The sequence below is a fragment of the Salvelinus alpinus genome, chromosome 23, assembly GCF_045679555.1.
Source record: "Salvelinus alpinus chromosome 23, SLU_Salpinus.1, whole genome shotgun sequence".
Classification (NCBI taxonomy): domain Eukaryota; kingdom Metazoa; phylum Chordata; class Actinopteri; order Salmoniformes; family Salmonidae; genus Salvelinus; species Salvelinus alpinus.
This window is the reverse complement of record NC_092108.1, coordinates 35307585-35445829: the sequence shown is the minus strand read 5'-3', so window position 1 is coordinate 35445829 and position 138245 is coordinate 35307585. Positions and strand designations below refer to the sequence as shown.

The 138245-nt window shown below is 43.1% G+C and overlaps 7 protein-coding genes and 1 non-coding gene across 21 annotated transcripts in view; 6 read left to right on the top strand and 2 right to left on the bottom strand.

Moving 5' to 3' along the window:
- The window catches only part of LOC139550873 (putative RNA polymerase II subunit B1 CTD phosphatase rpap2), a 15215-nt gene extending 14529 nt beyond the window's left edge, over window positions 1-686 (top strand). Inside the window, exon 12 of the mRNA XM_071362108.1 lies at window positions 13-686. Within this exon, the coding sequence (XP_071218209.1) occupies window positions 13-157 (145 nt within the window). The 3' untranslated portion in view covers window positions 158-686. The remainder of the gene's footprint in view (window positions 1-12) is intronic.
- LOC139550874 (zinc finger protein Gfi-1-like) lies at window positions 270-4862 on the bottom strand. 2 transcript variants are annotated; one of them, XM_071362110.1, is made up of 6 exons: window positions 3542-4862; window positions 3097-3285; window positions 2453-2490; window positions 2175-2312; window positions 1891-2056; window positions 270-1612 (listed from the first exon to the last, which is right to left on the bottom strand). In XM_071362110.1, the coding sequence occupies exons 1-6, from the start codon at window positions 3651-3653 to the stop codon at window positions 1434-1436; spliced, it is 822 nt and encodes a 273-aa protein (XP_071218211.1). In that variant the 5' UTR covers window positions 3654-4862; the 3' UTR covers window positions 270-1433. The 2 variants fall into 2 exon arrangements, with proteins under 2 accessions (XP_071218211.1, XP_071218210.1); XM_071362109.1 differs by having other exon boundaries at window positions 2453-2847; window positions 3542-4131.
- A 31444-nt stretch (window positions 4863-36306) lies between these two features.
- On the top strand, window positions 36307-41590 carry LOC139550872 (large ribosomal subunit protein uL18-like). Of its 7 annotated transcripts, none has more exons than XM_071362102.1 (9): window positions 36307-36531; window positions 36628-36755; window positions 37994-38063; window positions 39050-39165; window positions 39268-39402; window positions 40031-40233; window positions 40594-40771; window positions 41093-41181; window positions 41453-41590. In XM_071362102.1, the coding sequence occupies exons 2-9, from the start codon at window positions 36753-36755 to the stop codon at window positions 41553-41555; spliced, it is 897 nt and encodes a 298-aa protein (XP_071218203.1). In that variant the 5' UTR covers window positions 36307-36531; window positions 36628-36752; the 3' UTR covers window positions 41556-41590. The 7 variants fall into 7 exon arrangements, with proteins under 7 accessions (XP_071218203.1, XP_071218204.1, XP_071218201.1 ...); XM_071362103.1 differs by having other exon boundaries at window positions 36462-36531; window positions 36631-36755; XM_071362100.1 differs by lacking the exon at window positions 36307-36531 and having other exon boundaries at window positions 36572-36755; window positions 37953-38063.
- On the top strand, window positions 40276-40399 carry LOC139551415 (small nucleolar RNA SNORA26). Its single transcript, XR_011670281.1, has one exon. It is a non-coding gene; the product is annotated as a small nucleolar RNA SNORA26 (small nucleolar RNA).
- A 252-nt stretch (window positions 41591-41842) lies between the features above and the next one.
- Window positions 41843-50186, bottom strand: dipk1aa (divergent protein kinase domain 1Aa). The gene is made up of 5 exons (XM_071362099.1): window positions 49843-50186; window positions 45312-45446; window positions 44845-44952; window positions 44306-44482; window positions 41843-44088 (listed from the first exon to the last, which is right to left on the bottom strand). The coding sequence occupies exons 1-5, from the start codon at window positions 49894-49896 to the stop codon at window positions 43276-43278; spliced, it is 1287 nt and encodes a 428-aa protein (XP_071218200.1). The 5' UTR covers window positions 49897-50186; the 3' UTR covers window positions 41843-43275.
- Window positions 50187-52802: 2616 nt separating this feature from the next.
- Window positions 52803-63252, top strand: mtf2 (metal response element binding transcription factor 2). Of its 3 annotated transcripts, none has more exons than XM_071362096.1 (15): window positions 52803-53024; window positions 54749-54962; window positions 55100-55181; window positions 56736-56831; window positions 57033-57133; window positions 57394-57527; window positions 57604-57699; window positions 57820-57888; window positions 58144-58267; window positions 58784-58851; window positions 58994-59167; window positions 59346-59454; window positions 59537-59592; window positions 59687-59794; window positions 59946-63252. In XM_071362096.1, the coding sequence occupies exons 1-15, from the start codon at window positions 53020-53022 to the stop codon at window positions 60310-60312; spliced, it is 1803 nt and encodes a 600-aa protein (XP_071218197.1). In that variant the 5' UTR covers window positions 52803-53019; the 3' UTR covers window positions 60313-63252. The 3 variants fall into 3 exon arrangements, with proteins under 3 accessions (XP_071218197.1, XP_071218196.1, XP_071218199.1); XM_071362095.1 differs by having other exon boundaries at window positions 57391-57527; XM_071362098.1 differs by lacking the exons at window positions 52803-53024; window positions 54749-54962; window positions 55100-55181 and adding an exon at window positions 55193-55655 and having other exon boundaries at window positions 57391-57527.
- Window positions 63253-68337: 5085 nt separating this feature from the next.
- On the top strand, window positions 68338-105045 carry ccdc18 (coiled-coil domain containing 18). Of its 5 annotated transcripts, none has more exons than XM_071362093.1 (27): window positions 68338-68725; window positions 68925-69126; window positions 69365-69520; window positions 69610-69719; window positions 69862-69990; window positions 70245-70341; window positions 70431-70552; window positions 80153-80441; window positions 80594-80681; window positions 81026-81243; window positions 81569-81679; window positions 81834-81965; window positions 82273-82407; window positions 82627-82704; window positions 83014-83130; window positions 83293-83460; window positions 91182-91324; window positions 94337-94500; window positions 94703-94916; window positions 96759-96858; window positions 97020-97136; window positions 97290-97358; window positions 97758-97898; window positions 98038-98175; window positions 98634-98846; window positions 99851-100573; window positions 101832-105045. In XM_071362093.1, exons 1-26 carry the CDS (start codon window positions 68622-68624, stop codon window positions 100544-100546), a joined length of 4251 nt encoding a protein of 1416 aa, XP_071218194.1. In that variant the 5' UTR covers window positions 68338-68621; the 3' UTR covers window positions 100547-100573; window positions 101832-105045. The 5 variants fall into 5 exon arrangements, with proteins under 5 accessions (XP_071218194.1, XP_071218193.1, XP_071218192.1 ...); XM_071362092.1 differs by having other exon boundaries at window positions 81026-81252; XM_071362091.1 differs by having other exon boundaries at window positions 80153-80471.
- Window positions 105046-116846: 11801 nt separating this feature from the next.
- LOC139550867 (gelsolin-like) overlaps window positions 116847-138245 on the top strand; it is a 22536-nt gene continuing 1137 nt past the window's right edge. Inside the window, exons 1-16 of the mRNA XM_071362089.1 lie at window positions 116847-116985; window positions 120045-120232; window positions 121869-122023; window positions 126335-126496; window positions 128530-128679; window positions 129240-129329; window positions 129636-129768; window positions 130070-130158; window positions 130450-130665; window positions 131007-131140; window positions 131480-131570; window positions 132919-133089; window positions 136909-137083; window positions 137444-137559; window positions 137767-137844; window positions 137966-138026. Coding sequence (XP_071218190.1) covers window positions 120052-120232; window positions 121869-122023; window positions 126335-126496; window positions 128530-128679; window positions 129240-129329; window positions 129636-129768; window positions 130070-130158; window positions 130450-130665; window positions 131007-131140; window positions 131480-131570; window positions 132919-133089; window positions 136909-137083; window positions 137444-137559; window positions 137767-137844; window positions 137966-138026 — 2002 coding nt within the window. The 5' untranslated portion in view covers window positions 116847-116985; window positions 120045-120051. The remainder of the gene's footprint in view (window positions 116986-120044; window positions 120233-121868; window positions 122024-126334; window positions 126497-128529; window positions 128680-129239; window positions 129330-129635; window positions 129769-130069; window positions 130159-130449; window positions 130666-131006; window positions 131141-131479; window positions 131571-132918; window positions 133090-136908; window positions 137084-137443; window positions 137560-137766; window positions 137845-137965; window positions 138027-138245) is intronic.

The following is a 138245-nucleotide window of genomic DNA, read 5'->3' as shown; positions in this document are numbered from 1 at the left end:
TTTGTTTTGCAGGTTATCAGAGGTGTCCCCGGTGGTGCGGGAGGCCCTGGAGAGGCCGGCCTCCGTCGATTACCTCTCTACTCTGATGCAGGAGCTCCCACTGCTGGACCAGGACCTGCAGAGCCTGGTCCAGCTACTCAGAACCGCAGAGCTCTGAGCACACAGAGAACCGGCAGACAAATCAATGAAAGTATTCTTCTTCTGGACAACATTTTCCCCTTTTATAAGAACTGCGGAGAGACGTCAGTCCGGTTATCTTTTTTATTTGATTTGGTTGCTTTTTCGGTTTTGTTGATTTCTATTTGATTGATTTGTGTTCTATTATTGAGAATTAAGAGTCAAATAATGACTTTCGTCTTCTCCCGGGCAATGTACAGTGCTCGATGTGGTTGTAGTTCTCTGAAATGAAGACCGTGTAGGCATACCGTATCACTGAATAGGCTTGTTTTCAAACATAAATTCTTACACTTGTGCATAGTTGAGTAAATCTGTGAATCTGTTGATGCTGTAAATGTTTAAATCAAATCTTTAAAGTGACAAGCCTCTGATGTTTAACCCTGTGCCTCTATACAACCAAATCAAATCACACTCAGGTTTTACACTTTGTCTAAAAACGTCATGTGTTGTGGACTATATTGCCTAACTGTAAGAGGATGGTGCAATAAAAGTGATGCTGTTTCTCCCAACTTCCTTAACATGAAGTTTATGTAATTTCATCTGTTCCAAGTGTGTTAACAAAGTGTGTCTGATAATATTTGCTTTGGACCAGGTAGCTCGCACGAATGGGAAATGAATGTGAATCATTTTATTTGATTCAAACATTTTAGGATCATACAGACATATCCTAGTAGTTCTGAAGCATTTTGCTTTTAGGCCTTGAGTAAAACATGTTCATTTTGTTGGTGTGAGTTTATTCATTTTTCCCCCGTTGTTTATTTCAAGAATGTGTTGATACAGAAGGTTTTGACAATTCCACTGCACCACCTTCATTCAACTCACTGACAGGCCTACTATTTATTAAGAATATACATATTTTAGCATGTTTGGTTTAGATTCCTGCACTTTTGAACTTAAGCCCTTTTATGTTTTACAAAAGATAAGGGGCCATTAAAATTGTATATTGGATTTTGTTACACACTAAAAATTATAGCGTGACAGTGTTATAATTTAAGCTGGAATAGAATGGGCATTGATATGACATTTTCACAAATAGCCTACTAGGCATTAAATTGCTGAGTAGTATTGCATTTAATCGTTTTTTTCTGCTAGGGAAGAATACAAGAAAAATTATTAAGCACAACTATAAATAGGCCTAGTTGGGCATCACAACCAACACTTCTAAATCGTGTATTTTATGTTGTGTAAAATGTTAAAGACAATTTGACCTATTAACAATACTAGTATCCTCCACACAATTTTTGCTGTTCAGTTTATCATTTAAATCCATGTTGTGTATCCTTGTGCCTCCTCAGATCCACTTTCCGTTGGAATCCCTTGACACAGAGGTCGCAGCAGAACGGTTTATAGCCCGTGTGCTTGCGGCTGTGCGTGATGAGGTTGGAGCTCTGACTGAAGGCCTTCCCGCATACCTGGCACTTGTGCGGTTTCTCACCTGATAATGTAAACAAACAAGTTGCATTATGAGTGTCCATTTGAGTTCTCCATATTGAAGTGTTGTGACTGTTTTCGTGCGTAATTATACGTGTCCATTTGAGCTCTCAATATTGATGTGCTGTTATTCTTCTCGCAATTGTCTGACTTAGAAACTTAATATGTTAACTTACTTTTGGTTTGGTTGACACTTTTGAATAATAGGCTAATACAAAACGGTGTATATCATTTTTTTAAATAATGGTCGTATTTTTTTGTGGTGGGAGCGTAATCTCTCACCTGTATGGATGAAGGTGTGTTTCTTCATGTCCGACTTCTGATGGAATCTCTTACCGCAGTACTGACAGGGGTAGGGGCGCGTGTCCGAGTGGATGAGCAGGTGCGTGGACAGCGTGGACGATCGCTTGAAGCTTTTGCAACAGATTTTGCAGTCGAAGCTCCTCTCCTGAGAATCAGGTAAGATGTGAGAAAGTCAAGTATATGAGAGTGTGACTTGTTGCCATCTACAATTTAGGATTTCGTTTTTTTTTTTACAAATACGGAGGCATTTGAGCCCTAATTACCTGTGAGTGAACGGCTTTATGTTGTTCCAAGCTCACTGCGTGCCCAAATGTTTTCCAACACATTCCACAGGTGAAGGGTCGTGCTCCGCTGTGCGACCGACGGACGTGAACTTCCAACCCGTGCGGTGTCGAGAAGACCTTTTGGAGAAGATAAAAGCAATCATAGTTAATAGCCTACCAGATTGATGCCGAATGTTTTTATTAGTGGAAACCATCTCATTCAAATTGAACAATTTACCTTAGTATGCGTTATGGTGGAGGAGTATGGATAGGCTTACCTTGCAACACTTAATGCATTTGTACGATCTGCTTGGTTCTATACGGGAACAGATGAGATCGGATTCAGACTTGATTTTAGAGACCTTGAGGTCCGAGTATAATTGGTCGGCGTCCCACATTTTATAGGTAGGGAACACCGTAGACCCTAAGTCCCGGTAAAATCCTGTGTGCGGCCCCCGCTGTGCGTAAATGGGGGAGTTGGAGGCACCATCCTCGGATCCATCGATACCCATCTGTGTGTCAGGCTCCAGAGTTGTGGAGAGATTGTGTTGGTATGTTCGCTGCACAAGGTGCCTGAGCTTGGAACCAGAGTAGGTAGACCATGCATAAGGGCGGAATGGAATGGCGAAAGGGTGAGCGTTGTCTACTGACGGAGTGAAACATTGTTCCGAATCTGGAAAACATTTGGACTATATGAGTCGTCACGTTTCCATATACTGTTTACAAAAATAGCCAATAATGACTCAATAATACACCCTTTTAATATGCAGTTAAAACCCCATGGGACAGGATGAAAAGTGATACATATTAAAAGCTGAGGGACATTCTCAAATAACCATGTTTGGAGATGCATTGCGCATATGCGTATTGGTGACCAAGGACAGAGCAAACATAGACATCACAACAAACTGTAAACACAGACCTTGTGATGGAGATGGAGGGCGCCAGTGGTAGTCATAGTCCGGGAAGCGGTCGCACACGTTGCCCTCGCAGCTCAACCGGGAGGTGGAGAACAGGTCAGCCGTGCGCACTAGATAGGACTCGAGGGAGCGCTTGCCATGGTTATGAGCATCCTGCGCGTCACAGCTCCCCTCAACCTGCGGTTTGCGCTCTACAGTCTCAGAGAAAGCAAAGACTAGCACTTAATTCAAGCTCATAATATCCGTCTCAGATTTATATTGTATTTGTGAATTCTAAAGTGAAACATAATACATTCCACGCGAATTTAGCGAAATGAGAATCGTATCATTACAGGTAGGTTTTTAAAACAAACGTAGGCTAATTATTCCTTGTGTGCGTAAAGGCTAATGGATAACAATTACGCATGACACTTATTCAAAGCACTGCAGCATCATAAATGGACGCACCTGCGCATATAAGGGATACATTAGTATCCAGTCTTATGTACTCATCATCCAGGTATCGGGGTTGGTGGTAGTTATGTGCCCGTTTACTCTTCACCAAAAATGACCTCGGCATGGTTACTATTCGCTGCGTGACTCTCAAGGTCCCTGGTCACTTGTGATGAAATCCTCTCCGTCCACACCGCCTATTTTATCTCCGGAAAGATTTGAACACCATTGGTTGAAAAGGCACCTGCGCGTTTACAAGGTTTTGTGAGCATGTGAGGCAGGTGGCCAAAGGGACCACTGCACCCCACGGTCTCCGTTTGTGATTGTAAACCACAACTTATTATATTTTCTAAAATATAATTTAGAGAACATATAGTTGTTTCCTTTAATGGCAGGTGACATTTGCGTTGGTTCAGATGACATGATTCTATTTGGTTTATATTTTACCGTGGTTGGCGGGTTAAAATCGGTATCAACTTACTTGAACTTCCCCTTGACTAGGCTATAATGTGGAATATTTAGACTATTTGTGACTTTTATGCCCCCAACCCTCCCTTCCTCATGGCCCATGCCACAAGGCCCATGTCGATGTAAACGGATCCTGGGGTACCTTCTCTCCTCAGAGCTCACCGGTATTCCATTAATGACGCACGTGACTGTCCCTCTCCTTGTAGCAGCCTGCGAATGCGGACATGAAGTATCCCTTACAAGAGCCTTTGTCAGTTATCGTGCTGGCTCATTCACCCGGATAGATCCAATAACTTCGTCCAAATGTATCATATCGAGAGCTTGGGACTGTAAGATTCTATCTGCAAAAAGATGATTCTGAGATGACTGACTTTAAAGTTCCCGATCCCTCATTGGTTTGAATGGTGTGAGCCATTTAAAAAAAATCTTGTATTATTTTTTAATTTAATTAACAACATTAAATTGGCATATTTAGAGTACTATATAGGTAGAGAACATTGAACAGAACAAGGCTAAGTCAATAACTAAATGTTCTCTCAAGCTCTCAATATCCAAATGCAAGGTTATGATTTCAGTAGGATCTCCCTGATAAAACAAAGTCGGAGTGAACTAAGATGTTGTCATTTTGCCTATTTCAGACACGCTTCAAATGAAATCATTGCGAGGAATTTCGTGTTCAAGATTGTCTGAAAGCAAAGTGATATCGATTTCTCGGCCATGTAGGAATAACGTTGTTGGTTGTACCTGTAGAACAACTTGAGAAAGGTAAAGTTGGAACACGTGCTCGATACCCAACAGCCGAAATTGCTTAACCGCGCTTAGATTTTTTGTTTCTTTTGACAGGGCAATTTGAGTTACAAATAACATCTCCCACAGCCTACATTGCAACTTTTATTAATTGATCATCTCTTCTGTGTAGCATATTTCCTCCACAAAAAGTAATTTCATTCTTTACCCTAAAACATTTGACACTCAACCACGTACACATAGAGGCATTAACAGTTATTATATTATTACACTTGTCAAGAAACAAAACGACTTCAGTCACATTTAAAAAAATATATAATAATTGTTATTTCATGTCTAATGCATGGAGACCTTACTGTACACAATATCCACGTAAACTCAGCTCACAGCGCCCCCCCTCTCTCATCTGAACATAGCAGCTGTCATGACCCTTAATTAACTGAGAACTTCCTGAAAGTCCGATTTTTTTCACAACTTTCAGCAGATAGACATTGATTATTTGGCCTTATCGCTAATAGCCATGACATAAAGTCTATTTTAATCATTTGTACACCTATTTCAATTGTCCTACCTTGTTTGAAAATCAAGTCATATGAAATGGCTTTAACCAATTTGATTTAGTGTTATAGCAAGGTTATAAATCCTCTTTCATTACCAACAACACCCAATGAATCATAATTTAAAAATTCCCACAGAGAAACCATGCTCCAAGTCATATCCCAATTTTACTCTGTTTGTCTATTTACAGCTCAAGGTGGGGCTGTGCGTTTGTAATTATGTTTCCAATATTAGACCTAGCCTGGCTAGACTCATCCTTAGCTGTGACAGTGCCACTGCCCACACAGAAGCTGTGTCATTTCAGACAGGTCCTACACATTCCTTTAAATGGATCTCATATCCATTCATTATCTGTACTATTTGTGTACTTAATTGACCAGGCATCTTGACTGAAATGAATAGCCCATTGTTGTCTTCTCTCCTGGTTTTCACTTTTCCTACAGGTGGCAGTTCACGGGCATGAGGGCTTCCACCGTTAAAGCCAGAAGGACTGTCACTAGTTCCACCCATGCCTACTCTTACACACAGAGCAGGGCAATTGTGGCCTTCATTGTTTCCCTTTATGGATTTGATATCAGACCTAGGTTCAAATCATTTAGTTGGCTTGATTGAGCTTGCCTGGTGAAATGGAACCAATGGAATAGACCCAAGTGCAAACCTCGCCCATCTGGCACTCCAGACAGACTTAATCAAACACTCAAAAGACTTGAAAGAAAACATATCAACTACTATTTGAACCCGGGTCTGTGAAATCTGTTTAATCTTCAGTTTTTTGTTCCCCTGAAGTTTTATCTGCATCCAGAGTATCTGGAGAGAAATATCCCACACCCTTTCCCTTTCCTCAGCGGAGGATTTACCTATATGTGCCTTTTAGGGTCTTGAGAATGAGACTGATTAGACAAATAGCTTGACATGTACAGTTCTGTGCAGACTTAACATGGTGTGTCTGCATTGCACAAAAAAATACACAAGATCAGAGCATCAAATACACTAAGTCCCACACTCTGGCCTGTACTGAAGAGCTCAGTTTCTTTCAACGTGGCACCGTCTGGGTTTGGTGGATGCCAGTAGAACGCTTCCTGCCTGAATGCATAGTGCCAACTGTAAAGTTTGGTGGAGGAGGAATAATGGTCTGGGGCTGTTTTTCATGGTTCGGGCTAGGCCCCTTAGTTCCAGTGAAGGGAAATCTTAATGCTACAGGATACAATGACATTATAGACAATTATGTGCTTCCAACTTTGTGGCAACAGTTTGGGGAAGGTCCTTTCCTGTTTCAGCATGACAATGCCCCCGTGCACAAAGCAAGGTCCATACAGAAATGGTTTGTCGAGATCGGTGTGGAAGACTGGCCAGCACAGGGCCCTAACCTCAAGCCCACCGAACACCTTTGGGATGAATTGTAACGCAGACTGCGAGCCAGGCCTAATCGCTCAACATCGGTTACCAACCTCATTAATGCTCTTGTGGCTGAATGGAAGCAGGTCCCCGCAGCAATGTTCCAACATCTAGTGGAAAGCCTTCCCAGAAGAGTGGAGGCTGTTATAGCAGCAAAGGAGGGACCAACTCCACATTAATGGCTATGATTTTGGAATGAGATGTTCGACGAGCAGGTGTCCACATACTTTTGATGATGTCGTGTATCTATCCGAGGAATTGGAGAGTGTAAACTCTCTGAGACAGAACAGCAAACCAGCAACAGAGCAGAGCAAGCACCATCAGTGCTGCTGTGGCAGGTCAGCCAAGCTCTTTTATTTCTTCACCATACAGAGATCTTGATGGTATACACTACAGTCTCTTAGCACAAACACGTGATTGAAATAGCTGCAAAGAATCGCCGTGATAACAGCTTGTGTTTTTTTTCTTTCAACTTTCTCAAACATGCTATAGAAATAAACGTAGGCTTTGGCTTGCGTCTCTGAACCACCAGTCTATTTCTGCTGCTCAAGCTAAAGTTCTTCAACCCATATATGTGCACAGTGAGAAAGTATGTGACTGCTGTTCCTAGATATTAATATAGAACTTTTCGTGTGCAGGGCGGTCGCTTCAACACCACGTACATGTGAATCTTCAAGAAGACAGTGTTTCAGTTCAAAAGAGCCTATTCAAAAATACTTTACTGTGCAATATGTTAGTTATTTGAGGGTAGGTTTCCCAGACGCAGATAAAGCCTGTTACTCCTAGACTAAAAAGCAAGCTAAATGTAGATTCTCCATTGAAAGTGCTGTTAAATCCAGGACTAGGCTTAATCTTGGTCTGGGAATCCGGCCCTGAAAGTTTTCAACAGAATCTTCTTGACTGTGAGCCCCCACAGTCCATTTTGAATCTCATGCAACTTAATTTAAGGAAGTTTGGATTCTTGTCCAATTTACCATAGAATATTTAGCTATATTCAGTATATCAAAATAGTCTCCCTAAATCAAGCAGACAAAAGTAGATCAGGGGGGTTGGAATCATCCAGTGAGCAGAGCCTGTTGTGAAGCCTCCACAGTGTTGAGACATCTCTATAAAAACCACATGACACTATCACAATTTCACAAGTTCACAAGTTCCTCCTCTGGCCCACTCACACAAACCACACAAACGTGAATGGCTAAAGAAACACACACACACACACACACACAATCTGATCTTACTTTAACTTCACCCACAGGCTCCCCTCGTTCAACCACAGCCCAATGGAAACGGCAAGCCAAATCTGACCGAACCCCCAGCTGCCCAAATGCCAGCACAATGCATGACTTACTGTGTTCCAGTCGAAACGAAACAGCAAGACAATTCTTCTTTCAGGGTAAACATCTTGTTTTTCCTTCAAATTTTGTCATCAAAACTATTAAATTAGTGGCTATGAGGAAAAAAATACCCTACAGGCCCCTTCTGTCCACACCTTGTCTAGTTTCCTCTCAGACTGTTATTTCTTTGAATCAGTGTGATTATTTGAATCTTTACAGTTTCTCTATAAATCACTCACCCTTCTTCTTTTGTTGAGGTTTCCCCATATTCAATGTTAAGAGACTATGAAGCAAGACAGATTAAGTCAAGAAAGTGGACAAATGTGGCTTTCAAAATATACAACTTGTGTATGTTTTCCTTAAGCTTTACAGGTATAAAGCTACAGTAGTCCTATTTGTCTATTTTACAGCAACATTTTTAGTGTTTGAGTTCTTGACAATACAAAAATGCTCTCTCCTGGACTTGTTGAATGCTATAAACAATTTACAAATCATCACCTCAGAAAAGGAGACCCTCGACGATCTTACTGATCAACAAGACCCCTCTTTAGCAAGACGCCAGGACAGCTTCTGGGTGTAAATGATCCAAAATGGGCAAATACTAGGAATCATGGAAGCAGACGTGTGAAAATCTACTCAGAATTTCCTAGTTATTGTGCCCCTGTTTAGGAGCATGCTGGATTTTGTTGCTTAGAGGTCAGGGTTCAACCACACGCTCCGCTTGGTTTTCTGATGCACTTGGCTGTCGTCTTGGTATTGATCATGTTAGAGGTGGTCTCCATCATTAAAAGCATTCTTAACAGAACATCAGGACCTTTTGCTTGTTGTTGACATTGATGAGATTTTTTACTTGTTTGGATAGCAATAAAAAACATTTTTCTTTACCATACAAACACATGGACATAACACGCACATGCACGGATACACTAATAGGAATACATTCACTGATGCACTCAAATCTTTGTTTTGGCAGAGAGGTTTGCTCTGAGAATAAATTATGTCTCTCCGCTCGTCTTTCTGCAAATAGGTGTAAAAAGTCTGGTCAATGTGTCACAAAGATCTAGGTTTTGCTTGATCGCGACACGTCTCAGCTATTTCCGATATATTTGGCAAGTCCTAGTTTTTTTTCAAATGTACTTATATTTGTACAGCCATTTATTGTACTTAGGCCCACATAAAACCCTTCTGTTGCAGCACCAGCTGACCATGGACTGCTTGTAACTCAACTACCAATAGGCCTATTACAGCCACTATAAGATGACTGGACTGTACCACTCCCATATGGCTGCACTTTCTTGCGAAATCAGTTCTGCAGAACAGAGCTTCGGAACAGTAGCTGATGTTCAGTTACTGAACAACAGCAGTGATGTTCTCACTGAGAGTGAGAGAGAAAGATCTTGTCTGTCATTTTAGCCAGAAAAGGAGAAGACACTGGTTCCTTTTTAGGGTTACGTGATCTATAAACAGGACTTATTTGGACAAACTCATAGTGCGATGAAGAAATCGAGAATGTTTTATCTTTCTATTGTGAGAAAAGGGTTTGAGTAAACCCGGCCAGGCGGTTGTTTGTTATGTACCTTGAATAGACTTATCAAACTCTGGAAAAAGTTATTTAATAGTTGATCCTTCATTGATGTGCTAGTGTTTTGTCATCTACAGTGAGCTCAAAAAGTATACAGTGACACATGTTTTGTTGTTTTGGCTCTTTGGGTGCAACTCAATATTAGGAAGGTGTTTCTAATGTTTGGTGTACTCAGTGTATACCATTACAAATGAGAAACAATGTAATGTTTGCCTTTATTGTGCCAAGAGAACATAATTTGGCTAATCAAGGTTTCAGGCAGAACAGTTGAAACTGGAGCAGCAGCACGACCAGGTGGACTGGGGACAGCAAGGAGTCATCAGGCCAGGTAGTCCTGAGGCATGATCCTAGGGCTCAGGTCCTCCGAGAGAAAGAAAGAAAGAGAAAAAGAAAGAAAGAAAAAGAGAGAGAATTAGAGAGAGCATACTTAAATTCACACAGGACACCGGATAAGACAGGAGAAATACTCCAGATATAACAGACTGACCCTAGCCCCCCGACACATATACTACTGCAGCATAAATACTGGAGGCTGAGACAGGAGGGGTCGGGAGACACTGTGGCCCCGTCCGACGATACTCCCGGACAGGGCCAAACAGGCAGGATATAACCCCATCCACATTGCCAAAGCACAGCCCCCACACCACTAGAAGGATATCTTCAACCACCAATTTACCATCCTGAGACAAGGCCGAGTATAGCCCACAAAGATCTCCCTCACGGCACAACCCAAGAGGTGGCGCCAACCCGGACAGGAAGATCACGTCAGTGACTCAGCCCACTCAAGTGACGCACCCCTCCTAGGGACGGCATGGAAGAGCACCAGTAAGCCAGTGACTCAGCCCCTGTAATAGGGTTAGAGGCAGAGAATCCCAGTGGAGAGAGGGGAACCAGCCAGGCAGAGACAGCAAGGGCGGTTTGTTGCTCCAGTGCCTTTCTGTTCACCTTCACACTCCTGGGCCAGACTACACTCAATCATAGGACCTACTGAAGAGATGAGTCTTCAATAAAGACTTAAAGGTTGAGACCGAGTCTGCGTCTCTCACATGGATAGGCAGACCATTCCATAAAAATGGAGATCTATAGGAGAAAGCCCTGCCTCCAGCTGTTTGCTTAGAAATTCTAGGGACAGTAAAGAGTCCTGCGTCTTGTGACCGTAGCGTATGTGTAGGTATGTACGGCAGGACAAATCGAGAAGATAGGTAGGAGCAAGCCCATGTAATGCTTTGTAAGTTAGCAGTAAAGCCTTGAATGTAGGTTAGCAGTAAAGCCTTGAAATCAGCCCTTGCCTTAGAGAGGCTAGCACTGGAGTAATATGATCAAATTTTGGGTTCTAGTCAAGATTCTGCAGCCGTGTTTAGCACTAACTTGTAACGTTCGTCTTCCTCCTCGTCTGAGGAGGAGCAAGGATCGGATCAAAGCGCAGCGTGGTTTGAATACTATCGTTTATTAAACGAAGACGAAAAAAACACTTGAACAAACTACAAAACAATAAACGACGTGAACAGACCTGAACTTGAGAACATATAAAACATTAACGCACGAACAGGAACAAACGAACGAAACAGTACCGCGTGGCGAACAAACACAGACACAGCAACAATCACCCACAAACAACCAGTGAAAACAGCCTACCCTAATATGGCTCCCAATCAGAGACAATGACAAACACCTGTCTCTGATTGAGAACCATATTAGGCCAAACGAACAAACCTAAACATAGAAACAAATAACATAGACTGCCCACCCCAACTCACGCCCTGACCATACTAAATAAATACAAAACAAGGGAAATAAGGTCAGGAACGTGACAGTACCCCCCCCCCCCCCCTCAAGGTGCGGACTCCGGCCGCAAAACCTGAACCTATAGGGGAGGGTCTGGGTGGGCATCTGTCCACGGTGGCGGCTCTGGCGCTGGTCGTGGTCCCCACCCCACCATAGTTAATCCCCGCTTCCGTGGCCTCCTCTTAATGGCGACCCTCCATATTAACCCCACTGGCCTAAGGGGCAGCACCGGACTGAGGGGCAGCACCGGACTGAGGGGCAGCTCCGGACTGAGGAGCAATTCCGGCATCGCCGGCGTGACAGGCAGCTCTGGCAGGTCCTGGCTGACTGGCGGCTCTGGCAGCTCCTGGCTGGCTGGCGGCTCTGGCAGCTCCTGGCTGGCTGGCGGCTCTGGCAGCTCCTGGCTGGCTGGCGGCTCTGGCAGCTCCTGGCTGGCTGGCGGCTCTGGCAGCTCCTGGCTGGCTGGCGGCTCTGGCAGCTCCTGGCTGGCTGGCGGCTCTGGCAGCTCCTGGCTGGCTGGCTGCTCTGGCAGCTCCTAGCTGGCTGGCGGGCGGCTCAGGCAGCTCCTGGCTGGCTGGCGGGCGGCTCTGGCAGCTCCTGTCTGGCGGGCGGCTCTGGCAGCTCCTGTCTGGCGGGCGGCTCTGGCAGCTCCTGTCTGGCGGGCGGCTCTGGCAGCTCCTGTCTGGCGGGCGGCTCTGGCAGCTCCTGTCTGGCGGGCGGCTCTGGCAGCTCCTGTCTGGCGGGCGGCTCTGGCCAGACGGGCAACTCAGACGGCGCTGGGCAGACGGGTAGTTCAGACGGCGCTGGGCAGACGGACACACCTGTAGGGAGGAGACGGAGAGACAGCCTGGTGCGTGGGGCTTGTTGTTAGGAGGAGGCACCTGAAGGACCGGGCTGTGGGGGAGCACTGGAGCTCTGGTGCACTGCCTTGGCACCACTCCCCCAGGCTGGATAACTACTCTAGCCCGGACCCTCCAGAGTGCAGGCACAGGTTGAACCGGGCTGTGGGTGAGCACTGGAGATCTAGTGCCTACTACGCCCACCTCTCCCTTAGGCTCCACTCCCACATTTGCCCGGTACGAGCAGAGCACAGGCATAGGACGCACTGCACCCTCCCAGCGCCCCGGAGACACAGCACGCAGAGCCGGCGCAGGGCCCAGGGTCCTTCTTGGCGGAAGCTAGAGTGGAAACCGGTCGCATTCCGCTTCGCTCCTCAGGTAGTATCACATTTTCACATTCTCATTTCATTTCATTACAGTACAACGGTTTGATTTGTTTAATCTTAGCTAGCTACTTAGCCGTCTTTGTATCAAAGATAATTGCGTAGCTAGCCAGCTATTCTTCGTTCTTTTAACGTAACTTTTAACGTAACGTAGTCAACACTGCTACCTAGCCAGCTAGCCACCGAACAGCAACACTGTAGTAACTATTACATTCAACGGAACGACTCGATTAGTGTAGTGTTAGCTAGCTACATAGTTGTCTTTGCTGTCTTTGTTTCTAAGATAACTGCGTAGTTTAGACTAATTCGGTTAGCTAGCCAGCTATTTTTCGTCCTTTTAACGTAACGTAACGTAGTCAACACTGCTCGCTAGCCAGCTAGCCACCGAATAGCAACACTGTAGAAACTATTACATTCAACGGATCAACGGAACGATTGATTAGTGTAGTGTTAGCTAGCTACATAGTTGTCTTTGCTGTCCTTGTATCTAAGACAATTGTGTAGTTTATACTAATTAACGAGCCAGTTACCGAGGTTACATAGCTAGCTACCGAGGTTACCTAGCCAGCGACACTCTCAAACAAAGTCAACAACGCAGCCACTGCTAGCTAGCCCACTTCCGCAGTACTGTATCATTTTAATAATTTTGGTCAATAAGATTTCTGCAACGCAAGCTTAACTTTCTGAACATTCGAGACGTGTAGTTCACTTGTCATTCCAATCTCCTTTGCATTAGCGTAGCCTCTTCTGTAGCCTGTCAACTATGTGTCTGTCTATCCCTGTTCTCTCCTCTCTGCACAGACCATACAAACGCTTCACACCGCGTGGCCGCGGCCACCCTAACCTGGTGGTCCCAGCGCGCACCACCCACGTGGAGTCCCAGGTCTCCGGCAGCCTCTGGAACTGCCGATCTGCGGCCAACAAGGCAGAGTTCATCTCAGCCTATGCTTCCCTCCAGTCCCTCGACTTCTTGGCACTGACGGAAACATGGATCACCACAGATAACACTGCTACTCCTACTGCTCTCTCCTCGTCTGCCCACGTGTTCTCGCACACCCCGAGAGCTTCTGGTCAGCGGGGTGGCGGCACCGGGATCCTCATCTCTCCCAAGTGGTCTTTCTCCCTTTCTCCCCTTACCCATCTGTCTATCGCCTCCTTTGAATTCCATGCTGTCACAGTTACCAGCCCTTTCAAGCTTAACATCCTTATCATTTATCGCCCTCCAGGTTCCCTTGGAGAGTTCATCAATGAGCTTGATGCCCTGATAAGCTCCTTTCCTGAGGACGGCTCACCTCTCACAGTTCTGGGTGACTTTAACCTCCCCACGTCTACCTTTGACTCATTCCTCTCTGCCTCCTTCTTTCCACTCCTCTCCTCTTTTGACCTCACCCTCTCACCTTCCCCCCCTACTCACAAGGCAGGCAATACGCTTGACCTCATCTTTACTAGATGCTGTTCTTCCACTAACCTCATTGCAACTCCCCTCCAAGTCTCCGACCACTACCTTGTATCCTTTTCCCTCTCGCTCTCATCCATCACTTCCCACACTGCCCCTACTCGGATGGTATCGCGCCGTCCCAACCTTCGCTCTCTCTCCCCCGCTACTCTCTCCTCTTCCATCCTATCATCTCTTCCCTCTGCTCAAACCTTCTCCAACCTATCTCCTGATTCTGCCTCCTCAACCCTCCTCTCCTCCCTTTCTGCATCCTTTGACTCTCTATGTCCCCTATCCTCCAGGCCGGCTCGGTCCTCCCCTCCTGCTCCGTGGCTCGACGACTCATTGCGAGCTCACAGAACAGGGCTCCGGGCAGCCGAGCGGAAATGGAGGAAAACTCGCCTCCCTGCGGACCTGGCATCCTTTCACTCCCTCCTCTCTACATTTTCCTCTTCTGTCTCTGCTGCTAAAGCCACTTTCTACCACTCTAAATTCCAAGCATCTGCCTCTAACCCTAGGAAGCTCTTTGCCACCTTCTCCTCCCTCCTGAATCCTCCTCCCCCTCCTCCCCCCTCCTCCCTCTCTGCAGATGACTTCGTCAACCATTTTGAAAAGAAGGTCGACGACATCCGATCCTCGTTTGCTAAGTCAAACGACACCGCTGGTTCTGCTCACACTGCCCTACCCTGTGCTCTGACCTCTTTCTCCCCTCTCTCTCCAGATGAAATCTCGCGTCTTGTGACGGCCGGCCGCCCAACAACCTGCCCGCTTGACCCTATCCCCTCCTCTCTTCTCCAGACCATTTCCGGAGACCTTCTCCCTTACCTCACCTCGCTCATCAACTCATCCTTGACCGCTGGCTACGTCCCTTCCGTCTTCAAGAGAGCGAGAGTTGCACCCCTGCTGAAAAAACCTACACTCGATCCCTCCGATGTCAACAACTACAGACCAGTATCCCTTCTTTCTTTTCTCTCCAAAACTCTCGAACGTGCCGTCCTTGGCCAGCTCTCCCGCTATCTCTCTCAGAATGACCTTCTTGATCCAAATCAGTCAGGTTTCAAGACTAGTCATTCAACTGAGACTGCTCTTCTCTGTATCACGGAGGCGCTCCGCACTGCTAAAGCTAACTCTCTCTCCTCTGCTCTCATCCTCCTAGACCTATCGGCTGCCTTCGATACTGTGAACCATCAGATCCTCCTCTCCACCCTCTCCGAGTTGGGCATCTCCGGCGCGGCCCACGCTTGGATTGCGTCCTACCTGACAGGTCGCTCCTACCAGGTGGCGTGGCGAGAATCTGTCTCCTCACCACGTGCTCTCACCACTGGTGTCCCCCAGGGCTCTGTTCTAGGCCCTCTCCTATTCTCGCTATACACCAAGTCACTTGGCTCTGTCATAACCTCACATGGTCTCTCCTATCATTGCTATGCAGACGACACACAATTAATCTTCTCCTTTCCCCCTTCTGATGACCAGGTGGCGAATCGCATCTCTGCATGTCTGGCAGACATATCAGTGTGGATGACGGACCACCACCTCAAGCTGAACCTCGGCAAGACGGAGCTGCTCTTCCTCCCGGGGAAGGACTGCCCGTTCCATGATCTCGCCATCACGGTTGACAACTCCATTGTGTCCTCCTCCCAGAGCGCTAAGAACCTTGGCGTGATCCTGGACAACACCCTGTCGTTCTCAACTAACATCAAGGCGGTGGCCCGTTCCTGTAGGTTCATGCTCTACAACATCCGCAGAGTACGACCCTGCCTCACACAGGAAGCGGCGCAGGTCCTAATCCAGGCACTTGTCATCTCCCGTCTGGATTACTGCAACTCGCTGTTGGCTGGGCTCCCTGCCTGTGCCATTAAACCCCTACAACTCATCCAGAACGCCGCAGCCCGTCTGGTGTTCAACCTTCCCAAGTTCTCTCACGTCACCCCGCTCCTCCGCTCTCTCCACTGGCTTCCAGTTGAAGCTCGCATCCGCTACAAGACCATGGTGCTTGCCTACGGAGCTGTGAGGGGAACGGCACCTCAGTACCTTCAGGCTCTGATCAGGCCCTACACCCAAACAAGGGCACTGCGTTCATCCACCTCTGGCCTGCTCGCCTCCCTACCACTGAGGAAGTACAGTTCCCGCTCAGCCCAGTCAAAACTGTTCGCTGCTCTGGCACCCCAATGGTGGAACAAACACCCTCACGACGCCAGGACAGCGGAGTCAATCACCACCTTCCGGAGACACCTGAAACCCCACCTCTTCAAGGAATACCTAGGATAGGATAAAGTAATCCTTCTGACCCCCCCCCCCCTTAAAAGATTTAGATGCACTATTGTAAAGTGGTTGTTCCACTGGATGTCATAAGGTGAATGCACCAATTTGTAAGTCGCTCTGGATAAGAGCGTCTGCTAAATGACTTAAATGTAAATGTAAATACCCTGGACCGAAACGGCGTACCGGAGACCAGACGCGCTGAGCAGGCACAATACGCCCTGGCTGGATGCCCACACACACATGACACTTTCATGACACTATAGGGGCTGCCCTATAGCACACCGGGCTATGGGCACGTACTGGCGACACCGTGCGCTTAACCGCATAACATGGTGCCTGACCAGTAACACGCTGCTTATAATAAGCACGAGGAGTGAGCTCAGGTCTGCTACCTGGCTTAGCCACACTCCTCTTTAGCCCCTCCCAAAAAAATTCTGGGGCTGCCTCTCGTACCTGTCGCGCTGCCGTGATGCGTCCTCATATCGCCGCCACTCAGCTTTCGCTCCCTCCAGCTCAGCTTTGGGGCGACGATATTCCCCAGCCTGTGCCCAGGGTCCTTCTCCGTTTAAAATCTCCTCCCATGTCCAGGAGTCCTGAGATTTTGGCCGCTGCTGCCCGTTACCACGCTGCTTGGTCCTTTTGTGGTGGGTGATTCTGTAACGTTCGTCTTCCTCCTCATCTGAGGAGGAGCAAGGATCGGACCAAAGCGCAGCGTGGTTTGAATACATACTATCGTTTATTAAACGAAGATGAAAAAAACACTTGAACAAACTACAAAACAATAAACGACGTGAACAGACCTGAACTTGAGAACATATAAAACATGAACGCACGAACAGGAACAAACGAACGAAACAGTACCGTGTGGCGAACAAACACAGACACAGCAACAATCACCCACAAACAACCAGTGAAAACAGCCTACCCTAATATGGCTCCCAATCAGAGACAATGACAAACACCTGTCTCTGATTGAGAACCATATTAGGCCAAACGAACAAACCTAAACATAGAAACAAATAACATAGACTGCCCACCCCAACTCACGCCCTGACCATACTAAATAAATACAAAACAAGGGAAATAAGGTCAGGAACGTGACATAACTGAAGTGTATTTAGTGCTTTATCTGGGTAGCCAGAAAGTAGAGCATTGCAGTAGTCTAACCAAGACAAAGGCATGGATTAATTTTTCTGCATCATTTTTGGACCGAAAGTTTCAGATTTTTGCAATGTTACGTAGATGGAAAAAAGCTGTCCTTGAAACAGTCTTGATATGTTTGTCAAAAGAGAGATCAGGGTCCAGAGTAACGCCGAGGTCCTTCAGTTTTATTTGAGACGACTGTACAACCATCAAGATTAATTGTCAGATTCAACAGAAGATCTCTTTGTTTCTTGGGATCTAGAACAAGCATTTCTGTTTTGTCCGAGTTTAAAAGTAGAAAATTTGCCGCCATCCACTTCCTCATGTCTGAAACACAGGATTCCAGGGAGGGCAATTTTGGGGCTTCACCATGTTTCATCGAAATGTGCAGCTATGTGTCGTCCGCATAGCAGTGAAAGTTAACATTATGTTTACGAATGACATCACCAAGAGGTAAAATATATAGTGAAAACAATAGTGGTCCTAAAACGGAGCCTTGAGGAACACCGAAATTTACAGTTGATTTGTCAGAGGACAAACCATCCACAGAGACAAACTGATATCTTTCTGACAGATAAGATATATACCAGGCCAGAACTTGTCCGTGTAGACCAATTTGGGTTTCCAATCTCTCCAAAAGAATGTGGTGATTGATGGTATCAAAAGCAGCACTAAGGTCTAGGAGCACGAGGACAGATGCAGAGCCTCGGTCTGACGCCATAAATGGGAATTTATCACCTTCACAAGTGCAGTCTCAGTGCTATGATGGGGTCTAAAACCAGACTGAAGCGTTTCGTATACATTGTTTGCCTTCAGGAAGGCAGTGAGTTGCTGCGCAACAGCTTTTTCTAAAATTTTAGAGACATTTTTACAAAATCCTTAATGTTCCAAAATGTTTGAATGTTCTTCAACTGAACTGTTGACCTTTTGCATCTCATCTCAAAAGCCTTTTCACAAACATGACAAGGAGGTGGAAAATGTTTACTTATTGTGGATGGCCGGGTAATGGGATTTGAATATAAAGAAAACTTCAAAATGTCTGGTAATACCTTTTCTTGTTTTGTTTTTATTATCAAATAGATATCAATGTTAGGTACACCAGGGCCTGCGCCAGAACGAATCAGTTGGATGGGCCTTTGATATCCATAGGCAGGGACGTTTTTTCACTTGGACCTCTTATGAGCGCATATAACTCAAATATAGCCTATAGGCCAATGCAACAGTAGGCATATAACTTCCATCGTCAACTATTCATACTGAGGCTTGGTGATTATTGAGGCCCCGAGTGTTTGAAAGTTTTTTTTTTAAATACTGAGGAACTATCATTTGCAATGGATGTTAAAAAAAACAGACTTCGTTAGCAATGTGTGAGGTGAATAAAAAATGACTGGGAAGCTCACTTTATTAGTGGTGGACGTGGTGAGTTAAGACAATCAGACATTTCCAAATGGTCACTTTCTCACATTTGCATGCAGGAGGCCAGGTAGGTCTACTTCTATGCATGCTCAGACCGCTTGGTCCCTCAATGTTATCAGGACAGAGAAACCAGAAGCATGCTCATTGATCATGGAGCACTCCAAACAAAAGACACCGAAAAGATTGACAAAACTCTTAATGGTTATGAAATTAACTAAAACTTGTTTCTCACAAGTGTAGCAGGTTGTGAACTCTGCAAACAACGTTTCCACTATGAAAATGAGAATGGTATAGGACGGTAAATATTACATTCATTAACACAAATGTATGTAACCAAATGAAAAGGATTAATGGTACATTTACTAGGCCTACTGGTGACATATAATAGGGAATTGATACAAAAGAAACCACCAAAGGGCAAACAATTCACACAATGAAACAGTGAATGGGCAAGAATTGGCGGGAGACAACCGAGCGCATTCTGGAGAGCTGAGTGCGTGCATTCTTGAGAGAGACACACAATTTCTTCGCCACACAGCCTTCCCCTTCTTGATGCTCATTTTTAATTATGCTCAAGACACATTATCTTAACACATATTTTAGATGCTTTTCACTCACAGCCGCAACTCAATCAGCTAGACATATTGCCACGCTCGCTGCCCAAATTGCGGGATTCACCAATAGGCATATGCATACGCTTGTAATTTGAAAGAATCCACAGCAATTAAAAAAAATATATATATATATCCTCTGTGTCTAAGTCATGCTCTCTGGTGAAATATTTTGAATGTTTTTATTTAGACAAGAGTAAATATAATTTTGGCAAAAACCTCAATTTACTTTAGGGCAAGCCAGCATCCGCCAACTTCCTTTCCAATTCGCGAGGCTGAAACCAGAGATCAGATTTTGCTGAGAGTGAACCGTCTCACTTCGCCTCTTGCTCTCTGCTGAAACTACTGTATGTCACCAAGAGAAAGCATCCGAGTGAGCAAAACAGCGCCCCTCTATATTTAGCCCATGTATCTGATGCTGTCTGGTCAGAAATGCTATGACATGCCATACTCTTTTGGTCCAGACAGCATTAGATACATGGTCTACACATACAGAAACAGAGGGGCGCTGTTTCGCTCGCTCAGAAGCTTTATCTGAGATTGATGCATCTTCCTTTGGGCGTGCGTCTCGATCAAATAAATGATCAATATTTTAATATTTTATTTGGAGGGTAAGGCCGGCCCTGAGGTACACACACAGTAGTGATTTCTTTTAAATCAACGTTTCAAGCACCCTGTCCTATAGTTGACCCCTGGGACACGTGGAGCAAGGCCTCCTGGAGGCTTGACTGCAGCAGGACACTGCACTGATTAATCACAGTAGAGTGCTCATTGGGTGAGTCTTCACATATAGGTCAATGATCTCTACTCATCACCAACTGGCCCTGCCAGGGAGGAGCTGGATCAGCAGAGCGGACACTTCACTGGGCATGGCTGCTACAACAACAAGGGAGTCATTGGCTCTGACTCAAGACATTCACACTAGCATACCATTCATTATGAAGCAATGAATTGAGCATTTATTCTAAATGCTATACTTAGAAATGGTATTGGAACGTGGCCGTATTTTTCTTAAGAACCCGATTCCAACAGTGAACACATTTTGGCCAAACAAATTTCTGATGTTAGGCTCTTAAAATATACTCACGCTAGCTGAACTGGGTGTGGCTGTCCCTGCCATCACTGCAGGACTTTGAAGCCACAGAGTAGCAAATATACATGGACAACCAAGTGGAACATTGGTTCAGTAGCCAGGGTGTGTACATCCAGCAGGGTGCATCCAAAATGCATAAGAAATGTTATATTGACACATCCCCTTATGATGACGCAGCTCAACATATTCACAATGCCTCACACTCTGATCAGTGGAAATAGACTCATATGTTGACTCAGACCTGTGGGCAGAAGTTACTTTCAAATTCACTCATAATAGGTGGCTGCTGTAAAAAAAAAAAAAGAAGTCAAATAGAGTTCACAGATTTGTTGCAATTCTGTCTCCATCCACCAATGACGAACTGACTGATTATTTGGACATTGAGCGTTCTTAAATTCAACCCAACATTCATGAGTCAGATGATATTTCACAATGCAGTTTGTGAGATGGTGATTTCTTTAAAAAAAAAAACATATACAGTGGGGAGAACAAGTATTTGATAACCTGCAAAATCGGCAGTGTTTCCTACTTACAAAGCATGTAGAGGTCTGTAATTTTTTATCATAGGTACACTTCAACTGTGAGAGATGGAATCTAAAACCAAAATCCAGAAAATCACATTGTATGATTTTTAAGTCATTCATTTGCATTTTATTGCATGACATAACTATTTGATACATCAGAAAAGCAGAACTTAATATTTGGTACCGAAACCTTTGTTTGCAATTACAGAGATCCTACGTTTCCTGTAGTTCTTGACCAGGTTTGCACACACTGCAGCAGGGATTTTGGCCCACTCCTCCATACAGACCTTCTCCAGATCCTTCAGGTTTCGGGGCTGTCGCTGGGTAATACGGACTTTCAGCTCCCTCCAAAGATTTTCAATTTTATCCCTGATGTCCTTACACAGCTCCCTGGTCTTGACCATTGTGGAGAGGTTGGAGTCTGTTTGATTGAGTGTGTGGACAGGTGTCTTTTATACAGGTAACGAGTTCAAACAGGTGCAGTTAATACAGGTAATGAGTGGAGAACAGGAGGGCTTCTTAAAGAAAACTAACTGGTCTGTGAGAGCTGGAATTCTTACTGGTTGGTAGGTGATCAAATACTTATGTCATGCAATAAAATGCAAATTAATTACTTAAAAATCATACAATGTGATTTTCTGGATTTTGGTTTTAGATTCCGTCTCTCACAGTTGAAGTGTACCTATGATAAGAATTACACACCTCTACATGCTTTGTAAGTAGGAAAACCTGCAAAATCGGCAGTGTATCAAATACTTGTTCTCCCCACTGTATATAAAGTACCAGTCAGAAGTTTGGACACACCTAGTCATTCAAGGGGTTTCTTTATTTTTACTATTTTCTACATTGTAGAATAATAGTGAAGACATCAAAACAATGAAATTACACATATGGAATCATGTAGTAACCAAAAAAGTGTTAAAAAAATCAAAATATATTTTGGATTTTAGATTCTTCAAAGTAGCCACCCTTTCCTTGATGACAGTTTTACACAATCTTGGCATTCTCTCAACCAGCTTCATGAGGAATGCTTTTCCAACAGTCTTGAAGGAGTTCCCACATATGCTGAGCACTTATTGGCTGCTTTTCCTTCACTCTGCGGTCCAACTCATTCCAAACCATCTCAGTTGGGTTGAGGTCGGGGGATTGTGGAGGCCAGGTCATCTGATAAAGCAGTCCATCACTCTCCTTCTTTGTCAAATAGCCCTTACACAGCCTGGATGTGTGTTGGGTCATTGTCCTGTTGAAAAACAAATGATAGTCCCACTAAGCGCAAACCAGATGGGATGGTGTATCGCTGCAGAATGCTGTGGTAGCCATGCTGGTTAAGAGTGCCTTGAATTCTAAATAAATCACAGACAGTGTCACCAGCAAAGCACCCCCACACCATCACACCTCCTCCTCCATGCTTCACGGTGGGAACCACACATGCGGAGGTCATCCATTCACCTACTTTGCGTCTCAGAAAGACATGGCGGTTGGAGCCAAAAATCTCAAATGTTGACTTATCAGACAAAAGGACAGATTTCCACCAGTCTAATGTCCATTGCTCGTGTTTCTTGGCCCAATCAAGTCTCTTCTTATTATTGGTGTCCTTTAGTAGTGTTGTTTTTGCAGCAATTCGACCATGAAGGCCTGATTTATGCTGGCCATGCTTTCCACCTGGCTACCCCTACCCCGGTCAACAGCACTGCCCTCCCCTCTGCTACTCGCCCAAGCCTTCCCCATTTCTCTTTCTCCCAAATACAGTCAGCTGATGTTCTGAAAGAGCTGCAAAATCTGGACCCTTACAAATCAGCCGGGCTAGATAATCTGGACCCTTTCTTTCTAAAACTATCTGCTGAAATTGTTGCCACCCCTATTACTAGCCTTTTCAACCTCTCTTTCGTGTCGTCTGAGATTCCCAAAGATTGGAAAGCAGCTGCGGTTATCCCCCTCTTCAAAGGGGGGACACTCTTGACCCTAACAGCTACAGACCTATATCTATCCTACCTTGCCTTTCTAAGGTCTTCGAAAGCCAAGTCAACAAACAGATTACCGACCATTTCGAATCCCACCATACCTTCTCCGCTATGCAATCTGGTTTCAGAGTTGGTGATGGGTGCACCTCAGCCACGCTCAAGGTCATAAACGATATCTTAACCGCCATCGATAGGAAACAGTACTGTGCAGCCGTATTCATTGACCTGGCCAAGGCTTTTGACTCTGTCAATCACCACATCCTCATCGGCAGACTCGACAGCCTTGGTTTCTCTAATGATTGCCTCGCCTGGTTCACCAACTACTTCTCTGATCGAGTTCAGTGTGTCAAATCGGAGGGTCTGTTGTCCGGGCCTCTGGCAGTCTCTATGGGGGTGCCACAGGGTTCAATTCTTGGACCGACTCTCTTCTCTGTATACATCAATGATGTCGCTCTTGCTGCTGGTGATTCTCTGATCCACCTCTACGCAGACGACACTATTCTGTATACTTCTGGCCCTTCTTTTGACACTGTGTTAACAACCCTCCAGGCGAGCTTCAATGCCGTACAGCTCTCCTTCCGTGGCCTCCAATTGCTCTTAAATACAAGTAAAACTAAATGCATGCTCTTCAACCGATCGCTGCCTGCACCTGCCCGCCTGTCCAACATCACTACTCTGGACGGCTCTGACTTAGAATATGTGGACAACTACAAATACCTAGGTGTCTGGTTAGACTGTAAACTCTCCTGCCAGACTCACATCAAACATCTCCAATCCAAAGTTAAATCTAGAATTGGCTTCCTATTCCGCAACAAAGCATCCTTCACTCATGCTGCCAAACATACCCTTGTAAAACTGACCATCCTACCAATCCTCGACTTCGGTGATGTCATTTACAAAATAGCCTCCAAAACCCTACTCAATAAATTGGATGCAGTCTATCACAGTGCCATCCGTTTTGTCACCAAAGCCCCATATACTACCCACCACTGCGACCTGTACACTCTCGTTGGCTGGCCCTCGCTTCATACTCGTCGCCAAACCCACTGGCTCCAGGTCATCTACAAGACCCTGCTAGGTAAAGTCCCCCCTTATCTCAGCTCGCTGGTCACCATAGCAGCACCTACCTGTAGCACGCGCTCCAGCAGGTATATCTCTCTGGTCACCCCCAAAACCAATTCTTCCTTTGGCCGCCTCTCCTTCCAGTTCTCTGCTGCCAATGACTGGAACGAACTACAAAAATCTCTGAAACTGGAAACACTTATCTCCCTCACTAGCTTTAAGCACCAGCTGTCAGAGCAGCTCATAGATTACTGCACCTGTACATAGCCCATCTATAATTTAGCCCAAACAACTACCTCTTTACCTACTGTATTTATTTATTTATTTTGCTCCTTTGCACCCCATTATTTCTATCTCTACTTTACACTTTCTTCCACTGCAAACCAACCATTCCAGTGTTTTTGTTTTTACTTGCTATATTGTATTTACTTCGCCACCATGGCCTTTTTTTATATTTTTATTTATTTATATATATATTTTATATATTTTGTTTGCCTTCACCTCCTTTATCTCACCTCACTTGCTCACATTGCATATAGACTTATTTTTCACTGTATTATTGACTGTATGTTTGTTTTACTCCATGTGTAACTATGTGTTTGTTGTATGTGTCGAACTGCTTTGCTTTATCTTGGCAAGGTCGCAATTGTAAATGAGAACGTGTTCTCAATTTGCCTACCTGGTTAAATAAAGGTGAAATAAAATAAATAAATACATTTACACAGTCTCCTCTGAACAGTTGATGTTGAGATGTGTCTGTTACTTGAACTCTGTGAAGCATTTATTTGGGCTGCAATTTCTGAGGCTGGTAACTATAGTGAACTTATCCTCTGCAGCAGAGGTAACTCTGGGTCTTCCATTCCTGTGGTGTTCCTCATGAGAGACAGTTTCGTCATAGCTTTTGATGGTTTTTGCAACTGCACTTGAAGAAACTTTCAAAGTTCTTGAAATGTTCCGTATTGACTGATCTTCATGTCTTAAAGTAATGATGGACTGTCATTTCTCTTTGCTTATTTGAGCTGTTCTTCACATAATATGGACTTGGTCTTTTACCAAATAGGGCTATCTTCTGTATACCCCCCTACCTTGTCAAAACACAACTGATTGGCTATATATTTGGATTTGTTTAACACTTTTTTGGTTACTACATGATTCCATATGTGTTATTTCATAGTTTTGATGTCTTCACAATTACTCTACAATGTAGAAAATAGTAAAAATAAAGAAAAACCCTTAAAGGAGTAGGTGTTCTAAAACGTTTGACCGGTAGTGTATATACCAAATCTGCAGTCAATCTGGATTATGGTTAACATTTTTTATACTTTTACATTAGAATATGTGCTAACGTGCATTTATAGGTACAGTGCGGACATTTTTGAATGCAGCTACTTTTTTTTCTCAAAACCATTAAAGACTGATGTTATGTCTAAACACAACATCTGGAGTGAATCTCATGTAGGGTTCATGAGGTGAAGATGATTGCAGATGATTTTGAGCATTTCTTGTTTGTATTATCAATACAAATTCGGTGTTGTTCATCTTAGGCCCATCCATGATAGCGATGACAAGTTTGATAGGCCACTGTGGAGTGGATTTCCAGTGGTTTAAATTGACACTTAATAACGGATTTTTGATTTGTCAATAACTCAGCCAACTTTTGACCAATAACTTAGTTTCCCTCAAACTAAATTAAGACATGTACCATGGGCATATGGTACATGAATTTAAGATATCAATGCCAAACTTAACATGGTTCATTATGGTAATGTCTGTGATGACCCTAAACTTTTCAAGTTGATAGGCCATTGTGGAGTGGATTTACAAAGGATTTAAATGATTTCCTGATTTATCAATAACTCAGCCATCTCTTAACCAATCCCTTAGTTTTTCTAAAACTTTGTTAATGACGAAGTTGGTGTCATTTGTACTTATTGTTCATGAGAGGAAAGGTTTTCCAAATTGTCCAAGATGGAGGAAAATCTATGCTGATGGACTTTATGCGTCCTTGAGGCACATTTTTTCACCATGAGGAAAACCACCTACATACAAAGTTTTAAGTCTCTAGATAAAAACGTGGTGATGGATATGAGGGTTTAAGTGAGACTGCTTAGAACAGAACCCGCTATTGGCCAATTAGTGCCATTCTTTTTGGCCAGTTTCTGTATGTCAAAATTAGAAAAAGTTACCAATCTATGCTTGAGTTATTTGACCATGTAAAGAAAAAACATGTAATAATTAAGGCAATATACAGCTTAGCTGTGAACCCCTAAAAAGTAAAAGAGTACAAAGTATAGGCTATAGGTTGAAAGCTAGTTCACTATGCATAGCTACATGTTTAGCATGTAGCCTAGGGAGTGGCTCAAATGCCTTATTCTGAGATCACAAACTGTAGGGCCACTTAATGTACATTCAAATGGGTTGCTGCTGCTCTCTGCTGGTGTCTTGGTAAATGTAAGCCGGTACAATTACATTTACCAAGACATATAATGGTACCAATTTACCTGACACTTAGTGTCATAACACGTTATGATACAGCAGTGGTGGGAAAAGTACATAATTGTCATACTTGAGTGAAAGAAAAGATACTCTATGATAGAATTCCCAATCATGTTCATATAAGATATCAGACATAAATTACTGCAGTTTAAGACCATAGAACGTACTATATGCCAGTGAAACTGAATATCCTGCACTCAGACATTGTATTATTCTGCTGGAAGTGTAAAACACAAAAGGGGACATATTTGTATGTAATGATCTTGTGAAGGCTGGCTGAATTTTGGCAAAGAGTATGTTCTTTTATCTCAGCATGTCTACAGATTCTCCCGGTTTTTGTTTGCTTGGAAATGTTGATGCTGGAGACTGTTATCAGAAGAAACTGTGTAACATAGCATTTATAGCAGCTAAGAAATGCTTTGCCATTAACTGGAAGGTTGGTTATCCTCCCACAATGGACGGCATAAATGTCAAGGGGGAAAGGGGAAAGGGGGATAACTAATCAGTTGTACAACTGAATGCATTCAACTGAAATGTGTCTTCCGCATTTAATCCAACTCCTCTGATTCAGAGAGGTGCGGAGTGCTGCCTTTATCGACATCCACGTCTTCGGCGCCCGGGGAACAGTGGGTTAACTGCCTTGCTCAGGGGCAGAACGACAAATTTTGACCTTGTCAGCTCGGGAATTCGATCCAGCAACCTTTCGGTTACTGGCACAATGCTCCTACCCACCAAGTTATGTATCACTAGATTTGATTTATTACAAGATAAAGGGTATACTGTGCAACTTTCATACGGTCTGGATGCCTTATATGGAATACTGTAGACAAAAGGAGTCTGTATTGAAAACATGCCCACGTCAGGGGCGATACCTATTTAGGCAATCCTGGGCTGCTCAGTCCTGGCCCTGGGGGTCTGCCGTACTGTTGGTTGTCACTCTGGCCTTGGCCTAACACACCAATATCCTAAAGTTGAGTGGGGTGTGTTGGGTTGTGGCGCTGCAGGGCCGCCGAGAATGTACTGTTTTTGTGTGTTTTTATTAAACTTCTGTTTTTCAAACCTTTCTCTTGAGACATAAAAAAAAGGATGAGAAGGAAATTGTTGGGGAGAGAGTTGAGTTTTTGACTAGACTGGTGGGGGTCGGGCGTGCAGGCGGCTCTGGCTGGCTGGGCAGTCTGGCTGATATTTGATATAGAAGATGTCTTAATAAAGATAATCAAAACACAGGTCTTTGTACTTTATTTGTAGGAGTTGTTAATTTGTTAGGCTATTGGTTAAAGGTGCAACACAATGTTTATTATTGAATTATCATTGATCTAGTTCAGTCTTATCAATCACTTAAACTGAATAATGGTCTCTTACCTAGCTTGATGACTGTGGGCATTTTTGCTTACTTTTTGTTCTAAATATAGACGGCTAGAAACGCAGATAATGAGCTTTAGATGCTCCCCCCAAAAACGCCCCCCCCCCCCCCCCAAAAAAAAACAAACAACAACAACAACATTACATTACACCATAGCCTACTTGTCAACAGTATTTTTATGTTATATAACATTTTCTGAAATGTACCATATTAAATAGTCGTTGTAATTGAGCACACGTTATGTCAGACATGCACCTACACCAATGCTCTGTTGCTGATGACTGGGATGAACACAGGAGCAGATTTCAGGAGCAGAACAAGACACCCTCTTTTTGACTGATGACTTACATAAGGGCTTGTACGTGATAGGCCTATCTGGCTTATAAGATTCTGATGGTCATAATGCTTCTTGACAGTGTCATAAAGTGTAAAAACATGACTTTAAAGAATTCATTACAACAACGAAGGATTTAAGAAACAAACTTTCGAAAGAAAGGAAACTTCTTGGTAGGGAAAAAATACATTTGAATAAATGTGGGTTTTGACACTTTTTTTGTAGGTGTCATAATCTGCCATAAAATAACACAATATATGTCACAACAGGTGTAAATATATGGGTCATGACAGTGTTATGACCATATTCTGACAGGTTATGACAAATTATGTTAGCTGTTATGACATAGTATGACATGGTTAAGTAAAGTGTTACTGATATAATATACTAAAAGCACATATCACAGCATATTACATACAGGTCGCAGAGGGACCTACAATTTCTGTGGAGATAATAACTGTGAGAAGGTGAATTCTTGTGACTTTTTTAAAGGACATCCTACCCCAAAAATGAAGGAATGAGCCCAATAACATATTGGTCCATATTATCAGGCAGGTGTAATATTTAGCAATAAGCATTAACACTTGTTGTAGCCCAACTGATGCAGCATAGTGGCTATACTTACGTACACTGAACAAAAATATAAACGCAACATGTAAAGTGTTGGTCCCATGTTTCATCAGCTGAATAAAAAAATCCCAGAAATGTTCCATAAGCTCAAAAATAGTATTTCTCTCAAATTTTGTGCACACATTTGTTTACATCCCTGTCAGTGAGCGTTTCTCCTTTTCCAAGATAATCCATCCACCTGACAGGTGTGGCATATAAAGAAGCTGATTAAACAGTATGATCATTACACAGGTGCACCTTGGGCTGGGGACAATAAAAGGCCACTCTAAAATGTGCAGTTTTGTCACACAACACAATGCCACACGTCTCAAGTTTTGAGGGAGTGTGCAATTAGCATGCTGACTGTAGGAATGTCCACCAGAGCTGTTGCCAGAGAATTGAATGTTTATTTCTCTACCATAAGCCGCTTCCAACGTCATTTTTGAGTATTTGGCAGTACGTCAAACCAGCCTCACAACCGCAGACCATATGTAACCACACCAGTCCAGGACCTCCACATCCTGCTTCATCTGAGACCAGCCACCAGGACAGCTGATGAAACTGTGGGTTTGCACAACTGAAGAATTTCTGCACAAACTGTCAGAAACCGTCTCAGGGAAGCTCATCTGCATGCTCGTCATCCTCACCAGGGACTTGACTGCAGTTCAGCGTCGTAACTGACCTCAATGGAAAAATTTTCACCTTTGACGGCCACTGGCACCTGGAGAAGTGTGCTCTTCCCGGATGAATCCCGGTTTCAACTGTACCGGGCAGATGGCAGACATGGTGTGGTGTGGTGGTATGGTGTGGTGTGGGCGAGCGGTTGGCTGATGTCAACGTTGTGAACAGAGTGCCCCATGGTGGCGGTGGGGTTATGGTATGGGCAGGTTTATGCTATGGACAATGAACACAATTGCATTTTATCGATGGAAATTTGAATGCACAGAGATACTGTGATGAGATCCTGAGGCCCATTGTCATGCCATTCATCCGCCGCCATCACCTCATGTTTCAGCATGATAATGCACGGCCCCATGTAGCAAGGATCTGTACACAATTCCTGGAAGCTGAAAATGTCCCAGTTCTTCCATGGCCTGCTGTAACGTCTTTCGTCGGTGGAAAGAGAGGAGGACCAAAGCGCAGCGTGGTATGTATCCATATTTATTAGAATACTTCTTCAATACGAACAAAACAATAAACAAACGAAAACCAACGAAGCTACAGTCCTGAACTAGAGAACACATGAACGCACGAACAGGAAGAATCACCCACAAACAAACAGTGAAAACAGGCTACCTTAATATGGTTCCCAATCAGAGACAACGTAAAACACCTGCCTCTGATTGAGAACCATATCAGGCCAATTGACAACCTAAACATAGAAACGCATAACATAGACTACACCCACCCAGCTCACGTCCTGACCAACTAAACAAAGACTAAACAAAGGAAATAAGGTCAGGAAAGTGACACCTGCATACTCACCAGACATGCCAGCCATTGAGCACGTTTGGGATGCTCTGGATTGACGTGTACGACAGTGTGTTCCAGTGCCGGCCAATATCCAGCAACCTCGCACATTCTGATCAACTCTATGCAAAGAAGAAGTGTCGCGCTGCATGAGACAAATGGTGGTCACACCAGATACTGACCGTTTTTCTGATCCACACCTCAACCTTTTTTTTAGAAAGGTATCTGTGACCAACAGATGCATATCTGTATTCCCAGTCGGCACTCAGCCAAGGATCATGTAGAGTGAATATTATGTAGGCCTACCTGGTACATTCAGCCCCGGTCTCCACTACGCATTCAACGCCATTGGCACCATTGCTGCTGCTATATACTCTGGTTCTATACAGTTTACAGTAGGTGGCGGAATGCACATTCAATGTGTGTGAACGCCATTATACCAGAGAAGAAGAACACTGATTCTAAAATGGTGCAGTTCGCATATTTTGGGGATTTGCGAAATAAGTGTAGTAACACTAAATAGCTCTGTGATCCTCCTCTTTTCAGAGGTGTGTTTTCCCGCAACTGCATTAAGAATGTTGTACAATGGCTGGGCATGATTTCTGTTCTGTGTGGCACTCGCAATTTGAAAGCGCTTTGAGAGGATATTATTTTCTCTCATAGAATGCGACGAGCTGACCTATTGAATAGATAAACAATTATACTATGGGATTGTCGGATTTCGCTGTTGCTTTCTCGTGACGTTGACTGAGGAAAATTAAACGTGGGCAACAATGTTTCATTAGATAATTTAAAAATCGCATAACCAAAGATACTGGGTCTCAGCTCTGCCTGGCTCTCATTTGGATCATAGGTACCGGGACCCGGCCCACTTTATAAATTATCAATCAATCCAATGTATTCATAGAGCCTTTTTTACAACAGCAGTTGTCACAAAGTGCTTATACAGAAACGGAGCCTAAAACCCCAGATGTAGAGGCACATTGGGTAGGAAAAAGCCGGGTGGAGATTATAACAGTACATGGCCATAGAGGCCAGATCGTTCTTCAAGATGTTCAAACGTTTATAGATGACCAGCAGGGTCAAATAACAATCACAGTGGTTGTAGAGGGTGCAAGAGGTCAGCACCTCGGGAGTTAATGTCAGTTGGCTTTACATAGCGTTCAGAGGTCGAGACAGCATGTGCGGGGGGGAGGGTCTGGTGAACAGGTCAGGGTTGCATGGCGCAGGCAGAACAGCAGAAACTGGGTCAGCAGCACAACCAGGTGGACTAGGGACAGCCAGTTGTTGTCATGCCAGGTAGTCTTGAGGCATGGTCCTAGGGCTCCGGTCCTCCAGGAGGGGGGGAGTGAGAGAGAGAGAGAGTGAGAGAGAATTTGAGGGAGCATGTCTAAGATCACACAGGACACCAGATAAGACAGGAGAATTACACCAGATATAACAGACTAACCCTAGCCCCCATCCCATAGACTATTGCAGCAAAGATATAGGAGACTGAGACAGGAGGGGGGGGGGGTCGGGGGACACTGTGGCCCCGTCCAAAGTTACCCCCGGACAGGGACAACCAGGCAGGATATAACCCCACTCACTTTGGCAAAGCACAGCCCCCGCACCACTAAAGGGATATCAACAGGCCACTAACTTAATACCGAGACAAGGCCGAGTATATCCCACGAATATCTCCCCACCGGACAAGGCCGAGGACAGGAAGGATGGAAGAGCACAAGCAGGCCAGTGACTTACTCTCCGTGATTATCACCCATAGTAAATACAGCCAGTGGTGCTAGTCAGGGTTGGGTAAATGTAATCCGTTACAGTTAGTAGTTACCTGTCCAAAATTGTAATCAGTAATGTAACCTTTGGATTTAAAAAAAACTCTGTAGCATAATCTGATTACTTTCAGTTACTTTTATATTATGTTCACTTTAAGGAGCATTAGAAGACAAAAAAGGATCCATCAAATGCATTTAGTGTGCCATCAGTGGTCTCTGACTTGTGTTCAGACTTGTTCAAGTGGAAAAAACTTAAACATGCTCATTTTTTTCAATGCTGAATTGAATGTCATTGAGAAAACAGAAAGGTGTCCTTGTATTATTTCACAAACATCCTTTCTGAATTTAAAAGTAGGCCTAATCCAAGAAGTAATCTAGTTTTTCAAAAGTAGCTGTAATCTGATTAAAATAGTTTTGCTGGTAATGTAACTGATTACAGTAAAAAAATGTTTTTAACTGATTACATGTAACCAGTTACTTACCAACACTCAAATAAAATACAATTGTATTTGTCGCATACTTCGTAAACAACAGGTGTAGACTAACATTGAAATGCTTACTTACGGGCCCTTCCCAACAATGCAGAGAGAAAGAAAATAGAGAAATAATAGAAAAAGAATAACACAAAGAATAAATACACAATGAGTAATGATAACTTGGCTATATACATGGTGTATCAGTACCAAGTTGATGTGCGGGAGTATGCGGTAATTGAGGTAGATATGTACATATAGGTAAGAGCAAAGTGACTAGGCAACAGGATAGATAATAAACAGTAGCAGCAGCGTATGTGATAAGTCAAAAGAGTTGGCCAATGCCAATGCAGATAGTCTGGGTAGCTATTTGGTTAACTATTTAGCAGTCTTATGGCTTGACGGTAGCTGTTCATGGTCCTGTTGGTTCCAGACTTGGTGCATCGGTACCTCTTTCCATGTGGTAGCAGAGAGAACAGTCCATGACTTGGGTGGCTGGAGTCTTTGACAATTTAGGGCCTTCCTCTGACATGTCAGTGAAGACACTTGCCAGCTGGTCAACACATGTTCTGAGTACACATCCTGGTAATCAGTCTGGTCCCGTGGCCTTGTGAATGTGAACCTTTTTAAAGGTCTTACTCACACCGGCAACGGAGAGCGAGATCACACAGTTGTCCGCAACAGCTGGCGCTCTCATGCATGGTTCAGTGTTGCTTGCCTAAAATGCAGCATAGAAACCATTCAGCTTGTCTGGTAAGCTTGCATCACTGGGCAGTTTGTGGCTGGGTTTCCCTTTGTAGTCCGTGATAGTTTGCAAGCCCTGCCACATACGACGAGCGTCAGAGCCGACATAGTAGGATTCGATCTTATTTCTGTCTTGACGCTTTGCCTGTTTGATGACTCGTTGTAGGTCAATGCAAGATTTCTTATAAGCGTCCGGATTAGTGTCCCGCTCCTTGAAAGCGGCAGCTCTAGCCTTTAGCTCAGTGCGGATGTTGCCTGTAATCCATGGCTTCTGGTTGGGATATGTACGTATGGTCACTGTGGGGATGACTTCGTTGATGCACTTATTAATGACGCCGGTGACTGATATGATAAAATCTTCAATGCCATCGGAATAATCCCGGAACATATTCTAATCCATGTCCTTGTTTGTCTACGACTTCAAGAGACATAGAATATTACAGTTCTTCAGGTCCCGTTGATATTATAGTCTCGAACAGAGCTCGTCCAGTTTGTTCTCTTGTGACTGTATGTTCGGCAACAGAATGGAGGGTAGAGGCGGCTTATTTACTCGCTAACGTAGTCTCGTTAGGATGCCGGCTCATCTGCCTCTCTTGCGCCATCGCTTCCTCTTTCGAGTCCCGGGGATTAGTGCCTGGTCCGAGTAAGCAGAACGTCTATAGCTGCCAACTCGTTGAAGTAGAAATGCTCATCCAAATCGAGGTTGGTGATCACTTTTCTGATGACCAGAAGCTGTTTTCAGTCATAGGAAATGATGGCAGAGACATTACGTAAAATACAAAGGCGAACGCTGCACACTGCTTCTCATGATCCCAGGTGATTTTATTATAACAAGTGTGCAGCTTTTTCCTTTTTATTTTTCATGAATTCACCTACAGCTCCTGTAAAAAAGCCTGCCGTGCTCCTCTCCTCTCTACTTAACTTCCCCTCACAGTCCCTTCAGTTTTCAGTTTTCAGAAGTCCTGTTAGCTTGGCTGCTCAGCCTACCTATGTTATCCCTCACGCATCATAGCCCTGCCATTCCCAACCAATCAGAGCGCTTGGAAATGTGCATCTGGGCACTGCACCCTCCCACTCAGGTCAGAGTGTTATCGTCATCCGAAGGGAGAAGACACAAGTTTCTGAGGACATTTTATTGTCGGCAGTAACACAAATGTCTGAATGTTGCGCGAGCATCGAAATGTAAGTTGCAGGGTGGTTTATTGGGGTTTTTACATGCTGTGTAATAATAGGTAATTACCACCAATTACTTCCTGTTACTTTGATAGCTTTCAGAAATATGTTCTACTGTATGGCTGTTACTATTCTTCAATGTTAGAGTTGCCAATACTGATTTGCTTATTGTTTATCGGATGTAGTATTATTCCGTACTCCCATAAGTATTGCATTGGTTGCACAAGAAGTTTTGCCGAAAGGATTTAATTGATGTATTGGTAAACATAGTATTTTGCATGCACACGCTAACACAGTGTTTTCCATAGTGGCCTTTATTAAGGTGTTTTATTACGCTGTCATGGGGAGCTTCAGAGTCATCCCAGACAGTTCTTGGAGCTTGCTCATGCGCAGAGTATTTTACGACTCGGTGGCGCCAGGGCAGATCTGATAAGGTCTCAGTCTGGCAGATTCTCACACAAAGCTGGAGAGAAAGTTTGACAAAGGGTCAAGATTTATGTCACCCTAAGTAATTGTCTTCTCTTTCTCTCTAAGAGGTGACTGTTTATGTTTATATTGGTGCTGTGTTTATAGCCCTTTATAGACATGTTGTAAGTGTAATGCCATTTGCCATTTATTCATGTACATATATGCATATTGTAAAGTTATAACCCTTAACCTTAACTAATACTGCTTAAATGTATTCATATCTTTGTCTTATAGAGCCACAACAAAAAGATTCCAAGTCATTCGGATGACCAAAATCACATGAACATCTTCAAATGGAAACAGCTGTGTCTGCGAGTGTGAGGTGGTGACTACCAAGAGTACAGTGATGGGCCTCAACATCATGTTCTAACAGGACAGCACTATAGAGGACAGAACCAAACCAATCAGTTATAAGTATAGAGCGGGTGAGGGCGTGGTCCTTCTAGCCGGATTTAGAGACCAACAGTTTTTCACGTGGTCCGTCCTTTCTCCGGGTTTGGCGACCAATAGTTTTTACAACTCCAGCCCCTGCAAAAAGTACCTGGATGTATGTTCTTCAGCTTTTTTATTTTTGTATTTGACTAGGCATGCCAGTTAAGAACACAATCTTATTTACAATGACACAATGGAGACATTATGTAAAAAAAAGAAAAGTTACCATCAGCATAAAAAAAGCACAAAATAGCAGAACTGGTCAAGAGACCGTAAAATGGCTACTACCCACTGCAGCGCCATCTGGTGCGAGGGTACACAAATAAAGAGCTAGTTTTACCAGACACTGTTTGAAATGTTCATGTAGAAGTACAAGAACGCTTTGCTTACTGTGAATTTGTTTTGAGTGTAGTTTAAAAGGGTGGTCATTTTATTTCCTGTGTTGTGTGTATAGTGGCTTTGCATTCATTATGGTGAAGTTAATAATTGAGAGAGCAAAATAGGTTATTCTTGCAAAATACTCACTTTTTGCAACCTTGCTTGCACAGGTAGGAGAGACATCAGAGACTGTAATATTCTACCCTCTGCCCAGGCTTTTATCTGGGGGCCGAGGCTAGTAGTCTCCCTAGTCCCCAGGCAGACAGGTTGCCTCCCACATGAACAATGTTCTGTTGCCCTATACAGCTGCGTTTAGACAAAGAATATCTATATATTGACAAGATAGCCAAGTGACTGCTCTAATGGAAATACATGTTCTCAATGATTGAAGGGAGGAGAGAGCAGGTGGGACCACTCTAGCCAATGAGAGGGCAGATAAACGTGTGAACAACAGGCACAATTAAGTTGTTTTTCTAAAAGTTGCAGGAATGCTCCGTGCATCATCCACCTATAAACGTACATTTGTAACAGCCTAAGCATTATTATCACATCAGGGCGGGATGAACGAGTGACGAATTTTCAGGCAAGGGCGGTCCATTTAAAACCCATTCCTTCCTCCCTCGCCCTGCATACTCGTCAGACGCCATGTAACGTCATCAGAAGTGTCCACTTAATTTGAGGATTGAGGGAATAGGGTGTGTCTTTTAAAGTGTTTGGAATGCATTAGGTCTGGGATTTCCCGAGACTACGATGAATAAAATAATATTCATACAATTTTTTCTCCCATCCAGTAGGTGGCGTGCTTTACCGTTTCTATTCATAGAAAGCGGTATCCTGTCTGCGACGTCAGCATATTTGACCAACTCTGCAGCTACTTGGGAAGACTTTCAACTGAGAAGTTGGAAAAATCGCAAAAATGGTCAGTATTTTGTCATCATATGTTGACAATCCAAAACATGTTCTGCGTATACTTGTAATATGCATTGTCATGTTGGATAGACGTTTCTTTGGAAATGGATGAGGGTGGATTTGTGCAGCATACTTTGGCCGGTCAGCTGTATGTTAGTTGCAGGCTAGGTTCCAGCGTGGCGATATGGCGCTCAAAGGCCTACCTCAACATTTCCAATTTCATAAAAACATGCTTGTTGTAGATGTCAGCCTAAATGCTGTGTTTAGATGGTACGAGGTAGACGGCAAACCAGATGTCATTGTTTTCAACGAGAACACAATGGTAAATGCCGTCAGCCTCGGTGAACGGGACTAAAATATTTCAACTTTTGCCTTAGCGTTGTTTTCTGCCTGATTTGTACTGTGTACTGAAATCACCATAGTAATGCATACCGTCGTGCTGCCTTACTTTGCCCTCAACCAAAAAAGAAATGGAACAAGAAAAAAAGTTTCTGCCGAGGTGCACTTTGAAGATGTTACAAACTGTCCACACTTTTTGCAAGCAAAACTAGTAATGCATAGAAAGCCACACTAGCCCATAGTAGAATAGTCTATATTTTTACCTAGTGGGCGTGTTGTGTTCTCAGATAAATAATTTACAGACGCATTCAAATTATGAGTGCCATAGGGAGGGAAACATGTATTCGTACAAGCAGTCAGTAACGAATAGTGTGCATTGTCTCAGTTTTAATTACGTTTGTTAAGATGGTTATCCCCGTTTTCCATTCCTAATTAATGTAGTTTTCCCCCCAAAATCAAATACCCGCGCGAGCTGTACCATGTTAAACCCGGAAGTTTTGGCGGCAGCATGTTAAATACATTATGCGTAGCAATTTGCAGTGATTGCATAGGGGAGAGTGGCGCTAAACTTAACACGGGTCAATTGTAGACCAACTTAGGGTAAAACGCCACCCTACCGCAGTCACTTTGGAGTTACATAAATTGTGATGAGACGGATTACATTTTTTTGTTGAGCAAGAGTAGTGCATCCAGGGAAAGTGTTAGGGAGGGAAGGTGACATTAACTGGTTTCTGTGAGAAGCACAGGCGTGTTATCCTCGGTGGCGTTTGGCCTACATTATATTCATTGTGCTTATGCACTTTATTTAGGGCCCAGACTGCAGAAATATGTATTACATGTTCGCTGACACGCCTGACCCATTCGACAGAAGTCTGCAATGGCAGCAGTCTCACCTCTTTCTTTCTACAGGGCTTCGTGAAAGTCGTTAAAAGTAAGGCCTACTTCAAGAGATACCAGGTGAAATTCAGGAGAAGGCGAGGTACATTTTTCTTGATATGTAATGCACATTCACGCACCCTTTATATCATATTTTCGCCAACTTCTGGATGCGATTCAAACTCATAAAAGACACACCACACCCTATTTGTCGTTGGTACAAATTATTAGCCAAGCAAGGGAAGTTTGCAATGTAAGCCCCTCAGCCCTAGTTTTTAATGGAGTTTGCGAGTGTACAATTATGTACACTTCGGGCCTGAAACGCCCCATAATTCAATTCGCAATGATTGTACATCCGCTAAGAAATGTCCGGGCGAAACGTAAAACCTCAACATGGAGTCAACATACACGTGTAAGTAAAAACGAAAGTTAGAAATTGGGCTACTCATGCACAACTCATGCACAAACACGTCTCGTAAAAGTAACAATGTTTTTGTTGGGTTAGCTTTTGGAAATTGTAGAAATAAAACATTTTCCTTCAGAAGTTCCAGCTAGGCAGGCTAATGTTAGTTAGCTAATTAATTTGCTAGCTATCATACAGTAGGTGTATATTAATAACGATATAGTTAATATAAGTAGACATGTAATCATAATTGACCGTAGCGCATATAAAGCACCCATAAGCAACCGGTAGCTCAAAACACAATTGGCGGGGGATGAATTTCTGGGCAAGGGTGGCCATTTAAAAGTCACTTGCCCTGAGGGGAGACGGTGTGTCTGTTAAGTGTTTGGAATGCAGCCACTGACTGAGGAGAATAAACCATTTTTTATTTTTATGACAAATGTTGGCATACTAACCAGTTGTGTGAATTTGTGATAAATTCACTGCTTCTTGATGATGATTCCAAGATCTCTGAGCAAATTGTAGTTGGTCCTTCATTTGCGACGGCTGATGTTTTTTTGTTCTTTCAAGACGGGGCTGAGAGAAGCGAGATGAATGAACTACTAGAAGTGCTGAAGATAAACAGTCAAGTGATTGGCTAATTCTGGCATACTAGCCAGTTGTGTGTTTGTGATTGTCTTTGACAGAGGGGAAGACTGACTACTTTGCCCGTAAGCGCCTGGTCATACAAGACAAGAACAAGTACAACACTCCCAAGTACAGGATGATCGTGAGGTTCTCCAACAGAGATATCTGCTGTCAGGTGAGTGCATTGTGCAGGCTTTTGTCCCTGCCCAGCTCTAAGAATCTTGATTAAAACATTTTTACCACATCCAGACCCTCACCACTTCTATCTCTGTTTCAGATCGCTTACGCCAAGATTGAGGGTGACCAGATTGTCAGTGCCGCCTACTCCCATGAACTGCCAAAGTACGGCATCACAGTGGGACTGACAAACTACGCTGCAGCCTACTGCACAGGCCTACTGCTGGCACGCAGGGTAAGGGAAACACACACACACCCTAATGCATGCTTACACACACATACTGTATGCATACACACACCTCACGCTCATACACATAGAGGAATGCATAGCTACATGCGCATACCATTGTGCAATCCCATACAGATACACATACAATAGGGTGCACCCTCGTGCAAAAATGTTCTCGCATTTTTTATTTCTCTGTTTTCATGAGGAAGCTGGTTGACGTCGCTGTAATTATACTGGAATGACTTCACCCTGAGTAAAGCTGTTTGTCAGGGTGTTGATGGCACCTGTGTAGCCATTCATCTGCACTGGCAAATTAATTGTTGATTAAAAAAGTATTAAAACCTGACACCGCATCCTGTACCAGTATCATTACGCTAACAAGGGAAGACAGACCTGTGTGTACAGTTTTCTGAAGCTTATAATTTTCATAAAAAATGTGCGGTGACCTATGACGCTGGTATGGGGATATTCTTGACCTGCTTTTAGTCGTGTGGCCTCCGTCTCAGTGAATGCAATTAATTTCACTATAGCAAGCTTTCTAATCATTTGAGGATATACATTTGCAACCGAGATTGCGGCGAAATGTTAGACTGCATTTCTCTAATGAAACATCGTTCTTTCTCTCGCTCCTCAGCTGCTGAACAAGTTTGGCATGGACCAGGTGTACGAGGGCCAGGTGGAGGTGACGGGAGATGAGTTCAACGTGGAGAGTATAGACGGCCAGCCGGGGGCCTTCACGTGTTTTCTAGACGCCGGGCTCGCCAGGACTTCGACGGGCAACAAAGTGTTCGGAGCACTAAAGGGCGCCGTTGACGGTGGCCTCTCAATTCCTCACAGGTTAGTTGAGTGCAGGTTAAAGCTGAATATGGATCCCCTTTTTTGCCCATCTTGGACTTGAAATGTCCTATATGACCAACACAGAGGGGTAAAGTATTATAGTTCTCTCATAAACCTGTAGTGAAGGCTGAACACCTCACTGCGGATCCTGTCGGGAGATACAAAATGTGTCCACGTCTCTTCTCATGCACTTCATCGGAAAATGTTTGCCCAAGACTAGACTATCAATTCTGTAATAAGACATTGTCTTTTTGTCATTTTAAAATGTGATTATGGAAAACTTGTTTTTAATTTGACTATTCAAAGTCACTGTACACTAAATCGACCAAAGTAATCGGTGTGGTACCTCTCTTTCCTCAGCACGAAACGTTTCCCAGGCTACGACATGGAGAGCAAAGAGTTCAACGCAGAGATGCATCGCAAACACATCATGGGCATGAACGTGTCGGACTACATGAGCTACCTGATGGAGGAGGACGAAGACGCCTACAAGAAACAGTTCTCCCGCTTCATAAAGAACGGAGTCACTCCAGACACGGTAAGGCCGTTTTACACAGCCCACTGAATCAGACATTAGTGACGGAAAGCCTGTACTCCTGATCCTGTAATGGGAGAGTATCAGTTGGTTTGGCAACTCCTATTTAAATTCGCTGCTTCTTGATGATGATTCCAAGATCTCTGAGCAAATTGTAGTTGGTCCTTCATTTGCGACGGCTGATGTTTTTTTTGTTCTTTCAAGACGGGGCTGAGAGAAGCGAGATGAATGGCCAGATAATGCTGAGGGGCTGTTTGTTGGTTTTCTGTGAACCTTGTCCTGAACTGTTTACCTTACCTCCGTCTAAACAATGTGTTCTTTCAGGTAGAGCAGATGTACAAGAAAGCACACGCCACCATTAGAGAGAACCCAGTCCACGAAAAGAAACCCAAAAAAGATGTCAAGAAGAAGAGGTGGGTTTGGTACACAGTTGCTGGCTTTACACTTGGGAACATTTGCATATTGTGCGTTGGGGTAGTGCTTCTTTATGATGATACAAAGTATGCTGAGCAAAATGTAGTTGGTCCTTCATTTGCAACAGCTGATGTCCATTGTCCTTTCAAGACGGGGCTGAGAGAAGCGACTGTATATTGTAGATCCACTGGTAGCGTCAACTTTGAGCTATCGGTCTATAATCTCATTCGCTGTGCTGATGGTTAATGGGGGTATTGTTTTCTGTCGCAGGTGGAACCGCGCCAAACTCTCGTTGGCACAGAGAAAGGACCGCGTCGCCCAGAAAAAGGCCAGCTTTCTACGAGCACAGGAAGCAGAGGCGGCGGACGGTTAGACGGACCACTGGCTTAATAAATGTATTGCAAATGACTTTGTTTCACCGTCACTTTGCTCCCTGCGGAAGCACTGTCCTGGCAGTTTGCGAGAATGGCTTCCTGTATACTGCAGTTTCTATATTTGAGGGAAATTCTGGTGTGATTGAATGAGTTGATTTAGCAGGTTCTCCCACACATGCCGTTTTTAACATCCTTTACTAAGCTTTTTTAATCTAGGCATATTTTTTTCACACACTGCACAGACAGTCAGGTTAATCTACTTTCAACTCGACTGAGACCACAGGGGTGAGTGGTATGTGGTTTTTATTGTGCAAAATCATGCTGGTTCAAACTTCAAGGTAAACATGGAAACATACATCTACATTGCAATTCATCCCTCAAAACCGAAGGCCACAGCTGCATTTAACTCCTTCAGAATCCACATTAGACTGGGTTTCCTTTTCAAATGCAGTTCATGTACACTACCTCCTTAAGTGGTAGATAACAAGTCTGGTGTTTTCAGCATGATCTCTAGCTTGTACAGAATATGGCATGTTTGAGAAATGTACATGGTACACAAACTGGCTCTTGTCAGAGGGCTTTGAGGAGCCTTTAATTATTAGTCCAGTTGATGCCGCACTGCTATATGCCAATACAAATCATCAAGTGAGGAAGGGTGGTGAAATGTCCAGCAAAGTGGATGACTCCATGGGGTGCAGCCCAGTATCTTACCTCCTGAAGTATACACTCATTTCACTACTTCCCATGAATCTAAAAACAATGGATCGGTCAAGGTATGGACTAAATGGTAATACTGGTCATTTCAAATCATGGCAGGAAAGATTATTGGGACAAAGCCATAGACTTCTATACGGTTAGATATATTGGTCACATTGTCTTCATGTAATGTACAAGTACTTAATACTATCACCTCAAAATGTTCCATAAGCTCCTTCATAAACAGCAAGTATCTACAGTTTCCCAGCATCCTGAATTGTAGTAGTCCATTCTTCCAACGACTCATGCCTAGATTAAATCGGATCAAGCGATAGCCGACACCCGCATAGCTAATGTTTGGGCGGTGTCTGAGGTGGAGCTGTCAAATCGGTGAGAGGCTGCTTTTGATTGTCATGAAGCCACTCGCTTTAGAAGTTCAGAACGGGAAATAATGAAGCTCAAATTGAAAATCATTCATCAGCCTAATCGAGGTGTAGACTACATCTCACATTAGTGTTCGAAGTTGTACAACGTATCTTAAAGGAAAAAATATCTCCAGCACCACACCAACATCAAAATGTGAAAATGGCACGTTTGTTAAGTAGTTTAAAAAAAGGGGGGAAGATTTCCATTGACAACCAATTAGTAGGCAATGCCTACTCATAATTGGTTAAAATCACAGGGTGCACACCGATGATGTCACTGGGAACACTCATCTTCCTCTGTTTACTACAAAACAAAGTAGTGAAAAAATAGCTTTTCTGAAGGGAGTTCCAGTAATTTCCTTTCAAATAGGTATAATGCCAGGAGCAACTTGTGGATTTGACAGCTCTAATGCGGTTACACCGCCAAAACAACTGCTATGCTGCATGAAACGGGTGGTAGATAAAACAATATAGTACGTCTTGAATGAACGATCCACCAAAGTGGTTGAGTTTTTAGAAATCATTTCCCCAAAGGCTCCTCTTCCTAAGCCACTGTGTCAGTAGCAGACTTGTCAATTACGTCTCAATTCTTTGAGCATCATGAGTCTTTAGTATGGGAGATCTGTCTCCACAGCAGAGCTTTGAGGTTGTTCAGGATGAGCGAGTGTTCCATGTCCATCTGGCCCGCTGAGCCCCTGAGGGCCATGCAGGCATACAGCTGCCTCTCTAGCTCCTCCCTCAGCGCCGTTGGCGCTCCCCTCAGGAGGTAGTCCCTCAGCGCCCTGCACGCCTTGGCCAGGTTGGGCTGGGTCACCTCCTCTCTGCATCGTTTCTGAGCCACGTCGCATGATGTCCGGCAGTCCGCCCCCAACAAGCAGTCGTCGTCCTTCTCGCAGTGCAGCGCGCGCATGGTTCGCCTGAACGCGTCCTCGGAGACGATGGCCCTCGGGTCGGTGAGGCGGAGGTCGTGGCGGTCCGTGTAGCCGAAGTGGCCGGCGCTCAGGTCGCACATGAGGAAGCTGCCGTAGTTGCCGTGGAAGATGTCCTCCACCAGCTCCAGGAGGCCCATGGAGATCTTGGCTTTGCGGGGCCACGAGGGGGTGAACCACTGGTCCATGCTGCGTCGGGCCCCACTGGGGACCCAGGCCTCCAGGGGCCAGGGGAGGCTGACACCGTAAAGGGGGCCATAGGGTACCCTCTCGGTCACGTACAGGTCTCCACAGAAGCCCATCAGACGAGGGGTGTGGCCCCGTTCCTGGAGGAGCAGGCCCAGCAGCACCTCGTCCAACTGGAGAAGAGCCCAGGCCGAACGGGCCTCTGGGAGCGAGACGTGGCCGTCCTTGTTGCCGTCGGCGACGCTGAGTATTTGGGTCACCAGGCTGGCCAGATTAGCTTGCTCGCCCAGTTTTGACTGGAGATGGGAGTAAGTGGAGAGAAAGGGGGAGGAAAGACAAGAGAGGTTTAACTGGTATCCTCTATAAACTATGCAGATTTCAGTAAAAATGTTGATGCAATAAATAACCAAAGCCTCAATGGACTTCGGTGGAGACAAAAACCCATGTCAAAACGGTATGCTGATTATGTGCGACAGCATCTGCTGAAGTCAAACGCGGCAATAGTTCCAAGACCTTGAGGTGATTGAAGACCATCTCGCGGAACTTCTCCACAGACGTTCCGCGGGTGGGTTTGTCGAAGACTGCAGCCTCTCTCCGGGGCTCCGGCTCCTCTCCCAGCTCATAGTGCAGCACCTCCCCCACCTGGCAGCGGATCACCCCGTCCACGTCACCCCAGCCACCTGTGTACACCTGAGAGCCCCAGGCGAGGGGGACAACCAGAGAGTGGCATTACATTATTTATACACCTACAGTCGATAAGAAGAACCGATGGTACTGGATTATTATTCTGAACTGACGGTGCATGGAAATACTGTAGTGAACTTCTACTGAAGACACCACACCCTTCAATAAAACCATTGGCCACATACAGGAACTTGCTGAAGTGCCTTCTTGAGTCAACATTAGGGCTGTAGGTCCAGGTCCTAGGAGGATGCACTGATCTAAGGTTGGTTTTACTGATCCTGGACCTGTACTTGGTACAGACCAAGACAACTTGTACAGTACAGTAACCCCTGCAGCTCAGAGGTAGGGTGCACAGTCTGTTACCACACCTGGTTGTTGGGGCTGGTAGAGAGGCACCTGCCCAGGTAGAGGGTGTCTTTGTCACAAAGGCTGCTGCAGGCCGAGCCGTCAATGATGCCTCTCCTGTATTTGTCACACTGGGGGAGCAGTGGACATGGGTTGGTGTTAGTCTCTCTCTCTCCATTGCTTTACTCTACAACAGTACACCAGATTTTACAAAGTGAGATCTAGAGAGGGCGGACCACTTGTGAAGATGGGTGAGATGCTATGGGTGATGCTCTATAGCAGTGCTACCACCACCACTACCGCCCCCCCCCCCCCCCCCCCCACACAGTGTTGTCATACCAATCTGGCCCCACTGCCTGTTCAAAGCACTCCTCCCGTCTTTCCCGTACCCCCTACCGACTGTCTATCAATAAAGACAGCAAAATATGTAAGAGAAGACGACAACAAAAACGAAGTGGATCATGGATATGACCGATGTGTCCGTACTCACTATGGCGTTCTTGCACTCATGTCCTCGGCAGAGCTCGGTGTAGTTGGAGTACTGGACGTAGATCACCCAGCCTCCGACAAACACTGTCAGCCAGGTGAGGAACAGGTATTTGACCCGCACAAAGGAGATGCGAGCCTACAGGGGTCAAACAGAGCAAACCGGGTTAGTTGGTTGCTTTATTCTTCACCTTCCCTTTAAAAATGCATAAGCATGCACCAATGCATCAATGAGTAGAGCATTAAGTGCACAATGTTTAACCACCATGTTCAATCTACCACATCGTGTTGTAAAATAGTGTGCCGAGTCCCCTACCCTACACAGTAAACATCATTCCATCTAATTCTAAAGTGCAGTTGTCAGTAAGCGTTCGATTTTCAATGTATCCGAAACTGCGGCTTTTTCATCAATGGCGTGAGGTATTCTGTTAGGATTCTGGACTTTTAACGGGACACATTCACATGCATCTACAAACAAATGGAGTGAGAGAACAAACCCCTATTTTGCCATGACAGTGAAAAATGAGGCCAGCCTGGTCAATGGCGGTATACTAATTAGCGCTTCCTAATCAACAGTCATGTGACCAACAACAGACAACTAGCGGTACTGTAGTTTCCACGGTGACAGTGGGGTCACATAATCAAGCTATTGATCTCATACACCACAGTGGCCCGTTGAGACTAAACAACAAGAGTTATGGGGTTAAGTGTTGGTTTGTTCTTAATGTAACAAGACTCTTGACATGGTTCTAAATCAATTGAGTTACGACCTAGGCTATAGGCTGTCACAGGCCTCATATCACATGACAAGATAACGAACGGCCTGTGTGCAGTCGGCAGATGCTTACGTTCCAATGTCCATACTAGCATACTACCTAGAATGCATGCCTAATCAGGGATTGATGCCAGGGATCAGAGATTGACTGCCCCACTGCCCTGCCAATAAATTGTATTATACTATGTGTGGATATTAAACCAGAATCAGAGTATGTCTGAAAGGTAAACTGTGACCAATAAGATACTTGTGAGGGGAAAGGGACAAATCACCTTTGATTTTCTCTGACTAAGTATTTCTAATCAGGACTCTATGATCAAGCCTGGAGCGGTGTTGTTTTGGGATGAGAAGAATAAGCTTGAACCATGAGGGAGTTATGGCTTAAAGGGGTTAGAGAGAGAGGGGCCTCCAGGGGTAGGACCAAGTCACTGTTGGTCGAGTCACAAGCCAGGCCTCATTCTACAGTGAGCAGTAAAATATTTTTCTAACAACAACATCTCTTCAGGAGGATGTAATGTTAGAGAACATTCAGATTGAAATGTTGTGTAAAACAGATAGGATTGTCTGTCAGAAAGAACAAAAAAATCATATGAAGCGATTGAATTATATCTGCTCTACTTGTTCTATTTCTATCTGCAAATGTAATCATGTCTGCTCTACTTGTTCTAGTTCTATCTGCAATGTTCAGAACATTTCACATCACTGAATACATCCCAGGCTGTTTTTCAGATGGTAGAACAACTATTGAGTACAGCAAAACATGGGAACAGAATACAGTTAGAGATGGGGGGGATAATCGAAACAGTTACATATTGGGATATTATTTAACAATATATCATATCGTTTTGACAATATTGGAATATTCTTTTTGCACCAAATGCCAGTATTTTCCCTTCTAGTTTCCCTTGCTAGTTCTCCATTTTCTTTTTAAAAAAGGGAGCCAATTTGTTTTCATGACTTTTATTTCCATGACTAATCAAAACTTGTTTTCTCAGGCTCTCTCATCCCTTTGTAGTAGACATATGGTGAGCAATATGTTTGGAACATTGAATCGCAATAAAATCACAGTACTGAATCGCAACACATATAGAATCGTGAGAATTGCAATAGATATCCTATCGGCACCTAAGTATGGTTATAATATCGTATCATGAGGTCCCTGGCAATTCCAAGCTCTAAATACAATCATGTGCTATTGAATGCCCTCAACATACTGCAACAGAAAGTCCTCTAAAATGTATTCTGTGGTTTGAATAAGTTACATATTATATAAGTCTATTACATATTTACCAAAACATTGGGCTCCCAAGTGGCGCAGCAGTCTAAGGCACTGCATCTCACTACAGACACCCTGGTTCGATTCCAGGCTGTATCACAACCGACCGTGATTGGGAGTCCCATAGGGCGGCGCACAATTGGCCCAGCGTTGTCCGGGTTTGGTAGGTAGTCATTGTAAATAAGAATTTGTTCCTAACTGACTTGCCTAGTTAAATAGGAGGTTAAATTAAAACAAATGATAATAATAAGCAAAGCAAGCATGTCAGACATTGAGAGCAATGTCGACATTACCATAGTGATGGATTGGGAACCATAGTAATAGGCTGTGCATCACTGGCCAGAGTGAACAAGCAACTATGTCACATCCAAGCTAAATATTATTTTTACATTCTATCCAACCCAAAACAGACAGACACACTAACAGCGCGTGTTCTGTACATCAGTGCATATGGTCCGTCTCGCCCTCTTCCCACTAAGCCTCTTATGGTATAGGGCTAGGTTCCCCATACATACATATATTTTTAAAAATTCATTGTTGGGCATAAAAAACTAAAAACACCAGGAAATCAGCTCCAAGTGATTTTAATTGAGGAAATCTGTACAAGTATTCCAACGCATAATAGAGAGACATGAGATAGTATACAATTGTAAGCAAGGTTTGAAATTACTACGTTTTAGACAGATATTATATCCGTTTGGGCTTCTACGTTCCGGCTCCCCGACCATCCGCTTAAGAAAAAGGCTGAATCTACACTAAACAAAAATATAAACTGAAATAAAAGATACCATAAATGTTCCATACGCACAAAAAGCTAATTTCTCTCAAAATGTTCCACAAATTTGTTTACATCCCTGTTACTGAGAATTTATCCTTTGCCAAGATAATATATCCACCTGACAGGTGTGGCATATCAAGAAGCTGATTAACAGCATGATCATTACACAGGTGAACCTTGTGCTGGGGAAAATAAAAGGTCACTCTAAAATGTGCAGTTTTGTCACAACACAATACCACAGATGTCTCATGTTTTAAGGGTGTGTGCAATTGGCATGCTGACTGTAGGAATGTCCACCAGAGCTGTTGCCACAGAATTTAATGTTAATTTCTCTGCCACGTTGTTTTAGAGATTTTGGCAGTATGTCAAACTGGCCTCACAACCGCAGACCACGTGTATGGCGTTGTGAGGGTGAGCGGTTTGCTGACGTCAATGTTGTTGTTGTTAACGGAGTTGTTAACGGAGTGCCCCAAGGTGGCGGTGGGGTTATGGTATGGGCAGACATAAGCTACGGACAACGAACACAATTTAATTTTATCGATGGCAATTTCAATGCACAGAGATACCGTGACGAGATCCTGAGGCCCATTACCATGCCATTCATCCAACGCCATCACCTCATGTTTTAGCATGATAATGCCCCATGTCGCAAGGAACTGTACACAATTCCTGGAAGCTGAAAATGTTCCAGTTCTTCCATGGCCTGCATACTCACCAGACATGTCACCCATTGGGGGTGTTTGGGATGCTATGGATCGACTTGTACGACAGCGCGTTCCTGTTCCCTCCAATATCCAGAAACTTCGCACAGCCATTCAAGAGTGAGACAACATTCCCCAGGCCACAATCAACAGCCAAATCAACTCTATGCGAAGGAGATGTGTCGCGCTGCATGAGGCAAATGGTGGTCACACCAGATACTGACTAGTTTTCTGATTCACCCCCCTACCTATTTTTTAAGGCATCTGTGACCAACAGATGCATTACTTTATTGACAGTCATGTGAAATCGATAGATTAGGGCCTAATGAATTTATTTCAATTGACTGATTTCCTTCTATGAACTGTAACTCAGCAAAGTCTTTTAAACTGTTGCATGTTGAGTTTATATTTTTGTTCAGTTTTGTTGATGATCCCTGGTATAGGGGAATTTCAGGCCCCCCAGTGCCCAATACTCTTGGTTCAGCCTTATTATCCAGCACAGCAGATCATTCCTGCTGTGGCACTGGATAAACAAACTGTTGCAGCTGCAGAATTACATATGCCACTGGTGGCCTCAGGCAAGGACAAAGGTGGTAGCCCAAATGAATTTGAGTACATTCAATAAGAGTGTATTAAGCTATATGCAATAAAGTGTAGCCTAGTGCCCTAGTCCCATAACATAATAATAGGCCTAATTTATTTCTGCCAGTTCTTAGGGGTAGGCAGACTATTTTTCCAAACCAAATTGACGCACCTCATGGTAGCATCAACCATTTCAGCATGCAAGAATATGCATCGCAGCCAAATGTTTTCTACCTCCATGAACTGCTGTGTAGGCTACTATTAAATGAACATTTTAGCCCCATCAGAATTTTAAGAGTCTGCACGACAAAATGCATACACTAGCTACAACAATCAATGACAGTAACAACACGGTGTCAATCTTATTGACCGCAAGCTCTGTCAATATAAAATGTGTAAAACGCTTTAGAATAGCACTGTTACCTGGAAAAAGAATGATTTCTTTATCCAGGCCCGTGGAAACAGACCTCTCGCCATCACAAAAATAGATCATCTCAATACGTGGAACTGCGAAAGAGAATCCAAATAAATGGAGTGAAGCTGGAGTTCATGAAGAGACTGTCCGTGTTCGTAGGCTACACAATTTTCAGTTTCCAATGCGTTCGAAACACATTCTAGATTTCACAAAAAATATTCTAACATCGAAATTCTTAGTTCTCCATTTATGTAGATAACCTACAGCCAAAGACCGGCTCTTTACGCAGTTCACGGGTCGGGCAGCGCTGCTGTCTTGCTCGTGCAGCTGACTAGTATTCTGCCAGCAGCACAATGGATGACGTCACGCTCATAATGTAATGAGAAAACCTTCAAAATAAAACTACACATTTCAAAATATTGCAAAATGGATAACTCATTCAAAAGACATTGCATTTTAATCAATGGCCAGCAAGGAAAGGCAATTAGTAATTTAGGGAAACAAATTAAAAATATGGTTTTAAAAAACATTTTTAACCAACAATGAAAAAACACTATCGTTGATGCTGGTATGTTGAGAATATTGGGCTGCAGAGAACTTTTCTACCGTTCTCAGAAAAAAGTGGGGTGAAAAATACTCAGTAGGGTCTCTACTAACCAAATATGTGTAGTTTTGGAGGGGGGACTGTGCCATACATATCCTGTAATAAACTGTACATGGGATACATATTGGCTTGTAGAGAGAACTTTTCTAAGTTTTGCAGACTCAACTGAGTAATCCAATAACATGCATTTGTGTATTTCTTTAAATGTAGTCTACACAATAGCTTTCAACATACGAGTATGTGTGTGTAAAGTTTCAAAATAAATGGTGTGAATAAAACAATATAAAAAAGAAAATGTTATTATTCACAGGTCTTCCTCTGACACCGCCTGGTATTGAGGTCCTGGATGGCAGGGAGCTCGGCCCCAGTGATGCACTGGGGTGTACGCACTATCCTCTGTAGCGCAGCTAGCTCCTTGTGGTCAGATGCCAAGCAGTTGCCATAACAAGCGGTGATGAAGCCAGTCAAAGATGCTCTCAATGCTGCAGCTGTAGAACTTCCTGAGGATCTGAGGGCCCATGCCAAATCTTTTCAGCCTCCTGAGGGGGAGAAGATGTGTTGTTGTGCTCTCTTCATGACTGTGTTGGTGTGTGTGGTCCATCATCGTCGTCTGTAATCAGGCCTACCACTGTCATGTCGTCGGCAAACATAATAAAGGTTTTGGAGTTGTGCGCGGCCACGCAGTTGTGGGTGAACAGGCACTACAGGAGGGGACTAAGCATGCATCTGTGTTGAGGGTCAGCGTGGCGGATGTGTTGTTGCCTACCCTGGCTACCTTGGGGCGGCCCGTCAGGAAGACATTTCACTGTACTTGTGCATGAGACATTAAAACTTGAAACAGTTTCAGAGGGAGGTGTTCAGTCCCAGGGTCCTAAGATTAGTGATGAGCTTGGAGGGCACTATGATGTTGAACGGTGAGCGGTAGTCAGTGAATGGCATTCTCACATAGGTGTTCCTCAGTGTATATTGTCCATGTCCTTGTTCAGCCACGACTCTGTGAAACATAGGATATCACAGATCTTCAGGTCTAGTTGATAGGATAGTCTCGAATGGAGCTTTCCAGTTTGTTCTGCAGTGATTTTACTTTCACCAATAGAACGTAGGATAGGGGCGCCTTTTAAGTACCTCGCTGACGTAGTTCCGTCAGGGTACTGGCACGTCGGTCTCTCTTATGCCACCTTTTTCTTTTCCATGTTTTGAGGATTGGGCCCTGGTCCAGGGTGAGCAGTATGTCCTGCGCCTCCGACTCGTTGAAGTAGGAATCTTCATCCTAATCAAGGTTAGTGATCGTTGTTCTGATGTCCACAAGCTCCTTTCGGTCATAGGAAAAGATGACGGACACATTATATACAAAAATAGTTTAGATTATCCATTTATTTTTTCAAAGTTGGTAGCAATGGTTTGAAAAACAGTTTTACGGCACTAGAGTGGAGAAGAAAAAAAATCGATATTCACAAAGTTTAGCAGGGGGACTCTTATTTTGAGAAAAATAATAATCCGCGATCGTGCTGCCAGCATAATATCCTGCTGCAAAGAGAAAGGATTTTACCACTAGCAGCCAGCCACATATTGTATCTCACAAGGACTGCAGAAAATAAAGACAGAGGGATGATTTTTTTTGCCGACGCAAAAGCTTTGATCCCCTCTGTGCAAAGCAATGCATAGCTATCATTTCCTGTATGAAATCTATCATATTAAATCAGTATAATTACTAGGAAATAATCATACATTAATAAATTATAACTATTTTTCTCTGTCACTAATTCAGAATTTCATGAATGCTGGAATTTGCCATAAAATGTAAATGTTTGAAAAGGGATAGCCTACAGCAGCTCGCAGTTATAAAAAGCAACAATGTCGCAGCTATTAATTTGAACAAATATGGAATTTACAATATATGAATGTTACTACTTTGTTACATTGTAACGCCGCGGTGAAAATTGTCCAGTTTTTGGTTCTCAAGCGCCGACAAGTGGACGGTTGATGCATCCATATCTTTGATGGGAAGTAATATTATTTTTAAATTCCCATCAAAGATATGGATGAATCAACCGTATTATTAATAATAATAATGATAGGCTAGTCTACTACAGCTCTACATTTCCCATAACCCCCCCCCCCCCAATTCCAGAAAAGCAGGTTGCATGTGCACTATGCACATTAGAATGAAGTTGTGGGCTCACGACCTGGATATGCAGTCAAGGTGAGACTATAAAATGAATGTAGATCATAAACATTGGATTGGTCCTCCGACTCTAATCTAAATCATAAAAAAAGGTTCAAGTGGGTCGTGGAGGAAAAAGAGTCCTGCCTACATTTTCAAATGTATGAAAAAAAAGTGGTTAGTGGCTGGTGGAGCGAACGACTCCCACAATGCACTCCCAGATCAGCGGGAAACCAAAATGGCGAATGTATTAGGGGAAAATGACCCGTTTGTTATTTTCTAAAAAACCTTGCTAGTGTGTCATATTAAGAGAGGTGCATTTCAAAGAGATTTACCGCTACTCGGACACGAGGCCAAACACCGATTACGACCGAGTATTTCAATATATGTGGCACTTTGACCCTCCGAACTGACCGAATGAGGTACCTTATCAACATTACGATGTTTTTATATTGGGGGTGTGGGTGCGCTCCAGAATCATTCCGTCTGTGATAGCTCGAGACCTGTCTGTCACTTGTTTTTAGCCTAGACAACCAATAAGACTAATTGCATGCATGCTTTGCATGCATGCTGCATCAAACTTACTCGTTGAACTGAGAACGTATGTGCAGGTAAATGTATGCATTCATTATTTCATCCTGGATGCAGTGTCCTGACAGCTAGCCCACGAACAAAAGGAAACGGTGACGGTGCACAGAGGGATAGGGTTCGATTCGAACACCCCATTTTAAAACCAATTAATGCTTTTTATTGAAGGACATCATGCACCAAGACTCAGTACATTTTTCTCACAACTTGTTAGTCTGATTAATCAGGCTGTTATACACAATTAATTGGTATATACAGCCTGAAACGAATACCTGAACAATCGTGTAAATGTTCTTTACAAGCCAGAATATTGAATACAATTACATTTTAAAGTTACTAGACCGGTTGTCTGTGCGGTTTCCTCATCAACAATACATTCTATATTCTGAATCAGGGGAGGATGCAGAACAATTCACACTTGTTTTGTGTGATTTAAAATGTAAATCTTGTCATGCTTGGTTCAATATCTATTGACGAGAGAACCGAATATCCAGTATAAAACGAGTTTTACCTCGGGGTACCAAACTGAACCACATACCTACCGACTGGCTAGCTAAAAAGTAGGGCAAACAATACTTTCCAGTGGATATTTGTCTCAAATTTCGAGCAGCTGAAGGACAAACTGCACAGACAACCGGTAGAGTAAGTTTAAAGGTGCAATATGCAGGAATCGCTTCGCCATTTCTTGGTTGCTAAAATTCTAATAGTTCGCCTAATTTCAGTATGTGACAAAAAAAAGCAATGTATAGAAAACCATTGTGCCATCTAAACCCCTGTGTGAAAAAAATAATATTTTCAATAACCAAAAATATTGTATTTTCAGCTTGTTTTAAGTTGATGTACACAAACTAAAGTAAAAGACTAAAACTAAACGTATGAACGAAATGCATAGCAGTAGAACATATTGTAACGACCCTGGGTTTATTAGCGCGGATATCGACTCTGCCGCATGAGCATGCTTTTGCGGCACAGTCGATAGCGCGCTGGACTTCGGGCTGAAGGTCGAGGGTTCGAGACCTGCTCCCTGCCTGTTTCATTACAATATCCACCGCTTCTTAGACTTGCATTCAATGAGAATGACAGATATATAACTCATATTTCTATGTGCATTTGGTTGGGTTTCCCAAAAAGTTACATATTGCAGCTTTTAAATGTAATTTATTCAACCATCTAGCTTATAAGGAACATTTACATGATTTTGCAGGTATTACTTCCAGGCTGTAAATAGCGATCAATTGTGTATTACAGCCTTATTAATCGGACTAACAGTTAGTATGATGAGTTACTTGGCAGCTGAGTTGACAGCCTGTCAAATTCTATGCAGCTATTCTATTCTGCAACAGTTTCTCAAAAATATGTGATTTAGGCTTTCCAGTGTTTCTGTTGAAATAATCCTCCTTTATTCTGTGTCTCCCTTGAATATTTTGGCAATGTCAGAGATGCTCTCATGGTGAGACTCCACTCGCCTGTAGCTTTAATACAATGACAATGCTTGACAGTGACACCTATTTTTTTTGTAGGAATTAGGCTAATTCACCTCTCTCTTACAATATGACAGAGACTCAACAGCATTAGAGCATTTGCCGGTCCACCAGCGGAAAGCAAATTCCCATCGGCAGCACAAGACGCCAGTGTCCCTGACCAGCGTCGAACCTGCCGAGGATGGACATGGAGGGAACATGGACACCAACCTCGGCGACAAGTTTAAAGAGGGACAAGAGGTCCTAGCCCGATGGTCAGATGGCCTGTTTTATTTGGGGATTATCACTAAGGTAAGCATCTGTTGCTAATAGGTGGAACGTTTCTATTTGATGTTATTGTTCACATGTTCTATAAAATGCAATTTCAGCCGTATCTTATGTCATTTTGCAGTAAAGGATCATATACAAACAAATTATCCCTCCCTCAGATAAATAAGGGGAAGCAGCGCTGTTTTGTTGTCTTTGAAGATCGTTCGAAGTCCTGGGTTCTGTGGAAGGACATTCAGACAGGCAAGTAGTTCTCCTGCCCAAGACATGGTGCCATGTCAAGTTCCAGTCATATTTTCGATAGTCAATGGGATGAACAGTTTTATGCTTGCTTGATATGTTGACCGTGCAACTTGATGCATATTTGCCATCTGTGTAATATGCTTTTATTACACTCGAAATAATAATAAAAAAGTTATCTGCTAAGAAAAATACATGCCTTTCTATTTTCTCCACAGATATGACCAATACACGATGGGCAGAATCCTTCGAATTTAGCTTTTAGAACGTGTATTTATTCTCCAGGCTGTACAGTTTTCAGTTAAACATGTGTTCATTAATGCCGTTTGGCTTGCCCTCATTCATTCTATCTCCAGTTGGGTTGATATCCTTGGTTGAGTTTTCTTCCTCCTATCTCCTCCGTTCAGCCCGGGTTTATCTTTTGTAACTTGTCCCTGACAGTCAACAAACCACAAAGATTCTGGGCTCACGCCAAACGTAAGTTCCCCACGGAGCCGCCAGACAAGCATAGGGAAGGTACTCCTAAGCTTGTATTACTACTGTGTTCATTCAGTTCATTGTTCAGTTCACATGTTAATTGGTTACACTTCAGTGAGGGGCCTAGACATTTAACGGGCATGCCTATTTCAGTTAGATGACACATGACTAATGTTTGACATACTGGAATTGGGCAATCTTTTTTGGTCAAAGTGGCAGGAAATGGGATCTCGTGACTGTGTTATGTTGAACCTCAAATGGCACCCCCAGTGGTATTTGAGTATGAATTCTTATGATGTTAGGCCCCTCAACTGAAGTCCCTCTAAGTAGTAAAGATTAGGGCCCTATAGAATCCAGACATTAAAACGGAATTCAACTATATTCAAAAGATGTAGGGAATCAATCAAATGTATTGAACATGTATTAATTTGCCCAAGTTTATCATAAGACATGGAACAGAATGCATCCGTGATTCATATTTCTGTAGAGAGGCAACGAGAATTCCCTGTCTTTGTGTGGCGCGCGCTTCTACCGTTTTGTGTGTAGCCATTTGCGATGATGCTAATGAAAAGTCTTCTGGTAGATGGAAAGGCTTTCCCAATAACCTTCTAAATTAAATGTTAATAACAACAACAACAAAAATGATTTTATAGGGCCCTAAAAATTTATTTTCACTGGTGTTGGATATGAATGACATATTTTAATTTGTCGACTTTGGGTGAAAGCAACAGCTTATTCGATTTATGTTGGATTGGAAGCAAATGGGGATGTGTTTGTGGAGATATGACCCCATATAGCCTGTGTGCACATCACATTAGTAAAATGGGGATTTCCCACCTCGGTCTCTTTTTTTTTTTTTGGTCAGTTACAAAGCACAAGCGTGAACTGTTCTGCGTTATTGAGCTCTCGCTATCGTTCGTTCTATCTCTTCAATCTCCTCCCTGAAGCTCTCTCTTTCTTGAAATGTTCTCTCTTTTCTTTGCTGTGTGAGGCTGGTTGCCTGGTTGTTCCCTTTTATGAATTAAAGGGCGGTGTGTGGTTATCTAGAGGAGTGACCTATCCCGTCCTGTCTGTTTTCAGGGGACGAGGGAGGGGAGGACATGGTCTGCACAATATGCCAGGACGAGTGCTCCGAGGAGCCAAACGAGATTGTCATCTGCGACAAGTGTGGACAAGGTTAGGGCACAATCACCATCCTAACCCCTTCCTTCCTTTAACCTGACCAGGTTCGGAAATTTCACCTGGGACCAAATGTTTGCTGGTTCATATCCAAGTTAAGGAGTCCTTGTTTATCTGGTCATTAGAGGTCCCACCTCTGGAAACACACATCGATACAATAGTAATTCTCTTAACTGTGATCCATCTTTCCCTTTTCAGGATATCACCAGCTCTGCCACTCCCCCATCATCGACTCCAGTCTGATCGACACCGACGAGAAGTGGCTCTGTGGGGAGTGTGTGTTGGCCACAACAACAAATGTACGATAACTATACAATAACTTATATTTTCATGGAAATTCATTTTGTGAGTTCAGCATGCAAGGTACACAAACCAACACACTATAATGCAATACAACATAATGCAATATGACAACACCGGAAAGTGAGCACACGCATTCACATTACTTGACCTTACACGGACTCAGAACCGCTGTGTGAAAAGGTTGTAATAAATGGTAAGGGGGATGCTCCAACCAATTGAGCTCACAGTCGGGTGTGTGTATGTTCTCTGACAGAAGGGCATGCTAAAGGGTCCCAGAGCCCAGCAGGAGATGAACCACTCTTTGCCTTATGCCCTGGAGTACCTGGTGTGGGACCAGGGCCACAAAACCAACATCCAGCAATGCTACTGCTACTGTGGAGGACCTGGAGAGTGAGTAACACACACACACACACACACCACTCCCATACACCCTCTGTTTTAACCCTTCTCCCCTCTCTCCCTTTAGCTGGTACCTGAAGATGCTGCAGTGCAACAGGTGTAAGCAGTGGTTCCACGAGGCGTGTATCCAGTGTTTTAAGACACCCATGCTCTATGGGGACAGGTACGAAACAGCCCCCCCCCCCTTTTAAAGCCTCACGATACGTCATCTTTCAGGAAGCATGTGCTGGCTACCAATGCGGTGCCAGAAAATAAACAAGCGCTTGTGCTTCTTTCTCACCAGGTTCTATCTATTTATTTGTTCAGTTTGCAATAGTGGACCGGAGTACCTCAAACGACTGCCTCTTAGATGGTGAGTGGAACTCGTGTAGAAGAGATTTGATTTGTGCAATGGATTGATGTTATCCAATTGATTTATTATTTCCTGTATTGGAACAAGCAAGATAACCAAAAGACACTGCATCAGTTCAGTGTATGGATTGTTTGATGAAACAGAAGTTCCCTCTAGGATAAATTGAGCAACTTAATTCTATTGCACACGAATCGTATAACGAATCATATTGAATTTGGACCGTTTTGAGCTTCCTTCCTTGTTTCTCTCCAACAGGGTGGACGTTGCACACCTGAGCCTCTACAATCTGAGTGTGATTCACAAGAAGAAGTACTTTGATTCCGAGCTGGAGCTGATGACTTACATCAACGACAACTGGGATCAACTACAGCTCCGGGAGGTAGGACAAACCTTGACGCAGTTGGAGAAACATTCATTTATAGAACTTCTCATATCTTCTCATTTTTTTCTACACTGAACAGAAATATAAATGCAACATGTAAAGGGATGGTCCCATGTATCATGAGCTGAAATAAAAGATCCCATAAATGTTCCATACTCACAAAAGCTTATTTCTCTTTTAATTGAGTATTTCTGTCTGTAATAAAGTATTTTTGTGGGGGAAAAACGCATTCTGACTGGCTGGGCTTTGTCTGGGCCTGGCTCCCCAGTGAGTGGCGCCTATTCCCTCCCGGGCCCACCCATGGCCCCTGCCAAGTCATGTGAAATCCATAGATTAGGGCCTAATGAATTTATTTCAATTGACTGATTTCTTTATATGAACTGTAACTCAGTAACATATTTGAAAATGTTGCATGTTGTATTTATTTTTGTTCAGTATATTTTATTTGACACAGCAATATATGAAATTCCAACCTCTCAAATGAATCTTACGATTGCCTTTTTCCAACTCCAGCTTTCAGCTACTCCTCAGTCGGACCGATATGAAAGTATTCTGGAAGCACTGAATAGCAATCACAGCATGTGAGTTACACACTCCCAATGACTTCATGATTGTTCCCATCATGTCAGCATAACTATTCTCATGTACAGTACATCCCCTCTCCCTTCCTCTCTCATTCATGTCCTCCACTTCTCCATCCTGCTCTCTCTCTCCCTCTCCCAGGTTCATGTCGGGGAAGGAGATTAAGAAGAAGAAGCACCTCTTTGGGCTGAGGATCCGTTTTCCTCCGGGTCCCCAGAGCTCTGAGGTGCTGGCCGACAGAGGGGAGCCAGAGAGGGCCTCCAATGAGATCAAAATCAAAGGCAGGAAGGCTATCCAACCGCTGACCAACACCAGGTGAGACTTTCTAATGAGAAACTCATTAGAAAAATCAACACTTTTGCATGCTATATATCCTGGTAAGGCTTTTTATTTTTTTTTGGGGGGGGGGGGTATTGTTTGGGTGTCCACAGGTTTTAAAGTAGCAGAAAGGGAAACTGATGACTCAGTTTGACGATTTTGAATCTTGTTCCAGTGAATTAACCAATGGCGTGGTGAAGAAAGCCAAAAAGAGGAAGAAGCAGGGAGGTCACTCGCTGGAGACTCTGGCCAAGCTAAGGCGCTCCAGTGAACTCTTGGCGCAGGTAACACCTTTACCCAAACTTAAAACATTTGAGGCATGTTGTTTATATATTGAGATGTCATGTCTTTTTATCCCCCCTGAAGGATGTGACGCCACCACAATCACTTGATTCCCACTCGTTGGATCTCTTAACCTCTAGGTCAGTTATCCCCCCAAATTCATTTGTGAGAACAGTTGCTCAATTTGTGAAAACTGTTGAATGGTGTTGTTACCAGTGTCCCCTTTACTCCCAGCGGCAGGAGCGACAGATCTCTGCCATCCTCCAGTACCTCAGACGTGGACTCCGTCGGTGCCGTCAGCACCACTGAAACTACCTCAACTAACCTCTCCAGACAGTCCAGGTACATTCTGCATTATCAGATTCACACTCAGGCTCTCACACATTCACATGGAAAGTCATTGTACCGTTATATTGTAGTCATTGTATGGTAGGTAATTGGGAGTACCTCTAAGTGTTTTTCTAATCTCTCTCCCTCCTCTATTCCACCCCAGCCTGTCTATCTCCAGTAAGACACGCACGGGCCGCCACTGGCCCATTGCCAAGCCCCCCCTGAAGAGAAGACGGGGCCGGCCACGACGGGTTCCCCTGCAGCCCCCCAACCATGAGATTCCCCCTCAACACCCAGGCCCCCATGCCCCAGAGCCCCAAAACACCTTGCCGGGGCTCCACTCCACGGATATAGTGCACGGCCTGGTCCCAGGCGGCCAGCTGTCCCACCTCAAGAGCTCAATCAGCAGCTACTTTGGGGCGGCAGGCCGCCTGGAGTGCGGGGAGAAGTACCGCGTCCTGGCCCGCCGCGTCACCCTGGACGGCAAGGTCCAGTACCTGGTAGAATGGGAGGGTGTCACTGCTTCCTGAACGTCTCGCAGCGCTTACGTAGTTTATTATGTGTTTACACAGCGCTTATAAAGCATTATACAACGAGCGGGTCTAATCCTGAATGCTGATTGGTTAAAACTGCATTCCAGCCAGTGTCTATTCTGCAAGTTACCACTGGGTAAATCTATGATGTTAAAATGCCTATTTACTCAGTTCCATCTGACTGCGCAATCCACTGTCTCTTCAGCCCAGCCAAGCGATTTATAAACTTGGTCTCCACTATAAAAAAGCATCTAGATATTATCTAACTTTTCTTTTAGACTAATGTTTAGTTTTCAACAGCGGAGATTTGTATAAACCTTGCTGTCTGTCTCTGACATTTGCAGCATTGTTTCAATATTCAAATTCGGTCACCAGCTGTCATAGTATAGCATAGTAATGAACGTGTCAAGAATCGGGATGAGACAGGCAGGCAGCTTTTCTCAGTCGGTCGAAATCATGAATCCGCATAATTTTTATGGATGTATTACAAGAAATATCAATAGAAAACAGGTGAAATGAAACAAAGTGCAGCTAGTTTGCAGTCTTCTCCGCTTCAGTTTGGAGTTATTGTGTTAGCTGTGTTGTTGGCTAGCTCCTCTGAACAACAGTGTCCTGACGAGAGCACATGTTCAACGCCAGTTGAAATCGCGCATCCTTAGCTGATTGTTATGGATGTATGCAAATAAACATCACTAGAAAGCTGCTTAAACAAACGCCAATGCAGCTACTTTGTTATTCTGGCTGCACTGGTTGGCGTGACTGTAAGTTAACCATAGTTGGCTAGAAATCAAGCAAGGGATAAGGATGTTACCAGCCAGTATGGTATTAAAACATTTAGAACGAACGACTGGGTCGTGTCCATAGATGCAGAACAAAAAAGATGTAATGACTGCCAACCAAACCGATAGAATGGATGACCAGCCGGCTTGGGTAGCAACTCTAGATTTGTGTCGAGACAATATCTTGTGGAAGGATGAAATGGTATGAATAAATTCATAAAAGTAACGTTAATGAAAATATGTAAATCATAATTTTTAATATGTTGTTAAACCGTTGTATAAAAGTGATAATGCCCTCGAAGCCAGAGTTAGGCGGATGTATTGGCACCGTTTGCCAGCCCTTGACTTTGTCTCGGGCCTAACACCCGTGCCAATATATCCTCCAAACACTGGCTTCTCAGGCATTCTCACTTATAACCCTCGCCTTCTGAGAACGGGCCTCCATGTTGCCCGGTCAGGAAGGGAGCTTGAGTTTCCCTATTTAGTTTTTCCTTTTCGTCCAGTGATATGCTCTTTTCTGTAACTCGTTGACTTCAGTGTTTCAGATCTGTTTAGATTTTGTAAACCGAAGGGGGTGAGAGACCAGTTTAGGCAGAATGTAAAAGGGTTAGATAGGGGGGTTTGAATGGTGTTTAGGCGCCTCGACCTGGTATGTCGAAAGTGTGCCTGTTTGCAAGTAGTTGACGTTCAAGAGGGACTCAACAACAGAGATTTGTGCTGCTGCAAACCAGTTTTATTATGTCTATTTACTTTTCTACTTGTATTTACTGATGTCAGTGTCCAGTGAGGCGCAGCTCATTTTTTTTCTTTTACAATTTGGATTTGATCGCACATCAAGTTCAGCCTGTTATACTGTACAACCATTCTCCCAAACACGTGATAGCCGAGCTTATTAATCCACAGAGGCAGTGATACGCGTTGTCTCCTTTCACTCTCTCAGCTGAAAGCGTGTGACCTCTAGCTCTAACCTCTGCTTCATGTTCTGCAAATCATCTCACTATGAACCGTATTATTTTCACTGTGTTATAGTTCGTGTCACGATTTACTTACAGGGGTCAAATACTTTTTTCTAACACATGATTCATGAATAAAACGAGTTGAATTTGCTTTGAGGGCTGAGCTTGTGAGAAGGAATGTTAAGTGAGTTCAAGTGTAAAGCGGTAACTTAGTTGGACTTAAGGTCTTTGTGTTATTACATTTGAAAGGTTGTGTAATGTACCTACATGTGTTCTATATGTTCTGAAGATATAAATCGTTGCTGTATTTTGTATACGCAATCTACCCCGTACATTTATAAACGCCTCAAATAGGACTTTGTTCCTTCATTTCTGTCGGGCTGCGGTTGTATTTTATGACATTGATAAGTTCGTTAGAACACTGACATAAAAAACCTCTTGGACCTTGTACTTTTTAAAACTGAATTCAGTTCTCATAGCCGCCTATGCAACTCAACCCTAAAAAATGGTTGCTTTTGTATTTCAATCACTTAACGGCAACACCAATATTTTGCTTAAGTCAGGCTTTGTTGATTTTATTTCAGGTGCTATTTATTTCACTTTCTCCTCAACTGTGCACTTAGACTTTTGCTGGTACAGCCAAGCTCACCTAGAACCCACTCAGGACATGCGCAGCAACTTCACTGTATGTATAACGTGCTCATAGAACTCCAGCAAAGATGTGGAATGTAAAATCGAGGTATTAATGGGATTGGAACATTTTGTGGCGTAAGTATTTCATTGATATGTTCATAAAAATGGTAGCATTAATTTAGACATTCCTATGTGACTGGTTGTTTTGAAAAAGACTGAAATTCAGTCCATTATACTACAGGGTCAAAAATGTTGATTTTGTTTATCCAGTAACATTTTCTTCCACTTATCTCTGGAAAATAAAGTTTCTTCTGAGTTCCTTGTTTCATTTAAAGAGTTCAAGCAGTTAATGCCTCTTGGTGTTGGATGTGCTACGTAATTCTCAGAAAAGGCCATTTTCCCCTTCAGGCAGTGGAGTTGGATCTTGACTCAATTTTTATTTTTAAAGGTGTGTTTTATTTGAAGTTGTTCTCCTGTATGTCATTGTGCCAGTGTTAGACCCTAGATATTTTTTTCTACTGGCTTTGAGCAGGCTTCTTCGGCCACATAATAAATATTTAAAAGCCCAAGTTCTGAATTCATTGTTTATTTTTTCAAAAAGACTTGCAGTCTGTTAAATTGGCACTTTTGGTAGAAATAACATGGTTTCCACCAGTTAGATGTATTATTTTATGAATCAGTAGGTCATCTTGACAGAAAGAAATGAATGGCATGTAGCATTTACTTGAAGATGATGTAGATTAGTCATTCCGGTGATGCAGTATTACCAGCTAGCTCATTAACATTACACCAGAAATACATTATTAAAGGTCCAGTGCACTCGAACAGGATTTTCCTGTGTTTTATATACACTTCCACACTGAGGTTGGAATTTAGTGTAAGAGCTGTTTGAAAACACCACCTGAAATTTCAGCCTGTTTTGGTTGAATGGAGTTTTGACATCAACAGGCAGTTAATTAGGTAATAGTCCAATAGGAAAGAGTTCCAAACCCCTCTGCCGATAACCGCTTGTTTTCATTTCTCAACAGAACACTCCCAGACAGTGCTGAGAAATTGCTATTTGCTAAGAAGCTATTTGTTCCTTTTTGCCGATTAAAAACAAACAAAAAATCACAGTAAAGTACTTACTGGGGGGGGGGGGGTGGATAGTATGAATAACTGGGTGAGAACAGCGTTAGTGGGGGCAGCTACTGAGGCTATACTTTAGAGTTTAGGGAGGAGGAGGAAAGCAGTCCCAAGGTGGACGGAGGAGTTTGGGGAAATGGTGAGGAGTAGGAACAGGGCATTTAGTATACTGAAAAGGACGCATAACTTCCAACATCTGATTCAGTATAAGCAGGCCCTGGTGAGGAGAACTATTCGTCAGGCAAAGAGGTCATGTTGGCGTCGGTTCTGTGACACCATTGGAAGGGCGACACCAGTGGTGGATGATTAAGAGGATGAGTGGGGTCAAAAGGGAGTGGGATTATCCAGTGTTGACTAGTGGGAAGGATGTGGCAGATGAGAAGGCAGAGATGATGGCCAAAGCGTTTGTCGAAGTGCATCGCTCGGCCAATTTGTCAGAGTAGGGGCAGAGTGGGAGAGAGATAACGAGAGAGGAGCATCCTGAAGTGCTTGGTAGGAGGGAGGATGTAAATGATGCTTTGAATGCACCATTTACCATGGCAGAGGTGAAAAGGGCAATAGGTAAGGCTGGGTTAACTTCACCTGGGAAAGATGAGGTGAGGTGGGCTATGTTATGTTGTCCCATCTTAGTAATGAGGCACTGGATAAGGTTTTGGTGTTGCACAACACAGTGTGGGAGGAAAGGAAACTACCAGGCAGTTGGAAGGAGGCAGTAGTGGTACCAATCCGGAAGCCAGGGAAGGACCCAACGAGGCCAACAAGCTATTGGCCAATAGCTTTAACATCACATGTATGTAAGATTATGGAACGTATGATTACAGAGAGGCTAACTTACTTCCTGGAGAGCAGGGGGCTAGTATCGCTACATCAGAGTGGGTTCAGGAAGGGAAGGGGAACTATGGACCCAGTATTCTGCTTAGAAGCAGAGGTCAGGAAGGCTCAGGTGAACAATGAGACTGTTGTAGCTGTCTTTTTTAATGTGGAGAAGGCTGTGGAAGGAGGGTTTGTTATTCAAGCTTGATATTATGGCGGTAGGAGGAAAAATGTACAACTGGATAAAGGATTTCATGTTTGGAAGGTTAATCCAGGTGAGGCTGGGAAAGTTGTTATCAGGCAGCTACCTGGTGGATAACGGTACACCGCAGGGAAGTGTGATTAGTCCTCTGCTGTTCTCAATCATGATCAATGACGTTTACTCTCAGGTACAGCGGGATATTCGGAGGTCGTTATTTGCAGATGATGGGGCCTTATGGAAGAGGGGAAGAAATGTGCCATACATAGTCAGGAAGGTACAGGAAGCAATTGATGTGGTAGAGCGGTGGGTATTAATGTGGGGATTCAGGTTCTCTGTAGAGAACTTAGACAGATTTCTTTACCAGGAGGAAGGTGGGAGATGAGGTATGTTTGAGGTTATATAGGAGAAACTTGGAGAGGGTGGGGGCCTTCAGGTTTCTTGGGGTATAGTTTGACACTAGACTGACCTGGGCAGAACACATCGAGAGAGTGGTGGGAAAGTGTAAGAAGGTGCTAAATGTGATGCGCTGTCTGACGGGGAAGGAGTGGGGGGCTGGTCGTTCCTCATTAAGGACCATATACGTTGCATTGATCCGATCTGTAATAGACTATGGCAGTATAGCGTATGCGTCCGGCAGCCCGGACATCCTTGGAAAGGCTAGATGTCATACAGGGGCAAGGACTCAGAATATGTAGTGGGGTGTTTTGGACGTACCCAGTGGCTGCACTACAGGTGGAGATGGGGGATATGCCATTGCAGATTAGGAGACAGCAGCTGGCAATGAATTATTGGGTCAACCTACAGGGACATGGGGTGTCTCATTCTGCAAAAGGGATTTTACAGGCATGCTGGGGACATGAGCGAAGACAGAACACGAGCTTTGGGTGGGTAATGCCCAAGTGAAGGAGATGGGACTGTATGGAAGGGAGTTTAGCCCAACTGTAGGTATTCCTGTTAATCCACCATGGCTACTCCCGCCTTCAGTAGTTGATCTAGAAGTGTTGGAGAGACTACAGAAAGATAGGGAGGGTGTTGATCCATCTGATTTGTTTAAGAGACGTCTGGATTCTGTGTATCAGGATTTTGTGGCCATTTACACAGATGGTTCAAAAGATCCAAGGACAGGACGTACTGGGTCAGCATTTGTGGTGGAGGAATGTGGGGTGAGAGTCAGGAAACGTATTACAGATCAGCTGGCTGTATATACGGTGGAGCTGGTGGCCATACTGTTAGCCTTGCAGTGGGTGGAAGAAGTCAAGACAGACAGAGTAGTTATTTGCTCTAATTCATGTGCAGTGTTAATGAGTCTCCAGTCCTTTAGGTCACGTAGCAGACAAGACCTGCTTCATGAGGTCTCTACTGTTAAGCATGGTGCTGGCAGCATCATGCTGTGGGAATGTTTTTCAGGGGCAGGGACTGGGAGACTAGTCAGGATTGAACATCTCTGGAGAGACCTGAAAATAACTGTGCAGCGATACTCCCCATCCAACCTGACAGAGCTTGAGGATCTGCAGAGAGGAATGGGAGAAACTCCCCAAATACAGGTGTGCCAAGCTTGTAGTGTCATACCTAAGGCTGTACTCGCTGCCAAAGGTGCTTCAACAAAGTACTGAGTAAAGGGTCTGAATAGTTGAGGGTAATCTGCAAAGCAATGATAGGAGCGACCATGTGAGGATAGGACTGAGCCGAGTGTCTTGGTGTATAGAGAAAAGAGGAGAGGGCAAGAACCGAGTCTTGGGGGACACCAATAGTGAGAGCAGGTGGTGCAGACAGATCCTCTCCGCGACCTGCCAGGTAGAATGCAATCCAGGAGTGTGCAGAGCCTGACACACCAGGTCTTGAGAGGGTGGAGAGGAGGATCTGATGGATCACGGTGTCGAGGCAGTGGATAGATCTAGGAGGATGAGAGAGAGAGAGAATCAGCTTTGGCAGAGCAGAGAACCTCCGTGACAAAGCAGAGCTTTCTCAGTTGAGTGAGCCGTCTTGAAGCCTGACTGGATAGAGTCAAGATCATTCTGAGAGAGATAACGACAGTTTATTATCGACAGCTCGCACAAGTGTTTTGGGAAGCAGGGACACTAATCTGTTTTTCAATATTTTTTGCAGTATTTCTTTAGTGCCTTGTCACAAACAGGATGCATGTTTTGGAATATTTGTATTCTGTACAGGCTTGCTTCTTTTCGCTCTGTCAAGCAAGTTAGTATTGTGGAGAAACTACAATGTTGTTGAGCCATTCTTAGTTCTCTTATCACAGACATTAAACTCTATAACTGTTTTAAAGTCACCATTGTTCTCATGGTGAAATCCCTGAGCAGTTTCCTTCCTCTCCGGCAACTGAGTTAGGAAGGACGCCTATCTTTGTAGTGACTGGGTGTATTGATTCACCATCCAAAGTGTAATTATTAACTTCACCATGCTCAAAGGGATATTCAATATCTGGAGAAAAAATATATACCCATCTACTAATATGGGCCCTTCTTTGTGAGGCATTGGAAAACCTCCCTGGTCTTTGTGGTTGAATCTGTTTTTGAAATTCCCTGCTTGACTGTGGGACCTTACAGATAATTGTATGCGTGGGGTACAGAGATGAGGTAATCATTCAAAAATCATGTTAAACATTATTACTGCACACAGAGTCTATGCAACTTATTATGTGACTTGTTAAGCACATTTTCACTACTGAACTTAGGCTTGCCATAACAAAGAAGTTGAATACTTATTGACTCAAGACATTTCAGCTTTTATTTTTTATTAATTTGTATAAATATCGAAAAACATAATTCCACTTTGATATTATGGGATATTGTGTATAGGCAAACTCAATTTAATCCATTTAAATTCAGGTTGTAACACAACAAAATGTGGAAAAAGTCAAGGTATGTGAATACTTTCTGAAGACACTGTAGGTAGTCGATTCCTGGAATCAAGCTGTATATTGCATGTCTAACGAATGAAGCCACACGTGATAGAAACATATGTATGTGAAATGGCACTCATACATTGTGGCATATTGGTGCATTCAATTTCATATTTTATTAAACTGTATATATGGCGTTTCTTTCCTTCCTCTTAAATTACTTTCAAAGTAAATGCACTTTTTATGATTGGGCTATCAATGATGACTTGTGTCAAAAGGTTCCTGTGAGAAACGTTTTCTCTATTTAAATGTCTGAGGGTCAGTCTCACATTTTGAAGGGAATTTATTCAGCTATGACTCATGATATGATATGTTGTTGTCAACTACATGAATCAAAAGTTAACACAATATGCATCATTTTTTTAAAATTATCCACTATATTTCGTTATTCTGCATATTTCTGCTCCTCAAATAGAGATGAATAAGAATTTGCCAGGTGTAACAGAAACCAACACTGACAAAAAGGAAAATTCTAGGAGGCTGGGATGCATATGCTTTGAATTGGTCAGCCAAAACGCGCCACCATTCGCGGCCTTTGCAGTTCACGACCTCTTCGTGAAACCAATCACTTTTCACACAGTTCCCTCTCGTCCAATCGAATGACGCGATGTTGGAGCGATGTTTACATTTTGGCAGTGAGCGATTGAACTGCCAAGCAGTAAACGATTTTTAAACTTTATGAACCTTTTAAAAGATTTTCCTATTCCACTAGCTAAGTAACTTTATCCTGAGTACCACAGCACATATTTGCTATACATCTTCATTTAGCTAACTAGCTAGCTAACAATAACCCTAGCAACCTGTTGATTGATAAACTGGCTACCCGAGTTGTTGATGTTAGCTAGTTAGCTAACGTTAGCGTGTGCAAATGACAGCCACCAATGTTTAACAACAACGATGAGGATCTTGTCGAAGATGTGGCCAGTTTAAGGAATCAATTGCGATTGACGGAGATTAGTTTGCAAAGTTTGGGAGAACAATTAAGGTAAGCGACGCTAACTTGCTGCTAGGTATCAATATAACGTTACATGGCTAACTTGATTTCCCCATTTTAGTCACAGGTAGGTGCCAGTCAATGCAACTACCTCACGCACATAGCCCAATTGACTAACAGACTGTTAGGTCCTCTGAAAGTCCAACAGATGTAGCACTTACTTTGACATGCCTTTTCGCCATCCTCCAAGTCACTCAGGACAGGAGAGTCACAGTGAGCGGTCTGAGAGGAGTTTAGTACATGGGTTGCCAGGTCTTCTGTCCCTAGAGGACCTACAGCGGCCTGATGTCCCACATCCTCCAACTGACAACCCAAGTCTTGAGAGACCCCTCCACAGAAGTAGGACAGCTGAGAGACAGGCCTGTGAAAGCCTACCCAGTACTGACTCCAGGGTGAGAGAGAGAGACAGCCCCTTTATTTAGAGGTGGACCAGTCTATGTTACTGTATGTTACTATGTATGTATGTGTGTGGTCATTTGTACACTAACTCTGTAGCTATAATGTCACAGACTTTGTCTGTTTGCGTGACAATCTGAGTTGAGTGTGTTTCTTGTCTTTGATGTTTGTGTGTGTGTGTGTGTTGGGTTTGTGGTTCATGTCTTAACCTGTCTATACCTCTGTATCCATCAGTGCTCCTCGTCTAGGGCAGTGGAGATGGAGGTTGCCCCCCTCAGGAAGAAGCTAGGCTGCCTGCGTCAGGAGAACGCCTCCCTGGCTCTGGAGAACAGACAGCTCATCAGTGACCTGGAGGCGACCCAGATTGAACTGGCCAGCTCTAAAACCAAGGTACTAAGTGAGAACAACCATGCATGTACAGATCATTGACATTCACTAGGAGAGATGCTAAATGGTCGGTGTATCTGCTCTTTCTTCAGGCCCGTCTCCTGGGCTCCACAGTAGGGGCTAAGACCTCCAGTGTGACCGTCATGAGGGAGCAGATCCTGGGCTTGGAGGCTGAGGTGGAGGCCCAGGCCAAAGAACTCCGGTCAGTAGGCATATTTTTTTATTGCTGTGTCTTTAAATGTAAGATTGTAATTAAGTCTCACTGAATTTGTATTTTCCAATATCTTTTTCAGAATGAAAATAGAACTGAATTGTATGTTGTTGTTGACTTGTTGTTGATTAAGGACTGCAGAGTTGAAGGCAGAGCAGAGCCAGCAGGCAGCAACCCAAAGTGACAGACAGGTAGCCGAACTCGGAGACGAACTGAGCATGCTCAGAACAGAGCTTACCGACACAACCAGACAAGGAAAACGGTAACACTTGACACTTGTTTCCCCTTGCATTAATTTGTTTTAGCTTTTATTCTCCTCATCTAAAATAATTTCCCCCCTATTGTCCTCAATTGATTTTGTTGCTGGCATCCTATGATCATTCGGGGCCTTTGTGCCCGGACCAAGGCAACAATCCAACTGAGGAAAACACTGACACTTGTTGCTCATTCACGGGCATAACCATGTCTTTTAGTGTGAAATAACGACAATGTACTGAGCTGTCTCGTTTCTTACAGAGCGGAGCAACAAAGGAACCAAGCCCTTCGCAATGCGGAGAAACTCACAGACGCTTTTAAAGACTACAAGACAAATATTTCCATTAAGCTGAAAAAGGTAACTCATTGAACCCTTACTTAGTTCAGCATAGTAAATAATGAGTAGTGACCAACCCTTTGACCTTATGGCTCGACTGTGTTTCCAAGGTCATGGAGAGCGAGAGCAAACTGAAGGAGAGTCTCATCGTGTGTGACCGAGAGAGAGAGGAGCTGGAGAGCAAGTGCACCGTGATGGAGAGAGCACGAGAGGAGCAGGGCCAAACCATCAGGTGGGTGTGGGCATTATCATCAACAGGGCCTAAAATTACCACCTGCCAAATGCGGGTAGAGTTGGACATTGGTGGGTGATATGTCTACTTCTCCAGCCACGTTGGTGGGTGGCCAGGGCTCCACAGTGCACGCGGTTCACTCGCATTTGTGAATAAAAATAGTTACGTTTGATCATATTTAGAGCAAAATAAATTCTGCAATAGCTGTTTTCAAAGTATTTCTGCCGTTTTGTTTCGACATACCACTGCTTCTTACTAGTTATACATTTGTTTTAGAAACATTACAAAGCATGCACATCCATTTTTGTGTGTTTTGTTGGTGTAATTAAACCGAACAAAAATCTTTTCATTGGTAAAAAAAATCTGAGTGGGTGATAGATGTTAGTATCTACCTGACTTAAGTGGCTGGTGGACACAAGTTAATTTAAAGCCCTGATCATCACAGAGTTGAGTAGCTAGCTATACGGTTAGAGGTGTTAAATTGAGATTTTGGCCTACACACAATACCCCATAATGTAAAAGTGGAATTATGCTTTCAGATATTTTTTTAAACAAATTAATTAAAAATTAAAAGCTGAAATGTCTTGAGTCAATAAGTATTCAACTTCTTTGTTATGGCAAGCCTAAGTAAGTTTAGTAGTAAAAATGTGCTTAACAAGACCCATAATAAGTTGCATAGACTCACTCTGTGTGCAGTAATAGTGTTTAACATGATTTTTGAATAGCTACCTCATCTCTGTACCCCACGCATACAATTATCTGTAAGGTCCCTCAGTCAAGCAGTGAATTTCAAACACAGATTCAACCACAAAGAGGTTTTCAGGGAGGTTTTCCAATGCCTCACAAAGAAGGGCACCTATTGGTAGATGGGTAAAAATAAAAAAAGCAGACATTGAATATCCCTTTGAGCATGGTGAATTTAATAATTACACTTTGGATGGTGTATCAATACACCCAGTTCAGGATTTCCGTTAGCCGGGTGTAGTCGGCCTTTGTCCGATATAGTTCTTTGGAAAAACCCACAAATAATAATACAAAAAAAAATCCTATTTTGAAATAATGCTTTTTAGCCTATTCATTGATGGAAATACCAGTCTTTTGAATGGGCATGCTTATCAGTCTAAGGGAATTTCAATAATTTTGTGGAATTAAATTAGGTCGTGTGTACGGTATTCGTTATGTATCTTATTTATCACATGCTTACAGATACAGAGCCTTTGAGTGGAAAATGTGTCAGACAACTCAAGAGCTGCTGCTGCAGCATCTTGTTGTACTTCCAAGACAACTGGGAACTTTGAAATATACGAGGTCAAGTCATGACATCAGTGATCTTTAGTTTAGAAAGTTGGAGCTCTAGAAAGAAGCCAGAGTTCCGGATTTGGAATTCCGATTTGGATGACCGTTCAAAACAAATTTTCCCAATCGGAGCATGTTTTTCCCCCCAGTTCCCAGTTCTCTTTAACGCACTGAAGTCGGAAGTCTGAGATTTCCCGAGTTCCCAGCTGTTTTGAATGAGCCATCGAACGGCTACGTTAAGGCAGGCTACATCAGCCTGTCACACACCACTGCAATGAGCTGGAGATGCATTTTGAAAACATACACCTAATTGGGGTCCCGAGTGGCGCAGCGATCTAAGGCATTGCATCTCAGTGCTAGAGGCTTCACTACAGACCCTGGTTTGATTCCAGTCTGTATCACAACCGCCCGTGATTGGGAGTCCCATAGGGCGGCGCACAATTGGCCCAGAGTCGTCCGGGTTAGGGTTTGGCCGGGGTAGGCCGTCATTGTAAATAAGAAGTTAATGAAATAAAACACCTCCCAACATTTGGAAACGCTAAGCCTTCCATGTTTGACGGATGCATAAAGACATCCCCCACCTCAGACAAACTGATATCTCGTTTATATGATGCTTTTCAATCTGTTAGCACACCTTCTACAGATGCCATTAAGGCAAAATGGGAGGAAGAACTAGGGACTGACATTTCGGTGGCAGACTGGGAAGATAGCTTGGAGTATATCCACACCTGCTCCATTAACTCCAGACATCGTCTCATACAATTCAAGGTATTACACAGATTACACTATTCCAAAACCAAACTGCATAGGATATTTCCTGATACATCCCCTATGTGTGATAAATGGCAGGCTGCACAGGGTACACTACTGCACTGCTTTGCCCTATGCTCTAGCTTGTATGGCTACTGGTGTGGAATTTTTAGGATCCTCTCTGAAGTTCTGGAGACTTCAATTGACCCAGACCCGCTTCTAATAATCCTGGGAGTGTCTGATTCCCTAAACGGATTAACCAACCCTCAAAAACAACTCATCTCTTACAGTCTCATCTCGGCAAAAAAACTAATCTTGTTGTTTTGGAAAAAGAGGGAAGCGCCCACTACCAAATTATGGCTCAGCGAATTGGCAAACACTGTACACTTAGAAAGAATTAGATATATTCTGAACAATAAATTATCAACATTTGATCAAATCTGGCAGCCTTTCCTCTCTTACTTGGACCACTCGGCGCTGTGAATTTGTACTTTTTAACGCACTCTCAATTGTAATATTTCAATCCACCTTTGGGCAGCATGTGCTGGCACCGCCACCCGAGCAGTCGGGAGGGGAATAAGGGGAAGGGATAAGGGGGGGGAAGAAGTGGGGGAGGGATAAAGGGGGGGAATAAGTGGGGGGTGACACCTACCCTCTTTCTTTCTACCTGTCCTTATTCTGTATGTCTTGTTTTGTAATATTTGTTTTGTACCCAGAACTCTGGGTCTTTTTGTTTCTGTCTGCTCTTTTATGTTTAGATAAGAATTGTATACCTGTCTTATACCTATACACCATTCTTGTGTGTGCTCAATAAAAAATATTTGAACAAGAAGTTAATGAAATATTTAAAAAATATTTGAAACCTGAACGTTTTAATGCGTATTATGAGGCATGTTTTGCCTCGCTTCAAAGTAGCCTATTAGATATCCTCTCTTTCTAAATTTCATCTCTGTCACATGAAACCGCTCGCGTGCAATGTCCTTTTGACAGCTGTGTTCCCTCTAATTGCATTATGGAACGAAGATTTGTGCGTAGCATCCTGCCTTGTGAGCTTTGCTGCGCTTATAATGTGAAGAAATTATAGTTGATCAACATTTTAAGCTAAACCTTCTGATCTGTTGGATCAGACTCATTTGCTTTTTTCATTGTATTTAAAAAAAAATGTAGCCTAGGTGTAACTTGGTTGTTTGAATTTGGGATCTATCGTCCCACGACTGTCCCAGAGTCTGTTTGGAATAGGCTATTTCTTTCAAGACAAGCTGACCAATAGAATAGGTAGCCTAAATTTTTCTACTGAAGTAGATTGACATAGGCGAGTGATTTTGCTGTTTGTTACTCGTCTTGTTGGCTCAGAATTCGGTAAGAAAGCCTGCACATCGTTGCATCCTCGATTTACATGTTCTGTTAAAACCTCTTAAGGAACCTCCCCTTTTTTTCCAGTTTTCGCCTAAAATGACATACCCAAATCCAACTGCCTGTAGCTCAGGACCTGAAGCAAGGATATGCATATTCTTGATATAATTTGAAAGGAAACACTTTAAGTTTGTGGAAATGTTAAATTAATGTAGGAGAATATAACACATTAGATCTGTTAAAAGATAATACAAAGAAAAAAACATTTTTTTTTGTACCATCTTTGAAATGCAAGAGAAAGGCCATAATGTCTTATGCCAGCCCAGGCACAATTTAGATTTTGGCCACTAGATGGCAGCAGTGTACACTATTATTCAAAAGTTTGGGTCACTTAGAAATTTCCTTGTTTTCCATGAAAACAACATACATGAAATTAGTTGCAAAAAGAATAGGAAATATAGTCAAGTTGTTGACAAGGTTATAAATAATGATTTTTAATTGAAATAACAATTGTCCTTCAAACTTTGCTTTCGTCAAAGAATTCTCCATTTGCTGCAATTACAGCCTTGCAGACCTTTGGCATTCTAGTTGTCAATTTGTTGAGGTAATGTGAAGACATTTCACCCCATGCTTCCTGAAGCACCTCCCACAAGTTGGATTGGCTTGATGGGCACTTTTTACGTTCCATACGGTCAAGCTGCTCCCACAACAGCTCAATAGGGTTGAGATCCGGTGACTGTGCTGGCCACTCCATTATAGACCGAATACCAGCTGACTGCTTCTTCCCTAAATAGTTCTTGCATAGTTTGGAGCTGTGCTTTTGGTCATTGTCCTGTTGTAGGAGGAAATTGGCTCCAATTAAGCGCCGTCCACAGGGTATGGCATGGCGTTGCAAAATGGAGTGATAGCCTTCCTTCTTCAAGATCCCTTTTACCCTGTACAAATCTCCTACTTAAGCACCCCCAGACCATCACATTGCCTCCACCATGCTTGACAGATGGCGTCAAGCAGTCCTCTAGCATCTTTTCATTTTTTCTGCATCTCACGAATGTTCTTCTTTGTGATCCAAACACCTCAAACACTTTTTTCCAATCGTCCTCTGTCCAGTGTCTATTATTTTTGCCCATCTTAATCTTTTTGTTTTATTGGCCAGTCTGAGATATGGCTTTTATTTTGCAACTCTGCCTAGAAGGCTAGCATCCCGGAGTCGCCTCTTACCAGTTGACGTTGAGACTGGTGTTTTGCGGGTACTATTTAATGATGATGCCAGTCGAGGACTTGTGTCGTCTGTTTCTCAAACTAGACACTCTAAATGTACTTGTCCTCTTGCTCAGTTGTGCACGAGGCCTCCCACTCCTCTTTCTACTCTGGTTAGAGCCAGTTTGCGCTGTTCTGTGAAGGGAGTAGTACACAGCGTTGCATGATATCTTCAGTTTCTTCGCAATTTCTCGCATGGAATAGCCTTAATTTCTCAGAGGAAAGGTCTTTGTTTCTGGCCATTTTTGAGTCTGTAATCGAACCCACAAATGTTGATGCTCCAGATACTAAACTAGTCTAAAGAAGGCCAGTTTTATTGCTTCTTTAATCAGAACAACAGTTTTCAGCTGTGCTAACATAATTGCAAAAGGATGTTCTAATGATCAAGTAGCCTTTTAAAATGATACATTTGGATTAGCTAACACAACGTGCCAATGGAACACAGGAGTGATGGTTGCTGATAATGGGCCTCTGTACGCCTATGTAGATATTTCATTAAAAGTCAGCCGTTTCCAGCTACAATAGTCATTTACAACATTAACAATGTCTACACTTTATTTGTGATCAATTTGGTGTTATTTTAAAGTGACCCCAAACTTTTGAACTGTAGTGTACAGTTGAAGTCAGAAGTTTACATACACTTAGGTTGGAGTCATTAAAACTCGTTTTTCAACCACTCTACAAATTTCTTGTTAACAAACTATAGTTTTGGCAAGTCGGTAGTTAGTTTTGGCAAATCTACTTTGTGCATGACACAAGTCATTTTTCGATTATTTTTTTACTGACAGAAGTTTACTGACAGTTACTGACAGAAGTTTACATACACTAAGTTGACTGTTCCTTTAAACAGCTTGGAAAATTCCAGAAAATTATATCATGGCTTTAGAAGCTTCTGATGGGCTAATTGACATCATTTGAGTCAATTGGAGGTGTACCTGTAGATGTATTTCAAGGCCTACCTTCAAACTCAGTGCCTCTTTGCTTGACATCATGGGAAAATCAAAAGAAATCAGCCAAAACACCAGAAAAAAAATTGTAGACCTCCACAAGTCTGGTTCATCCTTGGGTGCAATTTCCAAACGCCTGAAGGTACCACATTCATCTGTACAAACAATAGTACGCAAGTATAAACACCATGGGACCACGCAGCCATCATATCGCTCAGGAAGGAGACACGTTCTGTCTCCTAGAGATGAACGTACTTTGGTTCGAAAAGTGCAAATCAATCCCAGAACAACAGCAATGGACCTTGTGAAGATGATGGAGGAAACAGGTACAACAATATCTATATCCACAGTAAAACGAGTCCTATATCAACATAACCTGAAAGGTCGCTCAGCAAGGAAGAAGCCACTGCTCCAAAACCGCCATAAAAAAGCCAGACTACTGTTTGCAACTGCACATGGGGACAAAGATAGTACTTTTTGGAGAAATGTCCTCTAGTCTGATGAAACAAAAATAGAACTGTTTGACCATAATGACCATCGTTATGGTTGGAGGAAAAAGGGGGATGCTTGCAAGCCGATGAACACCATCCCAACTGAAGCACGGGGGTGACAGCATCATGTTGTGGGGGTGCTTTGCTGCAGGAGGGACTGGTGCACTTCACAAAATAGATGGCATCATGAGGGAGGAAAATGACAGCGTGAAAAGAAGGAAGCCTGTACAGAATACAAATATTCCAAAACATGAATTCTGTTTGCAACAAGGCACTAAAGTAATACTACAAAAAATGTGGCAAAGCAAATCACTTTTTGTCCTGTATACAAAGTGTTATGTTTGGGGCAAATCCAATACAACACATTACTGAGTACCATACTCCATATTGTTATGCATAGTGGTGCCTGCATCATGTTATGGGTATGCTTGTAATCATTAAGGACTGGGGAGTTTTCCAGGATAAAAATGGAATGGAGCTATGCACAGGCAAAATCCTAGAGGAAAACCTGGTTGTTTGCTTTCCACCAGACACCAGGAGATGAATTCACCTTTCAGCAGGACAATAACCTGAAACCCAAGTTGCTTACCAAGAAGAGAGTGAATGTTTCTGAGTGGCCGATTTACGGTTTTGACTTAAATTTACTTGAAAGTCTATGGCAAGACCTAAAAATGGTTGTCTAGCTAATCAACAACCAATTTGACATGGCTGCCGTTTTATTGGCTCTTAACCAACCGTGCTATTTTGTTAGTTTTTTCACATTTTTAAACTTATTTTGTTCATAATGTTGCTGCTAATGTCTCTTATGACCGAAAAGAGCTTCTGGACATCAGAACAGCGATTACTCACCTCGAATTGGACAAATAATTTTTCTTTAATGAGTCGGACGGGAAGGATATACTCCAAACATCCAAACAGGCTCTCATCCCCATTATTCGCTGGAGAAAGAAACCGAGATTTCACGGAAAGAGATCGGGGTGCCTTGTGAGGATCAGACGACGAGTGGCTAATCTGCCTTTGCCATCCGTACTGTTAGCTAACGTTCAATCGGTGGAAAATAAATGGGACGAACTGAAAGCACATATTTCCTACCAACGGGACATTAAAAACTGTAATATCTTATGTTTCACCAAGTTGTGACTAAACGAAGACATTAATAACATACAGCTGGCGGGTTTTTCACTCTATCGGCAGGATAGAACAGCAGCCTCTGGTAAGACACGGGGCGGGGGCGTATGCATATTTGTAAACAACAGCTGGTGCACGATATCTAAGGAAGTCTCAGGTGTTGCTCGCCTTAGTGTGGTCTACAGCTTATCATGAGATGCTCTATCTACCTAGAGAGTTTTCAGCTGTATTTTTCATAGCTGTCTACATACCACCACAGACCGATGCTGGCACTAAAACCGCACTCAATGAGCTGTATACCGCCATAAGCAAACAGGAAAACGCTCATCCAGAGGCGGCGCTCCTAGTGGCCGGGGACTTTAATGCAGGGAAACTTAAATCAGTTTTACCTCATTTCTATCAGCATGTTAAATGTGCAACCAGAGGGGAAACAAACTCTAGACCACCTTTACTCCACACACGAAGATGCGTACAAAGCTCCCCCTCACCCTCCATTTGGCAAATCTGACCATAAATCTATCCTCCTGATTGCTTACAAGCAAAAACTATAGCAGGAAGCACCAGTGACTCTGTCTTAAAAAAAGTGGTCAGATGAAACAGATGCTAAACTACAGGACTGCTAGCACAAACTGGAAAATGTTCCGGGATTCTTCCGATGGCATTGAGGAGTGCACCACATCAGTCACTGGCTTCATCAATAAGTGCATCGATGAGGTTGTCCCCACAGTGACTGTACGTACATACCCCAACCAGAAGCCATGGATTACAGGCAACATTCGCTCTGAGCTAAAGGGTAGAGCTGCCGCTTTCAAGGAGCATGACTCTAACCCGGAGCTTATAAGAAATCCCGCTATGCACTCCGACGAACCGTCAAACAGGCAAAGCGTCAATACGGGACTGAGATCGAATCGTACTTCACCGGCTCCGACGCTCGTCGGATGTGGAAGGGCTTGCAAACTATTTCAGACTACAAAGGGAAGCACAGCCGAGAGCTACCAAGTGACACAAGCCTACCACACGAGCTAAATGACTTCTAGGCTCGCTTCGAGGCAAGTAACACAAACATGCATGAGAGCATCTGCTGTTGAGGAACGACTGTGAGATCACGCTCTCCGCAGCCGATGTGAGTAAGACCTTTGAACAGGTCAACATTGACAAGGCCGCAGCCTATAGGGAGGAGGTCAGAGACCTGACCTTGTGGGGCAAGGACAACAACCTCTCCCTCAACGTGATCAAGACAAAGGAGATGATTGTGGACTACAGAAAAAGGAGGACCGAGCATGCCCCCATTCTCAACGACGGGGCTGTAGTGGAGCAGGTTGAAAGCTTCAAGTTCCTTGGCGTCCACATCACCAACAAACTAACATGGTCCAAGCACACCAAGACAGTTGTGAAGAGGGCACGACAAAGCCTATTCCCCCTTAGGAGACTGAAAAGATTTGGCATGGGTCCTCAGATCCTCAAAAGGTTTTACAGCTGCACCATCGAGAGCATCCTGACGGGTTGCATCACTGCCTGGTATGGCAACTGCTCGGCCTCCGACTGCAAGGCACTACTGAGGGTAGTGCGTACGGTCCAGTCCATCACCAGGGCCAAGCTTCCTGCCATCCAGGACTTCTATACCAGGAGGTGTCAGAGGAAGGCCCTAAAAATTGTCAGACTCCAGCCACCTTAGTCATAGACTGTTCTCTATGCTACCACATGGCAAGCGGTACCGGAGCTCCAAGTCGTCGCCCCCCCCCCCCCCCCCCTCCTACGCTGCTGCTACTCTGTTATTGTCTGTGCATAGTCACTTTAATAACTTTACCTACATGTACATATTACCTCAATTACCTCGACACTGGTGCCCCCGCGCACTGACTCTGTACCGGTACCCCCTGTATATAGCCTCGCTATTGTTATTTACTGCTGCTCTTTAATTATTTGTTATTCTTATGTCTTACTTTTTGGGGGGTATTTTCTTTTAAACTGCATTGTTGGTTAAGGGCTTTTAAGTAAGCATTTCACTAAGGTCTATCTATACCTGTTGTATTCTGCGCATGTGACAATTTTTGGGGGATATTGGGAAAATATTGCACAATTCAGGTGTGGAAAGCTCTTAGAGACTTGCTCTGAAAGACTCAGTTGTAATCGCTGCCAAAGCTGATTCTACAAAGTATTTACTCTGGTGTGAGTACTTATGTAAATTAGTTATTTCTGTCTTTAATTTTCAATATATTTGCAAACATGTTTTTACTTTGTAATTATGGGGTGTTGTTTTACACACAATCTATTGAATCCATTTTGATTTCAGGCTTTAACACAACAACATGTGGATTAAGTCAAGGGGTATGAATACTTTCTGAATGCACTGTATGTCATTGAAACCATCTCTTTAGTGAGCTGAAGGAAGAGGTTACCCAGGCGCGCACACTCAACACAAAAACCTCTGAGCTCCAGGGACGTCTGGAGGAGGCTGCCCAACGGGCCTCGCGGCTGGAGATGGAGCTGGGGGATCGGGCCTTGGCGGCCAGGGAGCTGACCTCTCTCCACAGGGAGACGGAGGACCTCCGGGCCCTCACCCAGTGCCAGGAACACAGGCTGGTTCAATGCCAGAGAGAGGCCCAGCAGAGCCTGGCTGAATTAGCTAGTCTGGAGAGCATACTGGCTTTGCTGCACCTCCGAGAGGTATGGAGGATTGGGGACACGTACACGCACGTACGTAGACACGTACAGTCACTCACATTCAGACATGTATTTATATGCACAAACACAGACAGTCAACTTGGGGTGATAGGGAGATACTTGTTTAGACACTTGATGGGGTTGTGTTGTTACAGGGCGATGAGGGACCTCTCTGTGTGAAGCCCTGTATGCTGCCACCAGTGGATTACACAGGAAATACAGACCCACTCAGACCCAAGCCAGGTGTGTGTGCAGTACAACCGAATCACAGGCGGCTGGTGGCACCTTCTTTGGGGAGGACAGGTTCATAGTAATGACTGGAATGGTATCACACGTTTGATACCATCCCATTCACGCCATTCTCGCCATTATTATGAGCCGTTCTCCCATTCACCAGCCTCCTGTGAACCAGATGTATGTCTTTGTACTAAGTTGATGTATTTATGGTTGTTGGGCTGTGTGATATTTTTTCTTTATCTCATTCTCTTCTACCTACCCCCTCTTCCAATCGATCCATCTCCCCCTTCTCCCTCTACACCACTCCACTCCCTTTTCCCTTCTACCCCCCCCTCTCCCCACTCCTCCAGGTGAGCGATACCAGCAGCTGCTCCCAGTGCTCCAGGCAGTGGAGGCAGAGCGAGGCAGACAAAGCTCCCTGGCCTCCAGGCTCCAGGAGAGGCTGTCTAAAGCCCAGGAGGAGGTCTCCTCCCTGCACAGCTCCATGGCCCAGAGGGCCTCCCACTACCAGCAGGTCCACAGCGAGCTGCTCCAGAGGGCCAGCCAGGCTACCGATGCCGAGAAGGAGGTGAGGAGAGTGAGTGGGGAAGGGGAGAGGTCTGCCGAGTACCAAAAACACCAAGCCACAAGCTTCTTCCCTTATCCCCTTCTGGGTTTGCAGATGTGAAGGGGTAAGGGTAGTAGGGATGGCTTCATCTGCCCTTCCAGTGGACATAGAGCTTCTTTCAGATCTGCCAACACAGATGGACTAGAGCTTGTGTGTGTGTGTGTGTGTGTGTGTGTGTGTGTGTGTGTGTATCTGATGTGTGAGTCGTATTTGTGTATCTGATGTGTGAGTCGTATTTGTTGAATTCTGACCGTCACCCAACGGTGGTCTTGCTGTCCTGCTACAGTTGAAGAAGAAGAGTGCTCGTGTGGCGGCTCTGGAGAAACAGCTGCAAGAGAAGAGCTCTGCCTACTCACTGGCCGCTCTGAAGAACACTCAGCTGGAGCAGGAGCTGCTGGTATGCACACACACACACACACACACACACACACACACACACACACACACACACACGTCACATTAAGTGACTCATAAAGGATGCTCATTGTAATGAGGTACTCTCTTTCTCTACTTCTCTTTTTATCTCTCTCCCTCTCTCCCTCTCATCCCAGGAGAAGGCCAGTGCTATCCAGCACTACCAGTCTGTGATGACCAAGAAGCAGAGGGACTTCCAACAGGCTCTGGACAAAAGTCAAAAGGCCCGTGCTGACCAGTTCAAGGAACTGCAGGACAGAGTGGAACTGGTGAGTCTTGTGTTTGTGTGTGGATGGATTAATTGCACTGTCTTTCTTCCTGATTCTTAGGTACAGTTCCTGATTCATCATCAACTTCCTGTGCCGCTTTATCGTTGACTTTTTTTGGGGCCAGACAGTCTCACCCTTCCTTCTCTCATTTCCTCTCTTTTCTAGGAACTGTACAAATAATGGAGTCAAGCAAAAGTTTAAAAAAAAAACATGTCGTTGTGGATTCTCTCAGTAGTAGTGGCTTTCTCCCTTTTTATCTCTTTACCTCTGTCCCTTTCTCCCTCTCTTGCTCCTTCCCTGTCTACAGCTGCAGTTGTCTCTGGACCAGACCCGGGCCCAGGTCTCAGAGCTGGAGCAGGCTGTGTGTTGTGCCCAGAGGGAAAGACACGAGGCCCAGAGCACAGCCCACCTACTGCAGGTCTCCCTGGACCAGCTCACACAGGTCAGAACCACCACAGCTATACAGTTTCATCCTACACATCCTCTCATAAACCACTACTATGTAACTGGGATGCATGGCACGGCAGCCATTTTGTGCCAGAACACTCATTAAATGACATTTCGTGACCGTACATGAAGCCATAGCGTTAATGGAATGAATAGAATGGCTTGCTTGTGTGCTGTGCACATTGTCATGAGATCTCAATGTACTTATCACCAGGAGAGAGAGACCAAAGTGAGACACAGTGAGGAGGCTCTACGGAGTGTCAAAGAGCAGGCCACCGAGTCTTCCACCAAGGTAACAATAAATGGAAAACACAGTATTGAATGCTATACCCAGGTTTTTCTAGCACTCGGTTTAAATGCATGTCAACTGTATGTACTGTGGTCTACAAAGACGTCTGACTGAACAGTTACTACAGTACCAGTCTTGCGCTTGGTGACGACATATCAAAATCAAGTCGAATGTCTTACCGTTATCTTACCGTAGATCGTTGACAAGGACGTGTACAAGGTTCACAAGGGATGTATGGCAAGGAAAGAGGACAGGAACATGTGTGGTTTGACATAGACCGTATTTATGTTCTGTGTTTGTCGTGTGTTTCAGGTGAGGCAGCTGGAGACAGCCCTGTCGTCCTGTAGGGATGAGCTGAGCTCCCGCCTACTGCAGATGGAGGACGCTAAGCAGCACTTTCAGAGACAGCTGGACGTCAAGAGCAAAGAGGTGTGCGTCTATGTTCCGTGTAGCTTCCTCCCTGTTGCATATACTCCATTGTGACTGTCTGGCACTCCGCTACCGTGTGTGTGTCTCACCTTGTCATCTGTGTGTACGTGTCTGAGAGTCCGTGTGTGTGTGTAACCCCCTGTCTCTCTCTCTACTCCACAGCTGTCGTCTCTGCAGGAGGAGTTGCGTAACAGCGCTCTGGTGTGTAGTCGCTCCAGTGAGCGCTGTGTCCAGCTTCAGTACTCCCTGCAGCGGCAGCAGAGCATGCTACAGGAGAGCAGCACCCGTGTGGCCGAACTGGAGGAAAGCCAGAGTCGGCTACAGGGACAGGTACGGAAGCCTGCTTGGAGAGAGTGAGAGGTGCTCTACCTAGACGCCAGGTAGGAATATATGTCTTGTAGACAGGGAGACCACTGACATTGCAGTGACACCGAAGGTAAAACACACATTTGTCATGGAGCCCCCTACCGGGACATGGAAACTTGACCCAGGTTGTATCTCAATGGTCAGTAGTCTTTATGCAGCTGAATAAGCAGGACACAGGCCTATTATATTGACTTCAGTGTTAAAGTGCAAACCACTTCCAGTAAGACCCCCTGAAAAGCAAAATGCGTATGTTCTATTCATTCACTTCAACTCATTTTAGTATTTGACTTATCAGGGACATTTTATTGTGGTTAGAATCATTTCACATGCTCTTATGTGGTTATGGTCATTTCACATGCTTTTATGTGGTTATGATCATTTCACATGCTCTTATGTGGTTATGATCATTTCACATGCTCTTATGTGGTTAGAATCATTTCACATGCCCTTATGTGGTTAGAATCATTTCACATGCCCTTATGTTTAGAATCATTTGCCACATTGTTCATTTTTTTCTTTCTCAAACTCCCCTCACAACAAGAGCATAGTACAATGACTCCATTAACCAAAGCCAATATAAATCTATTCACTTGCAGGCAGCACTTTTCTGTTTACAAAGCGTGGCTTGACAGGGAACATGAGAGCTGAATTTCCCACAGGCAACATGCTTTCTGTGTAAACCTTTTGTCAACTAGGTTATCATCAAGTCTTCCATTTGTTTTAAGGTGAATAATTTAAGTGGGTCTTTTACCGTAAGAAAAACCATTATACACAGGTATAAATGCAATTTAAAGTAAAACCAGTTTGTATTACAGTATTTGTAGCCTATTGTGAGCTGACCAAGTAATTGGGCGTCACTCTAAAGCGGGAAGGTGGAACAAACGAGTCAGGAGTAGGTTTCTTGATTGAACACAGTTCTATATTGAGGGCATTTGGTCAACACAAACACTCCAACATAATCAATGAAAATCTTCTTCTCCAGATCAAACAGGAACACAATACGATTGTCTTTAAACTACAACAAAAGTCACCGGATTGTCACCGTCTTAATGGTTCTTCATAGATAGCTCCTCTGTCTCGGTGGCCATCTTCCAGAGATAGTTCTTCCCCCCTCTCTGCTGATTCCATACTCTCTCTTATAGGGGAAGGAGAATATCTCATTAGTAGTGTCAGCTGTGCTTAATTGCCTCTGGTTACCTTGTCTCCCATGCCTTGTTGGGCTACCATCTGTGAGCCCAGCCTGCCCTCTGGTGGTCCTTCCACACGATGTTCAGGGTAGTGCTTAAACAAACATGGTATTACTAATTGAATATCAATATGGGATATATATATATATATATATATACATACACACACACACACACTACCGGTCAAAAGTTTTAGAACACTTACTCATTCAATGGTTTTTCTTTATTTGTACTATTTATACCCTGTAGAATATTTGTTAATACATCAAAACTATGAAATAACACATATGGAATCATGTAGTAATCAAAAAAGTCTTAAACAAATCAAAATATATTTGAGATTCTTCAAAGAATGCACCCTGTCGTTCTTCCTCATTCTCATGGCCAGTTCCTGATTTATCATCAACTTCCTGTATGTCACTTTATCTTTGACTATTTTTGGCCAGACAGTCTCACTCTCCCTTCTCTCATTTCTTCTCTCTTTCTAGGAAAGAGAACTACAGATCAAATAATGTAATCAAGGAAAATAAAAAAAATGCCTCCTTGTCCGTCCAATGTTTTTTAATCTCCCATCCCTTGTAATGCGACTATCCCTGATGCTTCTTCCATCTTTTCCCCTGCCACGCTACAAAATGTCTCCCTGAAGGCGGTCACGGAGTCTGAGGTGCTAAAGGAGCTCCCTTTCTTCTTTAAGGTTGATGCCCATATCATCTCCAAGCCTATCGCTGACCTTTTTAACCTGTCTCCTCTCTGGGGAGGTTCCCATTGCTTGGAAGGCAGCCACGGTGCATCCTTTATTTAAAGGGGAGATCAAGCTGATCCTAACTGTTATAGGCCTACTTCTATTTTGCCCTGTTTATCAAAAGGGTTGGAAAAACTTGTCAATAATCAACTGACTGGCTTTCTTGATGTCTATAGTATTCTCTCGGGTTCTCAATCTGGTTTCCGCTCAGGTTATGGATGTGTCACTGCAACCTTAAAGGTCCTCAATGATGTCATCGTTGCCCTTGATTCTAAGCAATGTTGTGCTGCTATTTTTATTGACTTGGCCAAAGCTTTTGATACGGTAGACCATTCCATTCTTGTGTGCCGGCTAAGGAAAGGGAAGATTTTTACCTTGTCAGCCTTTCGGTTACTGGCCCAACGCTCTAACCACTAGGCTACCTGCCGCACCTCAGGTATATTGGTGTCTCAGAGGGGTCTTTGGCCTGGTTTGCTAACTACCTCTCTCAAAGAGTGCAGTGTATAAAGTCAGAACATCTGCTGTCTCAGCCACTGCCTGTCACCAAGGGAGTACCCCAAGGCTTGATCCTAGGCCCCACGCTCTTCTCAATTTACATCAACAACATAGCTCAGGCAGTAGGAAGCTCTCTCAACCATTTTATATGCAGATGACACTCTTATACTCAGCTGGCCCCTCCCTGGATTTTGTGTTAAATGCTCTACAACAAAGCTTTCTTAGTGTCCAAAAAGCTTTCTCTGCCCTTAACCTTGTTCTGAACACCTCCAAAACAAAGGTCATGTGGTTTGTTAAGAAGAATGCCCCTCTCCCCACCGGTGTGACTACTTCATCTGAGGATTTAGAGCTTGAGGTAGTCACCTCATACTAGTACTTGGGAGTATGGCTCGATGGTACAGTGTTCTTCTCTAGCACATATCAAAGCTGCAAGCTAAAGTTAAATCTAGACTTGGTTTCCTCTATCGTAATCGCACCTCTTTCACTCCAGCTGCCAAACTAACCCTGATTCAGATGACCATCCTATCCATGCTAGACTAATTCATAGATCGGCAGGTAAAGGTGCTCTCGAGCGGCTAGATGTCCTTTACTATTCGGCTATCAGATTTGCCACTAATACTCCTTATAGGACACATCACTGCACTCTATACTCCTCTGTAAACTGGTCATCTCTGTATACCCGTCGCAAGACCCACTGGTTGATGCTTATTTATAAAACCTTCTTAGGCCTCACTCCCCCCTATCTGAGATATCTACTGCAGCCCTCATCCTCCACATACAACACCCGTTCTGGCAGTCACATTCTGTTAAAGGTCCCCAAAGCGCACACATCCCTGGGTTGCTAATATTTTCAGTTCGCTGCAGTTAGCGACTGGAACGAGCTGCAACAAACACTCAAACTGGACCGTTTTATCTCCATCTCTTCATTCAGACTCAATCATGGACACTCTTACTGACAGTTGTGGCTGCCTTGTTTGATGTATTGTTGTCTCTACCTTCTTGCCCTTTGTGCTGTTTGTCCCCAATAGTGTTTCTACCATGTATTGTGCTGCTGCCATTTTGTGTTGCTACCATGCTGTGTTTTCATGTGTGCTGCCATGCTATGTTGTCTCTCTTTATGTAGTGTTGTGGTGTGTCTCTTGTTGTGATGTGTGTTTTGGCCTATAATTTTATTTAAAAAATTATAATCCCAACCCCTGTCCCCGCAGGAGGCCTTTTGGTAGGCCGTCATTGTAAATAAGAATTTGTTCTTAACTGACTTGCCTGGTTAAATAAATAAAAAATAAGAATAAATAACATTTGCCTTGATGACAGCTTTGCACACTCTTGGCATTCTCTTAACCAGCTTTCTGAGGTAGTCACCTGGAATGCATTTAAAATCAAATCAATGTTTATTTGTCACGTGCGCCGAATACAACAGGTGTAGACCTTACAGTGAAATGCTTACTTACAGGCTCTAACCAATAGTGCAAAAAATGTATTAGGTGAACAATAGGTAAGTAAAGAAATAAAAACAACAGTAAAAAGACAGTGAAAAACAGTAGCAAGGCTATATACAGTAGCGAGGCTATAAAAGTAGCGAGGCTACATACAGACACCGGTTAGTCAGGCTGAGTAGTCCGGGTAGCCATTTGATTACCTGTTCATTAGTCTTATGGCTTGGGGGTAAAAACTGTTGAGAAGCCTTTTTGTCCTAGACTTGGCACTCCGGTACCGCTTGCCATGCGGTAGTAGAGAACAGTCTATGACCGGGGTGGCTGGGGTCTTTGACAATTTTTAGGGCCTTCCTCTGACACCGCCTGGTGTAGAGGTCGTAGATGGCAGGCAGCTTAGCCCCAGTGATGTACAGGGCCGTACGCACTACCCTCTGTAGTGCCTTGCGGTCGGAGGCCGAGCAATTGCGTACCAGGCAGGTGTGTCTTGTTAATTTGTGGAATTTCTTTCCTCCTTAATGCGTTTGAGCCAATCAGTTGTGTTGTGACAAGGTAGGGGTGGTATACAGAAGAGAGACTTATTTGGTAAAAGACCAAATCCATATTATGGCAAGAACAGCTCAAATAAGCAAAGAGAAATGACAGTCCATCGTTACTTCAAAACATGAAGGTCAGTCAATCCGGAACAGTCGCACAAACCATCAAGCGCTATGATGACTGGCTCTCATGAGGACCGCCACAGGAAAGGAAGACCCACCTCTGCTGCAGAGGATATGTTCATTAGAGTTAACTGCACCTCAGATTGCAGCCCAAATAAATGCTTCACGGACTTCAAGTAACAGACACATTTCAACATCAACTGTCAGAGGAGACTGAGTGAATCAGGCCGTCGTGGTCGAATTGCTGCAAAGAAACCACTACTAAAGGACACCAGTAAGAAGAGACTTGCTTGGGTCAAGAAACACAAGCAATGGACATTAGACCGGTGGAAATCTGTCCTTTTGGTCTGGAGTCCAAATTTGAGATTTTTTTGCTCCAACCGCTGTGTCTTTGTGAGACACAGTGTCGGTGAACGGATGATCTCTGCATGTGTGGTTCCCACCTTCAAGCATGGAGGAGGAGGTGTGATAGTGTGGGGGTGCTTTGCTGGTGACACTGTCTGTGATTTATTTAGAATTCAAGGCACTCTTAACCAGCATGGCTACCACAGCATTCTGCAGCGATACGCCATCCCATCTGGTTTGGGCTTAGTGGGACTGTCATTTGTTTTTCAACAGGACAATGACCCAAAACACACTTGCAGGCTGTGTAAGAGCTATTTGATCAATAAGGAGAGTGATGGAGTGCTGTATCAGATGACCTGGCCTCTACAATCACCCGACCTCAACCCAATTGAGATGGTTTGGGATGAGTCGGACCGCAGAGTGAAGGAAAAGCAGTCAAGAAGTGCTCAGCATATGTGGGAACTCCTTCAAGACTGTTGGAAAAGCATTCCAGGTGAAGCTGGTTGAATTTGTATTTATTTTATTTCATCTTTTATTTTACCCGGTAGGCCAGTTGAGAACAAGTTCTCATTTACTACTGCGACCTGCCAAGATAAAGCAAAGCAGTGCGACAAAAACAACACAGAGTTACACATGGGATAAACAAACGTAGAGTCAATAACACAATAGAAACATCTGTATACAGTGTGTGCAAATGAGGTAAGGCAATAAATAGGCTAATAGTGTGCGAAGTAATTGCAATTTACACTGGAGTGTTATATGTGCAGATGAGGATGTGCAAGTAGAAATACTGGTGTGCAAAAGAGCAGAAAAACAAATATGGGGATGAGGTAGGTAGTTGGTTGGATGGGCTATTTACAGATGGATTGTGTACAGCTGCAGTGATCGGTAAGCTGCTCTGACAGCTGACGCTTAAAGTGAGGGAGATACAGTTGAAGTCGGAAATTTACATACACTTAGGTTGTAGTCATTAAAACTCGTTTTTCAACCACTCCACAAATGTCTTGTTAACAAACTATAGTTTTGGCAAATCAGTTAGGACATCTACTTTGTGCATGACAAAAGTAATTTCTCCAACAATTGTTTAAAGACAGATTATTTAACTTGTAATTCACTGTATCACAATTCCAGTGGGTCAGAAGTTTACATACACTAAGTTGACTGTGCCTTTTAAACAGCTTGGAAAATTCCAGAAAATTATGTCATGGCTTTAGAAGCTTCTGATAGGCTAATTGACATCATTTGAGTCAATTGGAGGTGTACCTGTAGATGTATTTCAAGGCCTACCTTCAAACTCAGTGCCTCTTTGCTTGACATCATGGGGAAATCAAAATAAATCAGCCAAGACCTCACAAAAAAAAATTGTAGACCTCCACAAGTCTGGTTCATCCTTGGGAGCAATTTCCAAACGCCTGAAGGTACCACTATCATCTGTACAAACAATAGTACGCAAGTATAAACACCATGGGACCACGCAGCCGTCATACCGCTCAGCAAGGAGACGCATTCTGTCTCCTAGAGATGAACGTACTTTGGTGCGAAAAGTGCAAATCAATCCCAGAACAACAGCAATGGACCTTGTGAAGATGCTGCAGGAAACGGGTACAAAAGTATCTATATCCACAGTAAAAGGAGTCCTATATCGACATAACCTGAAAGGCCATTCAGCAAGGAAGAAGCCACTGCTCCAAAACCGCCATAGAAAAGCCAGACTACGGTTTGCAACTGCACATGGGGACAAAGATTGTACTTTTTGGAGAAATGTTCCCTGATTAAACAAAAATAGAACTGTTTTGCCATAATGACCATCATTATGTTTGGAGGAAAAAGGGGGAGGCTTGCAAGCGGAAGAACACCATCCCAACCGTGAAGCATGGGGGTGGCAGCATCATGTTGTGGGGGTGCTTTGCTGCAGGAGGGACTGGTGCACTTCACAAAATAGATGGCATCTTGAGGAAGGAAAATTGTGGATATATTGAAGTAACATCTCAAGACATCAGTCAGGAAGTTAAAGCTTGGTCGCAAATGGGTCTTCCAAATGGACAATGACCCCAAGCATTCTTCCAAAGTTGTGGAAAAATGGCTTAAGGACAACAAAGTCAAGGTATTGGAGTGGCCATTACAAAGCCCTGACCTCAATCCCATAGAAAATGTGTGGGCAGAACTGAAAAAGCGTGTTCGAGCAAGGAGGCCTACAAACCTGACTCAGTTACACCATTTCTGTCAGGAAGAATGTGCCAAAATTCACCCAACTTATTGTGGGAAGCCTGTGGAAGGCTACCCAAAACATTTGACCCAAGTTAAGCAATTGAAAGGCAATGCTACCAAATACTAATTGAGTGTATGTAATCTTCTGACCCGCTGGGGATGTGATGAAAGAAATAAAAGCTGAAATAAATAATTCTGTCTACTATTATTCTGACATTTCACATTCTTAAAATAAAGTGATCCTTACTGACGTATGGGAATCTTTACTAGGATTAAATGTCAGAAATTGTGAAAAACTAAGTTTAAATGTATTTGGCTAAGGTGTATGTAAACTTCCGACTTCAACTGTATAAGTCTCCAACTTTAGTGAATAGAATGCCAAGAGTGTGCAAAGCTGTCGTCAAGGCAAAGAGTGGCTACTTTGAAGAATCTAAAATATATTTAACACTTTTTTTGGTTACTACTTATTCCATATGTGTTATTTCATAGTTGTGATGTCTTCACTATTATTCTACAATGTAGAAAATGGTAAAAAGATAGGAAAACCCTTGAATGAGTGTAGGTGTGTCTGAACTTTTGACTGGTACTGTATAATATGAATGATATTTGTTGCCAGGTGTCTGCGTTGGAGCAGGAGTTGGAGCGGGCGCGCTTGTCTCTGGAGGAGGAGCTGAGGAGGAGAGAGGAGGTGGTGCAGGAGGCTGACAAGGAGGTGCAGGAGAAGAGGCGACAGGCTGCACAGCTCTCTGGCTCTGTCACGTAAGACTAGACAGAAGATTTGTATTCATTCCAATTAAGCATTTGTCATTGCTTAGTTTGATATAGAATGCTTCAGTCACACAATTCACTAAATGTGATTGAATTCAGACATTGCACTAACGTCTGATTCGTTAATGAAGCCATTCAAATATGCCTATTTGTTTTGCTTACCCCCAAAACAAACAGATTTTATGATATCTGAGCCATGAAAGATAGTTTAAAATAATCTTCAAGCTATAGTGCCACGTTGATCCATATCATACTAACTTTGTATGACCTTAAGATAAGACCTCACAAAATCCTCTCTGTATGTATATTGCAACTGTTCTCTGTTGGTCAGTTGGAGTTCAGGCCAGACCGAGCAGCACCTGCCCTGTAGCAGAAAGAGAGCAAGGAGGAGAGAAATGTTCCCATCGGCATAGTGCTGACAGAATAAGACAGTCCCATGACTCTAGTGCCTCCACAACCAGGGGGTTTATTGTGTGTGTCCCATCCCCCCCCCCCCCCCCCCCCCCCACACACACACACACACACACACACACCACACACTCCTCCCTTTGTCAGGGGGTATATATAGGGGGTATATATACACCGCTCCACTCTGAAGCATCCTCCTTAGAGCGAGAGCTTATTTTAGGGTGGAGTTTAACACTTAATAAAGGAGCGTAGCAAAGCATAGAGGAGCACTTTGACTAGGAAAGCACGTTGCTTTGTCTATTAAGTCACTACTTAGGGAGGATCGATACAGAGATCGTACGCAGAGTTCTAACACTGGTTACTCAGTTAGTACTCTAGTTCAGGTTACTCTAGTTATAGTTACTCAGTATTCTAGTTCAGGTTACTCAGTTAGTACTGTTGTTCAGGTTACTCAGTTAGTACTGTAGTTCAGGTTACTCAGTTAGTACTGTAGTTCAGGTTACTCAGTTAGTACTGTAGTTCAGGTTACTCTAGTTATAGTTACTCAGTATTCTAGTTCAGGTTACTCAGTTAGTACTGTAGTTCAGGTTACTCAGTTAGTACTGTTGTTCAGGTTACTCAGTTAGTACTGTAGTTCAGGTTACTCAGTTAGTACTGTAGTTCAGGTTACTCAGTTAGTACTGTTGTTCAGGTTACTCGGTTAGTACTCTAGTTCAGGCTACTCAGTTAGTACTGTTGTTCAGGTTACTCAGTTAGTACTCTAGTTCAGGTTACTCAGTATTGTTCAGGTTACTCAGTTAGTACTGTAGTTCAGGTTACTCAGTTAGTACTGTAGTTCAGGTTACTCAGTTAGTACTGTAGTTCAGGTTACTCAGTTAGTACTCTAGTTCAGGTTACTCAGTTAGTACTGTTGTTCAGGTTAATCGGTTAGTACTGTAGTTCAGGTTACTCAGTATTGTTCAGGTTACTCAGTTAGTACTGTAGTTCAGGTTACTCAGTTAGTACTGTTGTTCAGGTTAATCAGTTAGTACTGTTGTTCAGGTTACTCAGTATTGTTCAGGTTACTCAGTTAGTACTGTAGTTCAGGTTAATCAGTTAGTACTGTAGTTCAGGTTACTCAGTTAGTACTGTAGTTCAGGTTACTCAGTTAGTACTCTAGTTCAGGTTACTCAGTATTGTTCAGGTTACTCAGTTAGTACTGTAGTTCAGGTTACTCAGTTAGTACTGTTGTTCAGGTTAATCAGTTAGTACTCTAGTTCAGGTTACTCAGTTAGTACTGTTGTTCAGGTTACTCAGTTAGTACTCTAGTTCAGGTTACTCAGTATTGTTCAGGTTACTCAGTTAGTACTGTAGTTCAGGTTACTCTGTTAGTACTGTAGTTCAGGTTACTCAGTTAGTACTGTAGTTCAGGTTACTCAGTTAGTACTGTAGTTCAGGTTACTCAGTACTGTTGTTCAGGTTAATCAGTTAGTACTGTAGTTCAGGTTACTCAGTTAGTACTGTAGTTCAGGTTACTCAGTATTGTTCAGGTTACTCAGTTAGTACTGTAGTTCAGGTTACTCAGTTAGTACTGTTGTTCAGGTTACTCAGTTAGTACTGTAGTTCAGGTTACTCAGTTAGTACTGTAGTTCAGGTTACTCAGTTAGTACTGTAGTTCAGGTTACTCAGTTAGTACTGTTGTTCAGGTTACTCAGTACTGTTGTTCAGGTTAATCAGTTAGTACTGTAGTTCAGGTTACTCAGTTAGTACTGTAGTTCAGGTTACTCAGTTAGTACTGTAGTTCAGGTTACTCAGTTAGTACTGTTGTTCAGGTTAATCAGTTAGTACTCTAGTTCAGGTTACTCAGTACTGTTTTTCAGGTTACTCAGTACTGTTGTTCAGGTTAATCAGTTAGTACTGTAGTTCAGGTTAATCAGTTAGTACTGTAGTTCAGGTTAATCAGTTAGTACTGTAGTTCAGGTTAATCAGTTAGTACTGTTGTTCAGGTTAATCAGTTAGTACTCTAGTTCAGGTTACTCAGTACTGTTGTTCAGGTTACTCAGTACTGTTGTTCAGGTTACTCGGTTAGTACTGTTGTTCAGGTTACTCAGTTAGTACTGTTGTTCAGGTTAATCAGTTAGTACTGTTGTTCAGGTTAATCAGTTAGTACTGTTGTTCAGGTTAATCAGTTAGTACTGTAGTTCAGGTTAATCAGTTAGTACTGTAGTTCAGGTTACTCAGTTAGTACTGTAGTTCAGGTTACTCAGTTAGTACTGTTGTTCAGGTTAATCAGTTAGTACTCTAGTTCAGGTTACTCAGTTAGTACTCTAGTTCAGGTTACTCAGTTAGTACTCTAGTTCAGGCTACTCAGTTAGTACTGTTGTTCAGGTTACTCAGTTAGAACCTGAGTTGTTTTGCGGGTAGTGCAGTGGTCTAGGTTGCTGAGAGGATTCCCTAATGGGGGCACATTTGTGCACAGTTCGGTAGGCGCCAGATGGAGGGTGTCTAGGATGTGTGTGAGTGCAGGGTGTGAAGCTCTGCATGTCTGTAACTGTACATGTATTTTATCCGTGTTAGGATACTTGTATGCTAACTGTGTGCGCATGTGTATTCCAGTCAGCTGTCGTCTGAGATGAATCGGTGTCGTGGGGAGCTGTCATCCATGGAGCAGGAGCTGCAAAGGCTGCGGAAGGACGCCAGCATGAAGTCCTCCCAGCTCAGCTGCATGGAGGAGACCCTGCAGCAGACCCAGGGCCTCCTGGAGAAGAAGAATGACGCGGGTAAAACACACTAGGGGGGATTGGAGATTATTTTAGTTTCTGTCTTTCTTCAATTCTTCATTCACTCAATCAAAGTTAGGGCCAATTTTATTTAGTTTTTTCGTGATTACTGTATATATCCCCCACGGTCTGCATTCCACTGACCTCTCTACCACATCTATAGTCATCGTGGAAGCCCTTTCTCCCCTCCTCCCCCCTGCAGTTGTGGACTTGGAGGAGAAGCTCCACCGCTGCGAGGAGGACAGGCGGAACTCTGTGCAGCGGGCAGAGACTCTGGAGGGACAGCTACAGGGGGTGCGCGGTGAGATGCACGACACCCTAGAGAACCTACAGGAGCTGAGAGAGCTGTTACAGCGCACGCAGGTCAGCGCAGACGAACGACAGACATCACTGGAGAAATTGTCCGCCGAGCTCAGGTGAGCCTCTCTCTGCCAACCTCCCGACAGGGGGAGGGGCCTTGACTGGTGTTGTCCGTTTGTTGCTCTGCTGAACAAAACACGTCTCCCCTCAAATCTTTAGGAAATGCTTCCTAAACAAAATAAACTCCAGACACATAAATAAAAATCCAAGTACATGTTTTAGAGAAAATGCAGAGCAGTTTTGAGATCATGTGTATAAAATGATTTACGACTCGTTTTATGAGTCCCGTGGGTGCTTGGTATCCGTGTGGGTCGTGTGTGTGTGCCACCAAAGCAACTGCTGTTTGTTCACTGACTGCAGCAAAGCCTCAAAACAATGCACAATTTATTATAAAAATACATTTAAACAAAATAATATAGCATGATACATATCATGAATGCCAGAGGCTAGCTCAGCCAGAGGCTAGCTCAGCCAGAGGCTAACTCAGCCAGAGGCTAACTCAGCCAGAGGCTAACTCAGCCAGAGGCTAACTCAGCCAGAGGCTCGCTCAGCCAGAGGCTAGCTCAGCCAGAGGCTAGCTCAGCCAGAGGCTAACTCAGCCAGAGGCTAACTCAGCCAGAGGCTAGCTCAGCCAGAGGCTAACTCAGCCAGAGGCTAGCTCAGCCAGAGGCTAACTCAGCCAGAGGCTAGCTCAGCCAGAGGCTAACTCAGCCAGAGGCTAGCTCAGCCAGAGGCTAACTCAGCCAGAGGCTCGCTATATGTTTAGACGTTCTTTGGTCAGGTTTAAGAATAATTGATTTTGGGTGACCTTTTTCGTCTTTAACTGTCACTTTTTATTAAAGAGGATAGGCTGAGCTAGCCTCTGGCTGAGCTAGCCTCTGGCATTCATGATATGTATCATGCTATATTATTTTGTTTAAATGTATTTTTATAATAAATTGTGCATTGTTTTGAGGCTTTGCTGCAGTCAGTGAACAAACAGCAGTTGCTTTGGTGGCACACACACACGACCCACACGGATACCAAGCACCCACGGGACTTATAAAACGAGTCGTAAATCATTTTATACACATGATCTCTTTGTGTAAATAGGAACACAGAACAGGAGTTATAATATCACTCGTATCTGTCTGCTATGGATTCAAACCCTCCGTCTGATACCAACCAGTTAATTTCTGGTAAACGTCTTCGTCAAATACACAATTGTTCCCCACCCAACATGCCACCAGCCAATATGACAGTGTCACAAACTGTCTAAGGGCACATTCTAATCAGGTGAATGTAATGGCTAGTTATTATTGTGAAGCTTTGACAGTTTTACAAGTGGATTATCTCTAACTGTCATTCAAACATATAACAGGTACAGTAACACCTGATCTGTAAACCCTATTGAGCAGCTACAGTGCTGAACCTCAACCACTGATGCAGTATAATTCAAGAAATGTATGTAAAAGTAAAGGTCTAGAAAAAAAAGCTGTTTGAGGGGATCAGTTTGAGCAAGGCACGGCGCAGAATCACTAGTCTTGACCGCACAATGAGTAGTTATTTGGGATGCAAGGGGATTTGCACATCAACTACATTGAAGTCTAAACCACTGATCACAAACACGCACAATATCTCTGCTTTACAGTCTCAAGTAGTTTTCCTTTGAGTCCTGTGTGTGTGTGTGTGTGTGTGTGTGTGTGTGTGTGTGTGTGTGTGTGTGTGTGTGTGTGTGTGTGTGTGTGTGTGTGTGTGTGTGTGTGTGTGTGTGTGTGTGTGTGTGTGTGTGTGTGTGTGTGTGTGTGAAACAAAATGCCTGCTACACAGCTGCGATCAGCTGTTGAGATCTTCTGTGTGAAATAGAACATGCCCCTGATGTACAGTGATTTCACTGCCTGTGTGTGTGTGTGCTGCAGGGAAAGCCAGAGGGAGTTGGAGGAGAGGAACCACGAGGTGTTGGACATGGACACAGCATTGAAGGAGAGACAGGGGGAGCTCCAGCAGAGAGCACAGCTGGTACGTACACACACACACACACACACTAAACCGAGGCAACATTTCATTGCATGGTGTGCTTTATGAGGTTTATTCCACTTGAATATGGTCATGGTCTTTAATGGTTGGAATGCTAAGAAATCCAGAGCTTCTCTCCCTATGCGTGTCTCCCTTTTCCTCAGCTGGGCCAGTTGGACGTGGCCATCAGAGACCATAAGGTGGAGATGGACAAGAAGGTTCAGGCCCTACAGCAGACTCTGGACCAGAGAGAGGGAGAGGTCAAAGACCGAGACAAACGGGTAAAAGGCCCCATTACACACGCACCCGTTGTAATTCGGAGTCATTTGTTGCCCCTGGAGAAGCATATTCCCGTTACAAGTACTGTCCATTCTGCTATAGCGTTATAGCTGAAGTACTGTAGTTGACTATCGCCTTATCTTTTGCCTTCCCAGGTGGCGTTTTTGAGTGAGAGGTTAGACCTGCTAAAAGCACAACTACAAGGGAAGGAGGATTCCGAGAAGGTACGGTGGGATGAGGCATTGAACGGATCTGTTGATAGATAGAGGGTTAAGTTGAAGTACGGAAAGATGGATAATACTTCTGGTATCATTATTCTCATGGAGGGACAGGTAGATGGTTGAACAGAGAAGTTAAATAAATACCACCGACAGTATTCAACTTAGAAGCTATAGCAGTTGGCAAGATGTTTCTGGATCGATAACCTCATAATGGAACATCATGCATTGTTCAGTGTTCCCTTTTCGGGAACTTTTTTGAATGAACCACAGAATGAACCCTGGACAATCTTAATGTCTATTTGGAGTAATCTATAAAGTAAATGCTCGAAAAAAATAAAATAAAAAATCTATGGACTGACAGTCTAGGCTCTGTCTGATTTAACCTTTGACCTTTTGCTCCAGGACTCTCTGGGGCAGGTCCAGAACCTGCGTGTGTGTCGGGAGGAGCTGCAGAGAACAACGCAAGAGCTGCGGGACACACGGACTCGCTGCGAGAGCCTGACCGAAGAGCTGGACAGCATCACTCAACATGCCAGAGAAAAGGTGAAACCTTTTGTTGTCTGTAAATGCCCAATAAATCCATGTATTCTTGCTGTTGATCCATAATAACAAATTGTGTTATTTCTGTTCACTCTTCTATGGCCAGATGATGACCTTAACTGTGTTGTTGGGTCTCATATAGGAGGCGCAGGTGAGGAGTTTAGAGGAGAAGCTGTCTGCCAGGGAGGGCCGCTGGGTCCAGGGGGAAGCCAGACTGCAAGTCACCATCTCCTCCCTACAGCAGGAGCTGGAGCAGGAGAGGGAACAGCACAGCAAGGAGGTACAACGGGGCCCCTGGAACTGTGGACGTCTATGTAGTACAGCCTCTGTCCATCTCTGTCTGTTCATTTGGCTGTCTCTTTCTCTCTCACGCACACTCCCATCTTCCTCTTTCTCCACTGTTCTCCGTTTCTGTCATCCTCTACTGCAGGGGTTTTCTACGAGGTCCGAAGCCTGCTGTTTTTCTGTTCCCACCTGACAATTAGTATCACCCACCTGGTGTCTCAGGTGAACAATGGTGGGGGTAAAAACGCAGTGGAACTGGCTTCAATGTCCAGAGTTGAGTCTTTGAGGACACTACTGTATATACCACCTCATCAATCTCTTCCCCAGTCCCTCTTTCACTTCTTTGTTTCTCGTAATTTCCCTAATCACCAGTTCTTTTACACATGCAATAACTGCGGAAGTTACTACGGTACGCGCTTGTAACTCCTCCTTTCTCTGTTGCCCCTCCCCCAGCTCTACTCCCTGCAGCAGACGCGGGGCCAGCTCCTGAAGGTGTCGGAGCAGATGAGCTGCAGCCTGCGGAGCTCCCAGGAGCACCTGGCCTCCAGGCTGCAGCAGAGCCAGCTACAGCTAGAGCATACCAGGGCCCAGGCGGCCCACCTGCAGGCCCAGCTCCACGCCACCCAGACCAGCCTGCAGAGCGCCCGCGAGGCCCTGCTCATCAAGGTAGAGTACAGTAGGCCTGGGACTGGGCTAGTGAAGTGTCGTCGTCGTCCCCCCCCCCTACTGGGCATGAACATATACTCCAGTTTCATTGTGCTGTCTTCCTCCAAGATGGAGGATATTTTTAGAGAGGAAATAATTGCCTCATTCATTCTATAAGGTATTAAGAAATGGTGAAGGAATAAGGGCAGCTTCTATTCAAATGTGATTAGGGTCCCCTGGGAAACACTGACCAACACTTTGGGTCCTACATTTAAAATTAAATTCTTCTGGTGCGCCTTTATTTAATTTGATGTTATTAACTATTGGCCTAGCTGATAGTTTTACCTCATTGTCAGTAGCCAGCTTTCTATCCAACCATTTCATGCGGATGAATTACCTGACGTGTAAAAAAAGTCACAACAGGCCATTTATAATAAAAATGTCCTAATGTTGACAGAATAAAATCCGCTGGACAAGGGTGGAGAATTTGGATTTGGAAATGGATTATGCGACAATTGCGGTGGAAACACCTTTATGCACAAATATTCATATGATAACCATCATATCGAAGTAAACTTGGAGTCACGCAATGATATGTTACGTTGTAGGCTTACCACCATGACGTGGAAAAGCATTCAAAGTTAATAGGCAGGTTAAATTAGTTATGATGAATTTCACATGGTTCAGTGCACGGTGATCATGCACATTTTCATTAAATATCGAGGGTAGACCATTATTTGAATGCTTGTGACATGATGCTAGGTGCTTGGCTGCCAATTATCAAATAAAATGATCTCACCATATAACCTGCTTCTTGTCTAGAGCATGCCCCAAAACCTCTGGTTTATTTTTTTATTTGGAAATGGTTTGGAAATTATTTGGAAATTACGCGTGAAAGTGCTTTTAATGTGACCTACGTTGTCACACACAGCTTTTTATCCGCAACAAGTCAGTTTGATGGAAACACCTCTGGTGGAAAAAATAAATCCTAGCTACTGAAAGACTGACTCTTCTCATCCCTTCAGGAGTCCGAAGTCACCCGCCTACAGGCCAGAATTTCCAGTCTGGAGAGAGCTACAGAGCTCCACCACGCCACGTTCCACCTTCACCCAGAGATCACCCTGCCCTCATCCCCTCCGCCCCCTCACACACACCACCATTCTCCTCCACACACTCACTCATGCACCCACTCTCCTCATAAACACACCTGCTCCTCCCCACCCACTCACACCCACTCCCCTCACAAACTCTCCCACCCTTCTCCACCACCCACTCATTCCCCTTCATCCCCCCACGTACAACACCACTCCCCTCCACCCCAAACCCACACTCCAGACTGGCCCGTGGAGGGCAGCAGTGTGGACTCCTCTCTTGATCTCCCTCAGAACCTGAAGGCAACGTTACGGGAAGCCCTGGGTCAACACCTCCCCTGGGACACATCCTTTCTGTCCCCCACCCCTTACCAGCCTGACCACAGCTGGCAGGGCCTCAGCCGACTGGAGGCCACCTCTGCCTCAGACCTCTCCTTTAACCCCCTCACCTACATGGTGGACAAAATGTCGGAGGAGAGGGAGGAGAGAGAGCCGGAGAGAGAGTCCACCCTCAGGCAGGAGACCCAGGAGGAGATGGACATGAGCTCCCTGACGGGCATGCTGCGGTTTGTCAACCAGACGCTTGCCCTGCAGGAGGACCCGTCCCTCTGTGGCTCCGCGGGCCTCTGAGAGGCTGAGCACACCCTCACACTGCAGGTTAGCATGAGAAACTCTCTCTGGGGTACAAAGGATGACATGAGGTCGTACACGTAGCTGTAGTTTTTGCATTGGCAATGTGTAATTGTGGTGATTGATGAAATGGTTGGTGCTTGTTTAATGGCTTTTGTATAGGTAGTTGAGAGCCGGCTGACGCTCTTAACAAAAAAACGTTGTAACTAGACCGAAAACTGTGTCTCACCTTACACACACCACACACACACACAAGGATCTCTCAAATAATGACACACCTGCTGTTAATAGCAGTTCCTTCAATAATTAGGTCAGAGGGACCACACCTGTATTCAAACATCCACTCAATTAATTAACCAAACAGGACACAGAACCAATTAGGGACGAGGTGCAATTGACGGAGTGTCACATTATTCAGAACCCACGCTGTTCTCAGGGACATGCATGACGGTTTTGACTAACAGAAGTGACTTTTCGTAGCAGGTTAGGAGAACTTACACAGCAGGTTAGGCAAATTGGTTAAGGTTAGAGAAAGGGTTAGCTAAAATGCTAAAATTGTCCTCGACGCGACTTGAACGTATCTAGCTACATCCAGACCAGCACTGAACACCCTACGTGGCGGCAAGGGTCCAGGTGAGTCGTGGGATGACATAGATTATTTTTTTTTAAATACATTTTCGAGATAGGAAAACATTTTTTGTGTGAACTTAAACGACTAAAACTATGTAGTAATGGACCTATACATTTTTCAATAATAGCCTACAATCTTTGAGAATTTACAATCCGCAAATTAAAAGCCCCCGTTTAATGTTGTAATGTTTTGAGCGTGAGAACACCAGCCATGTCAAAATGCATAGCAATTTCCACACTAATTTCCTACAATTCTATCTTTTTTTCTTATGCTTTGATCTGTGTGTGTTTTTAATTTTTTACCGCTCAACCCTTATGGTGGGTCACGACTCACAACACCTCAATTGGTGGGTCACAAAGCAAAAAAAGTTTGCCCTACGTTTCCAACGATGCAACTCTGTGCAATTGACATTGTAGCTATAGTATTAATTGCATGGAATGATGAATGGTTCAAATGAAAGGGATTCTGCATACAACTTGATTTATCCAATAAATACATGAACTAAACAATGTCCTTGTAGTGAAGAGCGCACTCCTTCACAATAGTACAGTAATGCTGTTCTACGTTTAGGCTCTAATCAACAGAATTTTTTTCTCCCGGTGACACAATGGACACCTGTTATTTCACTAATCCATATCGGTGTTTCATTTTCAGGGGGACATTAAAGATGGTGGATGCTGTTCTACGGGGGAACGTATAATAATGGGACCCATTTAGACTTTTGAAGATTTAAGTGTGTGGTTTGTTTGTTTGTGTGTTTGTGAATGAAGCGTCAGGCCACACTACTGTCTGGTAGGAATTGGTTTCATTACATTTCAATCCAGCTCAGGCTTGCCCTGTATATGGCTGCCAAAGGTCATGCTCTTTTACCTAGACACACGTTATGTATATACAGTGAGCTCCAAAAGTATTGGGATGGTGATACATTTGTTGTTGTTTTGGCTCTGTACTCTAGCACTTTGGATTTGGAAACGTTACAATGACTGTGAAGTTAGTGCAGACTGTCAGCTTTAATGTGAGGCTATTTTCATCCATAAAGGGGGAACCGTTGAGAAATTTACAGCACTTTTTGTACTTAGTCTCACCATTTTTGGGGACCAAATGTATTGGGACAAATTCACTTATGTGTATTGAAGTAGTCAAAAGTTTAGTATTTGGTCCCATATTCCTAGCACGCAATGATTACACCTACCATGATTACGGATAGTCCTGAATGAATCGCGAATAATGATGAGTGAGAAACAGACGCACAAATCTCATACCCCCAAGACATGCTAAGCTCTCACCATTACAATAACAGGGGAGGTTAGCATTTTATATCATACCCCCAAGACATGCTAAGCTCTCACCATTACAATAACGGGGGAGGTTAGCATTTTATATCATACCCCCAAGACATGCTAAGCTCTCACCATTACAATAACAGGGGAGGATAGCATTTTATATCATACTCCCAAGACATGCTAAGCTCTCACCATTACAATAACAGGGGAGGTTAGCATGTTTTGGGGCAGGGGGAGGTATGATATTTGTGCGTCTAACTTTCTCACTCGTCATTATTTACAATTCATTCAGGACTATCCGTAATCATGGTAGCATCCAACTTAATGTAGAAGTGTTTAGAAACATTCCATTTTTATTTACAATAAAAGTGACTCCAAAAGGACAATACATTATTTACCATTAATTTCTATTGGGCACAAAATAATCTGAAATGCAACCAAAACAAACAGCAAATGCACTCAACAAGTTTGTAGAGTCACAAGGTTGATGTAGTCAATGCGTGCTATGAATATGGGACCAAATACTAAATGTTTAACTACTTTAATACACATAAGTGAATTTGTCCCAATACTTTTGGTCCCGTAAAATGGGGGGACTATGTACAAAAAGTGCTGTAATTTCTAAACGGTTCACCAGATATGGATGAAAATACCCTCAAAGCTGACAGTCTGCCCTTTAACGTCATAATCATTCCATAATTTCAAATCCAAAGTGCTGGAATATAGAGCCAAAACAACAACAAAAAATGTCAATATCCCAATACTTTTGGAGCTCACAGTATATCTTTTAAGTATAAATGTGTATTTTATCTATTTTCAATCTGAATTAAATTAAATCATTTTTGGTAGAATCCATTTTTGATATTTAAATATTACTACTTGTTATTTTAGCAAAAGAAAATGCACTTTTTTTTTTACCTGAACTTCTCTTTGATGCTTTTGGCATCTGTGTGCTGGACTGCGGAGTCATGTTGCAAGGGGAACTTGCAAGGCCCAACGAAGAATTTGTGGTCTAGACGGTGGTCATGTTGGAACAAAATGACAGCCTGACTTGCTGCATTTGATTGGGAGCCCAGAAGGATTTAAATAACAAGAAGTTGTGTAGAATTAGTATTTTTAGGATCCCAAACTCTTGTGGATAAGTCAAATGTTCAACACTCAAGTTAGAGTTGATGGGAAGTTCAAACTAGAGAAAAATAATATTTTCGGTAACAAGATTGTAAGCTACATTATTGTGATTTTTCTGTGCTCAACACATGCACACTAATTGAATACATATGATATTCCTACTTATTTCTTTACAAAGAGGAAAAAGTAGATTTTACTGAATTAAAATTCCACTGATGATAGGGGACCTATGAAATGTATAATTGACGTTTACAAACCTAATGAATTGCAGCAGCGTAACATCAATGTCATGACACGCAAAAAAACATACAATCAAAATGTAACACACACACACACAGCAGGATACCGCTACACGAAGCACAATGCTTGATGTACAAATGTGGGTTTGCTATTTGGACATGGTGCAGTAGGATCCACACAAAGCTGTCTGTCTGCCTTTGTGTCTGTGTGTTTGTCTGCCTGTGTGTTTGAACAGACTCCCCGCCCTTTCGGCCCGTGCCATTTGTTTCTGAAGGTTACTGGAAAAATGCCATTTTTTTTCTGTGGGTGGGGGCGGGGGGTGTAATGTTTGTTGACACTTCATACAAAAACAGAACATGGACATCACCGTTAGCAACCAGCCTGCATGTCTTTCTCTGTGGGATAACAAAACCTCTTCTCCAAAAGCAGCAGCGGTGGCCCTTTTTTTAAATTACATTGTTAGTACTGTGACGCGTTTTAATTGGTGCTCTTGATCAGTGAATCTTTTGTACTGAATGGTTTTTGGGTGCGGATCTGTTTCTTCCAGCCACCACTAACAAGCTGTTTTAGTACTTGATCGTAGTGTAGATCTGTGTGTCTCTCTCTCACTTTCTCTCTCTTTTCCTCCTCTCTCCCTCTTCCGCTCTCACTGTCGTGGATTACTAAGGTGGAGGATGTGAGTGTGCAGCTCTCAGTAAAGGAAGATGTGGTCACATTTTGAAAATTGCTTGTGGTGCAGAAGCAACCTAATACGTCTTTTTTGAATTATTCAAATTTCGAATTCTATACATAAACTCCTGTCTTCCGCTTCTAACTTCCCACTGTTGTCATTCTTTGACTGTGTGTGTATAGTAAAGTTTTAAATTTGAGACATTTGTAAGATGCTGACATTTGCTTATGTAGCGATACATGTAGGTGAGAAAGGACCCTCTTGCATTGAGCTCATATATGGTTGAAAATGCATGGGTACAGTGGTTCGTGCAGGCTTGGGGGGGATTTGAGGTAGATGTGAAAGAGAGAAGTGTGGGTGGTTCCTGTGCCACACGCCTACTCACCACATCTGGTACTGGTTGTCCCAGTTACAACAGTGAAACTACAGCTCTGCAAAAGAACATCTTCAGTTGTTGCCACCATCGTTTTATACGTGACACCATTGTTTTATACTTAAAATGGAGGTATTCTAATGAGGAAAAAGAAACTAAATGTATTGAACCGTTCAGTGATGAGCACTCCAAACTCTGCAATGTTGACTATTTAAGGTACCGTATGGTTTTGACTGGGCGCCATTTGATCAAGCAGAACTCTGCAGATTTTGTTTTGACAATGACAGATTCTGCACTGAAGAAGTTGGCTCCATCCCAAATTCAAACAGCTATCTATTTGACCCCCCCCCCCCCCCCCCCCCCCTCCCATTGTAGATAGAAATATAGATTTGCTATGCTTGACAGGGACTTGGCAACAGCCAAATTATTACATGCTACTTAACCAGGCCGTGCCCCTTGGCATTCAGCACAATGCTCAGCCACACAACACTGGCCACAGAGGAGGTGGGATAGTAAAGCCTATTCCAATAGAAAACCCTGCCTCGTTTGAATGTGTCTCTTTTTTTAAAAGAGCGACTGCCCCTAAAAAGCAACTTTTCACTTTGAAAATGGCCTGTGGCATCAATATGAATCAGACATTTATTCTGGTGTCAACATTGACTACAAAGTGTAAATAGGATAATTTTGGTCATAAAGTCAATGTCGTCCAAAACGGAGGTTTATGAGATGATAGGAAAAAAATGGTATGTCATGGAATGAAGGCTACTGTAACAGTTTCCATGGGTTGGGTTTGCCCACAGCTGGCAGCACTCAAGTAATTATCAATAGGATCATAATGCCCATATGTTGTCATAGAGATAGAGGACTCGCCATGGATATTTAATCAATAAGGCCTGAGGAGGTGTGGTATATGGCCAATATACCACGTCTAAGGGCTGTTCTTAGGCAGGATGCAATTTGACATGAGAATGTGCTCGCCTCCCTGTAAAATTTAGACCATGCATATGCACATCTGCTGGTGGTATTGTAGGCTACTGCAAGCTGGCAAGTAAGTATTTTGTGCAAATGGGGGATATGATGAAAAGCTTATTAATAAAAAATAAAAGTCAAAACAGGAAAACATATAAACAAATATGCAACCATTAGTGAGAGGAGCGAAAATCTGTCTTCTTTTTTTAGATTCTAAAATAATTAGACATAGGAATCTTTTTCCTATTTTATTTTAATTTCATAACCATTGCAGAATATATACCTCACCTTTTCTGGCCGTGATGGGTTCATATTCCCGGGAAGGACAAATGACCATGCACATCTCTCATTTAATTGGACCTAATAGCCTAGTAAATAGATAGGCTATATGTATTTCAAGTTTTGCAATGTTATAGGTAGTGTGGTTTATAACACTTGTATACAGTCGAATTTAACAGCTGATCTTCATTGAAGTAGGCATATGTATCAAGTTTGTATTGTCATGTGCACAAGTAGGCTGCAGTGACATTCCTTTCTTGCGTGCTCTTTCCCAACAATGCAGTAATGAATATCAGCAGTACTATAAAACATATTTATACAAAAAAAAAAGTTAACTTGAACAGAAACACAAGAGAAATAGAACTGTAAGTACTGTAATTAAAAATAATTTGAGTAGCGTGCCCAACAATGCCCAATTTACGTTGGTGGAAAGGTTGATGCAAAAACATTGCTGAATTCAAACGTTCCAACGAACATTTTTTCTTTTTTTTTCTTTCGGAAACCGACAGTCATTTTCCAGATACAGCATAAATTACTGCTAAAGAAAACATTCTGACTACACAGTAAATAGACCCCGGTAGTTGATGTAAAATATTTGACAGTTGGGTAGGCTACAGAATCGTATTGCTGTATGATAGGAGCGCGACATGGTTGCCTATTTAATCTTATAGCCTGTACAAAGGCAGGACATATAAACCCAATAAACTAAATATTGAACAACAATTCGCTTTTTTCATGCAGTGGCCTATTGCCAATAAATTCCAGATTATACAGCAAATAAAGAGCGTTATTGTCACCATAAAAGGCGAATGGAGGCGTTTTCCAGGTGGAGTTTTAATGCTTGTTCGCGCGTGCACCGTTTTATGATGGGTGTGAGTTATAACGAGGAACATGCGTATGTATGACGTGCGTTTATACATTTCAATATTTTTGTATGTGCGCGGACTTTTCAGAAATGTTGTACGCAGTGGCGGTTCTAGTTTGTATGGCTCCCTGGGCGATTCCCCCCCCCCCCCCCCCCCAAAAAAAACACCATTCTGCACTAACTGTAAAATATATATATATTTTTTTTTTTATATATTTATATTGATATTAAACTATATCAATATAAAAATATATACAATAATATATACAAATAATAAGTACCAAAGACAAATAGAAACAAATTTGATTTGGCACTTGAGCATCAATACATTACCCACCCCCCAACACTGTCAACCAAGAGTCAAGACAAAACCCAATTCACCTTGGTGGTGTGTGGACTTGTTTTATATTATTCTTAACAATTTTGCACAAACCAGAAAAAAATGCAACAATATGTCTGTGAAACTATATATTCACGGTATTATGAAGGAATTGTGGTTTATTTGGAAGCATTAGTACTGTACAAAGTTAGAGGTGTGCTATTTGATAGATATTCCTGCTCCCCCTACCTCAAGCTTCCAGTGGGGAGACCTGAGGTCAACCTACCCACACCCCCCTCCCCATCTCGCACTTCTGAGTCGGAGACCTTCCCAGGCAATAGCCTGCCTACCTCACAAACTAGAATCAGGGCGTCCAGTCCGACAAGGTTAATTGATCCACAGTTCCACACGGTGACATGATATCATTGACGTGACATGCAAATGAGCAATAGAAAACCGATGGCGCAAATGTCACCATTCCGAATTTTTTGGTGCAGCTGCCACGTGCCGCCCCTGGCAAGACGCCGCCCTGGCCGGCTGCCCATACCTAAATCCGCCACTGGTTGTACGCAATTTACAAAGGTTATAAATGAGGCCCCTGGAGTGGACCTCAGGGATCTGACCTCAGTTGACATCCCAGCTAGCACATAACGTTCTGAGAACCATATGTTTTAGGTGGGAATTTCAGTACTTCAGCATAACGTTTCCTCATGGTTCTATTTAAAGTAATGTTGTCAAATTGTTCAGAGAATATTAGGAACAAGGTTCTTCTGTGGGAATTTCAGTACTTTAGCATAACGTTTCTACAGGTTTCCTAATGGTTCTATTTAAAGTAATTTTCTCAGAACATTAAGATAATTTTTCATAACCACAAGAAAACATTAGTAACATTCAAAGAACGTTCTAAGAATGTTAATTAAAAACATACATTCCGTTATCAGCCTCAACAAAACTCTCTATCCTTTATCTTGTTAAGTGTGTTCAGGTGGGTTGGCCACGCTTACTAATTGGCCACACCTGATCTTAATGAGTGCTTGTTTCCTTTGAAATGGGGTCTGTTTGAATAGACTAAAATGAACAGCTTTGTATGAGTTTAAAAAAAACATGGCATACTATGTTTTCCATTCTCGGAACGTTAATAAAACCTCCCAGAAAAAACTTTAATGGAACCATAGTAAAAACGTTCTTAGGACCTCCCAACAACCTAAAAATGTATCTTCCAAGAACAAGCAACGTTTTCACTTCCGTCCTCAGAACGTTTGAAAACGTTCAGTTTTACTGCTCAGGAAACGTATGGCTTCAATCCCAGAACCGATGGGGAAACTAAAAACGTACGTTCCCACAAATTCCAAGGAACCAGATGTGCTACCTGGGTTGGGCTTATCTGACAATAGGGCCCTTCTCTTGACTGCCTCCATCCCGATACCAGCACTGTTTAAAAAGAGACAGATTTCAGATTCCGGAAGGATATCAGTCACTCCCACTCATTTGCAGAAGCATTATCTGATGTGCAATTACTTCCCTCACTTGAAATGGCAGTTGAACAATATAACCAGGGACTGTGCACAGTTATTAATATCATTGCCACATTAATAACTCTGGAGATATCTACATTCTGCTGCTGAGTGTAAACTGGAAAGAATATGGAGGAAAACGAACCTAACTGCATGCCATATCATTGGACTGAATACAAAGAGGCACTGACCACTGCACATAAGTTATACTATACCAATCTCATTTCAAATGGTGAGGGGAACCACAGAATGCTATTTTCTGTTGGAAAGAAATGTTAAACCCCCAGATAACTCTTCCATTGAGCAATCCAAGAATTTTCTTGACATTTTCCAATCCAAAATCAAGGACATGTACTGTACAAATGACCCCTTGCTTGGGACCTGCCCCTCTGCTTCATACTGAGCCTCCCAGCTGCAGTTTCAACAAATTCTCATTGACACCTCCAACATCTGTATCCTAAATTGTAAAAAATATGAAGTCTAATATCTGCCCCTTGAACCCTATTCCCACAGCGCTCATAAAATCCAGGCTCACTCTTCTCAGTTCAACTATAACCAAAATCATACACTACTGGTCCAAAGGTTTAGAACACCTAAACATTCAAGGATTTTACTTTATTTTTACTATTTTCTACATTGTAGAATAATAGTGAAGACAAACTATTAAATAACACATGGAATCATGTAGTAACCAAAGAAGTGTTAACCAAATCCAAATATATTTGAGATTCTTCAAATAGTCAACCTTTGCCTTGATGACAGCTTTGCACACTCTTGGCATTCTCTCAACCAGCTTCATAAGGTAGTCACCTGGAATGCATTTCAATGAACAGGTGTGTCTTAAGTTAATTTGTGGAATGTTTTCCTTCTTAATGCATTTGAGCCAATCAGTTGTGTTGTGACAAGGTAGGGGTGGTATACAGAAGATAACCCTATTTGGTAAAAGACCAAGTCCATATTATGGAAAGAACAGCTCAAATAAGCAAGGAGAAATGATGTTACTTTAACACATGAAGGTCAGTCAATATGGAACATTTCAAGAACTTTGAAAGTTTCTTCAAGTGCAGTCTCAAAAACCATCAAGCGCTATGATGAAACTGGCTCTCATGAGGACCGCCACAGGCATGGAAGACCCAGAGTTACCTCTGCTGCAGAGGATAAGTTCATTAGTTAACTGCCTCAGAAATTGCAGCCCAAATAAATGCTTCAGCGTTCAAGTAACAGACACATATCAACTGTTCAGAGGAGACTGTGTAAATCAGGCCGTCGTGGTCGAATTGCTGCAAAGAAACCACTACTAAAGGACACCAATAAGAAGAAGAGACTTGCTTGGGCCAAGGAACATGAGCAATGGACATTAGACCGGTGGAAATTTGTCCTTTGGTCTGGAGTCCAAATTGGAGATTTTTGGTTCCAATCTTTGTGAGACACGGTGTGGGTGAACGGATGATCTCCGCATGTGTAATTCCCACCATAAGCATGGAGGGGGAGGTGATATGGTGTGGGAGTGCTTTGCTGGTGACACTGTCTGTGATTTATTTTGAATTCAAGGCACTAGTCCCACTATTTATACTTAACCAGCATGGCTACCACAGCATTCTGCAGCGATACGCCATCCCATCTGGTTTGGGTTTAGTGGGACTATGATTTGTTTTTCAACAGGACAATGACCCAACACACCTCCAGGCTGTAAGGGCTATATGACCAAGAAGGAGAGTGATTGAGTGCTGCATCAGATGATCTGGCCTCCACAATCACCCGACCTCAACCCAATTGAGATGGTTTGAAATGAGTTGGACCGCAGAGTGAAGGAAAAGCAGCCAACAAGTGCTCAGCATATTTGGGAACTCCTTCAAGACTGTTAGAAAAGCATTCCAGGTGAAGCTGGTTGAGAGAATGACAAGAATGTGCAAAGTTGTTATCAAGACAAAGGGTGGCTACTTTAAAAAATATATTTTGATTTGTTTAACACTTTTTGGTTACTATATGATTCCATATGTTATTTCAGAGTTTTGATGTCTTCACTATTGTTCTACAATGTAGAAAATAGTCAAAATAAAGAAAAAACCTTGAATGAGTAGGTGTTCTAAAACTTTTGACCGGTAGTGTAAATCACTTTCTTAATTCAAGCACTGTGCCTAATTCCCTGAAAACTGCTTCCATTATACCAACCTTGAAAAGACCTGGACTGGACCCCAACACTCTAAACAATGACATATCAATTTCCACCTGCCCTGTCCATCAAAGGTCCTTGAAAGTGTGGTCTCAATACAGCTACATAACTACTGTAACTTTCTACCAACAATCTGCATGAACCCTTCTAGTTCGGCTTCCATGCATGCACAGTACAGAGACATCCCTGAAAAGAGAGAGTTGTGTCAAGTTGAATGGTTTCGAGACCTTGTAGAGTCCATGCCCGATGAATTGAGGTTATTCTGAGGGCAAAAGGGGGTACAACTCAATATTAGGATGATGTTCCTAATGTTTTGTACAGTCAGTGTACGTGAGGACAAAAGTGGACACAGAGCGTAACAACCAAACTGACAAACTGTTCAGATGCAATCAAGAGATGGATGCAGTTGAACTTCCTAAAAGTTGATTGCACTAAAACAGAGCTTGTGCTTATTGGCTCCAAGAGTGCATGGAGCAAGATGAGCACTTTCTTTCTCTAGCTGATGACACCATCAAAGCTTCCCCCACTGCAGAAACCTTGGTGTTTAGACCCTAGCCTCATTTGAAGCAGACATCTGCAACATCATGAGTGTTATTTTTCCACCTGCGCAACATCACTTGAATCAGGTTCTTCTTGTCCGTTGCGGATGCTGAGAAGCTTGTGCATGCCCTGGTAACATCTCAGCAGTGCATTACAGCAGTCAAGCTGACTGGCATCCCAGTAAGGCGCGTCTCAACTCCAGATGATCCAGAATGCAGCTGACAGGATGCTCACAAACTACACCAAAAAACTCACATCACCCCTGTTTTATTCAACCTCCATTGGCTTTCTGTTCAATACAGGACCAAATGTAAGATTCTGCTGCTCACCTTTAACCAATGGTGTAAAGTAACTAAGTAAAAATACTTTGAAGTACCACTTAAGTTTTTTTTTAGGGGTATCTGTAATTTACTTGAGTATTCATATTGTTTTTATAACTTTTACTTTTACTCCACTACATTCCTAAAGAAATTACGTACTTTTTACTCCCATACATTTTCCCTGAAACCCAAAAGTACTCGTTAGATTTTGAATACCCAGGCAGGCCAGCAATATGGTCCAATTCCATACCTATCACTATAATGTATTATCTTCCCAGTTCTGTACTTAAGTACAGAAGTAGTACTTTAAAGTATTTTTACTTAAGTAGTTTTTTGGGGTATCTGTACTTTACTATTTATATTTTTGACTACTTTTACTTCACTATATTCCTAAAGAAAATTATGTATTTTTTACTCCATACATTTTCCCTGACACCCAAAATAATTAGTTACATTTTGAATTTTTAGCATGATAGGAAAATATTCAAATTCACACACTTATCAAGAGAACATCTCTGGTCATCCCTACTGCCTCTCATCTGGCAGATTCACTAAACACAGTGTTGGAGTGTGCCCGTGGCTATCTGTAAATACATTTTTTTTAACTAGAAAATGTGGCCGTCTGCTTTGCTTAATATAAGGGATTTGAAATTACTTTTGATACTTAAGTATATTTAAGACCAAATCATTTTAGACTTTTACTCAAGTTGTATTTCACTGGGTGACTTTTACTTGAGGCATTTTCTATTAAGGTATCTTTGCTTTTATTCAACTATGACAATTGGGTACTTTTTCCACCACTATGTCTTACCTACTGCCTCTGATCTGGCGGACTCACAAAACACAAATAATGCATTTGTAAATGATGTCTGAGTGTTGGCGTGTGCCGTAAAATAAAAAATAAAAATTGTGCCATCTGGTTTGCTTAATATAAGGGATTTGATGTATAGCATTTAGTTTTACTTGTACTCAAGTACGACAGTTGAGTACTTTTTCCACCACTGCCTTTAAGGCCCTCAAGGGTGATGCACCTAAATACATATGCCAACTTCTGAAGATACACTATGATCATCAGACTCAAACAACGTGGAAACACCAGCCACAAACCTTTGCAGCATGGGTGATGGGGCTTTCTCACATGTGGCCCCTCCGTTCTGGAATGTTCTACCTACACGTCAAGGAGGCAGCTTCAATTTCCTTGTTTAAAACACAACGAAATACCTACCTATTCAAGCTACAGGTAACAGCCAAAGTAATGGAAACACTTGAGTAAATGAGGGATACATAGTATATTGACAGCCGGTGCATCTATACAAGTGTTGTTCCTGAGTTAATTAAGAAATGAACATCCCATAATGCTTAGGGTCATGTATAAAAATGCTGGCCATGCCATTATTTTGGCTACCTGGCTATGCCCTGGGAAAACAAAGGAAAATGCTGCTCATGCTCCCAGGTGATATTTATTCATAACAACGTTTTGACCCGTAGGTCTTCATCAGGCATCCATATCCCAGGTGGGGGTGGAAGGTCCTATATATAGGGGCAGTTCTCAGTGACATCACTTCCTGAAACAGCAGGTAAAAAATGTATCAGTTTCACAATATTAACATTCAATGTATCAAAATGTATGATCATACACAAGGAATGTGATCAATATTTATAGTAATATACATACAATTATTCATTTAGGATAAAAAAATCACAATTTGGTCATTTTAAAACGATAAAAACGGTTTTAAGTCAAACTCCTCGTTAAGGCCAAGAGGAGACAGTGTGTTGAACCTGTGGATTCAGAAAGATTCACTTTGAAGAAGTTTCCTCTCAATGTCCCCTCCCCTGTGTGACATCTTGTCCATTTATATTCCAATGTATCGCAGAGTACTAATAGGATGTCCAACTTGTACAAAATGAGCAGCAACCGGAATTTTTGTCTCACCTGTCTGTATATTGCTGCGGTGCTCACTGATACGTGTCTTAATAAGGCTTCTATGGGTATTCCCCATGTAAGACAGACCACAAGAACATTTCAACATGTAAATAACATTGGTGGACATGCAGGTAATCAGGCCCTTGATCTTTTATCGTTGTCCTGTGCTGGGGTGGGGTGAGTAAATGAGTTGCATTTGTACGTGAAGCTGCACTGAACACATTGGCTACATTTGTAATTACCCTCCGGAACCTTGTCCAAGAAAGTTTCCCTTTTCTCTGGAGGGTAATCAGATTTAAACCACAATGTCTCTCACATTTGGGGGTCTTTTAAAAGACTATATATGTGGGGGATATTTAAAAATGGGTTTCAATTGTGAGTAAATTTTTCCTGATAATCGTCCTTAAATGCCTTCCCCAATGGTGAGTGTTGGGTGAAGCATGATGGGACATGTTCTGCTTTTTCTTTAACTTTTGGTTGAAAGCTTTCCAACTGTGTTAGTCCTTCAAAACGATCATTGGCATGTTTTACCCAATTGTCTTTGTACCCCCTTTCCTTAAACCTTTGTGTGAGGTCCCTGGTCTGTTTCTGGTAAGAAGCATCGGAGCTGCATATTCTTCTGATGCGGACTGAATTGACTTTTATTACGTGGACGTAGATGAAAGCTGTCACCTCTAAGGAGGGTATTCCTGTCCGTTGGGTTAAAATATAGAAATCTGTAGAGAGGGAGGTTTTGTCCCTAATAATCATCGCATCAAGAAAACTGATTTGTGATAGGTCATAGTTAATGGTGAAATGAAGGGGTTCATTCATAGAGTTTAGAGAAGCATGGAATTTGCTATACTCTGCCTAAGAATGTATTATTGGCAGACTTTCAGGTAGAAGCTAGTTGAGGACACATTGGCTATCTGTTTGCTTGCTGGAGGAGCAAACTGAAGTGTGTGTGTGTGTGAGCGAATGCGCCTGTTCTGTGTTCCCTTAGTATTGTCGTTGACTCCCATTGACCCTCTTTGGTTGAGGGGGATGCTTATCCGGTTGTGCTTGTGGTGCAGCCACATTGCTGTCTGAGCAGTCAAGGCCTGAAGAGAATGCAGAATATTCATTACTGTGTCATTTTTACTAACCATGGTTCCAAGGCATAAACCTCAGGCAAATCAGCATTTTACGCCTGCTTTTCAAGTTCATTGGGTTCATTGGACTCGTCATGAAGTCCAACGTTCATTTTGAGTCGAAATCAATTTCAGGAGGCATTAGGTTATGTAGCTAACATTACAAACAAGCACATGCTTCAGTGCTGTTTGTGAAGTGATGTGTAATAACACGTTTATTAAGTGTGAGCATATTTCGATCGGACCATATTATGGCAGACAGTGGGTGGCTTAGCGAGGCAAATCCCTAAAGCCAGGGTGGTGAGGTGGTTGCATTGTCCCTCAGGGTCTGTAATACTCTGTATCAACTCCCTGTCTGCGTCCCTTATTTTGACCAGAGTCCTATGGGCACCATGTAGGGACTCGGGTGCCTTTTGGGAACGGAAGTCCTATCAATGTGTGGCACACAACATTCCGGTCAGGCAGACGACTGCCATCCAGTCCTGCAGTGACATCACTTTCCCCTCGTGCTTCAAAGACCGTGAGCTTTCTCTGTGACAGCTCTGCAGCCATCACAGTCATAGTGAGTCTATCGTGAGAGACAAAAGTACTTCCTCTTGTAATCGGATATCAAACACAAAGACAGTAGCACAGATGCTTCCCCTATTGCTGGTTGCTGTGTAGATACATGTTTTGGGTTGTTTTGGGACATGCGCTTTCTGTGGTTTCACTGAAACAGTATAATTTGCATATGGACCCATTATCAGTCTATCAAACTTCTGTACAGCATATCTCTTAACACCAACATGTGGGTTATGTTGAATTAGACACATCATTTCTGAATAGGAATGCAGTTCACTGGTCCTGAAATTACCATGGTAAAAGCTGATGCTGACTTTTGCATATTTTTCCAGTCGTTATTAAATCAACTGGTCCAATTTTTTTTTTTTAATAAAAAAATGTTTTACTTCAGAGGGAGTTTCTACCAGACAGACTGTAATCACTGCAGATCACGAGGGAGTCTTTAAGAAGTGAACAGCCAGTTCTCAGAAAGTTAAATTGAATTTGGAGCTAAATTTGGTGAGTCATCCTTTCACAGTGAAGCCTTCAGCTCTTTGAGTTTTTGGTATCGTCAGAGGCCATTCTGAGAGGATTGTTTTTCGGTTGACCCAGGGAACTGAAAATCTCTTACTGGCATTGACCAGCTACTTTCCCATAGCATCTGTTTTAGTTTACCATGCCTTTGTGTGGGTTTGCTCCTCCTGTGGGTTGTATACCCTCATTCACAGGAACACATGCTATATAGCACTTCCCAACCAGTGCAGGGCACATATCTCTCCTATTACTCACTTCTAGTGTGTAAACATCTATTTACACACACAAAAAAAGGAGCTATCTAGAACCTTTAAGGGTTCTTCCAGTAGAACCCTTTGAATAACCCTTTTTGGTTCCAGGTAGAATCCTTTTGGGTTCCACGTATAGCCCTTTATACAGAGCGAGAGAGAGAGAGGGTCAGTGGGTGTGAGCTGGTAACATACCTTTAGGCTTGATTTGGGGGAATGGTTTCTGTGTGTTTGTTTGACCAACTGAACTGGTTATTGTGTGGGGCGTTCTCCAATGTTATGTGTGGGGCGTTCTCCACTGTTATGTGTGGAGCGTTCTCCAATGTCCCAGCTAGTGGGTTATAGGCTACCCAAAGTCATAATCTGTATGCTACCTCTAGTCTGCAGAAGGGAAGTCCCTCAAACACAGCCTAAATATTACCCCAGTCCAGGAAGCAGCTCATGATGCCAATTTCCTTTATCACAAAATAAGATTTAGTTTGTCCGTACTGTTTCAGTTGGCTCTGACCAAAGAGCTGCAAGTCACTCAAGTCAAAAGGTTACAGAAGGAGAATTACATGCTTGTTTCTGACCTTACTTGCTGCATAGCCTCCTTCCTTGTGTGTGTGTGTGGGGGGTGGGGGGGTGGGGGGGTCAGTAGGGTGCTCCCATAAACGGCTAAACCCTCCCACAAGCAATTAACAAGGCTCTTTGCCTCTGGAAGAGAAGTCGCATACGCGTCCACATCTGCTCGCGCAACACACATTCTCGTATCCTCCGTTATACATCTGTCAAGCGGTGAGTTACTTTTTGTATTAATTAATGCATTTTTAATTATAATTTGGTTGACTTTTATTCGTTGTTGCGTGACCTGTTGTTTGAACCAGCAAAGGTCCATATGGAAACTGTATTATGCATAGATTTATATCGAGTTTTGTCAAAATTGTCGTGCGCAATATATGTTGTAGACCTGTTGAAGTTTGGCCTTCATTCTTCAACAGTTTTGCGCAAAGTTTCACATGAATTCATACGTGTGACTGATCGTGCATTCGCTCTATTCCTCTCTTGAAGCCTAAATTTGAACCGAAATCGACTGAAACATGATCTCTTCAACTGCTTATTGCTTTTTGTAGTTGTCTAAAAGCCAAACTAATGCCTTTATTTTACCAGTTGTGTCAATGAAGTGTAAATAGGTCTATCACAGTGAAAGAGAGTCGTGCACGGACAACTTGTTACTAGTCTTGATAACATTTCCAGGCATAGGCTACGTCTGTTATACAACACATTCCCTGGAAGAGAAAAATGTCATCATTGAGTTGTGTGCGCGCGTGGGTGTGTTTGTGGGTGCGTGTGTCTCAGCTTCTCGGTCTGTGTCTGTGTGAGAGAGAAAGGTATTTTAGTATTTGGTCATGCAGTGACAACCAAAATGTATGTTCAGTAGAAATGATAACTATCTCACCCAACACATTTGCATTATCCCAAGGTGTTGTTGATTTGAGTGCGATTATATTTTCTCGTCTATCTCGTCAAAGCAGAACCAGACAGATAGTTCATTCATACAAAGGCAAGCACAGTTAGCTGAGGTTACTGGTAGAGGAGTGCACTATTTCTACAGTGTAAAACCATGAAACATGTTTATAACCTAAATCTCAGTCTTTAAAACTTAAACAATAGGCATTTATATTTGCCAATAGTGTTCTCATCTTAAACACAGGTGTTGAGAATGCAAGATTAAACATAATAGGCAGATTTTTCGAGTCGGTTTCCAACCAGGAGAACATATATATCTCCTAAGTGTTCAGATTTTAAACACTAGTGTTTACTTTCCCATTATCCTGTTTAGAGTGCATTTAGTCAGTAAAAATGTACGTGACTTTCCATGCCTTTTATTCAGATCAGTGTTAGGAATGTCTGTCACCCTACCTATATTCAGCACAACGGATTCAATAAATATTTTAAATCGTGTAGTGATGTTATTACTCGACTGTGTTGAGTTCATTTCCGTTAACTCCCTGAGTGAAAGATATGTGGGAGGGGCCTCTATCCCATTTCCTAGTATGCTTTGTTGCAGGTTGGTAAAAAAAAAAAAAAAAGTTTGTTTTAATATCTCTGTTTCCTCATGCACATGGATTGATGAATTGATCTTATACTATACAAAGATAGATATCTTACCCTTTTCTTAACTAATCCAATTTGTAAGGGGTTGGATTTATTGCACCCATTACTGAGATTGTTGTTCCAGTTTAGATGGTTTAGTTAGCCTTGAATGTTAAGTCCTCACCATAGCAGTCATACTGAGTGATAAAATATTGAAATTATTGTCTATCTTCCCTCCGGGTGGATTCTGATAAGAATTGCTAATCACTTCACAAACCAGTGTATTTTGAATTGCATGTGTCCCATGATCCTGGATTTTCAGACCACAATGTTGAGGATAACTATGCTACTACTAAAGGCCTTATGTGGCCATAAAATGCTTACTTTTAATTGAAACACATTCACTTAGGCAGCCATTTGATGAAGGCTTCAGAATTATAAGTTATTTAATGCAATGATGATGTCTCTGTCACTAACAAACACAGTCATGGGTAGGTATCTTTCACGTTCACTAAAAAAGGCATGCTGGGAAATATGCAAATATACAGAGGTTTTATACCCTACAGTGTTCAAACAACACCCCCAGTGTTTAGTGTTTAAAACCTAATGCCTAGTACTGTGTTCATGTGATTTAAGAAGTCATACAGCAGATAAATATGTTCTGGTGTTTACAATCTAAACACTGTGACAGGTTTTCATTTAAATTCTCAATACCTTCACAGTGTTACAGAAAAGTGTTTAATTATGTGTTCAGATCCTAAACACTTGGTTTTACTGTGTAATGATTGGTTTTACAGTTATCATACAATAACATCGCTGATGTGAAATGCGTCAGTAGAAGTAGTGGTTTCATAATTATCTTTGCTTCTATTTTCAGTTTAATCTGAGCCATTTTCTTTATGTTCGTATTTTTATATTGTATTATATCTTATTGTTATTGCATTGTCGAGAAGGAACCTGTAAGTAAGCATTTTGTTGGACAGTGAATACCATGTGTATCCCGTAGCATACATAAGACAAATAAAAACATGTAATTTTAAACTTAAATTAGTCTCCCTCATCGTCCTTGTGCCATTTAAATGTCAAAAAAGCATACGGAAGCCAGGTTTATGTCACCATAATCTTGTCCTGTGTGCCTGTGGTACCAAATCTAATTTCTTTGTAGTAGGCCACCACTACTTTCAGAGGAAGTAGCACATTTTCACATATAGGGTTATGTTAATGCTTTCGGTATCTAGTGCTTCAAATATAATCGCTTCTCACAAAATGATCAACTAGATGGTCAAGATAACATGGGTATTTATAACCTCAGTTATGACCGTTGTTAGTTGACTACTACAACCCTAGACTAACAAACCCTATCTGAGGTCCTGTTGAGACAGGCGATAGCTTTGGTTCTCCATACAACATTTATGACAGGTCTGCCTCTCGCTCTCATTCTCATTCTCTGTTAATTTCTCTTTTACAGCCTGTCTTTTTAATTTAAAAGATGGCAGATGCAGTCAAATTACAACAGACAATGCAATGATGAAAACAGTGGCGATAAAGGTTAGAAATGAGAAACTGTCACCATTTTTGAGGAACATTGAGATACGAACATGTTCCCTCTTCCTCTCTCTCTTCTTTCTTTCCTTCCTTCCTTCCTTCCTTCTGTCTCTCTCTCTCTCTCTCTCGCTCTCTCTCTCTCTCTCTCTCTCTCTCTCTCTCTCTCTCTCTCTCTCTCTTCTCTCTCTTCTCTCTCTTCTCTCTCTCTCTCTCAGAGCCATCATGGTGTCCCACAAGGAATTTGTGGCCGCTGGGAAGGAGACAGGGCTGCAGGTGTGGCGTATTGAGAACATGGACCTGAGGCCTGTCCCCAAGGCCCTACACGGCAACTTCTTCACAGGAGACGCGTACATCCTCCTCTACACCACCGCAGCCCCCTCCCACTACATACACATGTGGATGGGTAAGACACACACACACACACACACTACACCTACTAGGCTCTTAACAGCCATTTCTTTAGATGTTGAAGAAATGTCACTAACCCCTGCCCCCCCGCTAAAATGCTTTGATAATACTCACATTCCTCAACGTAACCACTGATCAGACATGGACTGGACTTGAGAAAGCTATGTAGTGGAGTTATTGGATCTGGGTCACCGGCAGACATGACACAGACAGACTAGTATGGACATATGGATGGGGTATAGATATTCCCACAGACAAGTACACCAGAGGAGGCTGGTGGGGGGAGCTATAGGAGGACGGACTCATTGGAATGGTTGGAATGGAACCGAGTCAAGCACGTTGTTTCCGTGCGCTAGATGTGTTTGGGACCATTCCATTGATTCCATTCCAGACATTACAGTGAGCCCGTCCTCCTATAGCTCCTCCCACCAGCCTCCTCTGAAGTTCGCCCGTATGAATTTCAACAAGAGTGGAAGTCGCGTTCTTTCCCAATCATCAGTTACACTCACTTATAGAAAACGTGACTTTTTCAGAGTGTGTATGTGTGTAAACAGTAACACCCTTTAGCTGTGGTCAATTTACACGTAGACGCTTTGGTAAATCTATATATAGCAGGTATTGCTTGTGCAGAAAATGTTCAGTTTTCTCACACTTGGTTTGAAGTGAGGTGATCACATGAGAAAGCATTCCCAGCAACACACATCACTATGATGCTTTGTCAATGTTGTGTTGCGATAACAGTGATGTTGAAACTCTCCTTCCTGGTACTCACACTCATGTGTGAAATGTATTTGTGTAAATCTATTTGCCCTCTTGCTTTCCTGTCTTGTCTATTAGCTTAATTCAATTGGCTAAAGATCTTTCTGGGCCTGGTAGGCTACATACAAGTACACTTATCTTCAAAGAAAGCCCACATCAAATTAGAAACTCTCTCTCCTCTCATTTCCTTGCTTCTCTCTCTCTCTGTCTGTCTCTTTTTCTCTCGCTGTCTTCCCTTCTCTCCTCTCTAAACTTCTAGTTTGTCAGTTTGACTTCACAACAAGGCAAACCAGAGTGAACCCAGTGTGCGTGCTGAGCCGTGCTCGCACACATGTCATACCAGTTCCGGGTAGTCATTACCCACCCACAATAGACAGACGGGTCTGGACATGTTTATGTGGTACCTTGCTAACAAGGCTTCATTTCTTTACTGTGGTGCTGGCATTACAGATCTAACATTCTCTATCCCCCCGTTTGAGATCTGAGAGGGATCAATGCAAAATGGCGAACAACTCCACCCACCACGGTTTAACCCCATGTTGGAGCCCTAGGGCCCAACCACAGCAACGTTTACCCGTAGTAAAGGACTGACTGGACCTTGGTGGCTCTGATCAAACCAGTTCTAATATAAGCATTTTCTTGTACTCATTATTTGTATGTAAACCTTGGCATGAAGTCTCATTCCGTCAGCTCGGAGCAATTATTAAAGAATTGTCCAGAACCAAAACAGGCCGTCACCAGACTATACGCCACAGTTCAAATGAGAACACTTTGAATAAAGGCTTGGACGCAAGTCTTTGGTCTGTGCATGATTTTTAGCAATTTCTCTGTGAACGATGTCTCACTTTCTCCCTTCTCTTTCTTCACTCCAGGTGATGAGTGTTCTCAGGATGAGAGCGGAGCGGCGGCCATCTTTGCCACGCAGCTGGATGACTTCCTGGGCGGAGGGCCGGTCCAGTTCAGAGAGGTCCAGAACAATGAGTCCATCACCTTCATGGGCTACTTCAAGTCTGGCATCAAGTACAAGGTCAGTCGCTTTCAACTAACAATCAGACAGATATGAGTTGGGAGAGCTATTATAACTATATAAAATAACTATTTTCCAATGTATGGTCCACTAATGACATTTTGAATGAGATCAGTTATTTGAATGAGAGCAGTCATTTGAATGAGAGCAGACATTTTGAATGAGATCAGTCATTTGAATGAGAGCAGACATTTTGAATGAGAGCAGTCATTTGAATGAGATCAGTCATTTGAATGAGATCAGTCATTTTGAATGAGAGCAGTCATTTTGAATGAGATCAGTCATTTTGAATGAGAGCAGTCATTTTGAATGAGAGCAGTCATTTGAATGAGATCAGTCATTTTGAATGATATCAGTCATTTTGAATGAGAGCAGACATTTGAAGGAGATCAGTCATTTGAATGAGAGCAGACATTTTGAATGAGAGCAGACATTTGAAGGAGATCAGTCATTTGAATGAGAGCAGACATTTTGAATGAGATCAGTCATTTGAAGGAGATCAGTCATTTGAATGAGAGCAGACATTTTGAATGAGATCAGTCATTTGAAGGAGATCAGTCATTTGAATGAGAGCAGTCATTTGAATGAGAGCAGACATTTGAATGAGAGCAGACATTGTGAATGAGAGCAGACGTTTTGAATGAGAGCAGACGTTTTGAATGAGAGCAGACATTTTGAATGAGAGCAGACATTGTGAATGAGAGCAGACGTTTTGAATGAGAGCAGACGTTTTGAATGAGAGCAGACGTTTTGAATGAGAGCAGACATTTTGAATGAGAGCAGACATTTTGAATGAGAGCAGACATTTTGAATGAGAGCAGACATTTTGAATGAGAGCAGACATTGTGAATGAGAGCAGACATTTTGAATGAGAGCAGACATTTTGAATGAGAGCAGACATTGTGAATGAGAGCAGACGTTTTGAATGAGAGCAGACGTTTTGAATGAGAGCAGACATTTTGAATGAGAGCAGACATTGTGAATGAGAGCAGACATTTTGAATGAGAGCAGACATTTTGAATGAGAGCAGACATTTTGAATGAGAGCAGACATTTTGAATGAGAGCAGACGTTTTGAATGAGAGCAGACATTTTGAATGAGAGCAGTCAGTTGATGATAAGGAAGTGGTTTTAGAAAGGTACGGGTTGGGGCAAGAGGGGTTAGTCATAGTGACCTGTAATACAGTAACATCTCTGTTATAATACTACAACCATCGGGTTTGAGAGTTTTGCCTCTTGTTGTTCCTCTCACCATCTGTTTTATGTTTCCACAAAAGCCACAGTAAAGATCACAGTAATTTAACCATTTCTGTTTACCATTGGAAACTGGAAACTGGCTTCCTTCTATTTTAGAGTTGCACACTGTGTCCTTGAGAGAGCGGGAGAGAGAGAGAGGGAGGGAGGGAGAGGGAGAGAGAGAAAAATAGACAGAGAGAGAAACAAGCTAGCTAGGGCTGAATATCTGAGGCCTTTGTTACCCTGCAGTCATAAAACATTCCTTCCTGCTGCATCTCTGCCATGGAAAGTTCTCTGTTTTTCTCAGGAGAACCTCTCTTCCTCAGACTGGTTCTGTTTCTCATTTTGGGAATTTCATAAATAGCCACATAACACAACAACAAGCTTTGAATTCCCTTAAGAGGAAAAGAAAAACCAAGATTTATCAATGGTGGAAACCTACAATTATTTGCGTTAAATTGTAGTTTGGACAGTGATATCTATGGTTTGCAAACGGAAATCTGTATTCATATCTGGCTAAGTCTGTGTCTAAAAACGACAAATGAATGCTCTTGAAAGTGCATTGCAGCCTGCGGGGAAGAACCTTCACTCCTCTCTCCCAATGTGCTTTGAGAGGTAGGTGAGGAATGGGAAGGATCTCTGACCTTCTCATCCAATGAATTTTGAGAAGGAGAGCGGATGCGACTAGTCAAGAAAATGCAATTGAGATTCAACTATTAAAGCCCCCGTGCAGTCTTTGTAAAACATTTTTTTTTATCATCACTGTATGTCTAATAAATCACTGTGTGTGTTTATTTAATGAAAATAACTTTCCCTGAGCGGATAAGAGGCAATCCGGAATTTTGATAAAGACATTAATGAGCGAGCTAGGACGGACGTTAGTCAATATAACTATTTGTTCAGCACTTTTGAAATGTACAGCGATAGAATTCAGAACATGGGCCGTTCTTACAGTGTTCTCCCTGTACACCAAGTCCGAAACATAGAATAAATAAAGGGGGTATATAAGCAGACAATGAAAGCTCTGACAATATTCTATGATTACATTTCTCAAAAACATGTGCACCACCAAGTCAGAACAGTAGGCGAAATTAAGAGGGGAAAATAGACCAAATTATTAGGGTGAGGCAAATGGGCTACTAACAGCTTACTACACAACATACACTTAGTATTATTTTCTTAGCTACGGTATACATATCTCCCTGGCATATTACATCATTCATGCAACAGCATACAAGATATTTTTGGACTCACCTTGTTGTGCTGTGCTCACAGGAAGGTAGCGGTTGAACAGGAAGGTAATGCGGCGGTGCTTCGTGGGCAAATTTAGTCATCAAACTTTTTCATCAAGGTCTGGCATTCTCTGGATTTATGGTGCTTTCAAGACAACTGGGACCTATGGGAAAAAAAAGGTCAAATCATGATGACGTCAGTGATCTTCAGATCATAGCTCTAGAAAGAGGCCTGAGTTCCCCATTTACAATTCCGAATTGGATGAAAGTTCAAAACGTATTTTCCCATTAGTAGCTTGTTTTCCCGAGTTCCCAGTTGTCTTGAACTCACAGATTCCTTCCAAACCACTCATTGTTGAATTTGCGATTTCCAACTTGTTGTGTAATGTTTATGTCCAATGGCCGATGAGCCCCGATACATTTCATCTGTAATTTCTCACCATTATTTCTCTTCATATGACAAGGATTAAAAAGGATTTGCCTGTAGATTGTCAACTTGATTCATGATGATGACTGCTAGCTAAGATTTTGAAAGTATGATGTTGACATGATCAGTCCAATCAAAGCTACAGTAGCTATAACGCGATTTGACGTCATTTTATCTGTGGCCAATGACCTTGAGCCTTCTTGGATGGGCGCTTCTAATGTAACTCTATGGCAGCACCCAAGGGGCTAGAATTTTCTAAGTCCACCCTTAGAATTGGAGGTGACATAGTGTCCCCATGAGTGAGGGTTTTCTAATGATCAATTAGCCTTTTAAAATGATTAACTTGGATTAGCTAACACAACGTGCCATTGGAACACAGGAGTGATGGTTGCTGATAATGGGCCTCTGTACGCCAACGTAGATATTCCATAAAAAATCTGCCGTTTCCAGCTACAATAGTCATTTACAACATTAACAATGTCTGCACTGTATTTCTGATCAATTGTATGTTATTTTAATGGACAAAAAATTTGCTTTTCTTTCAAAAACAAGGTCATTTCTAAGTGACCCCAAACTTTTGAACTGTAGTGTATATTTTTTTGGACATTGTTTGCAAACTGATATGTGACATGTATTAATGCCAAAATAACATGCAAAACAGGCAAGCCCAATAAAAAATGTGTGGCTCCAAACAGGCTCTGCTCCACCTGCCCTGAATGACGGGTCTCCACTGACACCAGCTGTTTATCACTTGATTCTCAGAAAACCCTCTCCTGAATCAGCTGATGTTGCACCATCATTTCCCCACATAACTAAACAGCCGGACATCAAATGTGCATCAAACAACTGTTATGCATAACTTAAAGAACCCCTTTAATGACAGTATTGATTTTTGTTTGATTCATCTTGTTAAAGTTACAATATTCTTTCTGTTAGAGGCATTTGATTCTGCAAATCCATACATTGTTTGGGATATGTGTGCCCATGAAAACTGTTTTCACACCGTGCCAAACGAAATGTTACGGGTTACAGTGCACTTCCGAGATCTCCATACAAGAAGGAGTCCAACAGCAATATCATGGATTTTGTAATTCAATGTGTAATTCAATTGTTAAATGCTTAGTATATGATATAATGACAAACAGCAGTATGATAAATGTAAGGACAGAAAGGTAGTGTTTAAACATAGGTTTTGATTCAACTCATGAATTATATTGAATGTTACCCCTTTATATCTTAATGTATTCACATGAAAAAAAAAAAGGCAAATTATTACAATTGACTTTGTAACAGCTCCAAACAGTTGTCCACTACAGGAAACACTCACTGGTACCCTAGTTTATAGAGAGACCCACCAGCAAAAAAGCCTCTGATCTCCTCTTTACTCTTTCACCTAATTTGACCTCTCCCATCACAGCAAGGGGGTGTGGCCTCAGGCTTCCAACACGTCGTGACCAATGACATGAGCGTGAAGCGCCTGTTGCACATCAAGGGGAGGCGGGCCATCCGAGCCACAGAGGTGGCCCTGTCCTGGGCTAGCTTCAACCAGGGAGACTGCTTTATCGTGGACCTGGGAAAGGTAACGCTCGTCTACACAGTACAGCCTAGGTGATATGTAGACCTGTGTATATACACTACCGGTCAAAAGTTTTAGAACACCTACTCATTAAAAAGGTTTTTCTTTATTTTCACTATTTTCTACATTGTAGAATAATAGCAAAGACATCAAAACTATGAAATAATACATATGGAATCATGTCGTACCATAAAAGTGTTAAACAAATCTAAATATATTTTATATTTGAGATTCTTCAAATAGCCAACCTTTGCCTTGATGACAGCTTTGCACACTCTCGGCATTCTCTCAACCAGGTTCATGAGGTAGTCACCTGGAATGTATTTCAATTAACAGGTGTGCCTTCTTAAAAGTTAATTTGTGGAATTTCTTTCCTTAATGCGTTTGAGCCAATCAGTTGTGTTGTGACAAGGTAGGGGGTATAGAGAAGATAGCCCTATTTGGTAAAAGACCAAGTCCATATTATGTCAAGAACAGCTCAAATAAGCAAAGAGAAATGACAGTCCATCATTTCTTTAAGACATGAAGGTCAGTCAATACAGAAAATGTCAAGAACTTTGAAAGTTTTTTCAAGTGCAGTCGCAAAAACCATCAAGCGCTATGATGAAACTGGCTCTCATGAGGACCACCACAGGAATAGAAGACCCAGAGTTACCTCTGCTGCAGAGGATATGTTTAATAGAGTTACCAGCCTCAGAAATTGCAGCCCAAATAAATGCTTCACAGAGTTCAAGTAACAGACACATCTCAACATCAACTGTTCAGAGGAGACTGTGAATCAGGCCTTTGTGGTCAAATTGCTGCAAAGAAACCACTACTAAAGGACACCAATAAGAAGAAGAGACTTGCTTGGGCCAAGAAATACAAGCAATGGACATTAGACCGGTGGAAATCTGTCCTTTGTTCTGGAGTCCAAATTGGAGATTTTTGGTTCCAACCGCCGTGTCTTTTTGAGATGCGGTGTGGGTGAACGGATGATCTCCGCATGTGTATTTCCCACCGTAAAGCATGGAGGAGGAGGTGTTATGGTGTGGGGGTGCTTTGCTGGTGACACTGTCTGTGATTGATTTAGAATTCAAGGAACACTTAACCAGCATGGCTACCACAGCATTCTGCAGCGATACGCCATCCCACCTGGTTTGGACTTAGTGGGACTATCATTTGTTTTTTCATCAGGACAATGACCCAACACACCTCCAGGCTGTGTAAGGGCTATTTTACCAAGAAGGAGAATGATGGAGTGCTGCATCAGATGACATGGCCTCCACAATCCCCCGACCTCAACCAAATTGAGATCGTTTGGAATGAGTTGGACCACAGAGTGAAGGAAAAGCAGCCAACAAGTGCTCAGCATATTTGGGAACTCCTTCAAGACTGTTGGAAAAGCATTCCAGATGAAGCTAGTTGAGAGAATGCCAAGAGTGTGCAAAGGGGTGGCTATTTGAAGAATCTTAAATATAAAATATATTTTGATTTGTTTAACACTTTTTTGGTTACTACATGATTCCATATGTGTTATTTCATAGTTTTGATGTCTTCACTATTGTTATAGAATGTAGAAAATAGTAAAAATTAAGAAAAATCCTTGAATGAGTAGGTGTTCTAAAACCTTTGAATGATGATGTAGGTGTTGGTATTTGAAAGCTAGAGTCAGAGCTTTTAGCTAAGTTATATGATGAGCAAAATGATGTGGCTACACCATTGAAGGGACTCTGTAGTCGGTAGAATTGGTGAAATCATCACCATTAACCTGAACTCATATTTACAGCACCTCACATCTCTGTAAATCATGCATTGACGTCAATGATTATTTGCATAACATTTCAAGTTAGGCATCTCAATATAGGAGTTCAAGCCTGAAGGGCTATAGCTAAGTAACATTAGAAGCAAAAATGGTGGACACCAGAAATCACATAGTTGAATTTCAATACACGTATAGAGCCCTTAGGCATCGAAAAGACATGTAACTAGGTGACACTGGAAAGCTAGCTAAACCTTTTATTTCCTCGGTCTTCTCCACTCTACCTCTTCCTCAGGATATCTACCAGTGGTGTGGCAGTGAGTGTAACCGTTTTGAGCGTCTGAAGGCCTCCCAGGTGGCCATTGACATCAGGGACAACGAGAGGAACGGCAGGGCCAAACTCCACATGGTGGAGGATGGGGCTGAGCCACAGGCACTTACTGAGGTGAAGGATAGGGATACACACACACACACACACACACACACACACACACACACACACACACACACACACACACACACACACACACACACACACACACACACACACACACACACGCGTGCATGTACCAACACACACACACACAAGAAAATCAATCATACTTATACATGTACAGTATCCAAGTAACATTCAAATATTCATAATTGGAAGTGGTAATTACTGTATAACATATCGTAAAATGGTGCTATACATTTTTTAGGAGTTTCCTGGTTATTGAAATCACCTTCACTGTGGGAATGCAGATGGGTACAAATGCCTTTTTTGTACCCTGTGCCACTTCTGTGCCATAGCCTTTTGCTAAACTGCCCCCCCCCCCCAAACAAGTATATGGCAATGTCTCTAAGACTAACGAGAGAGAAAATGATAAATAAAAAGGGGGAGAGAGATAGAGAACGTGAATAAGAGAGAGAAAAGAGAGACTGGCCATGCATGTGTATGGGGCCTGGAACAAGGCTTCTCTGTGTTTCTGTATGAAGCTAATCTTCCATGTTGGATCCTCATAGACTCTGGGGCCCAAACCCAGTATCCCCCCTGGCACACCCGATGATGAGAAGGTGGACACCTCCAACAGGAAGAAGGGCGCCCTCTACATGGTAACTGATGTTACTGCACTTTTCTGTTTAGCATCAGCATCATGATTTGTCATTGTTCTTATCTCATTGTTCTCTTCTCTTGATAATGGTGTTATCCATTTCAGTTCTCACATATTGTTGATCTCTCAAGCTTATTGACGTACATTGTAGATCTCTGATGTTGTATATATTTGTTGATTCCATATTGATCCCTTATTTATATATGGGAATCCGTAGAGAAGAACACATTGCTTTTCAAGGGAGTACTGTCAACATATGTACAGGATGAATATGTGTCTGTTGATATCTAATCCCTGTGTTTTGTAGATCTCCGATGCCTCTGGCTCTATGAAGTCATCGGTGGTGGCCTCCTCCAGCCCCTTCAAACAGGCCATGCTGACCGCTGAGGAGTGCTACATCCTGGACAACGGAGTGGACAAGAACGTCTTCGTATGGAAAGGTAGGCTACTCTTCTCCTCTTCGCTCTGCTTTTGAAACATTTGCCAGGATATTGATCATTATGTGACGCACTTTGACGAAGCAAGTCGATTATCGGAAAATATGTAACTTCTGGGAAACAGCTCCGTCTGGCCAAAAATAGTGTCGGGGCATAAATGGCTACCTCAACGTGTAATGTTTTACAGCAATCTTTTCAGAGTTTTCTCTTTACGTATTTGTTTTAGCAATCGTCAGGTTTTTTTTTTAGAGTCTTGTTGAGTTGGGTTGATAATTTAGCATCCCTATCTGTTTCCCCTTCACAGGACCCAAGGCCAACACATCGGAACGTAAAGCAGCCATGTCAGCAGCCCAGAAGTTCATCAAAGAGAAGGGCTACTCCGATAAGACACAGGTACACTGATGGAATAACGGGAAGTTTAATTTTGAAAAAAAACATTTTGACCATTCCTAGGTCTTGCTCAGGCACTACTAGGAAATGGTCCAAATTTTGTTAGCCATGTCCACTTTCCCCCCCAAAAAGTGACTTAAACTTTTGAACGATAATGAATATTAAAAAAAGATTGATAGTTTCACATAACCATAATTCCAAGTTTCATTTATCACTCAGCTATTGGAACGAACGTGAGATGAATTTGTGGTTTATGGCAAACAAAAAACGTGTATTTCTTCTTCGGCCCTGCAGATCCAGGTACTTCCATCAGGAGGCGAGACCACTCTTTTCAAGCAGTTCTTCAGTGACTGGAAGGACAAGGACCAGACCACAGGTCCCAGTAAGGCCTACAGCATCGGCCGCATTGCCAAGGTGGAGCAAGTGCCGTTCGACGCCTCCTCCCTCCACTCCAATAAAAACATGGCCGCCCAGCATGGCATGGTGGATGATGGTAAAGGCAAAGTCCAGGTAAAACACATAATACTGGACTACAATGGAAATAACTAAGTCAAGGATCTCAAACTAATTTTTCCCAGGGTCTGTCTGTTTATATTTACATAGACAACCACGGGCCGTATTAAATCATCTTTTGGGCCGAATGTGGCCCACCACCCGAACGTTTCAGACCCCTGAACTAAGTCTTTGGACTTTACTGTGTTTCTATCTTAAATTTAGGAAAGTTCAGGCAAATACAAGGTTTTGAAGCAGCAGTCAGGGTGCTGGGCACTTTCAGAACAAATCAGGGCAGCAACATAAACGTTGAAAATGATATTGTGAGTGAGCACCCCTAACTATTGCTTTGTTTTCAGATCTGGCGTGTTGAGGACGGTGATAAAGTGGCTGTGGATCCCTCCTCCTACGGCCAGTTCTATGGTGGAGACTGTTACCTCATCCTCTACAGCTACAAACTGGGAGGCAGGGAGCAGCACATCATCTACACCTGGTCAGTACATATGACATCATCCACAACTATGCTGTAAACATGACATCATGTATTTATACCTAGTGAGTGCAAATGACTAATCATCTACTGTGCACCTGGACAGTGCAAATGACATCGACACCAGGTTTGTGTACAACAAATCAGTTACACAAAGGGGGCATTTTACCTAACCCTAACCTGTTCTGGAATATTCTGAAACACTTCCACGTGTCCTCCTGAACCTAGTTCATAAAGAAAGATGTATCTGAAATGAGCATGGCAAACTGACTCAATACTTTTATCCCATATTTGATACCGGTGTGGTTAACATGTTTGCTGGTTTGTGTGTGTGTGTATCAGGCAGGGGCTGAAGTGCACCCAGGATGAGCTGGCTGCCTCTGCCTTCATGACAGTGAAGCTGGATGACTCTATGGGAGGAGCCCCTGTTCAGGTGGGTCTCTTTACTCTCCAGCTCATCTTCCTGTCCCCAACGCAATCGGTGTCAATAGCACAGCACAGTCAATAGCTATGACGGTGTGGCGTTTTTATTCGTAAGGGCACTGGACAAAGCACTTTCAGTCAATAGGTCAAAGGTTGTCAAGCCGTTGCATTTATTGTGGTTCATAACGCCGAATAAAAAAAAATTATTAACCAGATAGGCCAGTTGAGAACAAGTTCTCATTTACAACTGCGACCTGGCCAAGATAAAGCAAAGCAGTGCGACAAAAACAACAACACAGAGTTACACATAAACAAACGTACAGTCAATAACAATAGAAACATCTATATACAGTGTGTGCAAATGGAGTAAGGAGGTAAGGAAATAAATAGGCCATAGTAGCGAAGTAATTACCATTTAGCAAATTAACACTGGAGTGATAGATGTGCAGGTGATGATGTGCAAGTAGAAATACTGGTGTGCAAAAGAGCAAAAAAAGTAAATAAAAACTATATAGGGATGAGGTAGGTAGATGGGTAGATAGATGGGCTATTTACAGATGGGCTGTGTACAGCTGCAGCGGTCGGTGAGCTGCTCAGATAGCTGATGCTTAAAGTTAGTGAGGGAGATATGTCTCCAGCTTCAGCGATTTTTGCAATTCGTTCCAGTCATTGACAGCAGAGAACTGGAAGGAAAGGTGGCCAAAGGAGGTGTTGGCTTTGGGGATGAACAGTGAGATATAGCTACTGGAGCGTGTACTATGGGTGGGTGTTGTTATGGTGACCAGTAAGCTGAGATAAGACAGAGCTTTACCTAGCAAAGACTTATAGATGGTCTGGAGCCAGTGGGTCTGGCGTCGAATATGTAGCGAGGGTCAGCCGACGAGAGCATACAGGTCGCAGTGGTGGGTGGTATATGGGGCTTTGGTGACAAAACGGATGGCACTGTGATAGACTGCATCCAGTTTGCCTGTGCATGTATGATCTTTTGCCAAGGGCAGCTGCTGCGTTGGTATCCAGTCTCTAGCAAATGAGGTCATTTTATTGAGTCTCCTATGCATTTTGTCCTGTCTTTATAGACGGAATAATTGTGTGGAAAGGTTTTGATACTGACCAGCAGAGGGCAATCACTCTTTGTTTTGCTTCCAGTTGGGTGTTTCAAGCAGTTTTGTGCTTAACATTTTAATGGGTACCACCATATTGGCAAATAATGTTACATCGTGACAGTTCGGTATATTAAGGACAGCAACCTTTGTCTCAATTTTCATGAAATCAACAGAATGACCCATCACTTTAGAATGTTTTTTCTGAATCTACATCATTATCATTAAGTGTCCATGTTTGTCTATTTCCCCCTACAGGTGCGTGTGACCCAGGGCCAGGAACCCCCCCACCTGATGAGCCTGTTCCAGGGCAAGCCCATGATGGTCCACATTGGAGGAACGTCCCGTAAAGGAGGACAGACAGGCACTGGCAGCACACGACTCTTCCACATTCGGCAGTCCTCCACCCGCGCTACACGAGCCGTAGAGGTGAGTTCTCAGTGTGTCTATGTGTGAGGGAGAGGAAAAGATAAGTCAGTTCGGGTTCAACAGGGGTATATTATTTATTTATTATTTTTATTTCACCTTTATTTAACCAGGTAGGCCAGTTGAGAACAAGTTCTCATTTACAACTGCGACCTGGCCAAGATAAAGCAAAGCAGTGCGACAAAAACAACAACACAGAGTTACACATAAACAAACGTACAGTCAATAACACAATATAAAAATCTATATACAGTGTGTGCAAATGTAGAAGAGTAGGGAGGTAAGGCAATAAATAGGCCATAGAGGTGAAATAACGCTGGAGTGATAGATGTACAGATGATGATGTGCAAGTAGAGATACTGGGGTGCAAAAGAGCAAGAGGATAAATAACAATATGGGGATGAGGTAGTTGGGTGTGCTATTTACAGATTGGCTGTGTATAGGTACAGTGATCGGTAAGCTGCTCTGACAGCTGATGCTTAAAGTTAGAGAGGGAGATATAAGACTCCAGCTTCAGTGATTTTTGCAATTCGTTCCAGTCATTGGCAGCAGAGAACTGGAAGGAAAGGCTGCCAAATTAAGTGTTGGCTTTGGGGATGACCAGTGAAATATACCTGCTGGGGCGCGTGCTACGGGTGGGTGTTGCTATGGTGACCAGTAAGCTGAGATAAGGCGGGGCTTTACCGAGCAAAGACTTATAGATGACCTGGAGCTAGTGGGTTTGGCGACGAATATGTAGTGAGGGCCAGCCAACGAGAGCATACAGGTCGCAGTGGTGGGTAGTATTTGGGGCTTTGGTTATAAAACGGATGGCACTGTGACAGACTACATCCAGTTTGCTGAGTAGACTGTTGGAGGCTATTTTGTAAATGACATCGCCGAAGTCAAGGATCGGTAGGATAGTCAGTTTTACGAGGGTATGTTTGGCAGCATGAGTGAAGGAGGCTTTGTTGCGAAATAGGAAGACAATTCTAGATTTAATTTTGGATTGAAGATGCTTAATGTGAGTCTGGAAGGAGAGTTTACAGTCTAACTAGACACCTAGGTATTTGTAGTTGTCCACATATTCTAAGTCAGAACCGTCCAGAGTAGTGATGCTTGTCAGTCGGGCGGGTGCAGGCAACAATCGGTTGAAGAGCATGCATTTAGTTTTACTAGAATTTAAAAGCAGTTGGAGGCCACGGAAGGAGAGTTGTATGGCATTGAAGCTCGTTTGGAGGTTTGTTAACACAGTGTCCAAAGACGGGCCAGATGTATACAGAATGGTATTGTCTGCGTAGAGTGATCAGAGAATTACAAGCAGCAAAAGCGACATCATTGATATATACAGAGAATAGTTGGCCCGAGAATTGAACCCTGTGGCACCCCCATAGAGACTGCCAGAGGTTCGGACAACAGACCCTCCGATTTGACACACTGAACTCTAAGAAGTAGTAGTTGGTGAACCAGGTGAGGCAATCATTTGAGAAACCAAGGCTATTAAGTTGCTGCAGGGGGTGCTGAGCTGTTGGCCGGGGTAGGGTTAGCCAGGTGGAAAGCATGGCCAGCCGTAGAAAAATGCTTATTGAAATGATCGATTATGATACCATTACCTATTAAGATGGGAGATGCGGGAAGAGGGTCTTGGCGGTGTGGGAAGGGATGGGAAACATGGTTTCCGGGTGGGGAGGAAGGATGCGGGCGGGTGGATGGGGACTGAGGGGGCTGGGGTGAATGGGCTGGGGAGGGGGAGCCTTTTTTGTTTATTTTCCGAAATACAAAATATTACAAAACTGGTGATACTGTTTATCTTTGTATGTATTTCTCCTTATTTAAAAACGAATAATGTACCCACGGGTACAAGAAAATATATGTGAAAATATGAAATGCAAATATGATAACTGAATATATGAATATATCTGAATTAATATGACTTTTAATGTTATACCTGTAGGGCTGTTGGGTTAATCATTTTACCGCAACACTGGCAGTCATTGTCATGACCGCAGTAAAATTCCACGGGACCGCTGAGTATAGGTAATCTCCTTTTATGCACTCGGGTACTACCAAGCATGTCCAATCTCGCCAATCACCATCAGGTCGCCAATAGCCTGGTACTCAGGGCTCTATTGTCCCTCCATCAGGTCCTAATGGCCTGGTACTCAGGGCTCTATTGTCCCTCCATCAGGTCCTAATGGCCTGGTACTCAGGGCTCTATTGTCCCTCCAACAGGTCCTCATGGCCTGGTACTCAGGGCTCTATTGTCCCTCCATCAGGTCCTAATGGCCTGGTACTCAGGGCTCTATTGTCCCTCCATCAGGTCCTAATGGCCTGGTACTCAGGGCTCTCTTGTCCCTCCATCAGGTCCTAATGGCCTGGTACTCAGGGCTCTCTTGTCCCTCCATCAGGTCCTAATGGCCTGGTACTCATGGTTCTATTGTCCCTCCATCAGGTCCTAATGGCCTGGTACTCAGGGCTCTCTTGTCCCTCCATCAGGTCCTAATGGCCTGGTACTCAGGGCTCTATTTTCCCTCCAGAGAGAGGGGCTGTCAACAGTTTAATGAAATATGTTTCGTTGTGAAAACATGTTGCTATTGATGTTTCAGAACAGATTTCACTTGGTTTCCCAAATGAAGCACTGGGTACCTTCAGGAACAGGGTTGGAGAGCCCGTGGCATGGCGTTTGGTCGGAATATAACCTGTAGCCCAGTGTGGTTGATGCGTGGAGTGAAATAACCGGAGTAGCCTACCTGGCATGATTGAAAAACGAACAGGCGGGAAAGTGGCCTCCATTCGCTATTCGAGTGCATATGGATGATGTCGTTTCCCCCCTGTTCCTGCCCATTTGATAATGGTCCATTCTAAATCGAAACTAATTTGACATATTGTTAAAGACAAGATTACATTGAGAATAGTCTGATGGGTGAAAATATGATCACTTGATGAGAGAACAACATGTGCAGCCTGAGGCAAGGAGCAGAGCGCATGCTTTTTTGTGACTTTCTCAAATCATCAATGGCTTATAATCGCATCATGCAGCCCATATATGTTTTGATTTCTACAACGTTCTATGGTTTGTATCATTCATAACTAAAGTTGCCAAATAACTCTAAATCTAGTGTATAGGATCTGATTAAAATTAGCACTTTTATGCTCAACATAGCCACTTCATCTGCACACTCGTTCTGGAATGGGAAAAATATCCTTTCTATTTTATTCAGCTAAGTTCAATTATATTCTTCTCACTATAAAATCATATAATATAAAATAATGACATGGGACTTATAAGCATAACTTATCTGCTAAATAAACAAGCCTACAGCCTATGGCATGGCGCATAGCCAGACAAAGAGTAGGTCAACTCATATTCTGTTCTTCTGAAATACATTTTCTTCATATCATAATGTTTGTTTAGACCTGCCTAAAATAAAGAATGGATTTATTGTTATGGTGTATATTAAATTGCTTTATTAGACTTTTTTCAATGTAGATGTTCCAAAGGCGCGTATCAGTGGCTTGTATGCGGCTGGTATGCGTGGAGACCTGGTGATACTGAACGTGTTTATATGAATTAACGGTCAATTACCGTGAGACAGGCAGTATTTTGCTGACAAAATTGAATGACCGCCACAGCTCTACGCTGTAACCCCCTTCTGAAAAAATGACAAACAAAATAAAAAGTTGAGATAATGACCATCGGTGTGGGTGGAGGATTGACAGGCCCTTAGAAGAACATCTAAAACTATAATATAGTAGAAGTATAGAAACAGTGTAGTATAAGAAGTAGGATTCTACTTTTACCAGACCACTTCTGAACACCTCTTGTCTTTTTCTCCCTGTCAGGTAGAGCCCTCCGCTTCCTTCCTGAATGCCAATGACGTGTTTGTGCTCAAATCTCCTGATGCCATGTTTGTGTGGAGGGGGGTGGGCGCCAGCGAGGAGGAAATGGCCGCCGCCAAGCATGTGGTGGGCATCCTGGGTGGCAGTGCCAGTGATGTGACTGAGGGCAAGGAGCCAGGTAAGGATTTCATGTAGTATTCCATCTTTATTGTATTAGTGGGGTGCATCTCGATAGTCCAACGTGTCTTCCTCTTCTTGTCTTATCTCCTTCATCTACACTAGGCTGAAATCACAGGATAGGTAAAGGCTATTTGGTGGTGGCATCCTCTCATGCATTTGCTTGACCATCTACCTTTTTTCAGATCAGTGTTGATGAAGGAAAGGTTACAAGGAGAGGAAACAACTTTAGACAATTGAAATGTGCCCCTAAAATAACACAGGAAAGAGATAACATCACACATGCTAATATCACAACAAAACACGATAGTGTTCCCGAAGAACCAATGAAATGAATCTATGCTGGTCTTACCTGTCCTAGCTGGGTTCTGGTCTGCCCTGGGAGGGAAGAAGGAGTACCAGACCTCCAAGGGTCTGCAGAACATGGTCAAACCTCCACGCCTATTTGGCTGCTCCAACAAGACCGGATGCCTCAGCGTAAGTGATGGGAGTGTTGTTGAGTGTGTCTATCGTCGCGTGTCTCTTGGATAGATAGCTGACTACTCAATTCAACCCCCAATGAGAAATTCAGTGTCACTCCGAAGGAGAGAACATTGCATAGGTAACACAATGTGGAATACTACAATGCAAAAGTCCAATGTGCCCATGTTCCACAGTGCTGTATTTTAATCCTCCAATCACCAGGTGGAAGAGGTTCCTGGAGACTTCCAACAGTCTGACCTGGCCACTGATGATGTCATGTTGCTGGACACCTGGGACCAGGTGAGTGAAGCTCCTCCATCATAATCACAATTCACAAGCTTGTTCATCTTCTGCTCTCAAAAAACAATGCAGAGTGAATCTGAAAGTCTAGAAGCTAACAGCATGTGTGGCCTCCCCACAGATCTTCCTCTGGATCGGCAACGATGCGAATGCAGAAGAGAGGACTGGAGCACCCAAAATAGGTACGAGAACACGCAGAGAAACACACTTTTACAGTGGCCCCTACTCAGGATCCAGACGGGGGTCACAACTGATTTAAGAAGAACATGAGTTATCTTATGATGCTCATTGTATCTAGCTATATAATCAAAGGATGACCTTTAGATTAGTAAAAGGTTGTTTTCTCCCTCCGACGCTCACCATTGCATACAGTTGAACTTGAAATTGGTTTCAGCCTATGG

Coding starts and splice junctions, on each gene's coding strand:
- mtf2 (XM_071362095.1), top strand. Junction 56,832..57,032: donor CTGCGACAAGTGTGGACAAG/GTTAGGGCACAA, acceptor TTCCCTTTTCAG/GATATCACCAGCTCTGCCAC. Junction 57,889..58,143: donor AAACGACTGCCTCTTAGATG/GTGAGTGGAACT, acceptor TCTCTCCAACAG/GGTGGACGTTGCACACCTGA.
- dipk1aa (XM_071362099.1), bottom strand. CDS start 49,896: ATGGCGAGAGGTCTGTTTCCACGGGCCTGGATAAAGAAATCATTCTTT. Junction 45,447..49,842: donor AGAAATCATTCTTTTTCCAG/GTAACAGTGCTA, acceptor TGACCCCTGTAG/GCTCGCATCTCCTTTGTGCG. Junction 44,089..44,305: donor TGGTCTTCAATCACCTCAAG/GTCTTGGAACTA, acceptor TCCCATCTCCAG/TCAAAACTGGGCGAGCAAGC.
- LOC139550872 (XM_071362100.1), top strand. CDS start 36,587: ATGAATAAAATAATATTCATACAATTTTTTCTCCCATCCAGTAGGTGG. Junction 39,166..39,267: donor ACAGAGATATCTGCTGTCAG/GTGAGTGCATTG, acceptor TCTCTGTTTCAG/ATCGCTTACGCCAAGATTGA. Junction 39,403..40,030: donor GCCTACTGCTGGCACGCAGG/GTAAGGGAAACA, acceptor CTCGCTCCTCAG/CTGCTGAACAAGTTTGGCAT.
- LOC139550874 (XM_071362109.1), bottom strand. CDS start 3,653: ATGCCGAGGTCATTTTTGGTGAAGAGTAAACGGGCACATAACTACCAC. Junction 2,057..2,174: donor ATAAAGCCGTTCACTCACAG/GTAATTAGGGCT, acceptor CCTGATTCTCAG/GAGAGGAGCTTCGACTGCAA. Junction 1,613..1,890: donor ACACACCTTCATCCATACAG/GTGAGAGATTAC, acceptor TTACATTATCAG/GTGAGAAACCGCACAAGTGC.
- ccdc18 (XM_071362090.1), top strand. CDS start 68,622: ATGTTTAACAACAACGATGAGGATCTTGTCGAAGATGTGGCCAGTTTA. Junction 81,253..81,568: donor CCGAGAAGGAGGTGAGGAGA/GTGAGTGGGGAA, acceptor GTCCTGCTACAG/TTGAAGAAGAAGAGTGCTCG. Junction 83,461..91,181: donor AGAGTCGGCTACAGGGACAG/GTACGGAAGCCT, acceptor ATTTGTTGCCAG/GTGTCTGCGTTGGAGCAGGA.